We start from the raw sequence: 144,179 nt of genomic DNA on the forward strand, positions 1-144,179 counted from the left end.
GCGGTCTTTCTTTACTGTGACACTTTGCTTTCCACACTTACATCAAATAGCACAAAAAAGCTATGTAGTAGTATCCAGCAGTTAGCTCAGTGTGATGAGAGGCTGTCCTTGGGAGCCACAGGTCCAGGGTTCAAATCCCACATTAGTCATAACTGTGACACTTTGCTTTGCACACTGATTTCCAGAAGGACAACTTTAAAGCAGCCCAGAAATTCACCATGTTTGTGTGCCTCGGTGGCCCAACGGATAAGTCAGATGATATCCGTAGTATACCTAGTAGAAGTGTGCCGGTTCAAACCCGACATGCAGTGTTCAAATCACCAACACCTAGAGTAGGCGTGTCCCAGCGGTCTTTCTTTACTGTGACACTTTGCTTTCCACACTTACATCAAATAGCACAAAAAAGCTATGTAGTAGTATCCAGCAGTTAGCTCAGTGTGATGAGAGGCTGTCCTTGGGAGCCACAGGTCCAGGGTTCAAATCCCACATTAGTCATAACTGTGACACTTTGCTTTGCACACTGATTTCCAGAAGGACAACTTTAAAGCAGCCCAGAAATTCACCATGATTGTGTGCCTCAGTGGCCCAGCGGATAAGTCAAATGATATCCGTAGTATACCTAGTAGAAGTGTGCCGGTTCAAACCCGACATACTCCTAGTAGGCGGTGATGGTTCAAATCACTGACACTTAGAGTAGGAGTGGCCCAGTGGATAAATCAGATGATATCCATAGCCCGCACCTAGTACAAGGTGCGGGGTTCAGGTAGAGTAGGAGTGGCCCAGTGGATAAATCAGATGATATCCATAGCCTGCACCTAGTACAAGGTGTGGGGTTCAGGTAGAGTAGGAGTGGCCCAGTGGATACATCAGATGATATCCATAGCCCGCACCTAGTACAAGGTGCGGGGTTCAGGTAGGAGGAGAGTAGCGTGGGCAGGTAGGAGGAGAGTAGCGTGGGCAGGTAGGAGGAGATTAGTGGGGTCAGGTAGGAGGAGAGTAAGGTGGTCAGGTAGGTGGGAGGTCAGGTAGGAGGAGAGCAGGGTGGTCAGGTAGGAGGAGAGTCGGGTTCAGGTAGGAGGAGAGCAGGGTGGTCAGGCAGGAGGAGAGTAGGAAGGGGAGGAGTCAGGCAGGAGGAGAGCAGGTAGGCGAGGGCCAGGCAGGAGCAGAGTAGGAAGGGGAGGGGGCAGGCAGGGGGAGAGTAGGAAGGGGAGGGGCCAGGCAGGGGGAGAGTAGGGTGGGGCCAGGCAGGAGGAGAGTAGGAAGGGGAGGGGCCTGGCAGGAGGAGAGTAGGAAGGGGAGGGGCCAGGCAGGCGGAGAGTAGGAAGGGGAGGGGCCAGGCAGGAGGAGAGTAGGAAGGGGAGGGGCCAGGCAGGAGGAGAGTAGGAAGGGGAGGGGCCAGGCAGGAGGAGAGTAGGAAGTGGAGGGGCCAGGCAGGAGGAGAGTAGGAAGTGGAGGGGCCAAGTAGGGTGGGGCCTGGCAGGAGGAGAGTAGGAAGGGGAGGGGCCTGGCAGGAGGAGAGTAGGAAGGGGAGGGGCCAGGCAGGAGGAGAGTAGGAAGGGGAGGGGCCAGGCAGGGGGAGAGTAGGAAGGGGAGGGGCCAGGCAGGGGGAGAGTAGGAAGGGGAGGGGCCCCCCGGGGGAGAGTAGGAAGGGGAGGGGCCAGGCAGGGGGAGAGTAGGGAGGGAATGCAGAGAAGGCAGAGGGGGTCTTCCTGATTTTTTTTTATCATTTTCTAAATTAAAAAAAAAAAAAAAAAAAAAATCATAAAAAAAATCAGGAAGACCCCCTCTGCCTTCCCTGCATCCCCTTCCTACTCTGCCCCTGCCTGGCCTGGCCCCTACCCTTCCTACTCTCCCCCTGCCTGGCCCCTCCCCTTCCTACTCTCCCCCTGCCTGGCCCCTCCCCTTCCTACTCTCCCACTGCCTGGCCCCTCCCCTTCCTACTCTCCCACTGCCTGGCCCCTCCCCTTCCTACTCTCCACCTGCCAGGCCCCTCCCCTTCCTACTCTCCTCCTGCCTGGCCCCTCCCCTTCCTCCTCTCCTCCTGCCTGGCCCCTCCCCTTCCTACTCTCCGCCTGCCTGGCACCCTCCCCTTCCTACTCTCCTCCTGCCAGGCCCCTCCCCTTCCTACTCTCCTCCTGCCTGGCCCCACCCTACTCTCCCCCTGCCTGGCCCCTCCCCTTCCTACTCTCCCCCTGCCTGTCCCCTTCCCCTTCCTACTCTGCTCCTGCCTGGCCCTCGCCTACCTGCTCTCCTCCTGCCTGGCTCCTCCTCTTCCTACTCTCCTCCTGCCTGACCACCCTGCTCTCCTCCTACCTGAACCCGACTCTCCTCCTACCTGACCACCCTGCTCTCCTCCTACCTGACCTCCCACCTACCTGACCACCTTACTCTCCTCCTACCTGACCCCACTAATCTCCTCCTACCTGCCCACGCTACTCTCCTCCTACCTGCCCATGCTACTCTCCTCCTACCTGAACCCCGCACCTTGTACTAGGTGCAGGCTATGGATATCATCTGATTTATCCACTGGGCCACTCCTACTCTACCTGAACCCCACACCTTGTACTAGGTGCGGGCTATGGATATCATCTGATTTATCCACTGGGCCACTCCTACTCTACCTGAACCCCGCACCTTGTACTAGGTGCGGGCTATGGATATCATCTGATTTATCCACTGGGCCACTCCTACTCTAAGTGTCAGTGATTTGAACCATCACCGCCTACTAGGAGTATGTCGGGTTTGAACCGGCACACTTCTACTAGGTATACTACGGATATCATTTGACTTATCCGCTGGGCCACTGAGGCACACAATCATGGTGAATTTCTGGGCTGCTTTAAAGTTGTCCTTCTGGAAATCAGTGTGCAAAGCAAAGTGTCACAGTTATGACTAATGTGGGATTTGAACCCTGGACCTGTGGCTCCCAAGGAAAGCCTCTCATCACACTGAGCTAACTGCTGGATACTACTACACAGCTTTTTTGTGCTATTTGATGTAAGTGTGGAAAGCAAAGTGTCACAGTAAAGAAAGACCGCTGGGACACACCTACTCTAGGTGTTGGTGATTTGAACACCGCATGTCAGGTTTGAACCTGCACACTTCTACTAGGTATACTACGGATATCATCTGACTTATCCGTTGGGCCACCGAGGCACACAAACATGGTGAATTTCTGGGCTGCTTTAAAGTTGTCCTTCTGGAAATCAGTGTGCAAAGCAAAGTGTCACAGTTATGACTAATGTGGGATTTGAACACTGGACCTGTGGCTCCCAAGGACAGCCTCTCATCACACTGAGCTAACTGCTGGATACTACTACACAGCTTTTTTGTGCTATTTGATGTAAGTGTGGAAAGCAAAGTGTCACAGTAAAGAAAGACCGCTGGGACACGCCAACTCTAGGTGTTGGTGATTTGAACACTGCATGTCGGGTTTGAACCGGCACACTTCTACTAGGTATACTACAGATATCATCTGACTTATCCGTTGGGCCACCAAGGCACACAAACATGGTGAATTTCTGGGCTGCTTTAAAGTTGTCCTTCTGGAAATCAGTGTGCAAAGCAAAGTGTCACAGTTATGACTAATGTGGGATTTGAACACTGGACCTGTGGCTCCCAAGGACAGCCTCTCATCACACTGAGCTAACTGCTGGATACTACTACACAGCTTTTTTGTGCTATTTGATGTAAGTGTGGAAAGCAAAGTGTCACAGTAAAGAAAGACCGCTGGGACACGCCTACTCTAGGTGTTGGTGATTTGAACACCGCATGTCGTATGTCGGGTTTGAACCGGCACACTTCTACTAGGTATACTACGGATATCATCTGACTTATCCGTTGGGCCACTGAGGCACACAAACATGGTGAATTTCTGGGCTGCTTCAAAGTTGTCCTTCTGGAAATCAGTGTGCAAAGCAAAGTGTCACAGTTATGACTAATGTGGGATTTGAACCCTGGACCTGTGGCTCCAAAGGACAGCCTCTCATCACACTGAGCTAACTGCTGGATACTACTACACAGCTTTTTTGTGCTATTTGATGTAAGTGTGGAAAGCAAAGTGTTTCAGTAAAGAAAGACTGCTGGGACACGCCTACTCTAGGTGTTGGTGATTTGAACACCGCATGTCGGGTTTGAACCGGCACACTTCTACTAGGTATACTACGGATATCATCTGACTTATCCATTGGGCCACTGAGGCACACAAACGTGGTGAATTTCTGGGCTGCTTTAAAGTTGTCCTTCTGGAAATCAGTGTGCAAAGCAAAGTGTCACAGTTATGACTAATGTGGGATTTGAACCCTGGACCTGTGGCTCCCAAGGACAGCCTCTCATCACACTGAGCTAACTGCTGGATACTACTACACAGCTTTTTTGTGCTATTTGATGTAAGTGTGGAAAGCATAGTGCTTTTTTGTTTGTTTGCTTGTAAGTGACAAATCCAGAATGTATTTTTCAATGTATTGTTAGTTCTTAAACAAAAACTCATACAGTTCATCCCACAGTGAGATCAGCTTGAGAGTCATACGGTTGTCTGTACCTCATTTCAACTGCCGAATCACAGGTTTGAACCAGGAACCTTCAGATCTACAGTCTAACGCTCTCCCAACTGAGCTATTACAGCTTGCAAGTAACACATCCAGTATTTATTTTTACATTGACTGTTACTTGTTACTTCTTAAACAAAAAAACTCATAAAGTTTTTCACCCAGTGAGATCAGCCTAAGAGTCGTAGGATTTTCTGTACCTCATTTCAACTGCCGAAAGCCTGGATTGAACCAGGGACCTTTAGATCTTCAGTCTAATGCTCTACCAAATGCGCTAATTTGGCTTGTAAGTGTCACATCCAGAATATATTTTTCAATTGATTGTTAGTTCTTAAACAAATAAACTCATACAGTTTTCCCCCAGTGAGATCAGCCTGGGAGTCATATGGTTTTCTGTACCTCATTTGACCTGCTGAAAACCGGTTCCATTTGTACACTGTCAAAGTAACTAACTTAATACTATCAACATCTATCTATTCTATAGTCCCTCTACAACAGTGGTTCCCAAACCTTTTCTTGTCAAGGACCCCCACATTTACACTTTATTAACCTGTGGAACCGGAACCTGAACCTGAACCTGAACCTGAACCTGAACCTAACCCTAACCCTAACCCTAACCCTAACCCCATAAGAGAAGATTGTTACAGATCTAGCAGTGATCTAGAATGATCAATTATATTAATAAAACGTCAAAAACTGTGAAAATTAAGAAGATTAAGTTGAAGAATCACTATAAATCTAAAACAGGTCAGAGTATTTCATCCAGTTATAAACAAGGAAGTGGTCCGGGTCTGCGACCATTTGATTGGACGAGACAATGTAATGAGCCCTAGGATTGGCTGAAGGCAGACCGATCTGATTGGCCAAGGAATCTGTCAATCAGAATGATTGGCACGTCAAAAACCAGCACCTTCCTACTGAGTGTGTTGGGTTTGAACTAGCACAATTCTACAAGGTACTCTACAGATAACTTGTGACTTATCCTCTGGGTCACTTAGCGGCACACAGTTCAGCTGGAATTTCCAGGCCACTTGATGTCAGTGTGGAAAGGAAAACTTCACAGTAAATAGTTGAGTGTTTGGCTGATATTTTTTAATCCTCCAAATCATGAAGTACAGATGTATGTCTTACAAACCCATGAACTATAGTATGTCTTTTTTTATCCTTCAAAATCATGAAAAACAACATATTATAGTAAGTCTTCCGAAACTATATACAGTTTTTGGTAACTCATTTCAACTGCCGAAACACAGGATTTGAACTAGGGACGTTCAGATCTTCAGTCTAATGCTCTTCCAACTGAGCTATTTCGGCTTGTAAGTGACACATCCAGAATGTATTTTTCAATGCATTGTTAGTTCTTAAACATAAACTCATACAGTTCATCCCGCAGTGAGATCAGCTTGTGTCATACGGTTGTCTGCACCTCATTTCTACTGCCGACTCACCATCTCCCGATCATGTGGCAGCGTTCTAACACACTGAGCGACTGGCTCCAGACAATTCACACTGCTTTTTTGTTTGTTTTCTTCTTCTGAAATTGGTCTTGAAAATAAAGATTTATTTGGGGTTTGAACTCACCATCTCCCAAACATGTGGACAGTGTTCTAACACACTGAGCCACTGGCTCCAGACAATTCACACTGCTTTTTTGTTTGTTTGCTTGTAAGTGACACATCCAGAATGTATTTTTCAATGTATTGTTAGTTCTTAAACAAAAACCCATACAGTTCATCCCACAGTGAGATCAGCTTGAGAGTCATACGGTTGTCTGTACCTCATTTCAACTGCCGAATCACAGGTTTGAACCAGGAACCTTCAGATGTACAGTCTAACGCTCTCCCAACTGAGCTATTACAGCTTGCAAGTAACACATCCAGTATTTATTTTTACATTGACTGTTACTTGTTACTCCTTAAACAAAAAAACTCATAAAGTTTTTCACCCAGTGAGATCAGCCTAAGAGTCGTAGGATTTTCTGTACCTCATTTCAACTGCCGAAAGCCTGGATTGAACCAGGGACCTTTAGATCTTCAGTCTAATGCTCTACCAAATGCGCTAATTTGGCTTGTAAGTGTCACATCCAGAATATATTTTTCAATTGATTGTTAGTTCTTAAACAAATAAACTCATACAGTTTTCCCCCAGTGAGATCAGCCTGGGAGTCATATGGTTTTCTGTACCTCATTTGACCTGCTGAAAACCGGTTCCATTTGTACACTGTCAAAGTAACTAACTTAATACTATCAACATCTATCTATTCTATAGTCCCTCTACAACAGTGGTTCCCAAACCTTTTCTTGTCAAGGACCCCCACATTTACACTTTATTAACCTGTGGAACCGGAACCTGAACTTGAACCTGAACCTAACCCTAACCCTAACCCTAACCCTAACCCCATAAGAGAAGATTGTTACAGATCTAGCAGTGATCTAGAATGATCAATTATATTAATAAAACGTCAAAAACTGTGAAAATGAAGAAAATGAAGTTGAAGAATCACTATAAATCTAAAACAGGTCAGAGTATTTCATCCAGTTATAAACAAGGAAGTGGTCCGGGTCTGCGACCATTTGATTGGACGAGACAATGTAAGGAGCCCTAGGATTGGCTGAAGGCAGACCGATCTGATTGGCCAAGGAATCTGTCAATCAGAATGATTGGCACGTCAAAAACCAGCACGTTCCTACTGAGTGTGTTGGGTTTGAACTAGCACAATTCTACAAGGTACTCTAAAGATAACTTGTGACTTATCCGCTGGGCCACTTAGCGGCACACAGTTCAGCTGGAATTTCCAGGCCACTTGATGTCAGTGTGGAAAGGACAACTTCACAGTAAATAGTTGAGTGTTTGGCTGATATTTTTTAATCCTCCAAATCATGAAGTACACATGTATGTCTTCCAAACCCATGAACTATAGTATGTCTTTTTTTTATCCTTCAAAATCATGAAAAACAACATATTATAGTAAGTCTTCCGAAACTATATACAGTTTTTGGTAACTCATTTCAACTGCCGAAACACAGGATTGAACTAGGGACGTTCAGATCTTCAGTCTAATGCTCTTCCAACTGAGCTATTTCGGCTTGTAAGTGACACATCCAGAATGTATTTTTCAATGCATTGTTAGTTCTTAAACATAAACTCATACAGTTCATCCCGCAGTGAGATCAGCTTGTGTCATACGGTTGTCTGTACCTCATTTCTACTGCCGACTCACCATCTCCCGATCATGTGGCAGCGTTCTAACACACTGAGCGACTGGCTCCAGACAATTCACACTGCTTTTTTGTTTGTTTTCTTCTTCTGAAATTGGTCTTGAAAATAAAGATTTATTTGGGGTTTGAACTCACCATCTCCCAAACATGTGGACAGTGTTCTAACACACTGAGCCACTGGCTCCAGATAATTCACACTGCTTTTTTGTTTGTTTGCTTGTAAGTGACACATCCAGAATGTATTTTTCAATGTATTGTTAGTTCTTAAACAAAAACCCATACAGTTCATCCCACAGTGAGATCAGCTTGAGAGTCATACGGTTGTCTGTACCTCATTTCAACTGCCGAATCACAGGTTTGAACCAGGAACCTTCAGATCTACAGTCTAACGCTCTCCCAACTGAGCTATTACAGCTTGCAAGTAACACATCCAGTATTTATTTTTACATTGACTGTTACTTGTTACTCCTTAAACAAAAAAACTCATAAAGTTTTTCACCCAGTGAGATCAGCCTAAGAGTCGTAGGATTTTCTGTACCTCATTTCAACTGCCGAAAGCCTGGATTGAACCAGGGACCTTTAGATCTTCAGTCTAATGCTCTACCAAATGCGCTAATTTGGCTTGTAAGTGTCACATCCAGAATATATTTTTCAATTGATTGTTAGTTCTTAAACAAATAAACTCATACAGTTTTCCCCCAGTGAGATCAGCCTGGGAGTCATATGGTTTTCTGTACCTCATTTGACCTGCTGAAAACCGGTTCCATTTGTACACTGTCAAAGTAACTAACTTAATACTATCAACATCTATCTATTCTATAGTCCCTCTACAACAGTGGTTCCCAAACCTTTTCTTGTCAAGGACCCCCACATTTACACTTTATTAACCTGTGGAACCGGAACCTGAACCTGAACCTGAACCTGAACCTGAACCCTAACCCTAACCCTAACCCTAACCCTAACCCTAACCCTAACCCTAACCCTAACCCTAACCCTAACCCCATAAGAGAAGATTGTTACAGATCTAGCAGTGATCTAGAATGATCAATTATATTAATAAAACGTCAAAAACTGTGAAAATTAAGAAGATTAAGTTGAAGAATCACTATAAATCTAAAACAGGTCAGAGTATTTCATCCAGTTATAAACAAGGAAGTGGTCCGGGTCTGCGACCATTTGATTGGACGAGACAATGTAATGAGCCCTAGGATTGGCTGAAGGCAGACCGATCTGATTGGCCAAGGAATCTGTCAATCAGAATGATTGGCACGTCAAAAACCAGCACCTTCCTACTGAGTGTGTTGGGTTTGAACTAGCACAATTCTACAAGGTACTCTACAGATAACTTGTGACTTATCCTCTGGGTCACTTAGCGGCACACAGTTCAGCTGGAATTTCCAGGCCACTTGATGTCAGTGTGGAAAGGAAAACTTCACAGTAAATAGTTGAGTGTTTGGCTGATATTTTTTAATCCTCCAAATCATGAAGTACAGATGTATGTCTTACAAACCCATGAACTATAGTATGTCTTTTTTTATCCTTCAAAATCATGAAAAACAACATATTATAGTAAGTCTTCCGAAACTATATACAGTTTTTGGTAACTCATTTCAACTGCCGAAACACAGGATTTGAACTAGGGACGTTCAGATCTTCAGTCTAATGCTCTTCCAACTGAGCTATTTCGGCTTGTAAGTGACACATCCAGAATGTATTTTTCAATGCATTGTTAGTTCTTAAACATAAACTCATACAGTTCATCCCGCAGTGAGATCAGCTTGTGTCATACGGTTGTCTGCACCTCATTTCTACTGCCGACTCACCATCTCCCGATCATGTGGCAGCGTTCTAACACACTGAGCGACTGGCTCCAGACAATTCACACTGCTTTTTTGTTTGTTTTCTTCTTCTGAAATTGGTCTTGAAAATAAAGATTTATTTGGGGTTTGAACTCACCATCTCCCAAACATGTGGACAGTGTTCTAACACACTGAGCCACTGGCTCCAGACAATTCACACTGCTTTTTTGTTTGTTTGCTTGTAAGTGACACATCCAGAATGTATTTTTCAATGTATTGTTAGTTCTTAAACAAAAACCCATACAGTTCATCCCACAGTGAGATCAGCTTGAGAGTCATACGGTTGTCTGTACCTCATTTCAACTGCCGAATCACAGGTTTGAACCAGGAACCTTCAGATCTACAGTCTAACGCTCTCCCAACTGAGCTATTACAGCTTGCAAGTAACACATCCAGTATTTATTTTTACATTGACTGTTACTTGTTACTCCTTAAACAAAAAAACTCATAAAGTTTTTCACCCAGTGAGATCAGCCTAAGAGTCGTAGGATTTTCTGTACCTCATTTCAACTGCCGAAAGCCTGGATTGAACCAGGGACCTTTAGATCTTCAGTCTAATGCTCTACCAAATGCGCTAATTTGGCTTGTAAGTGTCACATCCAGAATATATTTTTCAATTGATTGTTAGTTCTTAAACAAATAAACTCATACAGTTTTCCCCCAGTGAGATCAGCCTGGGAGTCATATGGTTTTCTGTACCTCATTTGACCTGCTGAAAACCGGTTCCATTTGTACACTGTCAAAGTAACTAACTTAATACTATCAACATCTATCTATTCTATAGTCCCTCTACAACAGTGGTTCCCAAACCTTTTCTTGTCAAGGACCCCCACATTTACACTTTATTAACCTGTGGAACCGGAACCTGAACTTGAACCTGAACCTAACCCTAACCCTAACCCTAACCCTAACCCCATAAGAGAAGATTGTTACAGATCTAGCAGTGATCTAGAATGATCAATTATATTAATAAAACGTCAAAAACTGTGAAAATGAAGAAAATGAAGTTGAAGAATCACTATAAATCTAAAACAGGTCAGAGTATTTCATCCAGTTATAAACAAGGAAGTGGTCCGGGTCTGCGACCATTTGATTGGACGAGACAATGTAAGGAGCCCTAGGATTGGCTGAAGGCAGACCGATCTGATTGGCCAAGGAATCTGTCAATCAGAATGATTGGCACGTCAAAAACCAGCACGTTCCTACTGAGTGTGTTGGGTTTGAACTAGCACAATTCTACAAGGTACTCTAAAGATAACTTGTGACTTATCCGCTGGGCCACTTAGCGGCACACAGTTCAGCTGGAATTTCCAGGCCACTTGATGTCAGTGTGGAAAGGACAACTTCACAGTAAATAGTTGAGTGTTTGGCTGATATTTTTTAATCCTCCAAATCATGAAGTACACATGTATGTCTTCCAAACCCATGAACTATAGTATGTATTTTTTTTATCCTTCAAAATCATGAAAAACAACATATTATAGTAAGTCTTCCGAAACTATATACAGTTTTTGGTAACTCATTTCAACTGCCGAAACACAGGATTGAACTAGGGACGTTCAGATCTTCAGTCTAATGCTCTTCCAACTGAGCTATTTCGGCTTGTAAGTGACACATCCAGAATGTATTTTTCAATGCATTGTTAGTTCTTAAACATAAACTCATACAGTTCATCCCGCAGTGAGATCAGCTTGTGTCATACGGTTGTCTGTACCTCATTTCTACTGCCGACTCACCATCTCCCGATCATGTGGCAGCGTTCTAACACACTGAGCGACTGGCTCCAGACAATTCACACTGCTTTTTTGTTTGTTTTCTTCTTCTGAAATTGGTCTTGAAAATAAAGATTTATTTGGGGTTTGAACTCACCATCTCCCAAACATGTGGACAGTGTTCTAACACACTGAGCCACTGGCTCCAGATAATTCACACTGCTTTTTTGTTTGTTTGCTTGTAAGTGACACATCCAGAATGTATTTTTCAATGTATTGTTAGTTCTTAAACAAAAACCCATACAGTTCATCCCACAGTGAGATCAGCTTGAGAGTCATACGGTTGTCTGTACCTCATTTCAACTGCCGAATCACAGGTTTGAACCAGGAACCTTCAGATCTACAGTCTAACGCTCTCCCAACTGAGCTATTACAGCTTGCAAGTAACACATCCAGTATTTATTTTTACATTGACTGTTACTTGTTACTCCTTAAACAAAAAAACTCATAAAGTTTTTCACCCAGTGAGATCAGCCTAAGAGTCGTAGGATTTTCTGTACCTCATTTCAACTGCCGAAAGCCTGGATTGAACCAGGGACCTTTAGATCTTCAGTCTAATGCTCTACCAAATGCGCTAATTTGGCTTGTAAGTGTCACATCCAGAATATATTTTTCAATTGATTGTTAGTTCTTAAACAAATAAACTCATACAGTTTTCCCCCAGTGAGATCAGCCTGGGAGTCATATGGTTTTCTGTACCTCATTTGACCTGCTGAAAACCGGTTCCATTTGTACACTGTCAAAGTAACTAACTTAATACTATCAACATCTATCTATTCTATAGTCCCTCTACAACAGTGGTTCCCAAACCTTTTCTTGTCAAGGACCCCCACATTTACACTTTATTAACCTGTGGAACCTGAACCTGAACCTGAACCTGAACCTAACCCTAACCCTAACCCTAACCCTAACCCCATAAGAGAAGATTGTTACAGATCTAGCAGTGATCTAGAATGATCAATTATATTAATAAAACGTCAAAAACTGTGAAAATGAAGAAAATGAAGTTGAAGAATCACTATAAATCTAAAACAGGTCAGAGTATTTCATCCAGTTATAAACAAGGAAGTGGTCCGGGTCTGCGACCATTTGATTGGACGAGACAATGTAAGGAGCCCTAGGATTGGCTGAAGGCAGACCGATCTGATTGGCCAAGGAATCTGTCAATCAGAATGATTGGCACGTCAAAAACCAGCACGTTCCTACTGAGTGTGTTGGGTTTGAACTAGCACAATTCTACAAGGTACTCTAAAGATAACTTGTGACTTATCCGCTGGGCCACTTAGCGGCACACAGTTCAGCTGGAATTTCCAGGCCACTTGATGTCAGTGTGGAAAGGACAACTTCACAGTAAATAGTTGAGTGTTTGGCTGATATTTTTTAATCCTCCAAATCATGAAGTACACATGTATGTCTTCCAAACCCATGAACTATAGTATGTCTTTTTTTTATCCTTCAAAATCATGAAAAACAACATATTATAGTAAGTCTTCCGAAACTATATACAGTTTTTGGTAACTCATTTCAACTGCCGAAACACAGGATTGAACTAGGGACGTTCAGATCTTCAGTCTAATGCTCTTCCAACTGAGCTATTTCGGCTTGTAAGTGACACATCCAGAATGTATTTTTCAATGCATTGTTAGTTCTTAAACATAAACACATACAGTTCATCCCGCAGTGAGATCAGCTTGAGAGTCATACGGTTGTCTGTACCTCATTTCTACTGCCGACTCACCATCTCCCTATCATTTGACAGCGTTCTAACACACTGAGCCACTGGCTCCAGACAATGCACACTGCTTTTTTGTTTGTTTTCTTCTTCTGAAATTGGTCTTGAAAATAAAGATTTATTTGGGGTTTGAACTCACCATCTCCCAAACATGTGGACAGTGTTCTAACACACTGAGCCACTGGCTCCAGACAATTCACACTGCTTTTTTGTTTGTTTGCTTGTAAGTGACACATCCAGAATGTATTTTTCAATGTATTGTTAGTTCTTAAACAAAAACCCATACAGTTCATTCCACAGTGAGATCAGCTTGAGAGTCATACGGTTGTCTGTACCTCATTTCAACTGCCGAATCACAGGTTTGAACCAGGAACCTTCAGATCTACAGTCTAACGCTCTCCCAACTGAGCTATTACAGCTTGCAAGTAACACATCCAGTATTTATTTTTACATTGACTGTTACTTGTTACTCCTTAAACAAAAAAACTCATAAAGTTTTTCACCCAGTGAGATCAGCCTAAGAGTCGTAGGATTTTCTGTACCTCATTTCAACTGCCGAAAGCCTGGATTGAACCAGGGACCTTTAGATCTTCAGTCTAATGCTCTACCAAATGCGCTAATTTGGCTTGTAAGTGTCACATCCAGAATATATTTTTCAATTGATTGTTAGTTCTTAAACAAATAAACTCATACAGTTTTCCCCCAGTGAGATCAGCCTGGGAGTCATATGGTTTTCTGTACCTCATTTGACCTGCTGAAAACCGGTTCCATTTGTACACTGTCAAAGTAACTAACTTAATACTATCAACATCTATCTATTCTATAGTCCCTCTACAACAGTGGTTCCCAAACCTTTTCTTGTCAAGGACCCCCACATTTACACTTTATTAACCTGTGGAACCTGAACCTGAACCTGAACCTGAACCTGAACCTAACCCTAACCCTAACCCTAACCCTAACCCTAACCCCATAAGAGAAGATTGTTACAGATCTAGCAGTGATCTAGAATGATCAATTATATTAATAAAACGTCAAAAACTGTGAAAATGAAGAAAATGAAGTTGAAGAATCACTATAAATCTAAAACAGGTCAGAGTATTTCATCCAGTTATAAACAAGGAAGTGGTCCGGGTCTGCGACCATTTGATTGGACGAGACAATGTAAGGAGCCCTAGGATTGGCTGAAGGCAGACCGATCTGATTGGCCAAGGAATCTGTCAATCAGAATGATTGGCACGTCAAAAACCAGCACGTTCCTACTGAGTGTGTTGGGTTTGAACTAGCACAATTCTACAAGGTACTCTAAAGATAACTTGTGACTTATCCGCTGGGCCACTTAGCGGCACACAGTTCAGCTGGAATTTCCAGGCCACTTGATGTCAGTGTGGAAAGGACAACTTCACAGTAAATAGTTGAGTGTTTGGCTGATATTTTTTAATCCTCCAAATCATGAAGTACACATGTATGTCTTCCAAACCCATGAACTATAGTATGTCTTTTTTTTATCCTTCAAAATCATGAAAAACAACATATTATAGTAAGTCTTCCGAAACTATATACAGTTTTTGGTAACTCATTTAAACTGCCGAAACACAGGATTGAACTAGGGACGTTCAGATCTTCAGTCTAATGCTCTTCCAACTGAGCTATTTCGGCTTGTAAGTGACACATCCAGAATGTATTTTTCAATGCATTGTTAGTTCTTAAACATAAACACATACAGTTCATCCCGCAGTGAGATCAGCTTGAGAGTCATACGGTTGTCTGTACCTCATTTCTACTGCCGACTCACCATCTCCCTATCATTTGACAGCATTCTAACACACTGAGCCACTGGCTCCAGACAATGCACACTGCTTTTTTGTTTGTTTTCTTCTTCTGAAATTGGTCTTGAAAATAAAGATTTATTTGGGGTTTGAACTCACCATCTCCCAAACATGTGGACAGTGTTCTAACACACTGAGCCACTGGCTCCAGACAATTCACACTGCTTTTTTGTTTGTTTGCTTGTAAGTGACACATCCAGAATGTATTTTTCAATGTATTGTTAGTTCTTAAACAAAAACCCATACAGTTCATTCCACAGTGAGATCAGCTTGAGAGTCATACGGTTGTCTGTACCTCATTTCAACTGCCGAATCACAGGTTTGAACCAGGAACCTTCAGATCTACAGTCTAACGCTCTCCCAACTGAGCTATTACAGCTTGCAAGTAACACATCCAGTATTTATTTTTACATTGACTGTTACTTGTTACTCCTTAAACAAAAAAACTCATAAAGTTTTTCACCCAGTGAGATCAGCCTAAGAGTCGTAGGATTTTCTGTACCTCATTTCAACTGCCGAAAGCCTGGATTGAACCAGGGACCTTTAGATCTTCAGTCTAATGCTCTACCAAATGCGCTAATTTGGCTTGTAAGTGTCACATCCAGAATATATTTTTCAATTGATTGTTAGTTCTTAAACAAATAAACTCATACAGTTTTCCCCCAGTGAGATCAGCCTGGGAGTCATATGGTTTTCTGTACCTCATTTGACCTGCTGAAAACCGGTTCCATTTGTACACTGTCAAAGTAACTAACTTAATACTATCAACATCTATCTATTCTATAGTCCCTCTACAACAGTGGTTCCCAAACCTTTTCTTGTCAAGGACCCCCACATTTACACTTTATTAACCTGTGGAACCTGAACCTGAACCTGAACCTGAACCTGAACCTAACCCTAACCCTAACCCTAACCCTAACCCTAACCCCATAAGAGAAGATTGTTACAGATCTAGCAGTGATCTAGAATGATCAATTATATTAATAAAACGTCAAAAACTGTGAAAATGAAGAAAATGAAGTTGAAGAATCACTATAAATCTAAAACAGGTCAGAGTATTTCATCCAGTTATAAACAAGGAAGTGGTCCGGGTCTGCGACCATTTGATTGGACGAGACAATGTAAGGAGCCCTAGGATTGGCTGAAGGCAGACCGATCTGATTGGCCAAGGAATCTGTCAATCAGAATGATTGGCACGTCAAAAACCAGCACGTTCCTACTGAGTGTGTTGGGTTTGAACTAGCACAATTCTACAAGGTACTCTAAAGATAACTTGTGACTTATCCGCTGGGCCACTTAGCGGCACACAGTTCAGCTGGAATTTCCAGGCCACTTGATGTCAGTGTGGAAAGGACAACTTCACAGTAAATAGTTGAGTGTTTGGCTGATATTTTTTAATCCTCCAAATCATGAAGTACACATGTATGTCTTCCAAACCCATGAACTATAGTATGTCTTTTTTTTATCCTTCAAAATCATGAAAAACAACATATTATAGTAAGTCTTCCGAAACTATATACAGTTTTTGGTAACTCATTTCAACTGCCGAAACACAGGATTGAACTAGGGACGTTCAGATCTTCAGTCTAATGCTCTTCCAACTGAGCTATTTCGGCTTGTAAGTGACACATCCAGAATGTATTTTTCAATGCATTGTTAGTTCTTAAACATAAACACATACAGTTCATCCCGCAGTGAGATCAGCTTGAGAGTCATACGGTTGTCTGTACCTCATTTCTACTGCCGACTCACCATCTCCCTATCATTTGACAGCGTTCTAACACACTGAGCCACTGGCTCCAGACAATGCACACTGCTTTTTTGTTTGTTTTCTTCTTCTGAAATTGGTCTTGAAAATAAAGATTTATTTGGGGTTTGAACTCACCATCTCCCAAACATGTGGACAGTGTTCTAACACACTGAGCCACTGGCTCCAGACAATTCACACTGCTTTTTTGTTTGTTTGCTTGTAAGTGACACATCCAGAATGTATTTTTCAATGTATTGTTAGTTCTTAAACAAAAACCCATACAGTTCATCCCACAGTGAGATAAGCTTGAGAGTCATACGGTTGTCTGTACCTCATTTCAACTGCCGAATCACAGGTTTGAACCAGGAACCTTCAGATCTACAGTCTAACGCTCTCCCAACTGAGCTATTACAGCTTGCAAGTAACACATCCAGTATTTATTTTTACATTGACTGTTACTTGTTACTTCTTAAACAAAAAAACTCAAAGTTTTTCACCCAGTGAGATCAGCCTAAGAGTCGTAGGATTTTCTGTACCTCATTTCAACTGCCGAAAGCCTGGATTGAACCAGGGACCTTTAGATCTTCAGTCTAATGCTCTACCAAATGCGCTAATTTGGCTTGTAAGTGTCACATCCAGAATATATTTTTCAATTGATTGTTAGTTCTTAAACAAATAAACTCATACAGTTTTCCCCCAGTGAGATCAGCCTGGGAGTCATATGGTTTTCTGTACCTCATTTGACCTGCTGAAAACCGGTTCCATTTGTACACTGTCAAAGTAACTAACTTAATACTATCAACATCTATCTATTCTATAGTCCCTCTACAACAGTGGTTCCCAAACCTTTTCTTGTCAAGGACCCCCACATTTACACTTTATTAACCTGTGGAACCTGAACCTGAACCTGAACCTGAACCTGAACCTGAACCTGAACCTGAACCTGAACCTGAACCTGAACCTGAACCTGAACCTGAACCTGAACCTGAACCTGAACCTGAACCTGAACCTGAACCTGAACCTGAACCTGAACCTGAACCTGAACCTGAACCTGAACCCATAAGAGAAGATTGTTACAGATCTAGCAGTGATCTAGAATGATCAATTATATTAATAAAACGTCACAAACTGTGAAAATGAAGAAAATGAAGTTGAAGAATCACTATAAATCTAAAACAGGTCAGAGTATTTCATCCAGTTATAAACAAGGAAGTGGTCCGGGTCTGCGACCATTTGATTGGAGGAGACAATGTAAGGAGCCCTAGGATTGGCTGAAGGCAGACCGATCTGATTGTACACAATCATGAAGTACACATGTATGTCTTCCAAACCCATGAACTATAGTATGTCTTTTTTTATCCTTCAAAATCATGAAAAACAACATATTATAGTAAGTCTTCCAAAACTATATACAGTTTTCTGTAACTCATTTCAACTGCAGAAACCCAGGATTGAACTAGGGACGTTTAGATCTTCAGTCTAATGCTCTTCCAACTGAGCTATTTCAGCAGGCACACAAAGATGGTGAATTTCTGGGCTGCTTTAAAGTTGTCCTTCTGGAAATCAGTGTGCAAAGCAAAGTGTCACAGTTATGACTAATGTGGGATTTGAACCCTGGACCTGTGGCTCCCAAGGACAGCCTCTCATCACACTGAGCTAACTGCTGGATACTACTACACAGCTTTTTTGTGCTATTTGATGTAAGTGTGGAAAGCAAAGTGCTTTTTTGTTTGTTTGCTTGTAAGTGACAAATCCAGAATGTATTTTTCAATGTATTGTTAGTTCTTAAACATAAACTCATACAGTTCATCACACAGTGAGATCAGCTTGAGGGTCATACGGTTGTCTGTACGTCATTTCAACTGCCGAATCTCAGGTTGGAACCAGGAACCTTCAGATCTACAGCCTAACGCTCTCCCAGCTGAGCTATTACAGCTTGAAAGTAACACATCCAGTATTTATTTTTACATTGACTGTTACTTGTTACTTCTTAAACAAAAAAACTCATAAAGTTTTTCACCCAGTGAGATCAGCCTAAGAGTCGTAGGATTTTCTGTACCTCATTTCAACTGCCGAAAGCCTGGATTGAACCAGGGACCTTTAGATCTTCAGTCTAATGCTCTACCAAATGTGCTAATTTGGCTTGTAAGTGTCACATCCAGAATATATTTTTCAATTGATTGTTAGTTCTTAAACAAATAAACTCATACAGTTTTCCCCCAGTGAGATCAGCCTGGGAGTCATATGGTTTTCTGTACCTCATTTGACCTGCTGAAAACCGGTTCCATTTGTACACTGTCAAAGTAACTAACTTAATACTATCAACATCTATCTATTCTATAGTCCCTCTACAACAGTGGTTCCCAAACCTTTTCTTGTCAAGGACCCCCACATTTACACTTTATTAACCTGTGGAACCGGAACCGGAACCTGAACCTGAACCTGAACCTGAACCTGAACCTAACCCTAACCCTAACCCTAACCCTAACCCTAACCCTAACCCTAACCCTAACCCTAACCCTAACCCTAACCCCATAAGAGAAGATTGTTACAGATCTAGCAGTGATCTAGAATGATCAATTATATTAATAAAACGTCAAATACTGTGAAAATGAAGAAAATGAAGTTGAAGAATCACTATAAATCTAAAACAGGTCAGAGTATTTCATCCAGTTATAAACAAGGAAGTGGTCCGGGTCTGCGACCATTTGATTGGAGGAGACAATGTAAGGAGCCCTAGGATTGGCTGAAGGCAGACCGATCTGATTGGCCAAGGAATCTGTCAATCAGAATGATTGGCACGTCAAAAACCAGCACCTTCCTACTGAGTGTGTTGGGTTTGAACTAGCACAATTCTACAAGTTACTCTACAGATAACTTGTGATTTATCCGCTGGGCCACTTAGCGGCACACAGTTCAGCTGGAATTTCCAGGCCACTTGATGTTAGTGTGGAAAGGAAAACTTCACAGTAAATAGTTGAGTGGGGTTTGAACCTTCAATCTCCAGACAATGACGATAGCACCCTAACTCAGTTACCTATTGCTATCTGCAACAACAGTCTTCCTTTGCCTGTGAGTTAGAGTTTGGAGTTGGATTTTGGCTGATATTTTTTGATCCTCCAAATCATGAAGTACACATGTATGTCTTCCAAACCCATGAACTATAGTATGTCTTTTTTTTTATCCTTCAAAATCATGAAAATCAACATATTATAGTAAGTCTTCCAAAACTATATACAGTTTTCTGTAAATCATTTCAACTGCAGAAACCCAGGATTGAACTAGGGATGTTTAGATCTTCAGTCTAATGCTCTTCCAACTGAGCTATTTCGGCTTGTAAGTGACACATCCAGAATGTATTTTTCAATGCATTGTTAGTTCTTAAACATAAACTCATACAGTTCATCCCGCAGTGAGATCAGCTTGAGAGTCATACGGTTGTCTGTACCTCATTTCTACTGCCGACTCACCATCTCCTGATCATGTGGCAGCGTTCTAACACACTGAGCCCTGGCTCCAGACAATTCACACTGCTTTTTTGTTTGTTTTCTTCTTCTGAAATTGGTCTTGAAAATAAAGACTTATTTGGGGTTTATACTCACCATCTCCCAAACATGTGGACAGTGTTCTAACACACTGAGCCACTGGCTCCAGACAATTCACACTGCTTTTTTGTTTGTTTGCTTGTAAGTGACACATCCAGAATGTATTTTTCAATGTATTGTTAGTTCTTAAACAAAAACTCATACAGTTCATCCCGCAGTGAGATCAGCTTGAGAGTCATACGGTTGTCTGTACCTCATTTCTACTGCCGACTCACCATCTCCCGATCATGTGGCAGCGTTCTAACACACTGAGCCACTGGCTCCAGACAATGCACACTGCTTTTTTGTTTGTTTTCTTCTTCTGAAATTGGTCTTGAAAATAAAGATTTATTTGGGGTTTGAACTCACCATCTCCCAAACATGTGGACAGTGTTCTAACACACTGAGCCACTGGCTCCAGACAAATCACACTGCTTTTTTGTTTGTTTGCTTGTAAGTGACACATCCAGAATGTATTTTTCAATGTATTGTTAGTTCTTAAACAAAAACCCATACAGTTCATCCCACAGTGAGATCAGCTTGAGAGTCATACGGTTGTCTGTACCTCATTTCAACTGCCGAATCACAGGTTTGAACCAGGAACCTTCAGATCTACAGTCTAACGCTCTCCCAACTGAGCTATTACAGCTTGCAAGTAACACATCCAGTATTTATTTTTACATTGACTGTTACTTGTTACTTCTTAAACAAAAAAACTCATAAAGTTTTTCACCCAGTGAGATCAGCCTAAGAGTCGTAGGATTTTCTGTACCTCATTTCAACTGCCGAAAGCCTGGATTGAACCAGGGACCTTTAGATCTTCAGTCTAATGCTCTACCAAATGCGCTAATTTGGCTTGTAAGTGTCACATCCAGAATATATTTTTCAATTGATTGTTAGTTCTTAAACAAATAAACTCATGACTCCCAGGCTGATCTCAATGGGGGAAAACTGTATATGGTTTTCTGTACCTCATTTGACCTGCTGAAAACCGGTTCCATTTGTACACTGTCAAAGTAACTAACTTAATACTATCAACATCTATCTATTCTATAGTCCCTTTACAACAGTGGTTCCCAAACCTTTTCTTGTCAAGGACCCCCACATTTACACTTTATTAACCTGTGGAACCTGAACCTGAACCTGAACCTAACCCTAACCCTAACCCTAACCCTAACCCTAACCCTAACCCTAACCCCATAAGAGAAGATTGTTACAGATCTAGCAGTGATCTAGAATGATCAATTATATTAATAAAACGTCAAATACTGTGAAAATGAAGAAAATGAAGTTGAAGAATCACTATAAATCTAAAACAGGTCAGAGTATTTCATCCAGTTATAAACAAGGAAGTGGTCCGGGTCTGCGACCATTTGATTGGAGGAGACAATGTAAGGAGCCCTAGGATTGGCTGAAGGCAGACCGATCTGATTGGCCAAGGAATCTGTCAATCAGAATGATTGGCACGTCAAAAACCAGCACCTTCCTACTGAGTGTGTTGGGTTTGAACTAGCACAATTCTACAAGTTACTCTACAGATAACTTGTGATTTATCCGCTGGGCCACTTAGCGGCACACAGTTCAGCTGGAATTTCCAGGCCACTTGATGTTAGTGCGGAAAGGAAAACTTCACAGTAAATAGTTGAGTGGGGTTTGAACCTTCAATCTCCAGACAATGACGATAGCACTCTAACTCAGTTACCTATTGCTATCTGCAACAACAGTCTTCCTTTGCCTGTGAGTTAGAGTTTGGAGTTGGATTTTGGCTGATATTTTTTGATCCTCCAAATCATGAAGTACACATGTATGTCTTCCAAACCCATGAACTATAGTATGTCTTTTTTTTTATCCTTCAAAATCATGAAAATCAACATATTATAGTAAGTCTTCCAAAACTATATACAGTTTTCTGTAACTCATTTGAACTGCAGAAACCCAGGATTGAACTAGGGATGTTTAGATCTTCAGTCTAATGCTCTTCCAACTGAGCTATTTCAGCTTGTAAGTGACACATCCAGAATGTATTTTTCAATGCATTGTTAGTTCTTAAACATAAACTCATAGTTCATCCCGCAGTGAGATCAGCTTGAGAGTCATACGGTTGTCTGTACCTCATTTCTACTGCCGACTCACCATCTCCTGATCATGTGGCAGCGTTCTAACACACTGAGCCCTGGCTCCAGACAATTCACACTGCTTTTTTGTTTGTTTGCTTGTAAGTGACACATCCAGAATGTATTTTTCAATGTATTGTTAGTTCTTAAACAAAAACTCATACAGTTCATCCCGCAGTGAGATCAGCTTGAGAGTCATACGGTTGTCTGTACCTCATTTCTACTGCCGACTCACCATCTCCCGATCATGTGGCAGCGTTCTAACACACTGAGCCACTGGCTCCAGACAATGCACACTGCTTTTTTGTTTGTTTTCTTCTTCTGAAATTGGTCTTGAAAATAAAGATTTATTTGGGGTTTGAACTCACCATCTCCCAAACATGTGGACAGTGTTCTAACACACTGAGCCACTGGCTCCAGACAATTCACACTGCTTTTTTGTTTGTTTGCTTGTAAGTGAAACATCCAGAATGTATTTTTCAATGTATTGTTAGTTCTTAAACATAAACTCATACAGTTCATCCCACAGTGAGATCAGCTTGAGAGTCATACGGTTGTCTGTACCTCATTTCAACTGCCGAATCACAGGTTTGAACCAGGAACCTTCAGATCTACAGTCTAACGCTCTCCCAACTGAGCTATTACAGCTTGCAAGTAACACATCCAGTATTTATTTTTACATTGACTGTTACTTGTTACTTCTTAAACAAAAAAACTCATAAAGTTTTTCACCCAGTGAGATCAGCCTAAGAGTCGTAGGATTTTCTGTACCTCATTTCAACTGCCGAAAGCCTGGCTTGAACCAGGGACCTTTAGATCTTCAGTCTAATGCTCTACCAACTGCGCTAATTCGGCTTGCAAGTGTCACATCCAGAATATATTTTTCAATTGATTGTTAGTTCTTAAACAAATAAACTCATACAGTTTTCCCCCAGTGAGATCAGCCTGGGAGTCATACGGTTTTCTGTACCTCATTTGACCTGCTGAAAACCGGTTCCATTTGTACACTGTCAAAGTCACTAACTTATCATCTAGTATAGACCCTCTACAACAGTGGTTCCCAAACCTTTTCTTGTCAAGGACCCCCAAATTTATTTATTAGCCCGTGGAACCTAACCCTAACCCTAACCCGGCTATAATCCATGGTCAAAAACGATGAAAAACGAGGATTTGAAAAAAAGACAAAATCACTTCTAGACCATGGGCTATAGTCCATGGTGTCGGAGTGATTTTCGTCCTCAAAAATGATGAAAAACGGCATGCTACAGTTCCCTAACCCTAACCCTTGATCGTAGGAGATAGTAATGTAGGACTCTACAGATCGAGTGCTATCCAGTCATAAAGTTTGAACACTTGAAGAAACTACTACAGAAAACTGGAAACACTGCCAATGTGGCGCACTGCATCCTATCCGTAGGAATGAACAATCGACAGCAGGTGACAACAGAAACAGGACGGAAGACAATGAGGGCGGACACAATTGTGGCCTGTTAATTTGCCCAGCTGGTACCCACTTAAGGCCCAATCAGATCCCAGTTTAAATCCATATAGGCAAACACAGGTGGCACACATGGTTCTGAAATAAAATGGCCCATTTGGTTAGAAACTAGTATAAAAAGGTAGGTGGCTAGCGCACATCCAGTTCCTGTCTGGTGCTGGACTAAGGTAAGTACAGTGAAGAATAAAAAGCAAACACCTTGGAGCAAAACCTGTGTGCGGACTCTCCTCTCTTCACCATTTGGTTAGAAACCCACATAAGCCCATATGGGCTAACACGGGTGGGCCCTTTGTGAATACTGGGTGCACGGCCCACTTGGAACCCAAGCCCATAGCCCATGTCAAAACCCAATTGGGCCCAGGTGGACATCTTAGCTGGGAAGCTGCAGTAATTTGAATTTTTCAAGGCTAGAATAGAAAATAAAAACTCAAAAGCACCAGGAGACATCTGCTGAATGCCCCAAGGTGCCTTGGCTCAATGGTGTGGAGCGCTTGACCCGTTGCCTCTGCTACAGACAGTTGGCAGGTTCAAGTCCCATGTCATCAAGGTTCTGCGAAGGACCATCGGGAGACGGTGCTCTCTCCCCCTGTTTCCTGAAAAGTAACAGTTGGGGATTATGTTTGAAAGAACCCTGTCCACCTAACATTTTACAGATAAGAATTAGGTCAAACGTTTACAAATAAAATAGCAATGCATTTTGGCCCAATGCATTTTGGCCCATCATCTGACAGAATAGTCTGTGTATTTGCATACTGGGCCCCGATTATAATCGTCGACAATGGCAATGTAATTTTTCTTGACTTTTGACAATGACAAAACTACACACTATAGTATATTTGTTTAATAATCGTCGCAAAAACCATGAACTATAGTTCATGATTTTCGCAACGATTTCAAAAACCAATATGAAAAAGATGAAAAAACGACATACTATAGTTCATGGTTTTGGGCCATCATCTGACAGAATAGGTTGTGTATTTGCATACTGGGCCCTGATTGGTGGCCCAAAACTTGGTTGGAATGTCCCTCTTTTATGTCTGGCTTCCAGGCCAGTTGGAAAAGGGCACACTGAGAGGTGGTAAGAGTATGTTAAATTGGACATTTTCATGGTAAAAGGTTAACTGGACAGGGTTCTTTCAGACATAAGCCCCAACCGTTACATCTCAGGAAACAGGGGGAGAGAGCACCATCTCCCGATGGTCCTCCAGCACCTTGATGTCATGACATGGGACTTGAACCTGCCAACTGTCTGTAGCAGAGGAAACGGGTCAAGCACTCCACACCATTGAGCCAAGGCACCTTTGGGCATTCAGCAGATGTCTCCTGGTGCTTTTGAGTTTTTATTTTTTATTCAAGCCTTGAAAAGTTAAAATTACTGCAGCATTGAGCTGTAGGAGGAACAGGACTTGAACATGGAATGTCTGTACTGAAAGCCTGATGATTAGACGACTGCACCATCAGTCAGACACTCTCAAAGTCTCCTGGTAATTTTGAAGTTATCTTTTGTGCGTTAGCCTTCAGTAAAGTTTAAATAACACAGAATCATAATAATCAGATGTTTCTTAGCGCTGTTGAGGTCTTCTTTTGTATGATAGTGTAACAGCCGGGAATCGAACCCTGGTCTCCCACGTGGAAAGCCAACATCTTAACCACTACGACAATTAGAGTTTTGAGGTAGTCAGGCTGAGGCTGTGAGCCACTGCTAGAATAGCAGTAAATGAAGCTCAATAACTAGCATTAAACTTTAGGAAGAGTGGGATTTGAACATGAACTCTCTGTGCTGAATAGCCCCTACTACACCATCACTCAGTAACATCTGCCTCTTTGTACTGTTGAAGCGATCTTTTGTATGTTAGCCTTCAGATAGTAAAGTTGAAAGAATCAAGAGTTGAACATAGACTCACGTTCATCAGAGTGTAACACCCAGGAATCGAACACAGGTCCCCTGCACTGAAGGCCAACATCTTAACCACTAAGCCAAAGCAACTGCCTATGGCTCAGGGGAGATATGAGACTTTTGAGGTTATCAGGCTGAGGCTGTGAGCCTTCAGTTAATACACCTCTAAATGTTCAAATCCATGTTCTCCTATAGCTTAATGCTGGAGTGTTTCAACTTTACTAACTGAGGGCTAACACACACAATTACCAGGAGATGTTCACTGTGTGTCTGATTGATGGTGCAATGGTCTAATGATCAGTCTCTAAGTACGGACATTCCGATGGGTTATAGCCCATCGTTTTTTGAATTTTTGATTATTTCTTTTATCCTTGTTTTTCATCATTTTTGAACATGGGCTATAGCCCATACCGTACGGCATACTATAGCACGCCGTTTTTCATCATTTTTGAGGATTAAAAAAAAAAAAAAAAATTGTTATAGCCCATCGTTTTTTGAATTTTTGAAAAAAGAAATTAACCTCGTTTTTCATCATTTTTGAACATGGGCTATAGCCCATACTGTACGGCATACTATAGCACACCGTTTTTCATCATTTTTGAGGATTAAAAAACAAAACAAAAAACAAAACATGGGTTATAGCCCATTGTTTTTTGAAATTCTGGAAAAGAAATTAACCTCGTTTTTCATCATTTTTGAACATGGGCTTTAGCCCATACCGTAAGGCATACTATAGCACGCCGTTTTTCATCATTTTTGAGGATTTAAAAAATATATATTAATCCTCGTTTTTCATCATTTTTGACCATCTCACTGAGCAATAGCCGGCTATTAGACGTGCGTCTAAAAATAGGATAAAAAACATCTAAAAATAGACGTCTAAGGGGCACGGTGGCACAGTTGGTAGTGCTGTCGCCTCACAGCTAGAAGGTCCTGGGTTTGATTCCCGCTGGGGACACTGTGGGCACTGGCGGCGTGTTCCCTCCTCCTAGGGCCTTTCTGTGTGGAGTTTGCATGTTCTCCCTGTGTCCCCTAGGGTAGATACCCTCACAAAAACATGCAGTAATCCTGGTCTCTAAAACTATCTCCCCCTGGCCAGCCGGGGCGCCTGATGGAGGGGAAAGGAACTGGTCGGAATAACGTGTCCCTTCCACGCGCTACGTCCGGCTGGGGAAATTCCCCTCTGTCAGGTGAAAAGAAGCAGCACCTCATGCATAGAAGGAGGCATGAGGTCAGTCTGCTGCCCCCCCAGGTTGGCAGAGGAAGTGTAGTGCCCACGATTACATTAGATAATTGGCACTGGGTGAAAAGAAATAAAAATAAAAAGGATACAAATTTAAGAAAAATAAAATGGACGTTTTTTATCCCATTTTTAGACGCTCGTCTAATAGCCCATATCGTACGGCATACTGTAGCACGCCGTTTTTCATCATTTTTGAGGATTTGAAAAGAATGGAAAAAAAAACCCGATGGGTTATAGCCCATCGTTTTTTGAATTATTGATTTTTTTTTAAATCCTCGGTTTTCATCATTTTTGACCATGGGCTATAGCCCATACCGTACGGCATACTATAGCACACCGTTTTTCATCATTTTTGAGGATTTGAAAGAAATGAAAAAAAAAAAAAAACATGGGTTATAGCCCATCGTTTTTTTTTGTTTTTTTTTATCTTGTTTATCATTTTTGACTATCCCACTAAACAATAACAATTAGACGTGCGTCTAAAAATGGGATAAAAAACGTCTAAAAAGGAGCTAAGCCGAGGAAGGGGAAATGGCTTCCACCACAGAACACAACGGTTTAGGATGAGGAAATGTGTATTCGTTATACATTACAACCGGGTCGATGACATCCCCGACGCGTTCATTGCGGTCTTATCACTGGAATTATAATGAATAAAAAGGTGTTACAATCACACGAGCTATAGTGATTGCTGGCGAAGACGGCTATGTGCAGATCCCCAACGGAAGACATGTCAGCGGCCACTGTTTTCATGGCGGTCCCTCGATGCACTTATTAGGCTGCGTAGTGCGTTCAATCATTTTCCGAGAACGAGAGAGAGACCGACCCCCGGGGGGGGGGGGTCTGTCTCTCTCTCGTTCTCGGAAAATCCATCCACATCCTCGGGAGAAACCATGTAGAAACAGAGGGGGAATCGAGTGTTACTCTTCTATTCACACACACTAGATCATGGGCGCGTCCATTTTAGATCCCCTGACATATACACGCCCATAGACCGCCGCCTCTTTTCATGAGGGGGGGGCTTTTTTTTCTCTCTCTTTTTTCAGGATCACATACCCGGAACTTTGAAGATGCGATCGGAGATACATTATATGTTGTCCGGGCACATAGAAAGATGAACTAAAGTATTCAATAAAAAAGCTATAAATGCGTATACTGTAGATACGTGATACGCACATGGCGATCGGCTGACAAATGACGTATAGATACTGACCCCGCAAACGATGTGTTAAGGCCCAATCAGATCCCAGTTTCAAACCCATATAGGCAAACACAGGTGGCGCACACATGGTTCTGAAATAAAATGGCCCATTTGGATACCACCTAAGATCCAGTTAGAAACCCACGTAAGCCCATATGGGTTAACACGGGTGGGCCCTTTGTGAAAACTGGGTGCACGGCCCACTTGGAACCCATGTCCATAGCCCATGTCAAAACCCAATTGGGCCCAGATGGACATGTTAGCTGGGTTCAAACTATATCCCGTGAGGCGCGCACGCACACACGCGCACACCTTACCTGGCTCGGCTGTAATATATTACAACAGTGATTATTACTTTATTACTTACTACACAAAGTCAATGGCTTTTGCTTTTCATTTTATTAACAGCACTGACACTGTGCATATTTCCAAAGTGATATCAGCTTTTAAAAACCATCAAAAAAGTTAATGAAACGCAACATGGCAACATATAGAACAGCATCTCCCTCTTCTGGTAGAAAGCTGAACTACAGCCCACTGTGGGCCCAGACGAGTTCTATTAACAGGTAACAGAGCCTGGTAATGCATCGGATTATCTCCGAGGGATGAGGGATCTGGTCTAGGATCAGTTTTATTTTTTCTTTCCTTTCAAACCTGAGGCATGTTCCTCGACCGTCAACCTGCTACTCTCAGAGGTCCCCAATGCCATTGTGACGTCACATGGGCAAGAGAAGAAATGAACACAAGCAATACTGAAACTGTCTCGCATTCAGAGATTCAAGAGGTACACTGACTGAGCAATACCTATATGTATACTCTGTTCAAAAACAAGGCCTTATTGTACACACGCTGAAGAGCTTTGCTAAGAACTCTAAACATATGGCACTGCTCACAGAATTATTCACAAAACGAAACAATAAAACCTTTGGAACAAAAACAAATAAAAGTCTGACAATGTATTGTACAGGAATGCAGAAATGAAATAAAACATAGCTGTTTATTTTTATATCAGTAACTTTATACATTTTTTCTCTTTCCTTTAAAGTGACAGTATCAAAGCACAAATTGGTATATTGTGCAAAAAGAAAAAGATGATAATAATAATGATAATACAAAACAATGACATGAGCATGTCTTCTCAGAACATGGACAAAGACACCGGTACAGTATTCATGATCTGAGGGAGTGCTTAAAAAAAAAAAAGTCCCCATCCATCCAATGTCCATTTGCAAATGAAACCACGCATTCAAACACTCTCACTGCTGTTTTTTTGTTACATTTTTTTAATCAAGGCAACTAGGAAGAAAAATGAAAGTATAGAGCACGTCCTGACAGCATAGAGAGACGACAGCATTGTACACCTATAAACTCCAACAAAGGGCTGATAAGCGGCAGCCGAACCTCTCATTAACATTCTTCACATGCTGGGAGAGGTGAACAATAACGCCCCCTGTGTTCACTCATAGTACCTGAATAATTAATCCTGTTAAAAAAAAGAAAAGAAAAAAAGTGCAAGTTACAACGTGACAAAACGACAAGCTACTTGTGTGTGACTTCAATGTGTGGATTTGTTTTAGCTACAGTGTGTTGCATGAATCAGTGGTTCTCAGACGTTTTTCCTCGTCAACGACCCCCAGATTAATATGCATGCATTATTAGTCCGCAGACCCTCAGTCATCAGACAATATTTTGTGCCAGGGTCAGGGGACCCACATAGGCCTACTGCGTTCGTGTGGTTTAAAAAATATTCACTATTTCCCCCCCTCCCTCCAAAGTGTTTCAAATAGCCACCAGTGGGGTCCTGTGCAGGTCTGAGACCTGATCTAAGGCTGTGTTCAGTTATCTAGCTCACTGGCATGGATGACCGTGCAGATCTGAGACCTGATCTAAGGCTGTGTTCAGTTATCTAGCTCAGTGGTTCTCAAAGTGGGGTCCGGAGACCCCCAGGTGTTCTTGAGGGAATTCAAGGGGTGCCCAGCTAAATGATGGTTAGGAACCAAATGGACCCTTATGGGTCTGTAACTCGGAACCAAATGAACATTGATTTTACAATATACATTGGATACAAATGCCATTAAATGGGGGTCCGTAGCCTAATGCATGTCAAACTTTGGGCCCTTGAAATGAAAATGGTTGAAAATCAGAATCTTTTCAAACGGGGGTCCACGGGCTAATTATTGTCAATTTGGGGGTTATTCACATGAAAAACTTTGAGAACCACTGATCTACAGGTAAGTGAGTCATGGATGCTTAATTGCGACTGTATAGGTCGCATTTATAATTGTAATATTTATGTTGTGCAACGGCGTCGCTTGCCAAAAAGCTCACGAAGCGATCATAAGACGTGGTGTAATTAAGCTTGGGGGATCTGCCGTCCTCGGCAAGCAACACCGCGTTGTGCCTCAAAGTATAAATGAGACTTCAGTGTCCGAGTGAGTGTCCAGACCGGGAGAAAGTTTGGGACTCGCATTTGAAATCCAGGCTTGTGGTTCAAATCTGATTCACAAAAAAAAAAATACAGTTTCCAAGTGTTTATCCCTTATTGTTCAGACATGAAACAAAAAAAAACAAGCTGATTCAAGCTGTCTCTGGACAGGGCTAGCCTTGCATAGCGATACTAATATCACTGCGTGGATATTAGTCTCGTCCCTCTCAGTATTAGCTTAATTTCTTTCTGCAATGTCCCGCCCCATATTAGCATGCTGGGCCCTGGTTGGTTATAGCCTGGTTCCAGGCGAATCCGGTTGGCCGTCACCACTTTGGTCGTGAAGTCCTCCCACAATTGAGAGGAGCCAGAGTGTCTGCCAGGGGGGCAAAATATACATTGCAAAGGCAGATGAAGGCAGGCTATGCAAGGCTAGGACAGGGCAAAAATAAATCAGATTTGAGCTGCCAGTATGAACATAATACCAATGTGAGCACAATGCAATGTGCTAACTATCAGAAGAGGGGTCTAAGTCTTTGATGAGGGTCCTAACTCTAGCAGGGACAGCCAGGGTGAAACTGAGCCACGTCTAGGTACTGCACATATTATTCCTGAGTTACTTATTAATAATGCTTAATTCATAATGCATGGCAAAAAAGCTGCCGCTTACCGAACACAACTCATCCTGGAGCCAACAGCATGGACCATGGATTATCAATTAGGCTTTACAATTGTCCCAAATACTGATAAAGAAATAAAACAAAAAGCAAACTCATGAGCGAATATTAAAATAAAAGTAAAGAAAACACCAGAGTGACCATGCTAGAGTCTCCCTTTCACTGAGTCACATTATACGGATGGATCTTAGGTTAAAAACAAATCGTTTTTGTTAAATATTTAAAGCTCTAGAGTATATATTCTTATAGTAATGTTGCTATAGAGCATGGTTCTTCAACAGGGGGTCCAGGGCCACCAAATCTTTGCAATTAGTTTTTTTTTAACATTAACCACTTTAACCTTACCATACCTATTCTGAGGGAACATTAGCCAAAAAGGTTAAATGTCTGAAATAAACAGAAAACATTGATTTTACATACCACTGATGACAGTGCTGTCAAACAAGTCCATGAAACCATCTATGAGTTTAATCTGCAACACAATTTTATATATAGTGGGGGTCCTGCTTCGTCTTTCTCTCTCAGATAAGGGTTCCTACAGGCTTGACAAACGTTGAATACCTCAGAGTCTGAGTGTATGTTCAGTAACGGGAGTCTCCCTGTCTCTCAAGCACTTTAATAAACAGAAAATACATTTTCACGTGGGTTAACAATTCTCCAGGAGAGGGTATACCCATTTGTCAGCTTCAATTTCATATTGGTCAAGTTCCAATTTTTGTCTGCTTATTTCTTTGTCTCATCCCTTTCTGTATCCTGTGAGAGTTCTCTCTCTCTCCTGTTTGGATAAAAATTATATCCTGACCCGGAAATGCATTTTATGTTTATTAAAGAGCTGAAGAGACAGAGACAGACACCTGTTAACAAACACAAACAGCAATGATTACTATCAGAATATAGAGCTTTTTAACACTCATTCTAACAAACACATACGTATCACGTAATGCACCTTTAAACCACACTTGTGGGTGGGGCTTGTTTCCTATTTCATGCGTTATTCGCTCTTCCAAGAAATGTCATTTTATGAGGGAACATTCACTATGTTGAAACTTTATACTGTATAAAAAAGAAAGGGGTTTTATTTTAAAAGCTGCAGGTTCACGAGCCGCTTGTGTAATTTTCAAGTATGCTACATTACTGACTGAAGGAATACCAGTGATACTGTCACTTTAAAAAAACAACCCAAAAAACAAAACATAGAACAGAAAGACTGTTAAACAAATATTCACAAATGTACATTTAAGGCTTAATTGTTTAGCACTAACAATAGTAGCAGCAGTGAAGCACTTCCGAATGAATTATAATAACAATTATGATCATATTACAATAATATATTATCAAAGTAAATCAATAACAAATATTTGTTTTTAACTTTCCCTCCAGTTGTTTACAGCAGTGGTTCCCAAACCTTTTAGCCCGTGACCCAAAAGAGAGATTAGACGTTTGCCCAGGACCCAAACCAGTGATAGCAGATCTACAAGCTCGCGGCGCGTTGTGAGCTTGTAGATCAGCTATTTTCACTACTTCGTTAACATTTGTTTTCTTTTATTTCTTCCTGAAATTACTGAAACATTTTTGGGGAAAAAATGTAGGAGACAATAAACAAAGGGACCCATAACAATGCGTCTCGTGACCCACAAATGGTTCCTGACCCACTGTTTGGGAACCAGTTGTTTACACAAACAGCTGGCCTGGGCAGGAGAACATAACCCCAAGACACCCAGAACCACTTGCTGCATCAACAGAGGAGCACAGGCCCAGGCCGTAGCGTAACGGTCTGGGCACCGGACTGGTGATCCAGTCGCGGTGTGCCGCGGGTTCGACTCCCGATCCCGACACGGCCTTTACCGCATGTCATCCCCCCATCTCTCTCCCGTTTCCTGTCAGCCTACTATCTGTCCCTTAAAAAATCAATAAAAGGCGTAAGCCGCAAAAAAATATCTTAAAAAAAAAAAAAAGAAAAAAAAAAACAGAGGAGCACAGAATGAGAAACATTTCACCTGACAAAAGGTCATAGTGTAGAGCGCCCCCAACCCGTCCTGTCTGGGTAACTGTCGTACGTACGTCCACTAGTCGCTAAAAAGGTCACATGATTTCACACGCTCCATCGCTACACGCCAGTCCCCCAGGCCACGTGGGCTGAGAGCGAGTCGGAGAGGTTTGGAATCTGTGTGTGTACGACTACACTGTTGACCGCACATTCATGGAGTCTGTGTGTGTGTGTGTACGACTGCACTGTTGACTGCACATTCATGGAGTCTGTGTGTGTACGACTGCACTGTTGACCGCACATTCATGGAGTCTGTGTGTGTGTACGACTGCACTGTTGACCGCACATTCATGTAAGAACGAGAAGAGAAGAGGGGGGGGGGTTAAGGGTTTAAGCCAGATGTGTACGTCGAAGACGCACAACAAGTATAGTCGACCTACAAACTCATAACGTGATGCGGATGCGAGCTTGGAGGTCTGCTATTTTGGGAGCGTGCGACAGAGCATAAGTTTGGCTTTAGATGGAACGCATGCACACGCACACACACACTTACCATACTTATGAATATGCAGTTTTTTGCATTTCTTTGTGATTATACGTAGTTACAAATTGCAGATCTACAAGATGCTGATCTATTTTTCGGTGTGACACACACTGGGGCACAACGAAGTATAAACTGACCATGACTCCAAGGCCAAAAGCTACCCTCTAACCTCATTAATTTGAGGTAGAAGTATAGTAAGCGCTCGCGCACGCACACACACACACACACACACACACACACACACACACGGTTTGTATCTGGAACTGATGTCATGCTAATGTGAAAAAGACAACAAAAATAACAACAGAACTGCATCTATGCTGTCATAAAAAAGGGAAAAAAAGAGAGAAAAAAGTACCAAGGTAATATTTGAAACTCAAGGTGGTCACAGACTGAAAAACATCCACACTTCTGCAAAAAAAAAAAACACGCAATATGACCCTTCTCTTTCTTAAAGGGACCTCAAGGCTGAACTCATTTTCACATACTGTATATGTACGTACACATATATTATACATATTTAATATATATTTGCTCATATATTAAATTTTCATATAGACACAGACCTTTTTTTTTGTCTCGTTTGTTTCATTTCGTTTGTGAGGTGTTGGTTATATATATATACTTTCCCCCGCAAGAGGCTTCTTAACGGTGTAACATCGTCAAATCGTCTTCTAGAGGTTATGTAGAAAACTTCACTGGGGTTAATCCAGTCATCACTGTTCCACAAACACACATACACACACACACACACACACACACACACACACACTCTCACCTGGTCTGACCGAGGTGTACTGTGGGGGAGGGAGGGTGCGAGGGGGGGCGGCTGTAGCACAGTTTAGAGGCCAGACCGTGAAAAGCGCATCATGGAGTGCAGGGACAGAATCGGCCAGCCAGCCAGTTAAGAGATTGAAACCACATGAACGCTAGCGTCCCTATTCTGGGAGTGGACATTGGGCGATAGAAAAGGCGATCTACAAGCTGACAGCGCGTCGCAGCGTGGTTCAATGTAAGAACCACATCACTGCCATACATCCTGTATAGGACTCATACAGGGGAAAAGCCATTCACTTAATACACTTTGTGGAAAAGGCTACATTCAGTTTGCAGCAGTTTGTAGGCTATAGTCAATAATGTGCAATCTTAAAAACAAATAGCGTTGGTGTTGCTTAGAAACCTTGTACTTCATAATTTCAACGCAATGTTTTTTGCTTTTCTTTTTTGCTTCTCTTTTTTTTTTAACCGTAAATCCATATCCAACTTCATCATACAAGAGTGTCGTGCAAAAGTTGTGAAAATAGCCGACAACACATTGCAACGCAACACGTTGTGAGCTTGTAGATCTGCTATATTTGGGGGGCTGGGGGGGCTCGACCGATCCTGGCCAATCTGGGACTAGAGCAGTGGTTCCCCAAACGGTTTTAGCCTGTGATCCAAAAGATAAATGTGACGTCTCCACGGGACTTCGAAACTAGTGAAAATAGCTGACCTACGACGCGATGCTTCGTGCCGCGTTGTGAGCTTGCAGATTGGCAATTTTTTAAATTAAAACATTTGTTTTCTAATTTATGGAATTTATTAGATTTGTCTTTGATTTCTTCATGCCATCACTGGAAAAAAAAAAGAAATTTATTCATGAAAATGTTTGCTTTTTGGGAATGTTTTTTGAAAATGTTTTGAAATAATAATTAAAAACAAAATGTAGCAAAATAAAGAATAAAGGGACCCATACAAATTGCGTCCGCGACCCACAAATGCCCCACTGTCTGGGAACCACTGGACTAGAGCACAAACAACAGACAGAGAGAGAGAGAGAGAGAGAGAGAGAGAGAGAGAGAGAGAGAAAGAGATCCAGAAGAGGAGTGTGTGCTATGTAAGAATGTGGGCTGTGGAGGGAATGGAGACAAACTCGCGCAGGATGTTCTTGGCCATTTCGACATTGTTCTGTGCAATCATCAGGGCTTTCTGGATGTCCTGGTGCGAGTAGCCCTGGCTCACCAGCAGCTCGATCTCGCTGCTGATCTGTGGGTTGGCCCCGCCCCCTACACCTCCCCCTCCCCCCGCCCCGCCGCCGCCGAGGGGTCCGAGCATGGCGGGCGGGACGGGGCTGGGCCGACGCTCCGAGTTGAACCGTCTGGGCAGGGGCTTGGGGGGTCTCTCCGGGGCTTCGCCCGAATCCGAGAACGCTATGGGGGGAGAGAAAGAGGCGAGGAGTTATTTATTTAACACATTTAGGCCTGACGTCGAAATAAAAAAAACGTTCGCTCTGAAAGAATATATATTCAAAGATTTGTGCCGCATTTTTACGATTTTTCAATAGCTAAAGTATAACATAATGCTTAGTTAAAACACCAAAAGGGGTTCCCACCCAAAATGGGTTAATCATCTTTCTGTTTTTCTCAGATAAACGGAAGCATTTAGATCACAAGCACACACGGAACCACACTCCAAGGATGAATACAAATCTTTGGAAACATTTGGAAACATTACTTTTCGCCTACAATAGGGAAGGCAGAAGTTAAGCGGTTACCGCTTAAAACCCGCCGGCCTAAAAAAGTTGACTTTACAAAGAGACCTCAGATCTCCGATCATCTTAATATATTTTTTTACGCTCCAAAAAGCGTTCATATTTTGCGGGAGAGACGGATGAGGAGCAGAAATTAAGCGCCAGCATATCGATCCATTCATCACCACGGAGAGCACCCTGGATTAGGAGATACGAGTCATTCTTTCCGCCGCGCTAACATGGGAGTCAATGACAAGCTAATAGTTGCACTGAGCGTTAGCATACGGCAAGCGAAAAGCGAAATGCCAAAAAAAAAAATAGGAAAAATTCTGAATATTCTTATCTCGCCCCGCGTCGCTGGGACGTCGCTAGGACGTCCTCACACGTCAAAGGTACTAATATTTCGGGATCCTTATAACGTTTCCAGACGTCCTATGTACAGAATCTGTTAAACGTCATTTTATCCCTTTCAATGCATTGACGGTAGGCATGTAACGATACACTCAACTCACGATACGATACGTATCACGATATGAGGTTCACGATATTTTCAACACAATTATTTTCCATACAAATGATTTTAATGATTTATCTCCCCCCCTAAGATCTTTTCACAATTTTTGAGTGGTTCAACCACTCCTACAACCAGCAATGTCCGTGTTCACCTACAGTATGTGTTCACCTATCTATGTATGTATTAATGAGCACGAGTATGACTGACTACCAGTAGGTGCGCTGTTTGCCAGAAACAGAGAGAGAGAGAGAGAGAGAGAGAGATAGTATTAGTGCTGCACTGTTGCCTGCTAATGAGAGAGAGAGAGAGAGAGAGAGAGAGAGAGAGAGAGAGAGAGAGGAGGGGGAGAGAGAGAGGGGAGTTGCACCACTCGGTTCACATGGGTGTGATTTTTATTTAACTACATTGCAAAAGCAGCATTACTTTTTATGTAAAATTACTTAATTTCTGTGCAACAACTGTAAACATGCTTTCATGTTTAAACCTAGCTCGAGTTAAAATTTCTTCTTTTCTTTGATGGCATCTTAGGATAGATGTAGACCTATTTGACAGTGCAGAAAGTCAGAAACATAATTGCCTTCCTTGATGTATTAATGAGCATCAATAACGACCATCACCTGTGTCACAGACACATACTGTACAGCTCCCCCCTGCAGGCCTCTACTACTGAAAGTGGCTGCATGGAGTCTCATTTCTCTCCAAAAGCATGTGAATATGATGGAATATGATTACAGCTCACATTTCATATCACACACTAGCCCCCCTTTTTTAAATCAATATACATTTTTAATAAATCGATACATATCGTCGGGATATAATACCGTTACATGCCTAATAATTGACGGCATTGGAAACGGGTGCATTACTGTACGTCACTAACGGGTGTGTTACTGTGCGTCACTAGACTTACGCGCCACGGCGCCGACGTCCGAGTCCATCGACAGGCGGCTGAAGGCTGCCGTGGTGGAGGAGGAGGAGCATGAGGATGAAGAGGACGAAGAGGAGCAGGAGGTCTGACCCCCCAGGTCAGACAGGGTGCGTCGGCCCGGGGCTAAAGGCTTGGGGACGTCGTAGCTGTTCTCCTCCTCCTCCTCGCCGTCCTCTGCCGTGGTCACGGTGGGACCGTTGGTCAGCCCCAGAGGGAGCGCCAGAGGGGGCAGCTCAGAGTAATCTGAAGGGGACACATGGGAGACACATGGGAGAGTGTGAAAATCTAATTCAGCGCAAAACACAATGACTGGTTGGTCCTCAAAAACTGACTGACTACCATGGACATCCCTGGACATATCAGAGGACGTACCTTGTAGTATGTGGACTTTATTTCCTCATTACAGTTAGATATCCACCTAACAGTTAGAATCCACCTAAATTCAAAGTGTTCATTTTTTCAGAAAATGAAAAATACACATTTTTCAGGAAATGAAGAAAACCTTACATTTTGAAAACAAAGCAATACTGCCTCCTCAAAGTTGGTGTTGTGACTTTATATTGTCAATATTACTTGCATGAGAAGGAGAGAGGTGGTGGAGTTAGCTTCATTAGCAGACAGTTTGAGGGTCCAATGGAGTTAAGAGCTTTTGTCCGAAGCACTCATTTTCATTACAATTTACAATTTAGGCATTTAGCAGACGCTCTTAATCCAGAGCGACTTACATTAAGCAAGAACAAAAAGCATGGGAATACATCACATAACAGCATTTATCATGAAACATGCGTAAGCTAAGAAAGTAACAGTGGAATATCTATATAATGAAACTATACATATAAACTATACATATATACTACTATGCTATACATATGTACTATGGCGTGCTATGACTATATACAATGCAATTATAGTGCCGTCTACATAACATGCTATAAGTCTGTATCAAATGCTATCTAAGTCTACCGAAATGCTATCTAAGGGGGTAGGGTAAGTGCTATGGGCCATGATGGAGTCTGAAAAGGTGGGTTTTCAGACTACGGCGGAAGATTGGGAGTGATGCTGCAGTTCTGACTGCAATGGGAAGTGCATTCCACAGTTTTGGAGCCAGAAGGGAGAAGAGTTTGGGACGTGTGGAGTGTTGTCCCGGCGTTTTTAGTGAGGGTACTTCCAGCTTCCCTGCATTGGCTGATCATTGGTTCAATATTGTGTTCAATAGCACTGATTATGAAAAAAATATATAAAATCAAAGTAAACCTGCCCTATATAGGGCAGTAATCAATCATAGATTGATTGCTCATGGGTACGACATGACGTTGGCCAAACCTGGCAACACGGAGGCGCTGCGTGAAGTAGCTGCCTGTTACAGCAGCTCCAGTGTTTTAGAGTTTTAGCGTTTTAGCATATTTTTACTGTTTTATGTTTGTTTTTAGCTTGATGTTATAGCAGTATAGTTTTTAGCTTGTACCTGTTTGTGGACATAGTGACACACACACTATGACTGTATACTCAAGGCGACAGCTGGTAGCCCTGAGGAAACCGCACATGAACTACAAACGGCAGAAGTTGAACTTACCAGCTGAACTCATGCGACGATTTTGGGGCTGCAGAGCGGGCGTGAGACGGCGAACAAACAGACGAAAGTTTAGACCGTGTCTGCCGTCCATTGTCATGGGGAACGTGAGGTCACTCAAAGCTCCACATAGGATGGATGAGTTGGCGGAGCTGGCGAAGTCACACTGGGAGTATCGGGAGTGTAGCCTGATGATCTTCACAGAGACATGGCTGCATAAGGACGTACCGGACTCCGTGGTGTCAGTCAATGGATTCGTGACTGTTCGATCCGACCGGGACACAAAGTTGTGCCGTAAGAGCGTAGGCGGCGGTCTTGCGGTGATGATCAACAGCAAGTGGTGTAATCCTGGGCACATCACGGTAAATGAGCGTATCTGGCAGCCTGACATTGAACTGATGGTTGTTAGTATGCGTCCTCATTACTTGCCCTGTAAATACTCACACGTCCTCGTGTTTGTTGTTTACATTCCGCCCTCTGCGAACGCGGAAGCAGCGTGTGACGTCATTCACTCTGCGATTGCAAGAGCCCAGACAATACATCCCAGTGCATTCATGGCAGTGTCAGGTGACTTCAACCACGCGTCACTCTCCAGGTCCCTGCCCACCTTCTATCAGTTTGTGAGCTGTACTACGAGGGAGGATAGGACACTGGATCTCCTATATGCAAATGTGAAGGGTGCATACAAATGCACAGCACTGCCCAAGTTGGGTGGATCTGACCACAACCTTGTTCACCTCACATCCCTATACACGCCCATGGTCAAACAACTGCCAGTGACCACTATAACAGTGAGAAAGTGGTCACCTGAGGTAAATGAGGTGCTGAGAGGATGCTACGAGGCCACGGACTGGGGAGTGTTCTATGACTCATGAGGAGGACATTGATGGATTAACAGACTGTATTACGGATTACATTCAATTTTGTGTGGATGATGTCATACCCACCAAAACCGTACGCTGTTTTTCCAACAACAAGCCCTGGGTCACTGGAGACCTAAAGGACCTTCTTAATCTAAAGAAGAGAGCCTTCAAGGCTGGTGACAGGGCGGGACTGAAGCGGGTGCAAGCAGAGCTGAAAAAGAGGATCAGTGAGCCTAAAGACACCTACAGGAGGAAGGTTGAGGATAATCTGGCACGGAATAATGTGAGGGAGGTGTGGAAGGGGCTGAAGATCATGTCTGGTCACAAGCAGTCCACCAGCCGGGCAGTGGAGGGCAACCAGGACAAAGCCAATTAATTCAACCTGTTTTTCAATAGGTTTGATATCAGCGGCTCCCAGGATAACCTTCCCCATGGCCCTCCAGCTCATATCCCAGCACAAGCCACATTGCCTTTTCCCCCCTCCCCCCCTCCTCCACCACCACTGACTGTGACTGCTGACCAGGTAAAGATAGAACTGAAGAGGCTACATCAGGGCAAGTCGGCAGGGCCCGATGGCATCAGTCCAAGGGTGCTGAGGATGTGTGCAGACCAGCTGTCAGCGGTGTTCGAGCACCTTTTCAACCTCTCGTTGAAAAGGAGTGCCGAAAGGAGCGCATCCCAGTACTCTGAACGACTACAGGCCAGTGGTATTGACTTCACACATCATGAAAACCCTGGAGAGACTGGTTCTGCAGCACCTACGGCCGGTGGTGAGTGAGTCCCTGGACCCTCTACACTCTACAGTTCGCCTACCGGGCCAAAGTTGGTGTGGAGGATGCCATCATCTACATGCTGCAGAGGGCCTACGCACATCTGGAGAAAAAGGGGAGCACGGTGAGGATCATGTTCTTTGATTTCTCCAGTGCGTTCAACACCATCCGGCCCCCCCCTGCTTGCTGAGAAGCTTGCCTCTATGCATGTGGACCACAACCTGGTGGATTGGATTACAGACTATCTCACCCTGAGACCACAGTATGTGCGGCTACAAGGCTGCCAGTCAGAGGTGGTGATGGGAAGCACTGGAGTACCCCAGGGAACCGTGCTGTCACCTTTCCTGTTCACAATTTACACCTCCGACTTCAGCTTCAACTCGCCAACATGCCACCTCCAGAAGTTCTCTGATGACTCCTCCATTGTGGGCTGCATCACTGAGGACAATGACGGGGAGTACAGGAGCGTGGTGGAGAACTTCATCGGCTGGGCAGAACAGAACCACCTGCTGCTGAACATCAAGAAAACCAAAGAGCTGGTGTTCGACGCCAGGCGGAGCAAGAGGAGGACCCCAGTACCCATCACCATCCAGGGAGAGGAGGCTGTGGACTCCTACAAGTTTCTGGGTGTCCACCTGAACAAGGACCTGGACTGGAGAGACAACACAGAGGCTGTCTACAAGAAGGGACAGAGCAGACTGTACCTCCTGAGGAGGCTCAAGTCCTTTGGGGTGTGTAGCAGACTACTGGTGATGTTCTACCAGTCTGTTGTGGCCAGCGTGCTCTTCTATGCAGTGGTATGCTGGGGAGGGGCCATCAAGGCCGGTGAGCTCAACAGGCTCAATAAAATTATAAAGAAGGCCAGCTCTGTTGTTGGCCTCCGAATGGAGAGCCTGCAGTCAGTCACGGAGAGGAGGATCGGGGTTAAACTGGACTCCATGCGGGCAAATCCCTCCCACCCCTTAAATGAGGTGCTGCGGGATAGGACGAGCACCTTCAGCCATAGGCTCACACTCCCCCTGATGCGCACGGAACGCTACAGACTCTCTTTCATGCCAACTGCCATCAGACTTTTTAATGCAAAGGCATAAGAACTGCCCCCCCCCCCCCCCCCCACACAATGGCATATGGTCCTTGGTTGTCTGGTCTTGTGTGATATGTCATTTGTGTCTGTTCTGTGTTGCTCTGTCTGTCCAGTAGTTTTTAGCTTTTTAGTTTCTATGCACTTTATGCTGTTGTAACACTTCAATTTCCCCTCAGGGATTAATAAAGTATATCTCATCTCATCTCTAAATAGAGTAAACCTGCCCTATATAGGGCAGTAAATAGAGTAAACCTGCCCTATATAGGGCAGTAAATAGAGTAAACCTGCCCTATATAGGGCAGTAAATACAGTAAACCTGCCCTATATAGGGCAGTAAATAGAGTAAACCTGCCCTATATAGGGCAGTAAATACAGTAAACCTGCCCTATATAGGGCAGTAAATACAGTAAACCTGCCCTATATAGGGCAGTAAATACAGTAAACCTGCCCTATATAGGGCAGTAAATAGAGTAAACCTAGAGTAAACCTGCCCTATATAGGGCAGTAAATACAGTAAACCTGCCCTATATAGGGCAGTAAATACAGTAAACCTGCCCTATATAGGGCAGTAAATACAGTAAACCTGCCCTATATAGGGCAGTAAATACAGTAAACCTGCCCTATATAGGGCAGTAAATACAGTAAACCTGCCCTATATAGGGCAGTAAATACAGTAAACCTGCCCTATATAGGGCAGTAAATACAGTAAACCTGCCCTATATAGGGCAGTAAATACAGTAAAATGCGCCACTGAGATGAAGGTTGAAAAAGAAAGGTATACCTGATTCAGCCTGCTGCTGCACGGAGGCCATGAGGGCCTGAGCCTGGATGTTGTACATGGCTTCATACATCTGAGGTTCATTCTCCAGGTCCAGGTCAGCCAGGTCCATGTCAGCCAGCGAAAAAGGGCTGCCGTTTGCAAGACATGCATTACATTTCATTACATCATAGCGTTATAATGCATGGATTAAATCCACACTGAACGTGGAGCATTGCTAGGTGATGCTAATAGCTGTAGTATACCAGTATATAATATCTCTAGAGCCATCTAGAGAAGACCTGAAAGTTCTATTGCTTGAACCAAAGAAGCTTAAACTGACCTGACTGTCTGATTGACAAAAACAATCCTGGGAACTTGCTTCCATTGTGGTCCTAAGTATGTGTTCAATTAATCAACAGAGGGTATTATTAACACATGAATACATGTCATAAACAAATACAAATAGCAATTTTTACGCAGGACTCGTAGGAGACATTTCAATGGGAATTAATTACTACCCAACTCCACTTAGTAGTAGTTTCCTGATAGATGTTTTTCAGGCCAGAAAGTGCTCCCTGAATTGTTTCTCTTAGCACTTAGACACACAGAGAAACACGCGTCAAATCCACGCAATAAAACAACCTAAAAGAAACTATTTGCCACGTTCAACCAAGGGGCCAGTGAGGCACTCCAACGTTGAAGCGCTGGGCCCTAGTGGTAAGAGGAAGGACTGCAGGCGGACCCGTGGATTCATGACGAGGAAACCACGTGCAGCTGGGCTTTAACATTGAGCGCTCCATATTGGACCACCAAACTTTGGTGCGTTCAACGTGGACCACAGATTGTATGATACCGGCCATCTTGGTGCCATCCCAGATGATACCAAAAGGTACTGGGCAGCTTCTATTGTAGACTACCGGTACTGGTCTCCCCTCGCTGTCCGTTCCGAGGTGTTTTGGAGGGAGAGCGTTTTTGGCTTGGAAATATATTCACCGACTTCCATGATCAACCCAAGTACACACATTGAGGTTACTAGTGCTAACATTCCGTTATGTTTAAAGTTACCTTGAGCCGAGCGGGCAGGGCTGAGCTTGGGCCTGGAGGAGGAGTTGGAGGGGTGTCGGAGGTTGCCTGGGGACCGCCGCCGGGGAGGAGGTCTCTCCTACCGGGCTGGGGGAGGCCGCCATCATGGGGGAGGCCGCCATCATGGCGGGTTGCAGGACGGGACGGGACGAGGGGATCATGTACTCTGACTCCTCGTCGGTCTCGCCGTCCTCCGCCGCCGTCACGGGCCTCAGGCTGGGAGGCGGACTGAGAGCACAGGGAGGGGCCGTGGACCAGTTAACCACTTCAGCCATTAATAAGACCCGAGGGCCTGATTCTACACATGTATTTTAAATACATGTGGTGTTCAATCTTTTCCCCGTCAAGGACCCCAAGAAATTATCTGTAATTGGCAGATCCCCGTCTGAAAATAGTTTGTCCCAGGGAGGGACCTCCCCAGAACAAAATAATAATGTGCACCCTGGCATGTACAGTAGCTTAAAGCACAATGGACCTAAATTAGTACAGTAAATGTACTTGAGAACACCAACATAAAAAATAAATATGTTTTGAGAGGTATGACACTTCAATAAAACAATCACAAATACTGTATATCTCAATGACAACACTGATTATGCTCCTTACATTTTACAATAAAAAACACATTTTTGTCATGTGGAATTTAGATTCTACCCAAATTCCCTGCTAGAAATCCATTCTGTGCTAAAAAAAAAATCCATTCACTTAGCCTGTTAGGGACTTTTGCAATGTCTGGTGGGTGTCAGTGTGTCCTCTCCTCCCAAATTACCATATTGTTCATATATATGTATATAGCATATAGTATTTAAACAACAGAGGAGATGCAGAGCAGTTGGTACAGGAACCGGAGGATGGTACAGTACCGTGAGGCCATGGCGTAGATGGCGTTGGCCGAGGCGGAGGGCTTCACTTTGGGGCAGTCGTAGTCTGGACACGTGGATGCTGCAAAGTTCTGGAATGGAAGCAAAACGGAGATCATTCCCGAGGACAAGACAGGCCATACACTTCATTTTGTGGCATCCGACACAGTTGGTTCTCAACTTGGGCTTCAGGAACCCCCCAGGGGTCTTTGACGAGTTGCAGTCAAAGTCTCTGTAAAAACAAAAAAATCCCGGGGATTTTTTTTTCTTTTTCACATGGGCGTCGGTAGCCTAATCCCTAACCCCTTTTGGTGTTTTAAGAATTATGTTATACTTTAGCTATTGAAAAATAGCAGATCTACAAGCTCATAGCGCGGCACCGAGTGCTTGTAGGTCTGCTATTTTTTAATGTATATTCTTTCAGAGCGAACGTTTTTAACTCAAATCTTTGCTTCTGAGGGGTTCCTGGAATAACATATTTCCAGATGGGGGTCGGTGGCCGATTGCATATAACTTTTGGAGTCCTTGACATGAAATATTGAGCACCACTGATACAGAAACATGAGGTATTTCAGAAAACGTCAGGATTTAGAAGATTCTTTATTTATTTCGACGTCAGGCCAAAATGGGTTCAATTGAAAAGGTTGAGAATCGCCGGTCAAACCCCGAAGGCCCGACACTAAGTGTGTTCCTCTAACCAGCTGGTGGTCCAGGCTGTTGTTCCTCTGCGGGTCCATTCTGGTGTCCAGGGCAGAGGGCAGCGCCAGGGGGAGGGAGTGTCTGTTGGACAGCTCTCGGACGCCACTGCGAACGTCGCCTCCCAGCAGGCCGCCGGACCCCTGCGTGGACGAAGACGACGACGACGAGGAGGGGGCGGTGGTGGAAGAAGAAGTAGAAGATGCGGACGAGGCGGGGGCCTTGGGCACGGGCCTGGAGTTCCATTCGGTGGTGCCGGCGGCGGCGGCCGCCGCCAGGGGCCTGTTGGGGGGCGCCGGGGGCATCTTGTCCCCGCCGGGGGTGCAGGGCAGCGGCCGCCTCTGGAGCCGCCCGTCAGGGCCCGCGGCCGCCACCGCCGCCCCGGCCGAGTGGGGGCGGTCGGGGGGAGGGGGAGGGGGGAGGTCCCTCAGGGCCGGCAGCAGCGGGAGAGGCTTGTCTTTGTGGTGCGACGCCACCTGCAGGCGGCGGGGCGGAACGGCCACATGAGGAGGACGGAGAGAGAGGGAAGGAAGACACAGTATGAGAACTAAACATCATCAGAAGTTACAAAAATAAATAAATAATTTTACAGGAGTACTGCCCGTGGCTTTCTTACCATATCTGACCAAGAGTAAACCAACAGAGGTGGAAAAAAATATCTATTAGGTCTGCGACTTCCCATAAATATTGATTCGTTTTTGAATAATCAAAAGGCACATTGTAATTATTAACCCATTTAGGCCTGACCTCAAATTTAAAAAAAATCAAAAATAGCAGATCTACAAGCTCATGAGCTTGTAGATCTGCTATTTTTCAATAGCTAAATTATAACATAATGTTTAAAATACCAAAAGGGGTTCCCGCCCAAAATGGGTTAATACCGGTACTTTAGATTTATTTTATTTATCAATGAATAGGTTAACCATTATACCATTATATACCTGGTCCCACAGTGTCTTTCAATTCAAACATAGTGAAAATAGATAATCATCAAGGTCACAACATCGATCAGCTATTTTCATTATTTCATGAACAATTCTAAACAGCTTGTAGATCAGAAATGTTCTCTATTTGTGCGTCTTTCTTCTTTTTTTCTGAGCTTAAGGCAGTATTTTAAAGAATCATACTGGTGTTACTACAATCATTTCATTTGTATTGTCAACAGAAACAGACATAAATCTACACCATTTCCCCCCAAATTACTTTATTACATTTTGCCCACTATCTGTTTTATTTCATAAAGTTGGGGGGATCTGTGTGTGTGCGTGTGTGTGTGTGTGTGTGTGTGTGTGTGTGTGTGTGTGTGTGTGTGTGTGTGTGTGTGTGCCCAGATTTCCAAAGATGGACAAGCAATGGCAGAGAAGAAAGGAGCAATCTCTGCTAATGGCTAGAAGTCAGAATCAGTCTGGTGTGAACATGGACGTGCCTTGCCGGTAGGTCTGTTTCTTTGGAAATGCAAAGAAACTAAGAGGTTATTCAGATCCCGCGAGACAGGTTTCCTTACAAACTAATCTCCAAGGAGGTCGACAAGCCTGAATTAGAGCTGCATACAGAAGTGTAAAGAGGCAGCATGTCGGGTCGACGGGCCGCTGATAGTCATTTGAGGACACCTGCCTGTGCTTCAAGGCCCTAGGGGGTCTGCCTGGCCCTTACATTAAATGGATCCTTGTTAAACTGACACCGGAATATTCTCGCCGGGTTTGGAGACAAATGGGCCTGGGCTCCCTCGCCTTCTCTGCTGGCAAAGCTGAGCCGGTACAGCTCTTCAACGACAGAGGGGTTTATCGTGGATCCCGGACGTCCTAGAGAGGCTTTGGATGGGACCCCCGATGACAAGGCCTATGCCGAGCTGCCTAAAGACGTGAAGAAGTCCATCTCTCACCGCTACCGGTGTGTGTGTGTGTGTGTGCCAACATTTCTGTCCAATTAAACAATGACGCACTGATTGGTTCAGTCTCCGTGCTGCATCTCTGCAGACAGGCTCTGAAGCTACAGAAAATGGGGGTTGAACATTCCCCTCATTACGGACATGGTTATATTCACTGGCTGTGTGTTTTTGTTTTTATAACATTCGTCAGCTATGCAGTTTGTGTCTATGGTTTGTATTGTGCTTGGAGTCTGCTGAGAATGGTATGGTCGTTCAACCACTTACGCAAATAGTGAAAATAAACGATATGAGCCGTTACTGCATGAATCCATGGAGCGGTGCCCTGTAGGCCAGGTGTATAGGCAATCAATGCCGAGGTGTGCTCAGCAGGTGCGCTTAATGTGACACCTCCCAGGAGGGCACACCTCCGTGGATTTGCCTTCAGGGAAATCCAGTGTTAATGAGGCAAAACATGCGAGTGGACGGAGGGTCTCACCTTGGTGGTGACCCCTGGACTGGAGGCCCCAGGGGGGTTGGGTGGTCTGTGCTGGAGCAGGTCTAGTCTGGGAGGTACGGGGGGCAGCGTGGACTGGGGGGTCATGGACATGGGTGAGGGGGGCCGCTCCACCTGGAAGTGACAAGTGACAGAACAAGACGGTCCGTTAAGATCGAGCAGAAAACCCCCACAAGGTCTTAAATAGAGGGATCCACTTGGTGCCTGACACTTAGTTATCCATGTTAAAAGGAACACCTATTTTAAAACGTATCTTCATATATGGTCCTCTATAATGCTTATTACATGACGGTGCCCTTTGTGTCTATACGAACTGTCTAGATCGATCGATTTATTTAAACTGCCATCGGCGTTGACGACGCCTAACCCTAACTTTGACTAAATGTTTATGGCATGGCTCCTACTAGCCATCCATAGGGTCTGAGTGTCTGTCTCGCAATCTATGTGCTAATCCCAAACTTTTTTGGCCATGCACCCCGTCAGTGCCCGACCTAGCTGAATTTTTCGGGCCAAACAAAGAATTAGAAAGTAGACAAAAACTGCACTTTTCTTTCTGTCACGACAAGAGTTGGCTTTGTACGAGTCCGACGCTTAAAAGGTCTTTAAATAAATACGTTTTGAAATGTCTATGGGAAAAATGCATTGGGATTAATTTCCTGGGCCTGGCGTCGTCATGAAAGGAGGCAGGACTGCGACGCTCTATATGGGCATAATATGTTAATATATTTAAAACAAAACTATAGCACCACCATTAGCCTTTTCATGTCGCGCACCCCCTAGAAGGCGCTCGCGCAACACAAGGGGTGCACGCACCACAGTTTGGGAACCACTGTGCTAATCAAACAAACCACTGGACCGATCAGTGCCAAATTCCAAATAAGTTTCAAATATTGTGATTTGTGTGTGCGTGCGTGTACATCTTTCCACATTTTGTGAATTCATAACCACCATGCCTCTTTATTCAAGACAGAGTTTGAAGTTTGGTGTCAAACAGTGAAAACAGCTGAAAGACAACCTCTGCATGTGGAATTGTGAGCTTGTCGACCAGCTAATTTCACCGAATGGTATCCCATTATGGGTTCATGTGCTCAAGTGGCATGATTTTATGCAGCAAGTCTGCATTGACCTTCTGAAAATGCAGCAGAGTGTGTGAGTGTGTGCTTGCGCGCGCGCACGGTGGGCATGCACAGTGTGGGACTGCGTGCCTGCCGACCCCCCACAAAGCATCTCACAGTACATCTGCTTCCATTTGACTGCCTCATGCCACTCCTATTTTTAACCAGGCACCTTATGTATATATTTCACACCGTGCTCCTATTGTTATCGGACCCGTTTTTCTGTTTCTCTCTGTTTTTCTGTTTTGTATGCGCGTGATGTGAAAATAACATTGTTGAGGAGTTATCCCCCATGTCACCACGTGGACGCTGTAAAATGTACGGCATTAACGTCACATATAATGTGTTGAGGTCACTGGGCTAAACATGTCAGACCAATGTCTGCTAAATTAAAACCCTGGCGTCTTTTTTTTAATGCTTAAAACACCAAACAGGGTTCCCGTTCAGAATGACAAGCAGCCCATACCTTAGTGCAGGCTAGCTTGCTCATCATGAGGTGAGGGTCTTCCAGTCTGTCGTCGTCGTCGTCGTCGTAACTGGGCGAGGGAGCGCCTTCGGCCCCGAACATGCCCCTGCAGCCGCCGTAGGAGCCCCCGCTGTTGTCCTTGGGGTCGAAGGGGTCCACCACGATGGGCTCCGTGCCCTTGATCTCACAGCGGCAGAACGGGCAGCCCTGACCCTCAGACTCCTGGTGGACAGGTTGAATAGGAGGACACCATCAGCACGTGGGATGTATTGCACACACACACACACACACACACACACACACACACCATTTTGGAAAGAACGTGGGCCCCTTCCCTACTTCCTTCACAGGTGTTACCGATGATACTAACGAAGGCTCTGTTCCATTCTGGTCAAATCATAGAGTATTAAAAGGATAGAGACTGATCCCCCCCACCCCACCCCCCCCCCCCCCGCTATTCATGTCAGTGGAAGTTGCTCAGTGGCGTTTTGAAGCACCAGGAAGGACCGCCTATTTCCGCCTTTTTGGGTGCATTTCCGTTGCAACCGAGCGCTCATGAATCCACGGGTCCGCCTGCAGTCCCTTACTTACTGCAAGGGAACAGTGCTTCAACGTTGGAAAGCCTCACTGGCCCCTTGGGTCAAATAGAGTCGGGGTGCTGCTACCTAGGTGCAACTTCCCATAGACAGACCATTCATCCAAACAGAAAAGTCCTATTTAATTGTATTAGAGATTAGAGAGAGAGAATTCGCTCTCCGTATCTCTCCCTCTCACTCTCTCAAAAGCCATAGTGAGAGAGAGAAAAGTGAAACATGAATGTATATACGCACGCACGCTACTGTACATAAAGTAAAGTTGTACAATTGGATTATTGGTAGCCTATATACTGGCAGATGATAATGGCACAAGGAGGAATTAATAATTATAGGCTATACAAATAGAGTTTGCATGACAGAATTCCGTGGTAGCCTATAGCAAAGCAATTTAACCAGATCAATTCTACCCCAAATCACCGACATGGTCGATTCGCACGGCCGGATTAGTATTACCCCGGGACCCCGGTGTTTGCTGAATTATGGTAGGTAATTTGGCCTGTAATTATTACAGCCCCAATCACCGACGATCACCGTCGATTCGCACAGGATTAAAAACACAAACGTCCTCTGTGATGGTGAGGTCCTGGGGTAATACTAATCCTGTGCGAATAGGGCTTTTTATAACAATAAACTCTGAGACTGTACAAATGGAGCCATAACGGTCCATTTGTACAGTCTCAATTTGGTTGTGCCCGCGCCGACCTCCGCAGGGACCCCCTTATCCGCGGACGCCCACGCAGAATACTGCAGACCCCCGCAGAGGTTGGCGCGGGGGTCAGTGTTGCCAACTGTTGTGACAGAAATAAGCTAACCAACCTCCAAAAAGCCGCCAAGCAACTGTGAGAAAACAAACACACACACACACACACACACACACACACACACACACACACACACACACACACACACACACACACACACACACACACACACACACACACACACACACACACACACACACACACACACACACACACACACACACACACACACACACACACACACAGTACCTGCCAGGCGGTGAGACAGGAAGTACACATGAGATGACCACAGGGCTCTATCTTGACATCCTTGTCGTTCTCAGCACAGATCTTGCACAGCTGGAAGGTGGAGCCCATCTCGCAGTACAGCTCATATTGTTCCTGAAAGGGGACAGACGCACATTGTGAGCTTGTAGATCTGCTATTCTCAAAAGACTGTTATAGATTTGAAAACGGGACATTCTGCATAATGAGTATACATTTGGTCCTTTAAAGTACATTTTGATGCCAATACCTTTGCACTTTTACTCAAATTTTGAATTATGGACTTTTACTTGTAACAGAATATTTCTAAATTACAAAAATCTCCCCCACACTTCCACTACTGATTATATCCAAACAGCCGCTGAGATTTAAAAGAAGAAAAACGATGAAATAAAAGTCACATCCATGGTTCTGTTGAGTCATGTGTTGAGGACGTGGCGCTCTGACCTGTGTGACTTTGATGTGGTCCTGAGGTGAGGGTTCACACAGTCCCGTCAGGTCAGGGTTCTGGGTCCGCCCGTCAGGAAACAGGTAGCTGGACATGGGAGAGAGGGAGAGGGCTAGAATCATCTACATCACTGGTTCCCAAACACTGCTATTGGTATGGGTCCCCTTACCCCTTAGTTTTTGTTTCCTACATTTAGTTTTTAATTAAAGGAGCGTTCAGTGGTTTAGGTGGTTTGTAAGAAACCCTGGTCCGCCTCGGCAACAAGATGTGCACATGTGAAATCACTGAATATACCTTTAATATTATATATTTTTTTAAACGTCATTAATTAAAAACAAAATTCAGTAATTTCGTGAAAGAATCAATAAAGAAAAATCTAAGAAATTCCAAAAATAGAAAACAAATATTGAAGTATTAGTGAAAATAGCCGATGCACAAGCTCACAACACGGCACGAAGGGACGCGTTGGGAGCTTGTAGATCGACTTATTTTCACTAGTCTGGGTCCCGGTCACGTTTCTGATTTCTCTTTTTGGTCATGGGCTAAAAAGGTTTTGGAACCACTGATCTTACATTAACTTCTCCTCAAAATATCCTACTCCATTACGGGACATTGTTACAGCTGTTCCAACGCAAGCTTAACCACATGAACCCCATCGTCTCTGTATTCGTGCGTAACTGTCTGACCAGGACATTCAGCGGAAATATTCGAGCTCACAGAGCAGCTGTGTGGTTATGAAGACTCATGACATGGTAGGAAGTGGAGGAAGTTGCTAGTCCGTGTGTCTGAGGATAGGTTCTTTCTTCTTTGTTTACCTCTGATCCTAGATCATTATTTACCGTATATGCATTACCGTGTTTTCCTTTCTTACTCTAAGTAGCTCTGGAACCCATTCTGACCTGAGATCAGATTCTAAAAAATGTCTTCTACATCCTGACAGTTTTCTGAAAAAGCTATGTTTCTATGTCAGTCGATTTTTCTAAAATAGCAGACCTACAAGCTCGTAGCGCGCCACTCGGTGGCGCGCTATGAGCTTGTAGATCTGCTATTTTTCAATAGCTAAAGCATAACATAATGCTAACACCAAAAGGGGTTCCCGCCCCAAAATGGGTGAAGAGCATCTGCTAAAGGCTTACATTGTAATTGTGTGTATTTTGTTGTAACATTTGTAAATGTGCTCTGGAAAGTAATTGCAGTTTACGGTTATGTTTTCTTGAAAGTGGGGCAGGGCGAATTTAGCAGTTGAAACACTTAATTTCCAAAAATGCACGTAACATTTCTGTTTATGAGCATGCTAAACTATAACGCAATTACCGGCTTTCACAGTATTTTGATTTTACTGTTGCCCTGAGAGGTGATGAGTGGAATCTGTTCAGCAACTTCATTCAGAGAACAGAGTTCTTACATCGCCCGGCATAATGACGCACACATGACATGACTAATTTGCTAAATGGGCTAGACGCTGGTAATTGCAAGTTTATAGATGTTTTGGAGATTGGGGCAATGTGCAATGAAACGTTCACCATCCAAATAGGCTTTTGATTACAGGTTTGGAATTGGACGGGCCGGCCAGAGCTTTCATCGAATCAACGCTGGAATGAGGCCCGACTGGGCTGCATATTACTAACCCAGGAGGGTTTCACAAACGTTTCCATGACAAGGCCCCCAAAAAAGCGACCCCCCCAATTTAAAATGGCAAAACAAAACCGAATGTGAAAATTGCAGAGGAAGGAATAAAGAGGCACACGTCGGAACTCACAATCCTTCCCTGAAGCCGTCGATGAGTGCCTGGAAGAGGGGCTTGTTGTGGGGTATGGTCTGGAGGATGTTGCCGTCCGCCGTCACGTAGCCGATAGCCCACTGACCCAGCCGCGTACAGCTCAGTCGAAAGATGTAACTATAGGATTGAAGGGATGTTTTATTGGTTAACACAATCGGTCCCGCTGATTCCTTCAAAATAGGAGCTCTCTGGGGTGCCGGGGGACAACATGCCCGCTTTTACTCTTTACTTATTCCAACTCTCTCCTTACTGGCCCCTTACATGTGCACTTACAGCCTCCCCAGTTGATCCAAAATGCCGCAGAACACTTGGTCTTCAACCAGCTGAAATGATCACATGTCTCGTCTCCCCCGTTCTGCGCTCCCTCCATGTTGCTGCCCGCACAGAGTATACTGTAACACACTGACGCTGGGCTACAATGCCACCCCAAAAATAGCAGACCTACAAGCTCGTATGAGCTTGTAGATCTGCTATTTTTCAATAGTTAAAACATAGCATGATGCTAACACCAAAAGGGGTTCCCGCCCCAAAATGGGTTAAAAGTCTGATCCAACCCTACAAACCTACAACCCCCCCGTTTTGCCTTTGTCGGTTTAATCGACTGGACTCGGTTGTTTCTTCATTTATATGGGCGGATAAAACGGCTTGCATTTCCAAAAACTCACTTACAAAAGGATGGAAGCGAAGGAGGCGTCGGCCTCCCCATTTTTAAACGTTACTATCGGGATGCAAATGCAAGGGCATAACTGGGTCCTCTGACACATTTTCTCCCGTACCTCCGAATTAGGCACTTTGTGAGTGATCATATCCCAGAATTTACAGTCAAACCCAAGTGGCCACGGGTTCTATGATCTAATTCTCATACATACAAACTTTATAAACATGTAATTTCTAGCTTTGTTGCTGCCTTTGGGGCGTCTGTGGACACTGGTCATCTCAGAGATGCGTGGGCTGAGGAGCTGGGCGTTCCAATCTCAGATGAGTTGTGGGTGGTGGTGGGCCTGTGTAGTATTAAGAGCTGCTCTTATGGATTCTAGATATGGATTGATTCAATTTAAAGTATTGCACAGATTGCATTACTCTAAATCTAAACTTAGTAAAATGTACCCGACAGTCTCCCCTGGTGATAGACATGGCATTGCAGAGTCTGTCACATCATTTCTGGCAGTGTCCACTGTCCAGTAATAACCAATTGCTGGGTAAATATATCGAATGTGTTCTCCAGACAACTGGGAAAGGATATTCAGCCAGTGTTGATGTTTTGCAATATGTTGTTGCTCTGATGAGACAAGGGGCCCTTCCTTCCCACCAGTAACAGATCATTAAGGCAGCTATGGTTGATGCAAAAAAAGGCTCAACGACATGCTCTCCATTGCTAAGCTGGAACAAATCCGTAATGACGGTCAGAATAGTTCAAAAAAATCACACCAGTGTGAACCAAGTGGTGCAACTCCCGTCTATTGGTTCTCTGTATCGTTCCAATTTGTATCGTTCCAATTTCTTCTCTGTATCGTTCCAATTTCTTCTCTGTATCGTTCCAAAGTCTTCTCTGTATCGTTTGCGTCCAGCAGGTGGCAGCCATGTCACATACTTCTCTCGTTCCAATTTCACGCATGCGCACACCACTCATGCTCACACAGGTACACACACACACAGGTACACAGCTACACGGACATTGCAAGCTGGATGTAGAAGTGGTTGCACCACTTAAAAATGTGGATGCCATTCCTGGCAATGCTTGACAATAGTTGAGTACAGTAAATGTTCTGTATATCTGGCTGGTTTAATTTTTATTTAACCTTTATTTAACCAGTAAAATCACATTGAGACCATAGTCTCTTTTACAAGTGCGCACTGGCCAAGAGAAGAGGCAAATACTGTACATGTTACACAGCTCTGCCAGTAACAACAAATACAGGACATGACAAGACAAACATATGACATCAGTAATACCAAAAACCTACTACCAGGGAGGCTCAGAGAAAGTCTAAATAGCTAACCACTAAACAGACTAAAAAAGACTAATAAGAACAATACATCAAGAAAATACTAAGCCAATATAAAACTAAGAACACAGCAATTGCTACTCGTCAAGGCAGGAGCAATGGCTGGAGAGTGTGCCAGAGGCAAACCTCTTAAAAGTCACTAAGGGGATCAAGGAAGCCAATTTGTATCTGGTCTGCCTCAGATTTGGTGTTGGGTACGACATAGCGCATCCAGGCATTTGATCTGAGGTTAAGCGAGTTTTGGACTAGTTCAAATTTAGAACTAATAATGTAACTCATATTTATCGCTACCTTCTGATGGTCATCGATCCCACCCATATGTCCTATTTAGTATTGTTTGTTTTTCTTCATTTTTGTGTGTGCGCTTGTGTCTCTTGTACAGTATGTAGTATTAAGCTTACTTGTCTGTCATTGGATATTGGTTATGTCTTGCATCTGACAAAAAATCTAAATAGTATGTAAACAGTATGTAAAAAAACAAAACATACCTCATCGAATCATTAATTCACTTGAGCCCTATTTTATACTTTGTCGCACAATGGTGTGTGAAAGATAGTGAAAATAGCAGATCTAGATTGTTGTGTTGTTGGGTTTAAAACAGCATTGCTGTTATGCAATGATGCGATGAGATACACTGCATCAACAATCCCAGAGGGGGAAATTGGGGTGTTACAGCAGCATGACACGTTAAGTGCTTAAATTAAAAACAGTGCACTAAAAATAGCCTATACTGGGAGGGATGTGGGCACGGATCACTGTGCTATGTCTTTGACAGTGTTGTAACGTAACTAAGTACATTTTCAGTATTTTCTTTTGTTGTACTTTACCTGAGTGAGTATTTCTGTTTTCCAATACTTTTACTCCACTACATCTCAGAGGCAAACATTGTACTTTTACCCCACTACAATCATTTGAAAACGTTTGATTATTATTACAAGAGATACATTAACCACTTCAGCCCTATAAACATTTCAGCCATTTGATAAATAGCCGCATTGTGAGCGACGCATTGTGAGCTTGAAGATCTGCTATTTTCAAAAGATTTCTATACACTTGAAAACATTTTTTTAACCCAATACGTTGTACTTTTACTCGAGTACATTTTGTATTCCGGACTTGTACTATACTTTTACTTAAGTAAAAGTGAATGGAGTACTTTTCCCACCACCACCACATGGTCTTATGAGAGAGTAGCATTGCGTTCCACATGGCCCGGAGCAGGAGACGAGGTGACATCATCGGCTCTCTGCGGTACAATCAGCCCATTGATGCTCGTTAGGTACCAGCCTCGCCACGCGGCCCCGGGGCCAGGAAGCGTGGCGAGGGCACACACACCAGGGCGAGGACAAAGTACTCAAATGTTTTTACTAAAGTAAAAGTACCACGAGATTACTCGTGAATCTGCTATTTTCAGCATGCGACGCGGCGGACGACGAAGAATATACCAAGTTTCACACGGGAGATGTCTTTTGTCGGCCGAGGCGATCGTGTACGTGGCCTACTAGCCCTGCACTCAGTGCTACTCGACGCAAAATAACAAGCTATTGGATTTGGAAGCTATTATTATGTTACAATTTACAATTTACAATTTAGGCATTTAGCAGACGCTCTTAATCCAGAGCGACTTACATTTAAGCAAGAACAAAGCATGGGAATACATCACATAAAAAGCATTTATCATGAAACATGCGTAAGCTAAGAAAGTAACAGTGGAATATTTATATAGTGAAACTATACATACACTATACATATAAACTATACATCTTTACTACTATGCTATATATGTGTACTATGGCGTGCTATGACTACATACAATACAATTACAGTGCTGTCTACATAACATGCTATAAGTCTGTATCAAATGCTATATAATCCAACAGAGATGCTATCTAAGGGTTTAGGGTAAGTGCTAAGGGCCATGATGGAGTCTGAAAAGGTGGGTTTTCAGGCTGATGAATCAAACAACAAGTTTACTTCAGTGTTTGTTGGTATGTTCTGTGTCGGCCGTCTCCGTGGATTCAGCGCGAGCATCATCATCCAGGTGTAAAATGCGTGCCGAGTGCCAGCTCTTGGCGTCATCGTCGCCCGGCAACGCTTTGCTAATTGATTATTGTCCTTGATCCAGACTATCTTTAGCGACGAGTATACACTATAACTATAGAGTGCTTATTGGCTGATCTGACCACGCGAGGGGAGGGGGGATTTGTAGGGTCCGATATAGATATGCGGTTGCCATACCTTTGGTTTGCGGAGAAGAGGGGAGACGTGTGAGAATTTTGGCTGTACTGTACTGTATGTTACTTTACAGTTTACACCACTGATTACGCTAGGAAGCCGGACCGGTCCGATGCCGGTCCTGATTTACAGTACCGAGAGTCCTGCATGACAGATTACAGGTGTTTTTGACCAATCAGTCAGACCAGTCAGAAAGTGTGAAATATTGAAATCGATTTGGAAAACTGATTTGATTAAAGTTTCTATTTGAGAACATTTGACTTTAAAAACAAAAAGGTAGAAAAGGCCTCCTGTGGAGAGGTGTTGAAAGTTAGCAACACAACATAACTTAACCTACACTAGTGTGAAGAGAAAGTGTGGCTTGTGAGACTAGTATGAGGAAAGACCTCTTTGTGTTCTCAACGTGGGGTCCGGGGACTTCCAGGGGTCCTTGAGGGGGTGCCAGGGGGTCCCTAGCTAAAGGATTGATAGTTAGGAACAAAATGGATCCTATGGTAACTCTAAGGAGTGTAGATTGATGTCCCAGAGATAATAATACAAAAACATCATCAAATGGGGGGGGGGGGGGGGGGGGGGTCCATGGCCTGCCCTATTGCATGTAAAACTGGGGGTCGCTGAAATTAAAAGGTCAAGACAAGAACCTCATTGGTGTTGACAGATGTGTGGAGGCACAGCTACAATGAACTGAAACCATGGAGCAAATGTCACTGAATATCATACTCAAATTGTTTTGACAATAGGCCGGGCTAGCTTACTGTGTACACAATATATCTGTGTGTGTGTGTGTGTGTGTGTGTGTGTGCATTGTCTCACCTGCCAGGCTTGTGGATGAACTTTTGCAGCCTTGCTTTGACCTCATCGTAGGTAAGGAAGGCCATGTACCCAGGATGAGTCACCGCTAAGCTGTTCCAGTTCCGCAGCAGCGAGGACCACGGCTGCGGGGGCGGGCACGCACGCGGGCACGCACGCACACGCACACACACACACACACACACACACACACACACACACAAAGTAAGTCATGGAGTGTTTGTGTGCGAACAGCTCAGTGGACAAAACAAAGACAGCGTCAGCGGGGTAATACAGAAATGTAGTAAATTATGGATGACGTTAAAACAGCTAACTCCCTGGTATTTATCCATTACAGCAAGTTTAACATGCTTCAAAAGGAAGAAGGCACACACTGTACGGTCATGTAATAGTGGAGACATTGTGCATTATTATATTATGTGAAATCGTGTCTCATTCCACAGAATCACAGACATAGTGGCTTTGGATAGCTAAAGAGGCCACAAGCAAATGTCTCAAGTGCTTTGAAATTATATACAATTAGTTAACACGAATACAGCTCAAGTCATTTTGTCCTAGTATGGAGGATAAATAATAGAACAATTTAAAATACTTTGCGTGCGTGCATGCATGTGCGTGCACACGTGTGTGTGTGTGTGTGTGTGTGTGTGTGTGTGTGTGTGCGTGCACATGCATGCGTGCAGAGGAGAGAAACTAACATTCAAAACTCGAGAAACTCCAGGAAATGAGAAAATCAAACGGCACACATGCATTTCTTTCTTTTTTCGGGGCATTTGTTTATTCTTTATTTAACATCAGCATGACTGAAGTAAGGCCACCTACTGTACCACACAAGCTGAATTCAGGTGAGAAAGACCTTTTTTTCCTGTGATGTTATTGGCTACCGTCTAAAGTATTAAGATAGCACAGCGTACAGAGAAAGGAAACCATGGGCGGAGAGAGGAGAGACATGCGAGACAATGCAAGACACGCAGCTTTGAATTGAACACACAATTTCTGCCTTCCTTCCGTAGTGCCATCTTTAATCATGCACCTTATGTCTATTGGACTTGGTATATTTGATTTGACTGTGTCTTCCTGTAATTTGATTTGTCCCGTGTTCCTATTTATTCTCTATCTTCTTCTATCCCAACTCTTCCTGTGACAGAAAATGTTGAGTGCTGTGTTGTGTACAAGCGGCCAGTGAGGTTTGACGCCTCCGCCAGTACCTGGAAGAGTCTGGTGAAGATGTCAAACTCGAACACAGAGATGTAGTCGTTGCAGGTGAGGTCTATGGTGGACTTGAGCGCCATGGCCTCCAGGCCGGAGCTGATGGGGTGGAACTCGTGGAGGGACTGGCGAAACACCTTCCATGGAACTATGGTCCTGTTAACGGACAGAGACAAGCAGCAATGGGAAAACTTTCATTTGACTCTTACACCACGGCAAATGTAAAATGCATGTATGCCATTATGCACTTAGGGATATGGCTTCAAAGTCAATATGATTATTTCCAACGTATGTCTCCATTATGTATTTTTATGACCAGTTAACACATTTTGATGCCTTTGACGGAGTGTTCCATCAATTAGAATCCAACCATTGTCTGCAATCCTCTGTCAATGAATGTACTTAATCGATATGAAACTGTTAGCTGAAAATCTACTTTTAACACCGGCCCGGTTGCAACGCCTTGCATACCCCAGCCCCAGGAAACATGCGCACACGTCCCATAGAGTGAGAGTCCCATTTAATTATGGCACGGTTTTCATGCCCTGGGAATGTAAACAAATCTCCATAGCATCAACGGAACTTCCTTAGGCGGTACTTCCTATACCATTACTTACACTAACACTTCTTGTCCAGCCAAATTCTTGTTCAACCCAAAAATGATCTGTTAATGCTATGTTCTATTCCACCAACTACTGCTGCTGCATGAAGCCCAGTTCAAAGCAAAGATTTGCAGCGAGGCGTCACCGCTTTAAACTTCGTCACATGGTGGTGTCGTGCGCCGAAAATAGCCGATTTACACGCTTACAGTTGCGCTGCGGATGTGAGATATAAGCTATTTTTGGCACACCATCATACATCAGATCATAAGCATTAGAACGGTGTGGAAAAGAAATCACAGCGGTTTTGAATTAGTGTGTCATGTCAACTTAGCAAAGAATTGGCTGTAGTATAATATTAAGTTTGGGAACAAAAGACAAAAAAATGGCTAAACCCATTATACCAGTGTTACAATAAACAAATGATGTGGAACAGGACTCACTTGTCCCCAAAGGCTCTTCTCCAGAATTCAGCTGCGTCTGCTTTGGTAATGCGGAAGTTGTCACCCTGGAACAGACCGTTGGGGAAGATGGCCTTGAGCTCGGCCAGCATGTGACTGAAGATCAGCGACAGCTTGGTCAGGTTCCGTCTACAGAAGGAAGGAAGAGATTTCGGAGATTGTTAAACAAGCTTCCATATTTTGAGTTTGACATTATAGGCAGAAATTGTCAAACGAAAGCTCATGGTAACAGCATAGCTCCCGTGTGGATCTTAGACCTCATGTGGCCCCCCTGTGATGTATGTGATGAATATAAAATAATTAGCGGAGGACACTTCTGTGCCCTACAGCCCGTCGTCTGTGTAAACGTAAAATAACACTTCTGTGGCCTACAGCCTGCACAAGACGTTTGGTGCTGATTGTCGAGCGGTTTGCGAGAATAATAACACGTTGACTGCCAGGTTTTAAAACTAAATGTGATCTTTTTTGTTGCTTCCAGACTCTTACAAATGAAGTCCAGCGCCACCCTTGAGTATTTTAATTCCAACCTAAAAACCTTTCTCTTCTCTATTGCTTTTAGCTCAGTCTGAGGGCAACTGACTCATTGTCTGTTTTGACCACTGAATGCAATTCACTTTAGTGTTTTTTTACCCGTTTTATTGTATGGGGAAACCACTTTTTTTTTTAATGGAAAGCAGCATTTTGGGTCAACTTTTTAGATGTGCTATAAATAAGTGACTTGACTATTTAACTAGCGTATGGGACCTTTCCATACACTCTCAAGAGTTACAGACTTGTAAGGGTCCCTTTGGAACCCTGGTGATCCCTGGATCTGCTGTTGACTAAACAACATATTAAATGCAGGGCCTGTACGCGCTCTTTTCCAATGTTTGCAGGAAAATAAAAAGGCATTTACCAATTCGTTCCATGTGGGACACATCTGTATAGGCTCCACAGGTTCAATCAAGCCTTTTGTAATTGATCGTTATTTATTTTATAATGTTCTGCCATGTTGAATGTTTTTCATCATGTGGTCCACGTCCTTCCGCTTCTCCATTTACTGACGTCATTAAATAATGGCTTAGAAAAAGTGTAATCTAGAAATACTGCATGGCGGATGTGTGCTACCGCCCACCACTGTTTAAATACTGCATGGTGGATGTGTGCTACCGCCCACCACTGTTTAAATACTGCATGGTGGATGTGTGCTACCGCCCACCACTGTTTAAATACTGCATGGTGGATGTGTGCTACCGCCCACCACTGTTTAAATACTGCATGGTGGATGTGTGCTACCGCCCACCACTGTTTAAATACTGCATGGTGGATGTGTGCTACCGCCCACCACTGTTTAAATACTGCATGGTGGATGTGTGCTACCGCCCACCACTGTTTAAATACTGCATGGTGGATGTGTGCTACCGCCCACCACTGTTTAAATACTGCATGGTGGATGTGTGCTACCGCCCACCACTGTTTAAATACTGCATGGTGGATGTGTGCTACCGCCCACCACTGTTTAAATACTGCATGGTGGATGTGTGCTACCGCCCACCACTGTTTAAATACTGCATGGTGGATGTGTGCTACCGCCCACCACTGTTTAAATACTGCATGGTGGATGTGTGCTACCGCCCACCACTGTTTAAATACTGCATGGTGGATGTGTGCTACCGCCCACCACTGTTTAAATACTGCATGGTGGATGTGTGCTACCGCCCACCACTGTTTAAATACTGCATGGTGGATGTGTGCTACCGCCCACCACTGTTTAAATACTGCATGGTGGATGTGTGCTACCGCCCACCACTGTTTAAATACTGCATGGCGGATGTGTGCTACCGCCCACCACTGTTTAAATACTGCATGGTGGATGTGTGCTACCGCCCACCACTGTTTAAATACTGCATGGTGGATGTGTGCTACCGCCCACCACTGTTTAAATACTGCATGGTGGATGTGTGCTACCGCCCACCACTGTTTAAATACTGCATGGTGGATGTGTGCTACCGCTCACCACTGTCGCCGTTTACATCCGTGTCGGTCCAGTCAACTCATATTTGCAGTACATAATTATGTAGTGATTGAGTGAATGTCCAAATTCCTATAGTATAGTGAGTGAATGGCCATACAGTATGTAATGAATAATACTAATACTACCGTAATATCTCCAATTTATATAGCGCTTTTCTGAGTACCCAAAAACACTTTATGGGGGGCATGAGAAACAAGTAAAAACAACTTTATTTGGGGGGAAAAGACTAAGGAATAAAATCAATTATAAAACAGTGGAATGAGTTAGCTGGGGATGGCAATATTGAAGGTGGCTTGAGGGTTTGGAGGGTGGTCTCGAGGGTTTGGAGGGTGGTCTCGAGGGTTTGGAGGGTGGTCTCGAGGGTTTGGAGGGTGGTCTCGAGGGTTTGGAGGGTGGTTTGGAGGATTTGGAGGTTGTTTTGGCTTTGGAGGGTTTGGAGGGTGGGGGCATCTCAGAGTTTTGGGGAGTGCATTCCACATGGTTGGGACAGTGAAAGCTCTGTCGCCACAGGTACGGTATTTAGCCTCATATAAAGTAGTAATAGAATATGTAGTGATTGAATGAAGACTTCAAGGGATTTCACGTTTTTTTGTGAAGTCACAGTGACCTTGATTTTCTTTGACTACAGACTTCTAATCAGTTCATCCTCGAGTCCAAGTGGAATTATTTTTGCTCATGGAATTCCCTCAAGACATTCCTGAGATATCGTCAGTGGTGGAAAAATGCGTCACATCGCGACACATTGTGAGCTTGTAGATCGTCTATTTTCAAATGGCCGAAATGTGTATAGGGGCTGAAGTGGTTAATGTATGTTTTGTCAAACATGTACTTAAGTACAGTAATTAAGTAAATGTACTTAGTTACTTTCCACCACTGGATATCGTGTCCTCAAGGTGGGGACGTCTGGACTGACTTGACAACCCAAAAGTCTGCATGGCGGAGAACATGACAACAGAGGTACATACAAAGGCAGAACTGTGTCTGTGTGTCACGCCACCGACCACCGACCCCGCCCGCCACCAGAGGGCGCAGCTGTATGTCTCTCTCTCTCTCACACGAAAACGTTTAAAAAAAAACTAAGTAATTTATTCCATTTGTTGTTATTGCAATTTACGAGCTGCGTTTGCTTCCCACGTTTGCGCATCTTACTTGTATTTACAAAGCCCTCGGACAGACTTAAGTAGTTTCACTTTCAAAATGGTTCAAAAATGGCTCACAAGGCGCCGTAAGCTTGTAGATCGGCACTGTTGTACAACAAAGTAAGTTTAAATATGGTGATAGAAGGATTCTGCTCGACAACAGCAACGATATTTTGACATTATACTGCTATTTTCGCCTATGTAGGACTGTCTTACAGTACATAGGAGAAGGCAGGGAGCGAGGAGAGGAGAGATTAAGGGCATGTGAGAGAGAGAGAGAGAGGAGCACAGGAATGGTGCTCTCAGCACCAGAGTCCATCTCTCTCCTGCAGAGATGTTAGGCATAGAAAGCCTTGATTTACGACACAGCACAGAGAGGGATTGTGCTCCCACTCCTGTGGAGGGGAGGGAATTAACATGCACGGGAGCAAGCACAAGAGAGAGAGAGAGAGAGAGAGAGAGAGAGAGAGAGAGAGAGAGAGAGAGAGAGAGAGAGAGAGAGAGAGAGAGAGAGAGAGAGAGAGAGCAGTCACTGAGGATGGATACAATAAAAGGATTACTGCACCTTGACAGTGCATGTTGGGTTGATATCTTACATGAAAAAGTGACAGTGAACCAGAGAGAGAGAGAGACACACAGAAAAGCTAAACGGGGTTCTATGTTTCCTTGCTCTCAGCAGTAAGTTGAACCTCAAACAGTGAGCAGTGCTGTAGCTGGCTGCTTAATCTACTGCACTCTGTCCTGCCTGCTGCTTTAATACCATCATCTACCATCTAACCAAAACTGAGCAAGACACTGTGATGTCATGCCTTTGAGGCCAAGGCGGCCATCACCAAAGATACCAGCAAACAAACAAACAATTAAAGCAGAGAGTAACAAAACCTTTCAAGACGCAGTGTCATGATTTGTGTCGTTTTGTTTTTCATTGTCCAAGGAATCAATATACTGAGGATGTCTTCCCCGTGTATACTGTATGTATTTCATTATTGTAAGCTACAAGCTTATCTGTCGAAAATGTGAAAATTCACGTTCAAGTATTTTTCCCTCTGAGACCGTGAGCGCTATAGTTACAAAACTTGGAGGGGATGTTCATAATAATTACTAAAATGAATTAACTCATGATTATATCGGTCGGCCTCATGGTGGCGCTATAATTAGAGAGAGAGAGAGAGAGAGCGAGAGAGAGAGAGAGAATTTGTGAGGGGGGGCTATATTGGTATTGGTAGCCACCCTTATGTTCTTCACATTGCTAAATAGCTGTCATGAACATCTCAAGTTCACCAACATCGAAGGCGAAGGACAGGGAAGGATCAACATATAGATATAGAATGTCAGAACAGGTCAGTTCCATATATGGAGATCTAAGGGTTTGAGGTTTGAGGTCAGATGTAGAGTTGCTGGCCAATATCGATGACATCAGGGATCTCCATATATGGGCATTCCCATATATGGGCTTAATATTGATGACATCAGGGATCTCCATCCCTGATGTCACGTGATGTCACGAGGCATGACCATATATGGAGGCGTGGGGTGACGGACGGATGGACAGACTGACCGATGGGAAATGCACGTTCTCATAGTAAATGCGAGCTGCGGTCGCAATAAGCCATGACTATGACCCACAGGAAATCAATTTCCTAGACATCCTCATGAAAGGAGATGGTTAGGGGTTTGCATCTGATCCTTACAGAAAGAAAACAGACGTGTTACTATTTACATGCAGAGCCCTTTCATCCCACACACTTAAAAGAAAAGTTGGCAAATTGCAAAACAGAAAATGCCGCAAATTCACAAGTGCATAATTATGGAACCTTAGATGGCGAACTGTCAGTTCAATATTAAACTGAGAAACACTACAATCCTATTAAGTAGTAGAGTAGGCTCTCTCTCTCTCTCTCTCTCCACTCCCCCCCCCACCCCCCCCCCCCCCCCAACTGTGTCTGTGTCTCTTCCTTACAGCGTTTAAGGGCTGTACTCGCTAATAGTACAATGCCAGCTCTGTGTGTGTGTGTGTGTGTGTGTGTGTGTGTGTGTGTGTGTGTGTGTGTGTGTGTGTGTGCGTGCACACGCTGGGCAGTGTCCAGTGCTGGAGTGGCCTATCCCCTACAACTGCTACTGCTGTTTCAGCTGCACAGCCAAGGCAGACAGACATGGCTCAGTGGGTCTGCAGCCGTACACACAGAACGATGCTGCTTTCTGTCCCACAGGCAGACAGACATGGCTCAGTGGGTCTGCAGCCGTACACACAGAACGATGCTGCTTTCTGTCCCACAGGCATGGCTCAGTGGGTCTGCAGCCGTACACACAGAACGATGCTGCTTTCTGTCCCACAGACAGACATGGCTCAGTGGGTCTGCAGCCGTACACACAGAACGATGCTGCTTTCTGTCCCACAGGCAGACAGACATGGCTCAGTGGGTCTGCAGCCGTACACACAGAACGATGCTGCTTTCTGTCCCACAGCCGTACACACAGAACGATGCTGCTTTCTGTCCCACAGACATGGCTCAGTGGGTCTGCAGCCGTACACACAGAACGATGCTGCTTTCTGTCCCACAGCCGTACACACAGAACGATGCTGCTTTCTGTCCCACAGCGACTGTAATGACCAGTGGTGGAAAGTAACTGTATAAAGTACTGTACTTAAGTACAATTTTGAGTATTTCCAATATCCAATACTTCCACTCCACTACATCTCAGATCCAAATATTGTACTTTTACTAAATTTATTTGAAAACTTTAGTTACTTTGTTATTATATGTGATGAATATGAGATTCCATAATTCTGCAATATTACATGCTCTTGTGTTCTAGAGTTGTGCCTTGTGTGATTTACATAGGCTACAGACAGTAGACCTATTTTGGGTGATCAGCTGTGGTCACCTACGTGGGTGTCGGCCTTCTCAGGAGGAGAAGGAGCCGAATTCCGGAGGCTATTGGCAGTTTTAAGTAGTACACAGTGACGAATCTGCTGCCGAAACTGCTGGGAATGCATTGGAGTGAATGGAGCAAAGTATAGACAAGCATATAAATAAACACTTTCTGAATGATTGAGACCATTGTAAAATAAACGCTTCTGTAACATAACATCACACATTACTTTCTACTGTCTTGAAGTCACCACCAAGTACCCAGTGGTCTAGGTTTACTGGCGCCCACCTCCCCCTATTTTCACACCGTGTAAAGTACCGTGCCGAATTCAAATAGCCACTACTTTGCATAACAACAGCTTTAACTGTTTATACCTGAGTGGTGACTGTGAGCGCACGTAGCCGGTAAGCATGCCATGCACACTTGACTTACAGGAGTGTGGACTGCTATGGCTCCAGTAGGCTACTGCTGCTGTGTGGTGTTCTCCTCCATCAAAGAACAGTTACAGATATATTCGTCCAAAGCAAACCTTTTAGTTTCGCTAGTGTCTAGTAAGGATGTTTGTCTGACCATTTTAAGTCTACTTTTGTGTTTTAGGCTTAGGCTATACAGCTGTTCTGTGTGCATGCCGCGATGCGTGCATGCGTGCGTGCGCGTCACGTTCCGTGGTACCAGTAGGCCTACAATTTAATTTAGCCAGTCATTCATTCATATTTAACTTGAAACTGAATAAGGCAATGTCTGGAGTTGATAGAGCAAGCATTAACTTCTTTAAGGTATGCCTATGCCTACTATATTTTGAGGGACACATGACACTTAAATCGTTTAATATTACCTCTACATTTCACATGCAAATATTATACTTTCACTACAATTATTAGTTATTACTAGACTACTATTACGTTGTACTACTTAAAACTACTGTTGTATTATACTAGGCACGTTGGTCGTAAAGCTACTGTTAATTTGCGTATTTATTCTGAAACTTAACCACTTGTAGAGCATATTACATTGTGATACTGCTAGGCAACTTTTACTGACTTTACTCAACACCTGACCTGTAATATTGCAAAATCCTTTATTCTCAAAATTTTTAAAGCGTTATTTAGTTTGTAATGTTGATGAATTAAAAACAATATAGGCCTATGGGCTTTTGAAGGCAGGATTGTGAACTCAATACTGCCACCAGCTGGCGGAGTCAGGTTAAACCCATTCAGCCCAGAGCCGTACTCTGTGCTCTTTAAATTCCTGAATAAAATTAAACAGTTAGCAAGTCGAAAAACACCCAGTCGGAAAACAATCTGTGATATGTCTTCTATTATATTCCTGGTTCATAAATAATGTTTGTTTACAAGATGTCCAGCGGTCTCCCATCCACTGCAATGTATTCATCGAACTTCCAGTGTGAGTTTTGGCACATGGGGGCGTGGTCGTCCTGTCACGTGACACCATGACGTTGGCGTCTTTTCCTTCTCTAAGCTTTCTTGGACTACATGTTGTCTCATTAAGACAGCCCTCCCTTATCCACAAGGAGGAGCAGTGCAACAAAGCATTATGGGAATTGTAGTCCAGTAAGGAAATGAGCCCACTGTCGATGACATCAGAGACACTGGGCTCACTGCTAAAATCTAAAATATCTAAAACCACATATTACACACATAAAGACCTTCAGGAAACAGTTCTAAATCTTCTAAATGGCATTAACATAATTAATATATACTTTTGCAAAAAGGGTGAAGTGTCCCTTTAAGTTTATGTACATGTACAGGGATGTACACCTCTCCATAACATCTGGTGTGCATAAAAAGACACGCTTTCTAGATTCATCAAAAACAATCAATATATTCGATAAGAAAATAAAAATCACACCCGTGTGAAGTGAGGGGCGCTCTTATCATCATACATCACATACATCATCTCATTCAGGCCAATCAGAATTTGCGTCCTCACCTCCTCAATGGCATTTCAAACACATTTTGGGCGGTAACCCCTTTTGGTGTTAGCATTACGTTATGCTTTAGCTATTGAAAAATAGCAGATCTACAAGCTCATAGCGCGCCACCGCTTGTACTGTAGGTCTGCTATTTCTGAAAAATCGAAGAACCACCAACATAGAAACATAGCTTTTTTCAGAAAACTGTCAGGATGTAGAAGACATTTTTAGAATCTGATCTCAGGTCAGAATGGGTTAATGTTTGTGTTGGGACAAAATGTGGGTTACAAAGCCCCCCCTAGCCCTACTATGTTCTCCATCTCTCACTAGCCACTCGTAGCCATCAGCATCGTCGTCGTCAGAGACTGACCAAAGCATTCTGGACATCGAGTTCTCCCCCCCCCCCCCCCCCCTTGTAACATAGTTTGACCTTTGACCCTGCAGCTGGCTGCTCCCTTCCCATTTCCTGCCGGCTGCAATAAAGTTCTGCTCTGTGCTATAACGCACCGCGGTACCATAGTTAACTGCAGTATAGCCTCTACTTGAGTAAATGTACTTTACTCTACTAACCACAGCACGTCCGTCCAGGCAGCCGGGGTCAGCAGTTATTGGAGAGCAAGAGACTGTCTGTCTGTCTGTCTGTCTGTCTGTCTGTCTGTCTGTCTGTCTGTCTGTATGTCTGTCTTGGCTGAGTTGACCATTAGAAGCCATGTCATCATTGCCTGTGGTGTCACGTTATACTGTGCCGTTTGTGCTTATGCTGCCGATTGTCACCGACATGTTGGGACACTCAAGATGATGAAAGGCCATTAACTACATGAAGCCTATTCTGGGGCCAAAAAAATGCAGATCTTGCAACTATTCCGACTGAACCTAACCCATTTTGACCCGAGATCAGATTCTAAAAATGTCTTCTACATCTTGACAGTTTTCTGAGAAAGCTATGTTTCTATGTCAGACTTGTTAGTCGTTCTTCGATTTGTCAAAAATAGCTTGTTTGAGCAACTGCTGTAGAGACAGCCATAATATTTTAAAGTGCTGCCTCTAGTGATGTCATTACATTACTGGGCCTTACCAAAGCCTCCAGTAATCAGTGGTGGAAAAAGGACTCGCATGTTTTACTTAAAGGCGAATTCCGCCCCAAGCCGTTTTCTGACCATAATACGATGATGATAATCCAATGATCACTGGAAAATTAGCTAAAAATAACTAAAATAACTAAAAGGTTTTACCCACATGGCGGGTCAAACGCTAGATCTCTTCTTAAAAGTAAAAATATCAATACTGCAATGTAGAACTACTCTTTTACGAGTAAAAGTCTGGAAAGTCTGTGGTAATTGGAAATACTCAAGTAAATAATAACCTGCAGAGAGACAAAATATTATAAACATTAACAGAGCACTGTGTCTGTTCAAAATGCAGCATTCCACACACACACACACACACACACACACACACACACACACACACACACACACACACACACACACACACACACACACACACACACACACACACACACACACACACACAACGGTGCAACATGGGAATTCTTATGTTCCTCTTTCATCGCAGTAGTCGTCACTTTAGAAATTAACCCTCCGGAAGGGAGCTGGCTCTCAGTCCGCCCGGATCTCCCCGTCAGGAAACAGCCGTGACAGCACACAAATTACATTACATATCATTACAAAGCAATCATTCTCAACCACATTTCTTATTCACACGTGGACAGTGTGCGCACGCACGCACGCACGCACGCACGCACGCACACCTATTCATTTCAGGCCTCCAATGTGGCGTGTGCATCATTTTCGGAGGGTATTCTGCACACGCGGCATGAATGAGTGAAAACACTTTTGCCGCATACGCTCACTAGACTAGTAATATGTGAGCTTAGCCCTCCCGTTGTGAGAAAACGGCATGTGCCTGCGGCGCCCCAAAGAACAGCAGATATATAAGTTCACAACGTATTGCAGTGAGACTAGGTTGTGGGCTTGCAGATCGGCTATAATTCCCGGCGCACAGCACCAGCTAAGTATAAGTCACCGCCCTTAATTGCTGAAGCCTGCGGGCACGGAGGAGGCTGTGGATTGTGTCACGATAATAACCATAATCTATGAGGGCTTCATGAGTTGTCTGATACTGCAGGGACATAAATTACCATAATGCTCTCTGTGTGTGTGGGTGTGTGTGTGTGTGTGTGTGTGTGTGTGTGTGTGTGTGTGTAGTCCTGGGGGGGTTGCGGAAGTGCACACACAGTAGAGCAATCCAAGCTGAAGCCTCTGAAGTGAGGTTTTCTATTACCAAAGTTAAGCCCACAATGCTGATAGCTGCAATGCAACGCTAACACTAAACCATTCCAATTCAAGGACCCCCAGTTTTATATGAATTTATTATTTCCTTTCCTCCCCAGTTCTCACACATATGTCTGTGCGTTGTCACTGCTGTCGTTTCCTACCAACTCATCTGCCAGTGAGGAGCCCCCATGGGAAGGATGTAGAGCCTCCATTCATTCTACTCCTCCCGCCCAACAGTCCCTGGTGCCGCAGGAGTGCACGTAGTGAGAAATATCACCCTTCGCACCCGGCTCACCTCCCACCGAAACATGAGCCAATTGTGTCCGTGTAGGTCGCTCGACGCTGCCGGATGCACCGCGGTGCATTCAAACCTCCCCAGACTACATGGTGGTGGGGGAGGAGCAATATACACACCACTGCTCCACCCCCAGACTCCATGGTGGTGGGGGAGGAGCTATATACACCACTGCTCCACCCGAGGGCCAGAAATAGCATGTTTGTCCACAGCAGGGATTTGCAACACAACCAGTAGCGACAGAATTTCCAAACTGCGACCGACCTGCAACGGGTCAATTCTGATTCGCTGGTCAAAAATATATCTGAAAGCTAGACATGAATGGTGATGTAGAATAGATCAGCATTCCCCCATTCAGTCTACTACACCTTGGCCCATAGTAAAAGTAATATAGCCTTAATTCACTTTAGGTCTATCAGTGTATTATGAGGCCAGAGTAAATAAAATGCTAAATCGTGCAATTAATTGTATACAGCGAAGGTGCTTTAGTTTAATTACTTGTGCATTACATTCACCCATTCACACACCGATGGTGGAGGAAACCAACCTGCACATCAGGAGCAAAAGGGGTTCTGCTCAAGGCCTTTGACACCAACTCGGCGGAGCCCAGGATCGAACTGGTTCCCATCCGGCTGCTCTTCCAGCCAATCTACCCCTTGAGCCACTGCCGCCCCTAAATCTAATTGAAAGCAATTATGAATTGACCAGGATTCATTCTACAGCAGGGTGTGTGTGTGTGTGTGTGTGTGTGTGTGTGTGTGTGTGTGTGTGTGTGTGTGTGTGTGTGTGTATGATAAAGTTTGAGAGCAACGTGTTTACGGTTTAATATTCACATACTACTGTGCATGAATGCTAGTCTTGTCACAGTGAATACGAGTAGGTCTCGGAGGATTTCACTATTTAATTTTTTCTCCAAACTAGGTACAGCACTGAGCTGCAGTTTAATATGATTGGTGAAATATTGTCAACGCACGACAAGCCACCCGCCCCCTCTCATAATGTCACGGGGAATAATCATAGCAGTACTTCACTTCACTTATCACAACAATCATAAAAAGGTGAGTGGGAGTAGCAGAGAGCTAAACATAGCTCAGCGGTAACCGATAAAGCTGGCCATGACGAGCCTTATGCAAACTGTCCCTACTATACCGTTTAAGCGTGACACTGTCACACGCCGACAATAGCCGATCTACAAGCTCTCTACGTGTCACTATGAGACACGTTGTGAGTAGATTGTCTAACTGCTAGACAATCTACAATCACCAGCATACGTCATACTGTACAGTATATAAAACATTTTAACTCTCTCCTTACAGGCCTACCGGCATGCACACTCTCCAAATGATCCAGAATGCCGTAGCTCGCTTGGTCTTCAACCAGACAAAATGTCTCCCACCCTTCTCCGCTCCCTCCATTGGCTCCCGGTCGCTGCCCCGCACAGAGTACAAAACTCTGATGCTGGCCTTCAAAGCAACCAAAGGTATGGCACCCCCACATCTTCAAATTCTGATCATGGCAAAAATTAGTATTTTGGTCAAAATGGTCCATTTCTCCTTTTTCATTTAGTTTGTTACCTTGTAGGTGGTTGTACTGTTAAGTAACTTCAAAAATAACCATAAAAACCACGTGGAAACAGTGTATTGTGATAATGCTTGAAAAAATATTGTGATGTGATTTTCCATATCGCCCACGCCTACTATAGGATGCCAGGTCTACATAGGACCTGGCATGTGTCTACATAACATGCCATCTAAATTACATTTTAGCCTTTGCATAACCCTGCAATGTCGTCAAGGCTTGGGAAGTGCTACGGGCTAAAGTATATATGCCTTGGTATATCCTTATGCTCCAGTAATGTGCAGGAATATAACTGCATATATCTCATGCTGTGTTATATACAATAGCACCATTGATAAGATGCAGCAGTCCAGATAGTCAAAGCAGGGGTTTGAGTCTCTCAGAAGGCCAACCTTTGTTTCACACGGATGTCGTGTTACGTTTATAGAAAATAGGAAGTCATCACGCTTTAGGACAACCGACACACAAGGCTCTCTCAGCGAACCAAAATAGCAAGCGGGCCTCGAGTGACATTTGCAAATAGGTTGAGGGTTGCTTGTCCCGTACAATGACACATTGTGATGTGGATAGAACATGGTATAGCCCTGTGTGACCAGTTGTAAAATAGCTTTGGACAGATGTCACGCCGTGATCGCTGATGTCTATCAACGGACTGTGTTGACTTAACAGGACGAACAAATAAAACAATGGTCGCAGATGCCATATGCGCTGCCGTGCTCTATTGTCCATGCAATGATGAATGCTTTCTGCACGGTATAGCATAGTACACACCTTTCATTACAGTATGTTCACACGAGATGGTACCTACAGTACAGGTGAACGACAGAGATTCGTACCCTTGGCCAGGAGCTTAGAGTTACAGTAAGTCCACGGAGTTAAAAAGAAAAGCACTTGTCTTGAACACTATAATACCAGGGGGCTTTCAACTGATTGTGAACCAGGGACCACCACCCCGACTAAAGAATCAACCTGGGGACCACAGTTGTGTTGGGATGGGATATGGGCTAAGATTAGTGCTTTTACGTAACACCTGCTATGCAATGCATCCCAGGTCTAAACATACGCCTGTCGCCTGCCACTGTTTCTCAACCGATGGACACTGACTGCTAGTGGTCCATGCCATGGCATAATATGCCTGCAAATCTCACAATACTGTAAATGCACCATGTCTCTGTACACAGTGTACAGTATATATACTGTACAGAGTACAGTACTGTACGTACTGTACGTCTGTAATCCACGTAACTCGAGAACCGTTTACCCCACCGACTTCAAATTTGCTACACGCATTCCACAAGTGCAGTGCTCAGTGTCGAGTCCATCAGATAGCCGGTTGTCCGGGACCAGCACAAAAGGCCCTGTCCAGGCTCTGGACAGGGCCCAAATTAGCCACATTTTTAATCATTCTGTTGAGATGGTCGAGTCATCATTATGATGACAGAACTCCATTGTGATGTCAGAACAGGCCAGCTCCATATATGGAGATCTAGGGGTTAGATGAGGTCAGATCACGAGCGTGTCACAAGGCGTCACAAGACTGACTGACGGGAGATGCAGGTTTGCACAGTAAACTGCAACCTACGGTCGCTATTTTATCAGTCCACTTCTCACAGGCAGTCTGCAGTCTTCACCCATTCCCCACACATTTACACAGGGCCAACTGATTGCCATGGCAACCCCATAACCTTGATTTGGCTAAATCCCCACCCATGTAGAATTGCCCACACCTGCCAGTTGATAACTGATATTTAAGGTGCATTCAGTCAATGCAAAGACGAGAAGTTGCGTGAGCGCCCGCACGGACGCGGAACGACGAGGCGCAGCACAAACGGGACGAAGCGAGGCGAATATTTAAATTCAAGTCTGAACGCACCTTAACACACTCCACCTTTCACGGTCAGTTTGTACTCTGCGTCTGTCAGATACACGGTTGTCCAGAACCACCACAAAAGGCTCTGGTCAGGCTCTGCCACCTAATGAGTCTAAGTCCCCTCACCTGCGGATTCCATGACATCACACTGAGAGATTAGGCAACACACTTCAGATTTGGGCATGCCTGACACAGAGCTCCATATATACGAATAAAGGGACACAGAGATACACATCTCCATATGGGCATAAAAGGGACACAGACAGATGGGTGGAACCGAGTGGGGCATGGATCTCCAACTTCCATCCGTTACCAACTCGGTAGTCTACAGCCGGGCATCGGTCTAGTATAAATACAATTCCATTGTTAAATGTATTAAGATATGTTTAAATACAGTATTTCAACAAACGTAAGAAAATATGTAAATGAATTGCTAATAAAAATATATTTGAATAGAATAGAATATATTGAGATTGAATACAGTACTCCATAGAGCAGACACATGATGCCATGATTATATGGTCACATTTCCTAATAATTATGACTCAATCAGGCAAGCTGGCACGCTTACGCTTCTTGAGATTCTAAGGCGCTTTTCTGTGGAGTTTCTTAACCTCTAGCCTCGGAAACCCAGACGTTTTTATTTCCAGGGAGAAAAAAAAAAAGTCTGGATCTGAGCCCACTTCAATTCGGCACACTGTCGCTCTAATATAAGTAATTAGTCTCATGTCGCGCAGCTGCGCATAGTTTCTCCCGGTGGATCCTGCCGGAGCTGCCTATGCCATAAAAAGCATAGGTGAGTTCCAGGCTACTTAACCTCAGACTTCCCAGTACCTGATAACATTGGCGGGAAGGGGACATCGACGATACAAAATCTGAACTTTGCTACATTACTAAATGCATGGTCAGGGGCCACGTGCAATACATTCGCAGGCCACCAGTGGTCCATGGACCACCTGTTGAAAACCCATTCCAACACTGCAGGCTTTCCTGTACTTTCCTGCATTTCTTTTCTGGAAATACTCGTTTTCCAAACAAGGCCAAGGTTTTAAGCCTAACATGAAGTGTATGAATGAATGGTGTTCTACAAAATAAACACGTCAAAAAAACAAATTTGCATTCCACCTCCAGCCTTCATTAGGTTCACTCACCTATGAGCTCTTATGTATTGATTATTAAGTGAATGAATTAACAAAATTCTACCACAGATGGAAAACATGCACATTTTACAACCACTGCATGCTTTAAATGGGGACATTTCTCAACTAAAAACAAACCTAATATAAAAGACGCCGTCTAACGACTCACTGGAAATGGCAGACACAATTTTATGATTTGGTGCACTAAGCTCCCGATACCTTCACAAACATACTTATCCGACGTTAACTATATAGAACATGCTTACCGGTATCTAATCTCACAATCTGACAATACAGCAGCTATAGAAGAGCTATAGCCTGGGGGATGTGATGCAAGTCAGATGAATGAGACAAGAGCACTCTTGTGGAGTATAAGCAGCTCTCTTTACGACAGCGGCTGCAGGCAGGACAGGAGACACAGAGAGGAAGCCCAGGCCATTGGTCAAGCTCGCAGAGGAACAGAGACGCTGAGTCATCTGGCTTGCAGATCAATGTCTACTCTACACTCAGCTTGCAGATCAGCGTCTACACTAGGGCATTAAGCAACTAGTTTACTAGTCGACTAGTAAATCCACTAGTCGTCCTTGCTGGTACTAGTTGACTAGTTGATAAGAAGATTTTCCCCCCCGATTTTGTAGGCCTCAAAATCAGGTAGATTATAGTTATAGTCACCAATGTACACAGTTTTTAAATGTACAAATATTTATTTCCAAAGAATAAAAATAAATAAAAATGTGTGTGTGTGTTTCTACCTGTTGGTCTTTCTCAGCATTTTCTACAATCTACCACTAGAGGCCGACCCATGCTAGAGTAGATGTCCGGGTCTGATGCCGATCGCGATTTTGGAGAGGCCTAGCCTCTCATTGATTAATACCAATGTTTGTAACCTATATCTTTTGTCACAAGGTGCAGTTTCTATTTTCGAATCAATTTGGAAAACGTAGTCAAGTACTGTAATGGCCAGACTGATATCAGTCGAGCTCTTATGTCTACACTTCATCTGCAGCTGTAGAGAGCAGACAATGCATGAAGGCTGAAAATCATAGACTATAATAATAATAATAATAAGTTGAATTTATATAGTGCCTTACTGCCTTTCAAAAAACCCAAGGGCGCTTAACAAATACAGGAAAAAATAAACAGACAAAGTAATTGCCAAAGGCCTGAGTAAACAAATGTCTCTTCAAGGCAGACAAAAGTCCAATATTGTTGTCTGGCGAATCTCCGTGGGGAGAGAGTTACAAAGAGCAGGGGCTGCCACATAGAAGGCTCTATCACCGAAGGTCCGTTTTTCACCGTGACGGATGGTGAGGTACCCCATGTCTGAACTGAAGACCTCGGGTCTAATATGACTGAAGCATGGTTGGAATGCCTTTTTGTATTGTATAACTATAAAAGGATGACAGGCTCCCTACAGGGAGCGAGGTCTGCAGAGAACTGCAATTGCATGGACTATCAAATAGAGCTAGTAGTGACAATACCCTCCAATTGCCAACAAAGTATATATTGAAAGCTAAGATTCAAGCCAATTGGGTCTACTGGAGTGAGAATGTACACACCTCTATTACAAACGCAACACTCATCTTGACATTTTACTCTTCTCCCAGTGAAGTGAGAAAGAAGGAAACCAGGTGGTCGCACAAATAGCCTCCCATCCACGTCCATGTTAAAGAAATGTGTAGAATGTCTTCCTGTATCATTTCACTGTAGCACTCATTTCACTGTAGCGCCGACCGCCATTGCATTTTCAATGGGCTCTAAAACTATGGATTTTTTTTAGAGTTGTCCCGATACCATTTTTTTGAGACAGAGTAAGAGTACAATTACTTAATTTTTTGTACTCGCCGATACCGAGTACCGATACGAGTACTCTATTTTTGTTGCGTAACGACTTATTTTACCCCCTTTTTCTCATAGATGAAGATGGATCTGAGATCTACACAGTTGTCATTTATGCTTGTAGATCGGCTGTTTTTGGTGATTTGCTGCCGTGTTGGGTCAGACTTTTCTCGTTGCATTCGTTCAGCCTAGTGTCAATCGGATGTTTTGGTACTCGGGTATCGGGGCCGGGGTTCCGAGTACAGAGTACTAGAGGGTGATATCGGCCCGAGGGTGGTATCGGTCCGGTATCGGATACCGATACCAGTATCGAAACAACTCTATTTTTATTTTTTACTACTATCAAAGTAAATATGATAAAAGCCTGGCAGTGAGGGTTATTCTGGTTAATGAACTTAATTCAAAGGCACCGCTCGCTTCACACTGGGTGTGATGATGTCAATAGTATCATTAAAATCTTAGCGTTTTGCTAAATGTTTGCAGGGTCACTTGTGGTTGGGAATTGCTGACTTACAGGCCAGCGTATTTCCTTTTTGAACTGGGCTTTGACTGAACAGAGTCCCATGCGGTTCAGATGGATCACCCTTCAGCCCAGAAGCGCAGCTCTTCCTGTGAGCAGCAGGATATATCGACAGCTTATCCCAGGAACAAAGGATCAAACGGACCCTCGCAGCCAAAGGTCAAAGCAATATCCGGACAGATAGAGGGAGGGGCTTGTAGGCCCCTATAAGTGAATACTGAAAACACTGATGGACCCTACAGTGGAGAGCGGTTATGTCCGATTAAACTTGAGTTGCCATTGCATGGCACACGTGTCGCCCACTGAAAATAGCAGATCTACAAACTCGAGATCTGGAATTTGAGTTTGTAGATTTTGTAGATCATTTCGGTGGGCGACACTGGCGCACAACTCAAGTTTAAATCCGGCTTTGGTCTGCATTTCCTATCTACCTTGATAACTAAAATGTATTCCTAAAAATGTGATTATGGATTACTTACTTATGGATTAATTACTTACAGATTGTATGCCCAATGGGGTGCACAGAAAACACAGCTAACACTGCTAACCACAGGCCACAGTCAGTGTACCGTACTTTGTCGAATATATAATATAACAGCGTGGCCATCTCAGACCAACAGAGTTGTTCAAAAGCAGGCCAATAGTCAGGGGATATTAATACAATCTGAGAATACATTTTTTACCAAGAATGTCATATGCCCATGTGTGGTCCAGCCCTGGAATGTATGGAATACATACTGCATCAGTGTTGTTTATCACTTCCTTGTTTACGGGCCAACAAAACTTGCCATTATCTCTGAATCTACGGCGCTGTCCATGGTTTTGATTTAGAACGGCAATATTCTGTCCTAATTTCTGACTTGAATATTAACGCCTCAAAAGAGACATCAGACGAGGTAGTAATGGAACATTATACCTCCCGGTTTTGGGGGGAAATTCTGAAAAATTCCTCCTCTGGCTCAACAATGGCTCTACCCAGGAGCCATTGTTGTGGGTGGCCAAATTTAAATTCACAAATGTACCCAAACTTTACAGCTGCAATAGTTAATACTGTAGCTGGGAATTGACACACCGTTTCTCACACAGTCTCTCTCTCTCATGCTCAAAGGGAAGTAGTAAATGTCTCCGTTGTACACAATGTGAAACAAGAAGAGGAAGTAAGTGGCACTGGCAGGCAGGAAGTCGCTCGGTTTGCTGTGTTCTGTTCATTGTGATGGATTGTTAATCATAAGGCCTCTTTGCGTCTCGTCTGTGTAAGCCTCACTCCTTCATCCCCTTTCATCCCCATTCTCCCTCACTCTTCAATCCCCGCTCTACTCTCCCATACTCTTCCATCCCCACTTTATCACTCCTCTATCCCCACTCTCTCTCTCACCCTTTCATTATCTCTCTCATCTACAGTAAAATACCATCACTTGTGCCTGTGCTCCAAATCAGCGCATAAAACCACTGTTACCTCATCATAGCGTACCACCCTATTCTGGCGGCGGGTGGGTGTTAACATTCGGCAAAAAAAGCCAATGTACGAGCTGACAGCTGCAGTGAGCTCGTATAGATTTGGTCAGGTGTAAAGCAGAGAAAAAGGAGTGGACCAAAATAGAACACTGAAGGAAGCCGGTCATAACGCATATTGGGTTTTGAATCGGTTAAAGATAGGATAGGGTTTAACCACAATCAAGAGACATGTCATTCAGGGCACTGAACTAACTACCGAAAACAAGCCTGTATACACAGTACTGCCGCATGAAACTTGGCTTTCATTTGATCTCGTCAGAAGCAAATGTATCACAGTGTTACCGTCAAGAGGAATGTGTGCAGCTCTACAGTGAGGGGGTGATGTTTATCCCTCCAACAACGTCTGTCTTTAGGAATTATGTCATAATGCAGCCAAGTCTATGGACATTTCTTTGTTTAGAGCACTACACATGACGTCATGCGGAAGCCATGTCTATGGACTTTTAGTGTTTGTTTTAAAGCACTTTAAACAAACATTACCAGGCGCCCTTCACTTCATATGCAGTGTGACTTTTTAATTTTAGATAAATGGAGGCTGTGGATCTCTGGGGACTCCATTGTGGGAGAAATGTGGAGGGCACCAGGACATAGCATATCCGCCCACACCGACACACTGGGAGCCTTCAGCGTGGCCCGAGAGCAGCAGCTATGCATACAGCAGCCGTTGTGGAGTCCCATTCATCAGCATTCAGCACTTTGTCAATACCTATCAAATATCACTGAATTTACTGCACTAATGCTCGCTGCATAAAACTACTTCTCTAAAAAGGACATGTACAGGCTGGGTCCAAATGGTCTTGTCTGCCTGCCGGGCACTATGCTTTTATGTTATTTAACTTTTATGCAATTATTTTTCGCATTTTATAATGGATGGGTCAGTGCAAAAAAAAATTGTCCTAGACCTCAGAGCAAAGTCATCTTAAGGAAATGAACGGTGGTCTGAATCTGAAATCTTGCCCAAATATGGAGTCAAACATTATAGATAATAATAATGAGCGTATAGATTCTTCGCTATTTTTAATTGGATAATTTTCGCCTGTAATGGCATGACCCAAAATAGGGACGCCACATGGAAAGCGAGTCAAGGAAGGAGTGACCTATAAATGGACAGACTTCACAGAAGAGTGAACTTCACTTGTTGAGCCAGCGTGATGTAGAGCCACTGTCATCATGTACAGTACTATATACGGTAGACCAGTGCCATGACATGTGCAATTGTGCATCTTTATAGATAGTCAAACAGTCTCTGTAGTTTCACTGCGACCACTCTGCCAGTGGCTCTACTACTGTTCAACGGTGGGCTGATACTCGTTGGTTATATTAGTGCCACAGCCTTCTCCAGAGACACACAATAGTCGTCTTTGTGTGCGATGCTTGGCCACTGTGTGCGTGCGTGTGTGCTTCCTCTACTACAATAACCAGGAATGTCTTCCGCCACAGTCCGCATGGTTGTAATGAAGTGATGGCAGAAATTAATTTCACAGAGAGCGGGTTGAGACCCCCCCCCCCCCCCCCATGATAATTAAACTAGGAGGAAGGACAGCGATGCTGGCTTCCTCTTGGCTCGCATTATTGCCACAGCAGATGACAGAGAACAGCAGCCTCTCTGAGGAACTGAGCTATAGCATGAGGATGCATTTAAAAGAAAATATCACACCCGTGTGAAGTGAGGGGCGCTAATATATTAAAGTCTAACTCATGTTGATTAGGTGATGTAATGGTGATGTAAAACAAACGGTGCAAACACAAACATTAAAGGCCATTAACAATAAAGAGACGATTTGCTCGTCTACATATGACATACATTTTCCCTTCTTTTTCAATGGCATTCAATGTTTGTACTGCCACAAATATATGTCATATTTGAGGCACATATGACCTAATTTCTCCTTTCATTGTCAATGGCAAATATGAGTGGGTGAGTATATATATATGAGTATATATATGTGGGGACAAAAGCTGTATAGGAGGGGCTAGCTGTAAAAACAAAACAAAAAACAAAACACCTTCCAGTACTCAGTACTCAGTCAGTTGGGGAAATGAGATTAATCCACTGACCATACTAAGATTTTTAAAAAAGATAAAAAGAAAGTCATTTTTGAGGGTTACAAATTCTGACAAATATGGTTGGTTAACTTGGTTCAGCAATTATCAAGAATAGTAAGGTACAAGCTTTGTCCAGAATGGATCCATTCATGTCCAGGTCCAAAAAGGTTGCACATGAAGCCTCTTTAGTTGAACAGGGTCTGCCAGTGCTCTATTACTCCATCATCTTTCTTCCCTCTACACCAAATCTATTCACTGACAATAGCCGATCTACAAGCTCAAAAGACACGTCACACTCGCAAAGCTTGTATGGGAAATAGGCTTTTGTCCGCAGAATGTTCACCTCAGAATAGTGGCGCTAGGGTGCATGTGGTTAACCCATTCTGAACGGGAACCCATTTTGGTGTTAGCATTACGTTATGCTTTAGCTATTGAAAAATAGCGCTAATATATTAAAGTCTAACTCATGTTGATTAGGTGGTGTAATGGTGATGTAAAACAAACGGTGCCAACACAAACATTAAATGCCATTAACAATAAAGAGACAATATGACGTAATGAGGGACAATATAACGTACATTTTCCCTTCATTGTCAGGCGTTTTTAAAACAAACATTGTACTAAAAACAAACATTAAACCTGTATATAGCGCCCCTCAAAAACACAAATAAAAAGTATGTCATGACATCACAGGTCCTCTCAAATTTTGGGTGACTGGCTCCCTGGATTAGACAGGGAGTAGACAGACGTGACAACCTGGCATGGAAACAGAGGCTGCATTGACCCTATCTATGACTGAGTGAGTTTCTTTCCTTCTCATGGCTGGAGAAAGGTTTTACTAAAACAGCATAGCAAGTTAACAACAGAATAGGCTAGCCAATCGATTCAAGAGCAAACAACTCTTCGTCATTCTTACTTTGCTGGCACGTTAGCAAACAAGTTCTTATATGTTGGAGTAGAATATGAGGAGCCTGCGATAAACACAACACAAGATATATACTGTAGCCAGATGGCTATGAACGCAATTCCCGTCAGTGGACTTCAAAATAAGTATATAAATAATATTCTCTGGTGTTAGATAATATCGTTATCGGTATCGGCTAACACAGAAATTGAGGTATCGGGATCGGATTGAAAACAAAAAAAAACACACCTGTGTGAACTGAGTGTTGCAACTCCCCTCTCCCCCTGCACCTCTCTCTCTCTCTCTCATTAGCAGGCAACAGTGCAGCACTATCTCTCTCTCTGTGTTTCTGGCACAACAGCACCACTTTTGCCCCTACTGGTACTCTAAACATTGTAACATAGTAACATAGTCACGGACATTGCTGTTCCTTGGAGCGGTTGCATCGGGACATCCCTAGTTGTCAGTGATGTACTGTACATTCATGTTCCAAGTCTCCTCTTCATTCAGTCAGTAGTTCTCTACCTTCTGTACATTCATGTTCCAAGTCTCCTCTTCATTCAGTCAGTAGTTCTCTACCTTCTGTACATTCATGTTCCAAGTCTCCTCTTCATTCAGTCAGTAGTTCTCTACCTTCTGTACATTCATGTTCCAAGTCTCCTCTTCATTCAGTCAGTAGTTCTCTACCTTCATCTATCCGAGCATGCTCTCTTGCAGTGCTGCGCTCCATCATGTTGATAGTCCAACACCTGGGAGCTAGCTGTCAAGTTCCACTATAGCGTTCTACTAGAGGGCCAATGAGAGCAACCCCACTGGGAGGATTTGTCCTTGATCAAGGTCACCTCCCCGGTAGTTAACCCATTCTGACATGAGATCAGATTCATACGAGGTTTCCACTGGACACACACTGGTCTGATTAACGCATTCTGACCTGAAATCAGATTCTAAAAATGTCAGTCGTTCTTCGATTTTTCAAAAATAGCAGACCTACAAGCTCGTAGCGCGCCACTCTGTGGCGCGCTATGAGCTTGTAGATCTGCTATGTTTCAATAGCTAAAGCATAACATGATGCTAACACCTAAATGGGTTCCCGTTCAGAATGGGTTAACCACTTTTAACCTGCGGGGAGTCTCTTTGGGCATGTCATTATAGGCAAAAGTATTCACAGATTGTCCAGAAACAGTTCAAGGAAAGCCAAAAATAGCACACAACACGCAGGCCACACCAATGCAACTAGTCGCGATGCAACTAGTCGCAACTCCTTGCTGCATGGCTCATCATTGGTGTGGTTTAAGGGGCATGAAACCCTAGGCGTCGCTCGGTCATGTACCCTGCCGACTTTTTCTCAGATGATCAAGAATTAAAAGCTGATCTGACATTGCGGCCGTTCTCATTCTCAAGGCTGCTTCTCAAACACCTGAACGACCCTGCAGCAACTTTTCACAGAGCAGAAGACTTAAGTGTTTCTAATAGCTTTGTCTAGTGGGTGTAATTGGCGATGATATTTCACTCCCATCTGTCCTCATTCAAGTTAAAGAAAAATCCCCCCCACCTCAACTGAATTGGCGTGAAAGTATATTTTTCTTGACTTCCTGCTATTTACCCCCCAACCCCTGACACCTGATCAGCATGACAACAACAATTTCTACCCATCTCTCCTAAACCACACTCGCCTCCCACGGTTATCTGGTGGTGAGTCACACGAACACAACATGACTAACAGCACTGGGTGAGGATACACTTCATCTAGCAGTGATGTTCAACTAGCGGCCCCCGGTCAAAAATCCATACAATCCGTACAATAACAGGGAATTTTGTTAATTTTTCTTGTCAAAGTCTTGAGCTGCTATAAGTGCCTCACATTTAACACATTTTTGTCAAATAAAGAACATGAACCTTTTCCTGAACTACCAAAAAAAATAAGCATTCCCTCTGACCAATTTAAGGAGGGGGACATGGTGGCACAGTCGGTAGTGCTGTTGCCTCACAGCTAGAAGGTCCTGGGTTCGATTCCCGCTGGGGATCGCTGTGGATGCGTTCTCTCCTCTGCGTCATCAGCGCTCATACCCGGCCTAGGTGGGGTTGGCGAAAGGGCCTTTCTGTGTGGAGTTTGCATATTATTCTCCCCATGTTCCCTAGGGTAGGTAGGTACCCTCACAAAAAACATGCAGTACTAGTCCTGGTCTCTAAACAACAACAAACAAACAACAACAATAAAAATATTAAGAAAAGAAAAGGAGGTGGGGGTTCCATGCCACAATCTCCAATCCGTGTGGCGATTGCTAGTAAACATTGAATTGTTTCTTTCCTCCCCCTCTTTGAGTAACCTTATATTGTAACATCTGTCCCTGTTACTATGGGAGCAAGCACGCAGCTTATTCTTAGGGTTCGTAGTCATACAGGTTTCTATGGATGCCAAGCAGAAACACATAGGCCATGAGTTTAATAGGTCTACTCTACTGTATAATATATGAATTGTAATTACCGGTACTTCCACTGTGACTGATCAACGTGATTTTCCCTTTAAATGTTTCATGACTTTAATTTTCATTTATTTTTCTTTTTTCTTTTAGGTTTTATGACCTCAATTACACCCAAACAACTTTGAACATTCAGTGGATTTTCTGTGGTTTTCTCTGTGTGTTCTGAACCTTTTTGAGCTGCAATGAAAACTGGCAAACAGGCCTCGATAGTGACTTGCCGATCTAAGGGTTTGAGGTCAGATGTAGAGTTGCTGGCCAATATTGATGACATCAGGGATCACCATATATAGGCTTAATATTGATGACGTCAGGGATCTCCATCCCTGATGATATCACGTGCTCAATCCCTGATGATGTCACGTGATGTCATGTTCTCTCTCACCCCGACCAACCAACCAACACACACACACTGACGGGAAATGCACGATTCCATAGTTAACTTGATCTTTGCTAAATAATAAACAAATTAATAAAAATCAAAATAAATTATATATATACACAGTATATATATATATATATATATATATATATATATATATATAATGATAAAGAAGTTAAGAACATGAGTGAGTGGCATCAGGAATTCAAGGGCAAAACTTCTTCATTCCTCAAGTTCCCTCTGAGAGTTTCTGACAGTGGCACATCAAGACCAAAAAAAAACTGATGCACGTTTATTTACGGCTGTCGTCTAGACATGCACCTCCGTCTAGAGAACCATATAGACAAGGAGGTAGAGGAAAAACGAGAAGAGGGACAACGCGGCAGGGGGTCGTAAGAGAGACAAAAAGGAGAGAGGAGATCTACGTCAAGGCGTTACAGAGAGGCTGGCGAGACAAAGCCAGAGACGTCGCACAGAGAGGGTAGATGACGGGTAGACATGCAGAAAGGAGGTGACAGACGGGCAGGCAGTAGTCAGTATGAAACGCCATACAGACCACAGACGCTCTCTCACATGTTCCAAACCACAACACACAACACCTCGCTGCTGCTCAGCCCGATATGTCTGAACCTGTGTGTAACGTGACACACTCATTTAAACGAGAATGTCACATCACACGTTGCTCGCACCCTTTAAAAAAGCAGGGAGGGTTGACACACACCGACTTCTGATCAAGAGATGGAAAGCAGTAGATGATACATTTGCCGTAACTACAGAAGAAACGTTGTCATCTTTAAATCTCTAGAGAAACTACTAAAAAGCAATGTTTCTATATTGTATCATCCCCATTCACAGTCCCGTCAACCTTTACGGTCGAAACGGATTGGTTATAGAACCACTGATCTCAGATCTACTATAATCCTCCGATTCTGAAAACAATTTAAATGAAATAAACGGCTGTTGGCTTTGCAACCCAACCAGTACCGTTTAGCTACAGACAATTTCATTATGGAAATACATGCCGTTATTCACTTTCCTAAATGATACCATATATACGCTCGCGCTCGCGCACACGCACACACACACACACACCCCCGGCTACGCACCTGGGCTGCGAGTTCTCCTCGTACATGCGCTCCTTGCCCTCCTTGAAGAGGCTGATGGTCTGCTTGGTCTTCTTGGTCAGGTTCTCCATGAAGACGCGGAAGTACTCGTTGTCCCCCAGCGTCTCCATCTTGCCCTCGTAGCGGGACAGGATGGTGCGGAGGTGCTGGTAGGTGTCCGGCAGCAGGTCCAGGATGTACGGCGGGCTGTTCTTCAGCGCCAGCTTGGGGTTCTGGCACAGACGCACCACCTGGCGGGTAGAGCAAGAACATTAGGACTAGATGGTGGAGAGAGGTGGAAGTGGGAGGAAATCAAAAATGTTTCCTGACCTGAGATCAGATTCTAAAAATGTCTGTTTGAAAATGACAGTTTTCTGAAAAAGCTATGTTTCTATGTCAGTCGTTCTTCGATTTTTCAAAAATAGCAGACCTTCAAGCTCGTAGCGCGCCACTCGGTGGCGCGATGAGCTTGTAGATTTTTCAATAGCTAAAGCATAACATAATGCTAACACCAAAAGGGGTTCCCGACCCCAAAATGGGTTAAAGGGATGCCCTCTCTACCCGCTCCGCTACGACGTACACACCTCTAACAAGTGGCACTTCTTCCTCAGCCTAGTGGGAATGTGCGTGCACTCACTGTTTCACCGCAATATGATGCTGTGTCCATGATTTGCGGCATTTTGTACAAAACAGGCCACTCCTGCAAACTATAGATGTCAATGTTAGGCACCAATCAGGATGGAATATGAGAAATCAAACGGACCCGTCTTGATCACATTTGCGTGAAATTTAGATAAAATCTGAAGGAGTAATATCCAAAAATGTGTTTAAAATAAAATCAGCGTTCTGGTGGCGCTATGAAGTGTAGCTGTGAAAAATGCAGGGCAAAGATTTTTCCTCTAGGGAGTGTGAATACAACGTTTTACACAGATCGGTGCCATTATAGGTAAAAACATTTATAGAGCCACCATGAGGCTGATTTGAACATTTTCAAATGACATTTCTTCCTCTGCCTAGTGAGACTGTGCATGCAACATTTCATGGAAAGCGGTGTGTCTGGTGAAACACAGCTCTTTTCTATACCAGATAATACCACTTATCTTTAGTGCACAACGTTGTCAATAGAGCTATAGAGAGAGGACCTGCGTGAAGGAAAGACTCTTAAAAACCACATTAAACCTAGAGCCCCTATTCTGGGGACACATTCATTGAAAATTCTGCTAAGAGATTTGGTGTAGAGGGAAAAAAACATGCGGCCTAGCATTAGACCCTTGGAGGAGTCAGGACGTGAGTCAATTGACATTATAACCGAGAAAGCATCTGCGTCATTTTATATGTTAGCGTTGGCAATAGGCAAAATATCAGATCCCTAATCTCACGAATACTTTTTTGAAAATCTTGAAAGTGTGAGTAGTACATATTTAGAATTTGTTGTAGAATCATCCTCAGGTCTTAATAAAACATGCACGTAACCCTTAACATGATGCAACCACAGCCCACCAGCTCTTAGTTTCCAAAATTGTGGACAAAGAAAATGCAATTATGCTGGCCTTATCTTATATACCGGTATCCTTTAAAAGCCAATTTTAAGACGGTGGCTTGTGGCTTTCTGCTTCTGGACAGAACACTTAACAGTGACTAAATACATGGGTTTTTTTGTTCAAAAGATCTAGCGATGGTTTTCTTATGGACTGCCTCACCGCCCCCACACACACACACACACACACACACACACAGCAGCAATTATCTGACAAACACAAACCGAAACCGCATCCGCTCTAATATTCATTGTATTCTATTCATTTCCAGGCTGTCAGTCCTCAGTCTTTCTGTCTTGAGTCACTTATTGTATTTGTATTAAACTGTACTATTCTGTAATATGTACTTTCTTTTTGCAAACTGGTAATAAATTATTCAATCAATCAATCTATCATAGCTGCACAAAAGAATGGTGACAGCGGGAATCGTTTCCTTATTTTATTAGGTGACATTTTGTTTTGTGGAGCGTGCTTAGAGGATGCTTCAACTTCCTTATTTTTTACTGAAGGATGTACATCCAATCTGACTACTAAAGTACTGACTGTGAAACTGTCTGTAGGCACCTTTAAAAACCCATTTTGGGCATCATGTCATAAGTGAAAATATCCAAAATAGCCTATATATCTTAAGCTCACAATGTGTCGCAAAGTGACGCTTTGTGACCTTGCATTATGATGTAGATCGGCATTCTTTTACACACATTTTCTAGGCAAAAACTCCTTATGTCTCCCAGATTGTCGTTGTTATGCCAATTAATTCCTCCCACTGCTCCCTATTGCTCACCTGCCAGTGGGGACTGAGGAGCCCCACCGGGAGGACTGAGGAGCCCCACCGGGAGGACTGAGGAGCCCCACCGGGAGGACTGAGGAGCCCCACCGGGAGGACGTAAAGCCTTTGCCTCACCCCTCCCACTCATCATCGCCCAACGACATGGCCCCAGCTGGCGCCAATTTACAAATATCACCCTCCCCGTCCGGCTTCCCTCCCTCCAACACAGACCAATTAACAAATGTGTCAGCCTTCTGATTGGTCCCTGACTGACTAACCAGCAGGTTCTTTCTGCCTTGTTCCGCCCTGGTGCCACCATGGATTTGCTAAAACATCATTCTTGGAAAAAACTAAAAACTAAAAATGATATGCCCATTCACGATGCTGCACCTGTGATGTTCCTTTTTACTGACACCAAGTTTAAAATAAGAATTGAGTGCACAGAATATCAATACGAAGCAACTGAAAAACACGTTATTTTATTATTTTCTAGTGGATGGAGATTAGAAAGGATTTTTGTCCAACCACGAAACGGCAACCAATGGGTGCGAAGAGAGGCACAACCACGGGCAGGACTTGACAAAGGGTGAATTGTGTTGGCACAGCCATTCGGCCAAGCTAGATGCACCACGGTGGACTCAAACACCTAGTGGGCAGGTACTTAGTGTAGTGTACTTAGTGTACTGAACAGAAATTCAGTAAAGCAGCCAGAAAAAAAATTGTCCGTAGCTATACAAAACAGACAACAGACTACATGACCTCTTAAACTCACAGAGCATAAAACTAGCTTGGCGTGTGTCAATGATCAACACCACTGAAATGACTGAACATACTGACATTTCATCAGATTAGCCCCATAACACATGCAAAGTCAGAGCAGCCAATACCAATACTGCTGGGTCAGGGAACGCGTGTGTGTGTGTGTGTGTGTGTGTGTGTGTGTGTGTGTGTGTGTGTTTAATGAGCAACGTGTTCGAGTTAAAGCCAACAGGGATCTACTGTACTTTGTGTAATTGTTCAGATGGTGTCTGTGTGTGTGAGACGTGTGTGTGTGTGTGTGTGTGTGTGTGTGTGTGTGTGTGTGTGTGTGGGGCAGCGTGTACGACATGTGTAATATTTCTGTCCCATCTTCAGTATTAATGATCAACCACTACTACTCCTCCTCTTGATCCATCTGGCCTTAACTGACACGTCTTTGCCTGAGCTGACTGGTTGACCATTAAAAATGATACCAGAACACAGCCCAGAACACACATGATGCTCAAAGACAAATCGGGAGGAAGTAATGGGAGTAATGCAGTGACACCAACAGTGACAAACCTCAAAATCTAATTCGATTCAGCTCGCAACCTAATCTGACTCTCATGTCCTCTCTTGAATAAGTGTTTCTCGAAAACTCCCACTTGGAAAGTCTTTCAAGCGAACACACATGTCACATTTTTCGGCCAATTTTTGTGCCAGAGTTTAATATAACAGGATGGACCTTAGGAGAATGCAGAACAGGACATAACCACTTAAGCCCATTTATACTTTTGTTTTTAACCCATTCCGACGTGAGATCAGATTCTGAAAAAGTCTTCCACATCCTGACAGTTTTCTGAAAAAGCTATGTTTCTATGTCAGTCGTTCTTCGATTTTTCAAAAATAGCAGACCTAGATCTGCTATTTTTCAATAGCTAAAGCCTAAGTTGCCTAACATAATGCTAACACCAAAAGGGGTTCCCGCCTAGAATGGGTTAAAGTAGTTTTTTTTTTTTAATAATGCAGATTTACAAAAACACAAATTACACATGGCATTGCTTATAGAAAAACATTTAGCTATTCGCTGTACTTTGAAGTATCTACAGTATGTGGTGCTTACTGCTTGAGTGGACATTTTGCACTGTAGAAAGTTTCTTTGGCTGCACTCCACCTTTGAATGCCATGTTATTATGCTACAGTATAATGTTATTAACTTAACTGCGCAGAATATGCAAACATTTAGTTTAGGTTTGTGTTGTGTCCTCATTTCACCGCAGCATTGTGTCATCTTATTTGCAAATTTTTACATTATTTTCTGTCTATAATGACCAAAACAGGGATGCCAGGTTAAAAGGTGTTTAAAGGTGTGCCTCTGCTTTTTGGAAAACATTGATTTGCTTAGTGAAGGCAGCATTATCTGATGTGAAATGCCACCAAACCTTTTGTCATATCCTAGTAAATACTGGTTGATGGTTAGACCTCTTTGTCATTCCACCGTATCATCACAACACCACCATGAAGTGTGTCCCTGGCTGGCTGGCTGGGTCCGTCCGTCCGAGCACGAAAATAACGTTTGGTTGGTTTTCACCAGCAAGTATCACTGTACACATTCATGATGATTTTGGGGTGTGACAGTACAGTACAGTACAGTGACCCCCTGGGGACCCCCACACGGTAACTGTCATTTCTCAACCGTTTCGGACGCGGGACGGCGCGCGGGAACCGGCCCGGCCCCCTGGACGCCTTCCTGTGGGTCTGGAAGTTCCGGGGACCCCCCCACCACGGAATTGCACCACTCAGGTCACACAGGTGTGATTTTTGATATGATACTGTTTAGACTGATGATACTTTCTTGTCTTACCTCTGATACTAGATTACTATTTCTATAATCCCAATACATTGCAGACTATAACACAATGGGCACTCTACAAATTAATCAGGGAACATGTCCCTTCCATGAAATAGAAGAGAGATGGTGAATGCAGCTCAACACTGATGCTAGGACCCTTAAACTGGGCTACACACTGCAGGATAATCGGAGAGATTTGGGCTTGGAATTGAAACGCCTCTCACGACAATCATGGGGCATTCGGGTTCCAGGCTGGTGGGAACCCATTATCCTATGGTTTGATTGGGATGGACAGATCCAGGCAGGTAAACAGATTATTTTAAATGCTGGACATTAAAATAATGACATAATGCAGTACTTATGTTATAATTTCGTGTTATAAATATATCCGTTTTTTTTTTTAATGAAATGCAAATTCAATTCCATTTCACTGACCTGTACAGTCAACTTTTACAGTCATTTTCATAGAATTTACATGAAAACCTAAACTGATACTGTTGATTCGATATGGACAAGTATGTAAATATCTGAAATTGTCCCTCATTTGTTGCCCAACCTTTAAAGCTCCGGATACATCCTGACAGTTTTCTGAAAAAGCTATGTTTCTATGTCAGTCATTCTTCGATTTTTCAAAAATAGCAGACCCGAGTGGCGTGCTATGAACTTGTAGATCTGCTATTTTTCAATAGCTAAAGCATAACATAATGCTAACACCAAAAGGGGTTCCCGCCCAAAATGGGTTAAGGATGCATAAATGCATATACTGTAGTATATTGTTTTTTTCAGGATTCAAATTCGAAAACAGCAAAAGTAGCAGATCGAGAAGCTTGAGCTTGCAGATCTGCTATACTTTTGTACTTTTCGTGTTGGGCGTAAATGTATGAATAAAACTTGTGCCCGACAGCAACGTTATGAAATGTGTTTGGTGGATCACATGCATTGTCTCAGTCAGGTGGTGGCTATAAGCTGCGGTATCATGGCTGGAACGCAGTGTTACTGCACCCACTACCCAGTGGAATCCATGGGACTGACTTCTGACAACGGCGGGACATGGTTGGACTGCTGAGATGGAGGAAATGCGTGTTTCATTTTTCTGCCGGGCAAGAAAAATCATAATAATGTCCTATAGTGGGACGCATGATCATTTTAAAAGGTCTCTCACCGTATCCTTACACCTACTGTAAGTATTTGACCTTCCTCTTTCTCCATCATCACCCCTCCGCTCCGCACATGTCCAAACCAACTCAAACTCGCCTCTCTTATGGAATATTTTAATCAAGATTATGAATTGTTGATATTGAATGTTTTGTTAAAAGTGTCAAATGTAATATAATGACCTCTATGCTATCATTGTGTCCGAGTCTGACGGATGATGTGAGGAGTGGAAGGCAAGGTGCAACAGAATGACCAAACACGTAAGTTGCAAGTTTCATTATGTACTATGTAGCCTTACATACCGGTCTATATAATGTTTTTATGTACATCTTACTAACAATGCGTACGTGTTGACTGTTACTGTGGTGCCTTTTTCAAAAATCTAAAAGCGTACCACATCAAAGAGGTACCCGACCCACCCTTCCATACTCCATGCGGTGGGCGCTGATGACGCGGAGGAGAGAACACGTCCCCAGTGCCCGCCTGCCCGGTGGGAATCAAGTATCAAACCCAGCCAGGAGGACCTTCTAGCTGTGAGACGACAGCGCTACCAACTGCACCACCGTGTCCTATGACAAAAGGTTGTTTCAAAGCAGATTATTTACTAAGGACATCTGTGGAAACTCTGGACTACATCTTTTAAACTAAATTCTGAAATACAACCAGACATATTAGAAATTCCAAAATTAGACAGTTTAGCTCGACCCCCACAATGCTGGATGACAAAGCTATGTGAGCGAGTCCCGAAGCTAAAGTGAAGGGCGAGGTCACAGATAGCTAGGACTACACTTCAACCTACCTACAATACAGCAACCCTACAGTATCACATGACTCCATCATCACCCCCCACTCCTTTCCCAGACCTCCAGAACCCAGAAGATCTACTAGCTTTGTCAGAAACTAGATAACACAGTTGCCAAGGGCTATACCACTAGAAGCTTTGTACATCACATCATTTGCAACAACTGCTCTCTCAAACATTATACACCTTCCTCTAACCGTCTTTCACACACGTGTGAGAGAGATGGCCAAACTGATCGGCCATTATTTCACTCGTTTGATGGCTTCTGTATCTGTAATTATGTTGATATCTCTAACAAACATGTACCACAGGTCAATCTCAGGTGAAAATGACAATGGCCTCCAAGCAAAGCTACATTCCATTGCTTTTCTCTCCTCAACCTTCTCTTCATCTAACCTAAGGGCTTAACAGAAACATACTGAGTCACAACCAACCCATTCCATTGATGCTGAAATAAAAAAAAACAACATACTGCATAGGCTCACAATAAACGTTGCTGTCGGAAGCAATAATCTACGGAGCCGAGCAACCCAAGAAAACTCAGCCAGTGAAATGCTGACAGATAGTTTCTTGTTGCAAAACATGTTAACCACAGGCTCATTGGTTCCAAACGGCCAATTAGAGTGTTGTGCTTCCTCGTTTCAGACTTCAGTTTTAATCAGCTTTCTGCACAATCAAAATGTGGAAAATGGAGGACACAAACCTAGATAAATGTTTGTATACCATATGTTAATATAATTATTGCATAGCAGGTGGATTGCAGCCAAACATACAACTTTTGACAGTGAAAATGTGTCCATAAGCCATAGATACCAATATAATAGAAATAATAGCCAATGTAGATTTTTGTATGTAGATCATTTTTGCATTATGCTACTAAAGTACTGGGTTCTGGATAATTTTTCTGATTGACGGATTAATCAGTGAAGGGAAAACCAGAAACCAACTTGCTAATGATTTCCGTTTGATCACTATTCAATACAAATACGGTATAAAGATATTACTGTGTGAGATCACTGTGGGATTCTGGGAACAGGGCTTTGATTGCTGCCTCATACAATAACACTTTTAAACTAATGTTTAAACCAGGGGTAGGCAACCTTTGGCACCGGTGCCAACATTGACACATAGGAGGGTGATCACTGGCACAGTGGCATACTGTAGGTGTTTCTTTTTTATTTTATTTTTTTCAAATAAGTGAAGACCCCCACATTTGTATGTAAATGACATGCTGCACATAATTCTACATTCATTAAAACACACATAACTTTCACTGGGGAGGGAGTCTGGAACATATTGTGGGTCATTGCTCAGTCGAATGATTATAACAATGTGAAAGAAAGTATTTAAAAAGAAAGGAAAAGGTTATATTCGTGGACAATCAAAATATGTTGAAATTTGTAATGTGGTATCATTGAAATGAATGTTGACATGGCACACTGACTATTTAGAAATTTAATTTAATTTAATTTAATTTAAAAAAAAGAAAGGTTGCAGACCCCAGGTTTAAACTTCAAGCAGAGGCAGTGGAATTGTTAAACCAAATTGAGTAAGAGCATCACGTATGTGGTTGTAACTAACTCAACACCACCAGTTTTATGTTAACGAACACAGATGTAGTTGAATCAAAATACTGCAAAACTAGGGGCAGCAGGTTTCTTTTGAGAGGCAAATTAGTTCTGTAATCTACCGAGACTGGACGTTTAACTTGCGTGGGAGGTGTTTAGATCCATTACTATAGTGACCTATGCAGCGCTGTGGTTTGCTTTCAACTCTGGGCGTAAATTTTTCACTTCTATTTTCAAAATGTCTGAGAAACTATAGTCTTTGAATCAAGGAGGGTTTATTTGTCTCCTACAGATACAAGCAGCAAAATGTTGGTGAAATATGGTCTGCAAGACTGTGCAACAGCAGCAATCCAAAATGCACAAACGAAAAAAGAAAAATAATAGAAGGTGAATTAAATATAAGGTTAAAAAGTTTAGGAATGCGTTACGACTTACGATGCACACTAACCCTTTTAGTAGCAATAGGAAATGTGGGAACTTTGTCTGTGAGCATGTCTTTAACAACATAAGTACTTCATTGTACGACATATAGCAAAAATATCAGTCAAAAGTCCATTGTAGATGTAAGATGTTTGCTATATTTGGTTTTCAGGTACCAGACTGAAAACACACACACACACACACACAGTTCTCTTTTTGACCCCATGTCAAAAAGAGAACTGATCACGCAGTGTCACTTCCCTTTTCTTGCATTTACTTTGCATGACCTGTCATATTGCAGATGTGAAGAAAGCCCTGACCAACCTACCGCATATGCTAATGGTGCAAAAAATACTCATGGAATGTGGATTCTAACAAATGATAGCTTTACAAAGAAGAGAGAGACGTGGTCTCTTAAGCTCAGCGGTGCCTCAATGAGGAACAGAAGACACACACACACACACACACACACACACACACACACACAATAGAATGTGTTGTCCTCGCAAGTCACTTCGATAACACTGTGTGAATCTCACAGGAAGCTGGAGGTCAAGCAGCCACCACGTTTTTTTTTTCTTTTCTTTTTTTTTCCGAGAAGTGAGGCAGTGTAATGAGCCTCCTGTGTCGACGAGGCCCAAATAGACCTCGTTAAATGATCACATTTCCGCCTTCTTTTCGACAATGCTCTAGTGTAGTTTCCAACAACGGAAGTCTAATTTCTGATGGTGATGGTGATTTCAATAATGCAGTACTTCAGAGAATACCTCTGCTGCTGGTGCAAAGTGCAGTTGTTAAACCACATTCAACCTGGCCTCCCTATTGGGCATAATTATAGGGGGAAAATGTAAAAAGTTTAAAACAAATTGTGATGCGCTGTGAACAGTACTTACAGGTCAACTATTTAAGCTGTTTGTTGTACAACAAAGTATATGACTTTTAAGCCCACTGTCATCAAGTTACCTCCTGACTTCATGTTCAACCTTAAATATTATAAATATTTCCTCCCCACACACATTTGTGTGTCGTCACGTCACGGCTGTTGTATCCCACTGACTCACCTGCCCGTGAGGAGCCCCCTCCGGGAGGATGTAGAGCCTTCATCCTACTTTCGCCCAACACTCGCTGCTGACATGTGCCGACCCAGCCCGTAGGAATACGTGGAGTGGCGAATATCACCCTTCCTGCCCGGATTCCCTCCCCGAACACAGGCCAATTGTGTTCGTATAGGCTCGGCAAAACCAGATTCAAACCCACAACCTCCACGGTGGTGGGCAGGCACTTAATACCACTGTGCCACCCGAGCGCTACATTGACAGTATGTAGATGACCAACATGGTCACACCCCACCCACTCCACTTAAACTCAACATTCTTTGTTAAAGAATGGAAATAATCTGGGATTGTTTTGATTTAACATGTAAAGTAGGTTTATAGTCACATACTGTACATTCATAAATACTTTGATTTGTAGATGGAAATAATATATTTGGACTATTATGAATCAAACTATAGGTCTGTTTTACTCCATGTTTACAAATATTTTAGTACAGCTCAAATATCTTTTGTCCGTCAATAGAGGCTATATGCGCATGCATGAAGTGAATGGCAAATCGAGTGGCAGTAAAAGTGAGTTTAACATTGTTTAATGTCGTTTAATGCAATTAGACATGACTTTTCTGTTTGGAGGTATGGGCTGTCAGAAAGTAGTTTTTAGCCACTCAGTAGGCGTTCCTGCATAACTGCCTGGTTTGATGATGATGTCCTCTGTAGCTGATAGGTCTCCTTATCAAGAGCTTTGTCATTCATCATCTCCAAGAGCAGTGGTCAAAGACCCTTAAATTGGTACTGCATTAAGCCGCAGACCCCCATTAGAAAGGCCCCCCATAACAGAAGATTTCTGTTGTTAAGAAGATTAGATTTTGTACAGAATTCTACCACTGTCCAGTCTAAACTGTAGCCAGGGAGAAGACAGTTTAGAGAGTGATGTCACTATAGTCCTCACACACTTCTAATATCTGATAGAAATAATAGTGAAATTAAACTGTTCTTGATTTTGGCTGGGAATCCCATGGACCCTATAGTACCCCGATAATCACGCTACACCTGGATACCACTTTGTAAACCTGTGATATATAGTGGAATTAAACATGTCTCCACTGCTATTCTTTATTTCTCGTTTGTTTACATTATTTTGCATCACTGATTGGGCCTTTAAATGGAAAAGTGACATTAGCTTTTGGACAAAACATAATGACAACAATGACATGAAGCATAATTATGAGCCAGTAAAGCTTATTATACCCCATCGTGCAATAGCGACGCTAGCCGAAAAGGACAGATTCACAGGCTGACAACGCGTCGCTAACGTTGTCAGCGTGTAGATCTGTCCTTTTCGGCAAGCGACACCAGACAGCCAGATTGCAGCTTTGTATGCTAACGACGAGCTAACTAGCTTAACAGCTAGTTTTACAGCTAGTTAGCTTTGCCGTTAGCATAGCGCCCACTGCCTAGCATACGAGCTGCTTGGTATCACGTTAGCACATCCATACAGCCATCCATCATTCCCAAACCAACCTTGTCCATCAGCTTCCAACATTTCTCCACCGTCTTCTTGTCCACGGCCCCGGGCTGGTGGTGAGCGTGGAGGTGGTGGTGATGAGGCTGGAACGCGTCCTTCATCATCCCGATGAGACCCCCACCTTTCTTCAGGTTCCCTGCCATGTCTGGGGCCACCGGGACAGGGCCCGACTGGGGCAGGGGTGCTGCTGCTAGGGGCCACAAGGAGGGACCCTCACCCCCACGATCCGGGCCAAGCCCCCCGGCGAGGACAGCTAGACGGCGCCCTTTCCGGGTGTCGGATGATGATCCGTGGAGTGAATACACCCTCCTCTCCTCTCCTCCTGAGGGGGTAAGGACCGGGGGTTCTACCGGAGCGCTGATCCCATCAGCAGTGAGGCTGTCACACGGTTTGAATGGACGGATGTCCGCCTCCCCTGCTGCCCTGGTCTGGTCTCACTCCCTGCACCCTCCTCCCCCGGAGAGGAGTCACTGTGGTGCCTCTGCCACTCTCTCTCTCTCTCTCTCTCTCTCTCTATCGCGCGCGCGCGCGCGGTCTGTCTCTGCCTTCAGTGCACAGGGACCAAGGCTGTCAGTCTCTAGTTTGTCCTCTTCAGTTAGAGGACAATGACACCATGTCTCTGCTTGCAGAGACCTCCTGCAGTGTCCTCTTCCTCCGTTGACCGATAAGCACCCTGGCCGGCCAACCCAAGTAAGTCACCCCCAATGCCGTTCCCCTTTCTTGTCTTGCTGATGAGATCAGATGCTGGCTGTACTGTTCTAGCCTGGGTTCACAATGTTGTTGGAGACGGAGTACGGTTCTGTTGCGGTTCTGTCACGCAACGCTCAGTCACACATGCAGCCGAACCGAGCCTCTGTGCTGTGGCCGCTGTCTGTGCGAAGACGATCGGCGTCTTGACTTGCATGCAGAGGACGGAGGATCACACGCAGCGGATCCAACGTGACATCAGGGGACGCCTGCTGCTGTCGCGGCCCGCGGGGACGAATAAATTATAAATACCGGTAATAAGAAATTGAGCATTCGCGTGCTTGCTGTTCCCCTTCTGCCGTGACGTGTACGCGCGGCGGCCCCTGCATTCTTTTGCTTTTCCTGTGTACATACAAGTGACGTCCCCTTCAGTTAGCCTCGCCCATCGCAGGCAGCGGTCTGGTCTGCCCTCCACCTCGGTGCGCGCCCGTCTGCTCATGAACGCGCACGCCTTTCTTTTTTCTTTGCAGCAGCATTCATAAAACTTACAGGCAGTGTTGGGCAAGTTACTTTGAAAGCGTAGCTTGTAAAGCTACAAGTAGCTCACCATGGCAGTAGCTTGATCAAGCTACATAGCTACCACCGGAGAGATGTAGCTTGTAAAGCTACAGCTACATGGAAAAAGTAGCTCAAAGTAGCTCAGCTACTTTTTATTTTTCAGCGTTAAATTGAGAATGTACATGCGGGAGACCCCTCCTCCCCTCTGGGAGACCCCTCCCCTCTGGGAGACCCCTCCTCCCCTCTGGGAGACCCCTCCCACCCTGCTCCCCTCGGGGAGACCCCTCCTCCCCCTGCTCCCCTCTGGGAGACCCCTCCTCCCCCTGCTCCCCTCTGGGAGACCCCTCCTCACCCTGCTCCCCTCTGGGAGACCCCTCCTCCCACCCTGCTCCCCTCTGGGAGACCCCTCCTCCCCCTGCTCCCCTCTGGGAGACCCCTCCTCACCCTGCTCCCCTCTGGGAGACCCCTCCTCACCCTGCTCCCCTCTGGGAGACCCCTTCTCACCCTGCTCCCCTCTGGGAGACCCCTCCTCCCACCCTGCTCCCCTCTGGGAGACCCCTCCTCACCCTGCTCCCCTCTGGGAGACCCCCCCACCCTGCTCCCCTCTGGGAGACCCCTCCTCACCCTGCTCCCCTCTGGGAGACCCCCCCACCCTGCTCCCCTCTGGGAGACCCCCCCACCCTGCTCCCCTCTGGGAGACCCCCCCACCCTGCTCCCCTCTGGGAGACCCCTCCTCCCCCTGCTCCCCTCTGGGAGACCCCTCCCACCCTGCTCCCCTCGGGGAGACCCCTCCTCCCCCTGCTCCCCTCTGGGAGACCCCTCCTCACCCTGCTCCCCTCTGGGAGACCCCTCCTCACCCTGCTCCCCTCTGGGAGACCCCTCCCACCCTGCTCCCCTCTGGGAGACCCCTCCTCCCACCATGCTCCCCTCTGGGAGACCCCTCCCACCCTGCTCCCCTCTGGGAGACCCCCCCCACCCTGCTCCCCTCTGGGAGACCCCTCCTCCCCCTGCTCCCCTCTGGGAGACCCCCCCCACCCTGCTCCCCTCTGGGAGACCCCCCCACCCTGCTCCCCTCTGGGAGACCCCCCCACCCTGCTCCCCTCTGGGAGACCCCCCCACCCTGCTCCCCTCTGGGAGACCCCTCCTCACCCTGCTCCCCTCTGGGAGACCCCCCCACCCTGCTCCCCTCTGGGAGACCCCTCCTCCCACCATGCTCCCCTCTGGGAGACCCCTCCTCACCCTGCTCCCCTCTGGGAGACCCCCCCCACCCTGCTCCCCTCTGGGAGACCCCCCCACCTCCTCCCCCTGCTCCCCTCTGGGAGACCCCCCCCACCCTGCTCCCCTCTGGGAGACCCCCCCACCCTGCTCCCCTCTGGGAGACCCCCCCACCCTGCTCCCCTCTGGGAGACCCCTCCTCCCCCTGCTCCCCTCTGGGAGACCCCTCCTCCCCTCTAGGAGACCCCTGCTCCCCCCTGGGAGACCCCTCCCACCCTGTGATACCAGGGCCAATCAGAGGCCAATTAGAGGCAGCTGATATGCCCTCAAAGCAATCAGAAAAAGGAACAGTCCTTGATTTTTCAAAGGGGGTTCTAGTACAAGAATTAACACAGCAACCAATGGTCAAAATTTATATATTTCTTTCATGTTATTGCCCAAAAATGTAGCTTGTAACTTCAGTAGCTAAGCTACAAAAAATGACCCAAAAGGTAGCTGAGCTACTTGACGAGGTACACAAATATGAATGTAGCTAAAATACCACAAGCTACAGCAAAATGTAGCTCAGCTACGTAGCTCAGCTACATGTAGCTTAATACTCCCCAACACTGCTTACAGGGATATATTAATGAATCATGAATGAAAGCAGATCATACACCGAGAACAGTCGCATTAAAGCCAATTGCCAATATGGAATGGAATGGAATGTGGAATGGATGGATGGATGGATGGATGCTGGTGGTGTGGTGGACCGTGGGAGGTGGGCTCGTATCTTTTGGTCACCACGACAACAAAGGACCGTTTTTTTGTCCAGTGGTAAAAAAAAAAACGTGCGCCAGTAAAGTTGTGATTGGTTGTAAAAGGTGTCAGTCAAGTCAAGTATCGATCAGCGTGGGATAGTCAACCCTTAGCAACCAAATAACAACACACCGCCTCCTGTAGGCCGATGTGTGTGTAGTGTACTTTGACTGTACTGAGCTCGTTTTCGTGACCGAAAAAAAAAGAATAAAAGGAAGTACCGAAGTAGTGTGTAACTTAACTGACCTCCAAAAAACATGCCTCCAAAGAAAAAGGGGAAGAATTTAAAGAAGACCATTATAAAGAAAGACTCAGAAAAGAGTAATTACAGTGAATACGAGTGAATATTGTGTGCATTTCACCAGTGAATATTGTGTGTGGATTTAAATAGATTCATAATTTTTTGTAATTGTACAGCAGGTGAAAGTGAACTGGAAACAAAGTATCAGCGCAGTGTTCTGGATGTGGCCATTCTGAAGGATCATCTGGGTGAGTGTTTATAAAAATCACACCTGTGTGAAGTGAGGGGCGCTAATATTATAACTCATGTTGATTAGGACGGTGATGTATTGGTGATGTAAAACAAACGGTGTCAAAACAAACTTTAACACTATCTACCCTAGCGCAGTATTTGTTTGGTTTTATTGTATTCTATGCTAGTGTTATGATTAGGGCCGGGACTAATTGCGATTAATTTAGATTAATTAACTACAGAAAAATTAATCGCGATTAACTACAGATAAATTAATCGCACCTTTTCTTTCACCGCGGAACGTTTCTCACTGGGCGCTTTTCTATAGTACTGAAAACTGGAAATAATAAAAAGTCACCCCATTTTGTGTTGCCTAGAACTGGAGGTCTGACAAAAAACAGTAACACTATGAAGTAAGTACAGCTTTGTGATGTCACTGAGATGTACTTGTTACTGTTACTAATTCTTTTTCAGACCTCCAGTTCTAGGCAACACAGAATGGGGTGACTTTTATTATTATTTCCACAACAGGTATATTAATGACAGTAAAATGTTGAAAATGAGTGGTATCCTGTAGTCACTATTCATTGATTCACTGGGATACCAAAAAACATTAAAAAAAAAGGTTTCTCGCTGTTCTCGGGTTGAATATTGATATGCGATTAAAATGCGATTAATCTAGATTAATTAGTCGCAAAGCCTCTGATTAATTAGATAATTTTTTTTAATCGAGTCCCAGCTCTAGTTATGATCAAAGCATGTGATAATTACTAAGGGGGACTGTGTGTGTGTGTGTGTGTGTGTGTGTGTGCGTGTGCGTGTGCGTGTGCGTGTGCGTGTGCGTGTGTGTGTGCGTGTACGTTAGCCATACATTGCGGTGATGCAGGGAAAGCTCAAGCAGCCAGCGCTGGCCTGAGGAGTCACATGAGAGACCTGGAGCAGAAACTTCAACATGAAAGACAACAACACAGGGATGTTAGCTCAGGTATAATACGATAAGATAAGATAAACCTTATTATCTATCTGTTCATACCTTCTATAGAGTATTGTACCGACGCAGGGTCTACTCCCTTGAAGTAGCCATAATTATGACAATGGCTTTCATGAACTAGAAAAGCAGCAAAATGTTATTTTTTGTGTGAACTACTCCTTAAGCAGTCCTCTAATTATGATGACGCTAGTGTACATCGCAGTAGTACATGAGCAAAAGTGCCAAAATTAACAGTAGTCTTTAATCATTAATTCAAGGACTAAAATGAGCACTGTAGTTTGGTACCTAATATAAACAAGTCCCTGTATGTCACTGTACAGATCTGGGCCGCCAGTCTAAGACCATGCAGACAGAGCTGACCATCAAGGTCAACAGACTGGACCAGGAGGTCAATCAGCTTCAACAGCAGCTAGGTATGAAATCCTACACTGTACAACAATCCCGCCGCTCGTGAAGTCTCTATTGTTATAGAATGTATAGTTTCAGTTTAGTCTTTGCCTATCCCATCCAATGTCTGGCTTTTTAAATGAGTCCATTAAAAGTCCATAAGTCTATGGACTTTTAATGTTTGTTTAGAGCACTTTATTACCAGATGCCCCTCACTTCAAACGAGTAGTAGGACTCAGAGAAGTGTGCTGGTGCCGACTTTTAAGATCAAGGGTGACGTGCAGAGTTGTGGCAAGCAACTACATATGAACAGGGGGTTGGGCACCTGCCTCAAAGTCCCTTTGTCTGCCAAACATCTGTGGCCCTTTTCATTTTCACATGGTAATGAGAACATAATTTGCTGGCTATATAGTGGAAGTTGGACTAAGAGTAGAAGTGAGCATTTCCGAGCAGCAGTATGGTTTCATGCCAAGGAAGAGCACTAGAGGTGGAATAGAGAAGGTCAGAGAAGGTCAGAGAGAGCTGCATTGTGCCGGTAGATCTGGAAAAAGCACATGATAGGTTGCCGAAAGTGGAACTTTGGAATGTATGAGAAAGTCTGGAGTGACGGAGAAGTATGTTAGAGTGGTGCAGGACATGTATGGAAGTTGTAAGACAGTGGTGAGGTGTGATTATGGGTTCAAAGTGGAAGTGGGTCTGCATCAAGGATCAGCACTGGGCTCCATCCTGTTCGCTGTGGTGATGGACAGGCTGATGGATGAGGTTAAACAGGAATCTCCATGGACCATGATGTTTGTAGAGTACATTGTGATCTGTAGCGAGAGCAGTGAGCAGGTATAGGAAAGGCTAGAGAGGTGAAAATATGCCCTGGAAAGGAGAGGAATGAAGGTTAGCCGCAGCGAGACAGAATACATGTGTGTGAATCAGAGGAACCCGAGTGGAACAGTGAGGTTACAGAGAGTAGAGTTCATTCCAGAGCAATGGAGAGTGTGGAGAAGAGCTGAAGAAAGCAAGCAGGTTGGAATGGGTGGAGAAAAATGTCAGGTGTGATATTGTGTGATAGGAAAGTATGAGCAATAACCTTTGTGTGTGCAATGCATGTAATGTATGCAAATGTGCTCAGCCCTGTGTCAGGAAGAACTGAAGAAAGAGAAAGCAGAACGTGAGCAGTTGGACCAGGAGAAAGATGACATAATCAGTGGCCTCAAACACAAACTTGAACACATGGAGACGGACTATGAGAAAATTCTACATGTAAGTAACAATACACACAGTCAAAAAGTGTTCAAGTCCCTCTACTGTATAGGCTATTGTACATTGAATGGGTTCAAACTTCTATTATGGTAGAAAAAATGAGAAAAAGGATCACATATTTTTGGCAAAGAGTGAAAAACAAACAAGGTGTTCTTTGGTACAATTGGGTGACAATGGGTAGGCAAATTCTAGTTGTGATTCTTCTATTCCTATACATTTCTAGATTATGTTTATATACGATACACCTTGCTGACTGGCAGCTTATTTGTGTCTTCACCTCTTAAAGTAATTGATTGTCATTAAAAAACAGGAAAGCGCCTCCCCTGAAAATAATCTTTATTTCATTAGTAGTATGATAAGGTGGGGGTTCAGCACCTTTTTTTGACCACTAGTGGCGCTAGTGAGTAATTAATACATAAATTATGAAAATTAGTAATTAAATTATTTAAATTCCATAATCATAAAATCATATTGTATATCTCATAAATATTATAATTATAATTAGCATAATCATAACATTCCATACATTCCTTAAATTCCATACATACATGATATTGTGTTGGTGACCGTCTCTGTGACGTCAGTGTTCGTATTTGTATGATTATATTGGTTTGGACTGATGGGGCATAGCTTGTTTTGTTTTTTGACATTTGTTATCCAATCTGATCACAGCAGTTAGGCCTATGTAGACATTACTTAAAATAAAAAGTAGTAGTTTAATTAAGTTTTTAAAGTTTATAAATTTATATTCACAGACTGCCGTAGCTAAGTGTGAAGACTCACAGCTTCCCCTATAATAATAGCTCTGAGTTTGATGGGGGAAGCAGACAAGGAATCAGATTACAGTACTGAGGGGAGGATTGGTGGTTGATACTATGACGCGGTGTTTGGACTAACGGTTGTGAATAGTTATGTAAATGGTGGCACGCCGCTGTGACAGTCACGAATCCCTGATGCATCCTGGGTAATGCTAGATGTTTGCTACACCGTGGATCCAGCGTCAACCCTGTCACTCACGGTTGTACCATGTGAACAAAATATGTGAATATACTGTATTCTGTAAATGAAATGTTTGTAAATTAGGTGTATGAAAGTAACTATTGCATGCTGGGTAAAGTTTGTTAGCCAAGCTGATCACAGCAGTTCAGCTGATGCAAACACAACTCGATTAGGTGTGTGTGTTTGCACTCACGGTTGTGAATGAGTTTAAAGCAACCCCCTATGGCCTTCTGGGTAATGCTAGATGCAACGTCAACCCTAACATTCATGGTTTAAGATTATTATACATTATAGTGTGACAAAACATGATGATAGGTGTAATATGATGACAGTTATAATTAGTTATATACTTTTTACCATGTGAACAAATATGTGAATTAATCTTTCCCCTATCTTACCATACTGTAAATTAAATGTATGTAAATGAGGTGCATGGAAGTAACCATTGCATGCTGGGTCAAATTTGTTAGCCAATCTGTGCCATGTCAGTCTTCCAACCACAATAGGATGGTGTTTTAAGTGTTTTTAGTTAACCATCTCAGTATTTTAGGAAGTTTCACTGTTAACATGGATTAGTTTCGGTAATGTAGGTGTGGGTATCCTTTTTTCTGGGGTTATTTTGTTAATCATTGTTTTTTTTTGTTTTTTTTTAAGTTGTTGTTAGGTAAGAGATCTGTGTTTTGTTTTGTGTCTGGAAAAGGTAAGCGTAGGTTTTTTGGTAGATGTTCATCATTGTGTTTTCCAAATAGGATACCTTTTCACAAAGGTAATACATGCATTTATAATGCATTATTATTGGCTTACAACACAGTATAATTATATATTTATACAAACAAACAAACAAAATTACCTACAATTTAGGCATTAATCCAGAGCGATTTACAGTAAGCAAGAACAAAAAACATGGTAATGCTCAAATACATAAAAATAGTTATCATGAATCTTATGTAAGCTTAAGAACAGAACAGTGGAATCTAATGAAACTATAAGTGTATACACTATTTAGAGTGTTATGTCTACATAAAGTGCTATTTAAGACTTAAGTTATACATAAGTTGAGCCTATGCATACGCCTGTAGGAGGTCGAGGCTAGGGCAAGTACTATGGGCTAAGATGGAGTCTGAAGAGGTGGGTTTTCAGACTGCGGCAGAAGATTGGGAGTGAGTCTACAGTTCTGATTGCAATGGGAAGTGCATTCCATAGTTTTGGAGCCAGAAGGGAGAAGAGTTTGAGACGTGTGAAGCATTGCAGCGTCGGCCAGAAAGCCGGAAACGCTTTTCCCCCGCTGCAAGTTGCAGCGTGGGTGGAGCTTAATTTCCATCCACCAGCTGTCTAAAAACCAAGGACTGTCTAAAGAGGACGAGGCGCGAAGACCATACGGGCGACGCCATGTTGCTCCATGGTGCTCCATGGAAGGAAAGAAACATGCACAATGGGCTATATGCAGCCAACACTTCCGCGTTCAGCTTCCTTGGTCTCAACTGCGCATGTATCTTTCGTTCCATGGAGCAGGGTTGCCATGTCTGCTTAGTTCCCGCGACTTTTGGCTTCCTTTTTTCCAGAGATACTTTTCTTTTCTTTATAGGCTAATTATTAGTATAATAAGTTACTAAAACATTAATTATCAATTATCATAGACATACATAGTCTTTATAATGCTAAATGCATCAAATATTTTGTATTAAGATTATATGGTCATATTATTGGGTTTGTTTTGGCTTGTTTTTGGAGGTGGGTTGGCTTATTTCTGTCACGAGTTGGCAACACTGCCATGGAGCAACATGGCGTCGCCCGTACGGTCTTCGCGTCTCGTCCTCTTTAGACAGTCCTTGCTAAAAACCAGGAAGAGACTCCTGCCGCTCGCGGCAACTGGCATCTTCGCGACTCTTCTGTCTGGATGCAGTATCAATCTCACAGACACGTCTGCATTCAATCATTCACTTATCACTGCCAGCCATCAGTACCACCCTTACTTTCCAACATACTCCATTCACCTCAATCCTTACATGAAACACAAAAATAAACAACTTATAATAATACATTCCAACAACACAATGCCAATATTCCCATACTGTTACAATTATTATTCCCAGCTTAACCAATACTACCATAATAATTAACCATAGCAATATTAATAATAATAATACATACTCAGAAGGACCGTGGTCTGTAACAGCTATATATGAATTTAATTGTATTGACCCTATAATCAATATACAGTAGCTAAGGCTTTGCCCACTCAAATGGTGCAGATATCTGGAGTATACTGGCTCAGCTGCCAGTGAGAAGCCCCCATCGGGAGGATGTAGCACCTGCGTCCTACTCCTCCTGTTCAACACCCCCCACTGACAGGTACTGCCACAAACTTAACTTAAAAAAAAACTTAAAAAGAAAAAACTTTACAAAAAACTTGCAAAAAAAGAAAAGAAAAATAACTTTAAAAACACACATACGCACGCACACACTAAAAAAGAACTTTAAAAAGTATGTAATTTATTCTAATTGTTGTTATTGCAATTTACGAGCTGCGTTCGCTTCCCGCATCCATGCGTCTTACTTGTCTTTTAGCATTCTTTTGTATAGATCTGTGCCACCGTGCCTTAGTTCTTTCTTCTTTTTTGCAAACTGTTAATAATGTAGCCTATTCAATCAATCAAACCAGAAACCATAATAGCCGAGAGAGGAGGTGTGATATTATAATGAGGACGTCAGGAGTGGCAGAGGAAAGGTATAAAGGAGTGTGTCAGAGTGGTGCAGGATATGTATGAGGGAGTGTGACGGGGTTGAGGTGTCCGGTAGGAGTGATGGATGGGTGGAGGTGGTCTTACATCGAGGATCAGCCCTGAGCCCTTTCTTGCTCACATTGGTAATGGACAGACAGGTTGACAGATGAGATCAGGCAGCGTGGACTATGATGTTCACAGGTGACACAATGCAATATGAGAGGAGGGAATAGGTCCTCACTCAGTCTGGACAGGTGGAAGTATGCACAGGAAAGAAGATGAATGAAAGTCCAAGCAGATAGAATCGGTACCATCCCTCCAAGAGTGAGCATCAGTGAGGACTAGGCATGTAACGGTATGATATTTGACAGTACTAGTGCCCGGCTGTATAGAACACAGAGTCGGTAATGATGGAAGTTGGAGATCCATGCCCCACCTGGCTATGCAATACCAGTTGTACCCACCCACGTCAGAGTACCCGTTCCATTTTGTCTGTGTCCCTTTTATGCCCATATATGGATATTTCTGTATCTGTCTCTCTGTGTCCCTTTATTCCTGGAGTTCTGTGTCAGGCATGCCCAAATAAGAGGTGATGTGATGTCAAAACAGGCCAGCTCCATATATGGAGATATTAGGTCCAGTGATTAGGTCCAGACCTGGGTACATTTGTGATGTCAGAACAGGCCAAGCTCCATGATGCCTGGGCAGGGGCCCTGTCCAGAGCTCAGCACACAGCTGATTTTAGATGTTCATAAACGACAGCTTGCTGCACCTGGCAGTTATGACCGAATCATTCTTGTTTTGGTACTATGGCCCATAAAATAAACTATATATCTATTATAAATAGATTGTAGAGACCTGTGAAGATCTAAAGTTACGTATAGTTTTTACTGCCTCTACCATTTAAATATTCTACAATATGAATATAATAGTCTTCACTTCACTGCCTGCATGCACCATGCAAAAAAATATCTACAAATGAGCAAAACATTGTGATGCGACGGACTTGCGCAGCATATACATATTATGCGCATATTAAGATAAGTAATTAGATACTGTGAGCTCGGAAATCTCACTGTGTAAACTGTAAATACTGTGGCTGTTTATGCCACAGTAATACGGTATACCATTACATGCCTAGTGAGGACACATGGATATGTGGAGTGGTTGACAAAAGTCTTACTGCGCTTAAACCACATGAACCTTTAAATCGTCTTTATTCTGGGGGCAAACATTCAGTGAAAATTGCAGATCTACAAGCTCAGGCGTTGAGCTCGTAAATCTGCTGTCCGGCAAAGAGATTTGGTGTAGAGAGCCCTGCAATACTCCGGTCTAAGTAAAGAGATTAACTTTGTCCATTTTTGTGGATGTGCATCATGGTCAGTGTAGTGTAGAAGCATTGAAGCAATAACACTATACTGAGCAACTGAGGTGAATCAGAGATACCAACAATGCATTTGCCCAGGTCCTCATCAGTTCTCATGCAATAACCTTGAATCAGATTCCGATTTATTATTGGGCTTTTATGTCTTTATTTATAGGACAGTAGACTGTAGACTGACAGGAAACGGGAAGAGAGACGACCAGGAGCTTATTTACTTATGCCTATCGCTCCTTTTCATGCATAGGCCGTTGACTACAGTCAACATTTTTTTTAAATGTGCACCTAAAATGTCATGTCAGGTTGAAAGTGGTTGAGATTGTATGTGACTTCTTTTAATACATATTTAACCAATGAAAGATAATGGCTGGGTTTCCCAAACAACACTTCTTGTGTTGTTTGGGAAACCCAGCCAATGTCAAGACTAATCAACGACATTCACAGTCAATGTGAATGGAAAATGAAATAATCTAAATTGTTCTACAGCCAGATACTGTAGTTGAAACTCTGCCTGTAGTTCTCCTAGCACCCACTGGGTGGCAATAGTGCACTATTCTGCTACAGAGAACATTGGTGATAAATGGTGTGGTGTGGACTGTGGACATGCTATGACTAATACATGGAAATAATGGTTAACTTTGTCAAAGTATTCAGAGGTCTCGTCTCTATTTTCTTCAGGACACCCTGGACAGTCTGACGTCTCAGCTGTCTGTTGTTGGTCAGGGATGGGAGGACCAGAGCACATCCATCCATCAACAATACAAGGACCTGCTTTCCCAATTCACCCTCAACACGCTGGACATCTAATCCAGTGTTTCGCAAACAGTGGGTTTTTTATGTTTCCTACCAAAAATTAGGATTAAAAAAAAACAACACAAAAAAAGACTTATCTCAAAAGAGTTTCTGGGGGTGTATGCCATAAAAAAGAAGACAGGGGGGGGAAAGAAAATTGTGAAAATAGCAGATCTACAAGCTCACAACTCGTCACATGTTGCCAATTGTGCGAAATGGGGCTTAATAAGTTAAGTTAAGTTAATTCATAATGCATTTTTGTAAATTTGGGTCATCTCTCTTTTGGGCCTTGAGCAGAACCACTGACCTAAACGATAGCAGTCCCTATACCTTAGGAACACACTAAGACATCTGTAAAATGGTAAATGGTACATTTATATAGCGCCTTTATCCAAGGCGCTTTACATAGATTGTGCATTACATTCACCCATTCACACACACATTCATACACCGATTGCGGGCGGAAGCCATGCAAGGTACCAACCAGCACATCGGGAGCAATTTGGGGTTCAGTGTCTTGCCGAAGGACACTTCGACATGTAGACAGGAGGAGCCGGGATTCGAACCGCCGACCCATGGATCATTGGACGACCTGCTCTACCTCTTGAGCCACAGTCGCCATCTGTGTATTATACAGCTCTTATGACTGTGACAATATGCCACAGTGTTTCATTTGAAATAGTGTCTTCTGCTAACTGCGTCAATATGCAACACAAAATACCTTATAGCCAACAGAGAAATTAGCATCTGTCCATCCAAATGCACAAGGAATTCAGTCATCTACACTACAGTATATGCAATGCATGTTGTGTATTGTCCAGATGTATTAAATGAGTAATCCTGGTGATGTGAAAGCCTGGTTATTTAAGTGGTTTTACAAGTTACAACATACAGACAATTCCTCAATTTCAGATATCAGTATATGAAATACATGTTAATATTGCAGTTATGGGACATACATCAATGTTTAGGCCATTGAGCAATGACTATAAGACTGTCAACCACAGTAAAAGCAGTATACAAAATGCCTGGCAGCCTATATCCACGTCTCCTGAACTGCATATACAATATATTATATTATACTGCACATGCTGAGTAGACTGAAATCAAATATGACAAGGTGGGAAGAGGTGAAAATAGCTCCATCATCATTCCATAGTTATAATGAAACATTGTTGGCCTGAAGCAGTATTCACCACCACTACTGTGATGAATGAATAATTTAACAAGATATGGAAGGAATGAAAACTGTCCTAAAAAACAAATACCTGTACCAAATGTCTCTTGTTAATGAGGTGCAGTCTCACCAACAGTCCAAGAAAGATGACCACAGCATACATTAAACCTAATGTCTCCCATTGGAGGACAGATAAAAAGGTTGAGCTTCCAAGCCTCTCGTCTGTGGGTCTTTTTTATGGACTTTAGTGATGTATCTTTTTATAGCCTCTCATCTCTGAAGTAATGAGTCGTTTACTTGAGAATTATTAAAGCACAAGGCTGTGCTTTAATTACCTGCAACTAACAGCAACACAGAATCGGTTGAGCAGGTTTGAGACATTTCTGTTGATTTATAATGTATTAATGGTGATCAGGGTGGTTCAGTTGAACACTTATAATGAAGCAATTTGAAATACAATTAAAACCTATGGGTTCTGTTCAACTTTCGTCTTGAACAAAGTGTCACACTACTCAAGTACATTTTGAATTCTGGACAGTATTTCTATAGTGCAGTATTGCTACTTTTACTTAAGTAAAACATTTTAGTACTTTTTTCCACGACTGGTGTGATCTCATCTCTCTCATGAACACTGGGTCCTGAAATCCAACTGACCTGAGGTGTATGTGGCGTGTGTGTGTGTGTGTGTGTGTGTGTGTGTGTGTGTGTGTGTGTGTGTGTTTGTGCGTGCGCGTGAGTGATGTGCGCGCATGCGCACATGTGTGTGATGTGCGTGTCACTGTGACACATAACATGCCCTCAGTGTCACTCTTTCTCTGTATTTTTCTCTGTCACTCACACACAAGGACACATACACTCGCACACATGCATGCACGCATACACACACACACAAAGGCAGACAAGGCAATCTAAAGGCCTTCGATCAAGGTAAGAATGAATGAATCGCATGGGACTGAAACAGAGTAGCCTAAATGAAGCTCCACTTTATTTCTCTGAAAGACAAACAATGTCAAGATGTTTTGGTCATTATGGTCAACTGTCTGGGAACAAAAAGTCACAGACAGGCCTTGACAGCGTCTCACCTTGCTGACAATTTATAGCACTTTCAATACCTTCTCTTTAAGCACACAACAATAGGACATTTGCATGAATTCACCAGGAAATCAATAGAAAATCTCAGTCTTTAGAATTTAGAATGAGTTAATTATTGGATGCTATGTCCCATGAATGTAATTCCTTATTCATGGCTGCACTGAAGTTGAATTATTCATGCAAACGGATGACTGTCCAATACTACACAAAGACAGGCAACCGTGGAAAACTTTGTGGAATGAATTGGTTGGATAATCACCATAATAAAACCATTGTGGCTCAAAAGAAATATATGCACATAGGCATACCAGGTGTTATTTTAGTCAAAACCCTGTTCTGTATTTAAAACTCTGACTGGCCAATATATACTTATGCATTGCTTTGGGGATTTGGGGCATCAACATGTGCAAGGGATCAGTTTTCTCTGCTTTCTTGTTATTTCTATAGGGTAGTATCTACAAGCTCAAAACACGTTGAGCTGTTTGACAGTATATTCTAACAGTGTGGACACTTTTTGGATTTGACTGCAATACACCTCTGAACGAAACCATAGTTGATCATGACTGCATGTGAGCCTGGTTGCACATACGTCATACGACATGCACACATGGACCCAGCACACATTCTCATACCGTTGCAGGCAGCAGAACCTCCATAACTATTGGGGCAAATTGCTCGCGCTGTATAGGCTACAATTGGCTGCACTTGAGTAAGGAAATAGATTTTCACGCAGCTCTGCAGACACTCAGCACTCATCATGGGTTCCATAAATCCAACAGCTGCTGGGCTGCGGCAGATAGTGAGTTTTATTTATGGACTAGGACCAGAGAGGCATAATGATGAAATGAACTGGACATATGGTAACACTGACATAGTGATGAATGTGTGTGTGTGTGTGTGTGTGTGTGTGTGTGTGTGTGTGTATGTGTGTGTGTGTGTGTGTGTGTGTGTGTGTGCGTGAGTGTGCATGTGTGTGTGTGTGTGTGTGTGTGTGTGTGTGTGTGTGTGTGTGTGTGTGTGCGTGCGTGCGTGCGTGCAGTGTTACATAATTGGACAGGTGGGTGGTTACATACAGTGACATACAAGCAGTGCGGTGCTGTAAAACCTGTCAACTCTAATGCTGCAGTGGATGTAGAGTGCAAAGACAGCCACTGGCAGAACCATAAAGCAGACACTGCAATGAGGTGTTAGATAGGTGTTCAATCAACAAGCCCCATATAGGAGGCACAAAGGAGCGCTCACTGAGAACCAGCCTGATCAATGCATTCCCACACCCAGGTCGTATACCACGCACTCATCATGGGTATTTGCTGAGCAAGCGCCTTGCTCAGGCATGCCTCACCGTAGCCTTAGATCATGAGTCATGACCCTTGTTTGTAGATGTATTTTATCAATGTTGACATTTACGAGCGTCGCAGCGACCACCCCGCCTAATTTGCGCTGGAATCTCAGCAGTAAACCCTGCAGTTCTCCAAACATGTACAGATGCTAAATATAAGGTGCTTACCTGTTTGCCCCAAATGTTAACTATAGCGCCACAGTGTATTATGTATTAGTCCATATTTGTGAGTGGTGCAACCACTCCAAGGAACAGCAATGTCCGTGTTCACCTGTTCACCTATGTGTTGGTTAATAAGCACCAGTTTATGACTATATGAGTACCAGTAGGGGCGCTGTTGTGCCAGAAACAGAGAGAGGGATAGTGCTGCACTGTTGCCTGCTAATGAGAGAGAGAGAGGTGTGGGGGGGGGGGGGGGGGGGGAGTTGCACCACTCAGTTCACACGGGTGTGATTTTCAATAATGAAGCGTTTTTATCCCGCCTGTGGCCGATTCTGTCTAAAGTCTAAAGTTCCTGATGGGCGGCGGTAGTGAGGGGGGGGGGGGGGGGGCATCCAGTGAAAGCCTCAATGTAAACAGGAAGTAAATGAGAGGGGAAAGTGGCGCTTGGCAGGATAACTCTGAGTTAAATGTTGTCTGGAAACCATGACTAATCCAATAGTCTCTTTATATAATTTAAGTGGGTGCAGATTCTTGAAAATAAAGAGCAATGAAAGGAATATCTGCACTCTCTTCAATATTCAGAATATTCTTCTCTCGTTTGATATCATTGAAGATGCACTAGGATGTGTACACACACGTCCTTTGAATCCGGCGGTTGGATTGCTTATGACGTGTGGGCACGTCGGATGGACGGAACCTAGGTAAGCACATGCAGCAGGCTGAGTACACAATACATATCAAGTACACTGTATCTCAAGTTCAAGTACACAGACTTAGATGTACATGGACAACTCATAACATAACACTCACTGACACCAGATTAATAGTTTAACTGGTGCTTCTCAACTGTGCCGTATTGAGGAGATATATGGAGGTCAGATCTCTACATCTGACTTCACTGACACCAGATTAGTAGTTGAACTCCTGCTTCTCAACTGTACCGTATTAAGAAGCTGTGTTGTTTCAATGCCCTTTAGGGTGATGCCGCTTCTCGCCCTCAGGGCGTCTTACTGGTAATATGTGATGTCCTGCAAGTACTGCTTAATATTTTAGGCCTATATGAGCAGTGTCATGAAGCATCAGGGCATTATTTCACGCACTGCGATGTGTGAGCTTGGAGATCCATTGTTAGCTGTTCTTACCAATGACTGAAAATTAGGGAGAAAACCTCCTACAGTATCTCCACTTGAGCTGGATTCGGGTGGTGGTGATAATATAGATATATATATAATATAATAATATATAATAAGGACACATGCAAGATATGTAGTAGACTAAAACTAGACTAACACATTTCAGATGACTAAAATATGACTAAAACTAAATGGAATTTTATTCAAAAGGCAATGACTAAAATTAAATAAAAATTTGCTGTCAAAATCGGCACTGCTATAGAGGTACTACAGACACTCAAATACTGCACAGTATTACACATATTGTGCTACACAGGAACACAGACTGTAGCCAGACACAAAACAGTAAACAAAGCAGTTTGTCACCTCGAGCGACTTCTATTCCAATATTCAGGAGATTGGATTTCATTTTGTTTTTCTCTGTCATCTTCTTGACTGATGGATTTATTCAAATGTCAGTCTAGTGTAATGACCTGGCACTGGAGTTAAATGCAAATCTTTTCATCACACTTTGTTTGTGTGTGACTCCAGAATAACATCTTCGCCCAACTCTTTGCATCCATCAATGTAGATCAGCTATTTACCACATCACCCAGGGTCTGTTTCTTCTTTCCTGTAAATCGTCTTTTCTCATGGCTTTGTCTCTCTCTGAAATACAAAGGTCAACTCTAAGGGGCACTAGTGAGCAAGTTAATCTGAGTTGGGGCAGGTTCATCTGAGTTGGGGCAGGTTCATCTGAGTTGGGGCAGGTTCATCTGAGTTGGGGCAGGTTCATCTGAGTTGGGGCAGGTTCATCTGAGTTGGGGCAGGTTCATCTGAGTTGTCATCCTAAAGGGGAAGGATATTGAGCAGTTCCTGCTGAGGAACAGACAGGAAACCCATAAAACCTGTGACTGCTGGAGGACAGCAGGCATGCATAACGGGAAGGTGACAAGGACGATAACATCACTGACAGACATCGATTGAGGATACTTCTGAGGTCAACCTGTGAGTCTCGTCACGTGTGTGTTGAAAGTTAATTGGCTGTTCAGTTTCAGCTGGATGTGACATTGACAGTGGTGTGCTACGTGAGGCAATTATGTCATTTCACCAGAATTAGTGTAATTAGTAATTAGAAGGTGAGAGGGATCCTTGATATGACATTACAGGCCGTTTCGAGGACGCAATGTGATTGGTTGAAACAGAATTCAAGACGTGCTTAAATGGCAGTATAGGAACACCTAATCAAATCAAAGAAATCAGCTGCTCTGTTCTCCCAGAGCGCAGCATACTGGGTTGCTAGGCTAGCGAGTTCTTTGGGACATTTGTGGTCGTAGTGGCTACATCTGTCATTATCTTATCTTATTATCTTAGTTTCAAGGTTTACTGTTGTATAATTTCACTCGCAATATGCACTTCTGCACTGCTTTGCGGAACTCGCAGCAATTTGTAGGCATTTATGACATTAAAGAATACCCTCTTGTGTAATATTGCTTAAACAAGTGTGGTGGGGGTCATTAACATGTGATTGTGAATGAATGTGGGTTTTAAATGCTTTCTGAACATGAGTTAGGGTGTTCACTGTATATTCTTGCTACTTTGGTGCATTTTGCTATCACTGTTAAGATGAACCTCTTTGGTGTGTGCATGCATCAACAATACAAATACAATTGAAATGTGACACCTCTGGGATTTTACATTGCCGTAAAAAGGCATAAACAAACCCACAGACAGACCACTCCTCCTGGCCACAAATGTGACACATATTATACGACTCACTGACTCAGAGAGCATCTTATTAGTGCCAGATCCACAACTTTGCCCACAGTTTAATGTCAGCAGGTGTTTCATGAGACTTCAATTCATTGTGAGTGACAACCAGATCATTCTATCTTGTTCTGGTATGCACCAGTACACCTTTTGTATGATCCTGTTTTAGCGTGCATCTTCTGTATCATCTTACAGTTACAATGCTTGAATTTACCCCCAGGGTCCAATAAAGTGTAATAGTCATCAATCACTAATGTATAATACCACAGAATCCAATGTACCCCTGCATTTCTATTGTACTCTTGTTTTACAGTCTGTGCACTCTATGAATAGTTGTAGCCTCATTGGCGTTCTATCGTTGTCTTGCTGCAATTGAGTTCCCTGCAGACTGTCCTCTCCAGCAGGTGTCACTCATTATGGTGCTAGAGAGCCCACTGTTGGGAGGAGAACATCTTCAGATATGTATTCCAAGCATCCGTCTCCCCAACACTCTCTTATGTTTGCTTGATCGCTTCCCCAGACTCTCCCCTTCCATGTATTCTTTGTGGCCACTACATGCTGATGGTGATAACCTTTACCTGGCCACAAGAAAGAGAAGCCATGCAGCAGTAGGCAAGCAGCAGTGGTGGAAAAAGTACTCAAATGTTTTACTTAAGTAAAAGTATCAACACTGCAGTATAGCTGTACAAAAGTATTGGCATGAAAATATACTTAATGTACCAAAAGTAAAATGTACTCACTATACATAGGGGATCATGTTTTGATTGCAGCTGCATGCCTTGTGCAAAGCAGAACATTCATTAGATGTCATTATTATGAATGCTTGATTCTGATTGGTCAATCGCATTCAGTGGTGTAATTATTTCTTGATAGACTCACGCATGGCTCAATAACAGACTGTCTAATCAAAGGCTGTCTAATCAAAGGCTCAGAGCAACTGCTCATATCAATTTGTGCTGCTTGATTTTGTGCCATATCCATTATCCCACATAACAGCGATGTAAGACACCATGTCATTTACAACTAAACATTGTCTCAGGAATGTTAATGGAAACATTTGAAGCCAGGCATACACAACGCAGTAACTGGAAATTGTACACACTTTTTTTTCTGAAGCGACCGTGTCCATCCTGCACAACACTTAACTGTCATTACCGTAAGCAAGGAAATAATTTGTTTTGGTTAAATGTATACATTTTTGTATTAAGTCGACGTGTAATAAGCAAGGTAATTTACGCCACACCGGCAGTTGTCTCACGCTGTCTATAACAGTGCATTCACACAGCATTCAACACATTTAGCGCCATTGCCGTAGGTCTACGACAATTAATAAATATTATAGGACACACACAATTGGCCTGATTTATAAAGCTTATATTTCTACATATAAGTAAAGACCAACATCATTGTATAAAAAAAGAACAGATCTCCACTTGCGGCTTGAATGGCCCTCCTAAAGGCCTCATGTGGGTTTTTTGGGTAGAATTGTCCTGTGTGTGGAACTGGTAAAGCGCTTAAATCACAACATTCTGAATATTTTTGTACTGTAACGTACATAGGCCTATACTGTATCAATGCTCAGCACAAGGTTGTTCCACCGCGCCTCAAGCCTGTTGTAGGCTGGTCCGGTGCATCTCAGCAGCAGGACAGGTATACCAGGAGGAAGGAAACCACTGGAGCAAACTCGGACAGTTAAAACGTTGTCGTTTTTACCTTCACCCTGTTCATTAAAGGCTTTAACTGTCAGAGTTCGCTCCAGTGCCTTCCTTCCTCCTGTATCAATGCTCTGATCTGATCGTATTTATAATCAGCCCTGTTTAACTGTTTCGCTGCTATCTATGCGTATGTTCGTAGACAACTGTATACTCCATAATAAAGCAGCAACTGTTTTCAGCTATGGGATTTTTAAATCCAGCTCCATTGAGCCTCCTGCAGGATTTTCAAAGCTCTGCATCTCAAAAGGTTTGAGCGCTGTCCATGGTGAGCCGGCGCACACGACGATCGTAAATCATCTGTGAGTTTGTATCGCATCGCATCGCATGCATGTAACTGGTGGTAATGATCGCTAAGGGGTCTGAGCTAACGCGAGTGAACACTGCAGCTGGAACTGGAACAATAATGTAATGGTCACTCAGGGAAAGTAATTCAATAAGCCTTGTATTGTGTGTGTGTGTGTGTGTGTGGGCGGGGCAGGAGAGAATGTCCTGTTCCCGTGGTGTAAAGAAGCTCTCTCCCTGGACAAGACCTTCAGCCATCGCAGGGGCTTACACACCATCCATCTCTTTAATTAAGTATTACATCCTCCTACGCTGTTCAGCATAATAATCATCATATTACAAACGGGGAAAAACCAAGCAGTTGGCAATTACATTATTAAGAGAGAGATTGAATGACGTGATTATAGTTTAGTTTGGAGAGAGACATTCTGAAATAGCAGTAAAGCAGCATTCATTCATAAGAATTCATCCCTACAGAGTTATAGTATATCTGACTGGACAAAGAAACTGCAGCAGCCACCAGCACACATTAATGGGCGTGTAAGTACCCGGTCTTATTACTTAACTTAAGACCTGGAGGCGTGGTCAATGCTCTTTGGCAACTCAGAATAGCCAAATGGCATTGACCTCCAGGTCTTAAGTTAAGTAATAAGACCTGGACACGCAAAATAATGACATAATGGAGGCCTCCTCCTCCGTATAATGTTGATCCTTTATTAGGATACTGAAGCAATATTATTTATTAGGGGTGAAGCAAATTTATCAGCAATATGATTTTGCAGGAATAAATAGCAATGTTCCGATAGGGGAAGCCATCGTTGATTGAATAAACTGAGAGTAGCCTACAGGGATAATCGTTTGATTAACTCTTGTTTTCAGAAGTAGGCCTACGCTACTGTATGAGTTAGCTGCATAGTGTGTGTGTGTGTGTGTGTGTGTGTGTGTGTGTGTGTGTGTGTGTGTGTGTGTGTGTGTGTGTGTGTGTGTGTGTGTGTGTGTGTGTGTGTGTGTGTGTGCATGTGTGTGTGCGTGCGTGCGTGCGGGAGGGAGTCTGGTGACTGTCAGCCGTGGCCTGTGTACATCTCTGAGCCCTGTGTGCTGCCATTCATGTACAGCAGGGAGACACGCCTGAGGAGAAACAGGTCTGAGGACTTGGAAGAAGAAGCCAGGCAGCACTAAGTAGACAACCTCTGACAGGAGGATGAAGCAGAATCTATACTTTGATGAACAACCACATGACGGTTCACTGGTCCAGGTTGCCCCCACCGCCGTGGAGACTGGGGTTAAAGAGACTTTTGAGTCTGACTTTGCCGCGTGGGGCCGTGGGCGCGATGCGGGCAGGGAGGGCGATCACTGTCGCTGCAATAATCGCGTGGCCAGACTGTTGCCTCTCGCAATTTTCAAATGCTTCATGTCATGCAGTTTGGAGCAACGGAAGCTCTATCATAAGCGATAAAGCGGCCTCCTCCCCACTTCCATTTCGTCTTTACAGTCGCGCAAATTTATCCTAATATAAATCGAAATCGTCTAAGGCTAAGCTGTATAGCTTGCTGCTTAGCAGAAACTTATATATTTTCGTGAAGGGAAATGGCAGCTTCCTTACTCGGATTTCAGGAGGTGTAGTTCCAGACTCTATAGCCTATACAGCATTCAGAGATTGTGGAATAGTTGTCTAGCTACGCGAGACTATACTGCAATAGTAACTCCTGCAGGTTGTTCAGCAAGGAGCGGAACTGTCTTCCTCAACATGCAGATGACTCACTGTCAGTTGAAAAGTAGTAGCTGGTGGCTGCAAGTTTATCCTAGGAGACATGATGGTTGTCTGCAGTGCACCATCCACAGAGCCACACATTTTGATTTAGTTTTAGTCAAATTGTCTTTTGAGTAAAATTTAATTTAGTTTTAGTCACATTTGAAGTTTAAATGAAGTATTGAATAGAATATGATGATCGATCACGGGATCTATTGAATGTGTGAAGTGGGAGGTGACAAACTGACATATTGAGCTGACACATTATGGCATCCCTTAGTATCCCCCTTCACATTCAAAAGATCCTGTGATCTTTTGTGGCATTTTTGACAACCCATATGATCCATATCACTGTTGTGTCTTTAGGGGATTGAGCTGATGGAAACGCTTGCCACACTGTTTGCAATAGAAAGGTATTTCTCCAGTGTGGATATGCTGGTGTGCCTTCAGATGACACAACGTGATGAATCTCATGTCACACTGTATACAGCAGAACGTTTCTTTCTCCAGTGTGGACACGCAGTATGCTTAACCGACCGAAACTCGATCCTGTCAAATTGTTTACAGCGGAACGGCTTTTCTCCTGTGAATGCGCTGGTGTGCCTTCAGACTATACGTAACTTACTAAAGCCCTTGTCACAATGTGTGCAGCGGAAGGGTTTTTCTCACGTGTGAATGCGCTCGTGTCTCCTCAGGTCACGAGACACAAGCCCTTGTCACAATGTGTGCAGCGGAAAGGAATTTCTCCACTGTGAATGCTCTCAATGCGCTGCTGTTCCTTCAGATTACCTAACTCACTGAAGCCCTTGTCAATGTGTGCAGCGGAAGGGTTTTTCCTCCTGTGCAGGGGCGCTGGAAGGTATTTATACCAGGGGGAGCTGAAGGGTGGGAGGGATATCGCGGCCGAGTGCAGCAAGGCCGCGCGAACATTTTCTGGTCTTATTCGGGTATAATTGGCCTAATAATGACTTATTTAGGACCTAGTTAATCATAATAACAGTATGTGACTCTTATTGTGTTGTTTGGGTTAGATTTCTTTAAACCTGGTGCAGGTGAAAGTAAAACTACAATAGGTTTTTGCTGTCTCGTCATGTTGTGTCTATCTGTCAACTCACTCGCTGTGCATTCTGAATTCAGCACGCTCTGATAGACATGTCAAAAAATTCTCCTCTCCACCAGCAGGGGGTGCTGGTGCACCCTCCGCACCCCCCTTCCAGCGCTGATGCTCCTGTGTGAATGCGTTGGTGTGTCTTTCGGTCACCAGACACACTGAAGCCTTGTCACAATGTGTGCAGCGGAGGGGCTTTTCTCCAGTGTGGACACGCTGGTGTGTCTTTAGAGCACACAACTGAAAGGCTAGCTTGTCACACTGGTTACAGTGAAAAGGGGTTTCTCCAGTGTGAACACTTTGGTCTGTTTTCAGTTTACGTAAGACTCGCTGGCTGACTGACTGACTGACTGGCTGACTGACTGACTGAGAGAGAGGACGTGCTGTGCGTCTTTCTGGGCCAGTAGACTGCAGTGAATAAGTAATCTTGTGTCTAGCCCTCAGGACAGTTCTTCAATCTGAGATGTTCTCTATTCACCCATAATTAACTACTCTTTCTAATTAGACACTAATTATACTGGGAACACACACACACACACACACACACACACACACACACACACACACACACACACACACACACACACACACACACACACACACACACACACACACACACACACACACACACACACACACACACACACACACACACACACACACACACACACGTGTATGTTGTGTACTTTATCCCCTTGTGGAAATGTGTCCTCTCTGTGTTAGACCTTCACAAAGATGACCTGTGATTAAATCCAGCTTTCTCTGTCTCTCTCTCTCTCTCTCTCACTGTCACCATCAGTCAGAAATCATTATGTTGGAGACATGGCAAAACATCTTATTAGGCGTTCCTTCAAATCCTTGAGCCAGAACAACCAGCCAACATCACAACAACTTACAATATCCTGGACATCGACATCAATCCCCCTGACTCTGCTGAGATTAAAACCGCCATACAGTCCCTGAAGAGTGGCAAAGCATGTGGCATTGATACCATCCATGCCGAGATGCTGAAGGCCGACATTGTTACAGCAACACGAGTGCTGACAGACCTCTTCCAAAACATTTGGAATAGTGACACCATCCCTGAAGACTGGTCCAAAGGTCTTATTGTCAAAATCCCAAAGAAAGGCAACCTCAAGAACTGTGACAACTGGCGTGGAATCACACTTCTATCCATTCCAAGCAAAGTATTCTGCAGAGTCCTGCTCAACAGGATGGAGACAGCCATTGACACCAGGCTTAGACAGGAGCAAGCGGGCTTCAGAAAGGGAAGAGGATGTACAGACCAGATCTTTGCACTGCGAAACATAATAGAGCAGTGCCTAGAATGGAACACACCCCTCTATATAAATTTCGTGGACTTCAGGAAGGCTTTCGATAGTGTCCACCGAAACACCCTCTGGAAGATACTGCACTCCTATGGGATACCACCAAAGATTATATCCATCATCAAAACATTCTATGAACATTTTGAGTGTAGTATCATCATGGGAAATAACCTCTCTGAGACGTTTCCCGTGCAGTCCGGAGTGAGACAGGGGTGCATCATCTCTCCCATCCTCTTCCTTGTTGCTATTGACTGGATCACCACCAACACCACAGCTGACAGACCGAGAGGCCTCCAGTGGACCCTATTCTCCCAGTTGGAAGACCTTGACTTCGCTGACGATCTTGCTCTCCTATCCACAAACCACAACAACATGCAGACTAAAACTGACAGGCTTAACACCTTCGCCAGACAGGTCGGACTCGGTATTAACACCTCAAAAACACAAGTGCTGTGTGTGAACTCCACCCCCACACAACCCATCCTTGTCGATGAAAAACCACTCGAGTTTGTGGACGATTTCACTTATCTGGGCAGCCTTATCAGTAAGGACAGTGGGGCATCAAAAGACATCAAAGCAAGGCTGGGAAAGGCCCAGGGTGCCTTCTCCCAACTCCGATCCATCTGGAGATCAAAGCAATACAGCCTTAAAACAAAGATGCTCCTATACAACAGCAATGTCAAGTCTGTCCTGCTGTATGGATCTGAGAGCTGGAGAGTGGTCAAGACAGACACAAGGAAAATAGAAGTATTCCATAACAGATGCCTCAGACGTATATGTCAGATCTTTTGGCCGAACAAAATATCAAACAATGAACTGTACAAACAAACAGGGAGCCGGAGCATTACCAAGGACATTACACACAGACGCCTGAGATGGCTAGGACATGTACTGAGGATGGAGCAGGACTGCATCACTGTTCAGATTTATAGTTTGCTCCGATTTCTTTGTTAGTTTTAACATTAACCGGGCTGTCTAGTCCCTCTGAAAGGGATGCAGCTTTACACAGGGTCTAATGTCTCTACTCAAATCTCAGGCCATTCGCAACCTAAATAATAACTCATTTGTATTTTATATATATTTATTATGATTTCATAAGCATACATTTGACACAACGAGTTTAGCTCTTTAGATCGGGATATTGATTATAGCCCTTGTTCAGGCCTTTGATTAGTAGTTAGTAACCATTTGTAGATTAGTAACCAGATTAGGTAAAAAACCTATAAAAGACAAGAATACACATACAATACATTTTGTCAATACAGGTTCACATCACAACACATAGATCATTATTCATTAATTATTGCATGAATTCATATTTACCATTGGTCTATGTGAGTCTGCTTAGCTGTGCAGTGTAATACACAGGTTTTGTTCTTCGTGCCGGTACACGAGGCATGTGGATTCTCTTGGCTGTTTAATTTGAATCTGACCCAAGGGGACACAGGCTAGTTGATTCAACCCTCAGTTCTGCCTGGAACATCATCAGCCTTTCCTGTGATTGGCTGTTTGTGCCAGGCCCTCAGCCATTGGTTAGCTTAAAGCTTTCCCCATGTGCTGGTTGTTTGTCACCTCCAGGAAATGGAACCAGGAAGTGAGTTGAGCACACATGTGGTCACCGTGTGCTCAAAGATGCCCTTATCAGACCCCCTCCTGCTGTGACAGTTAGCCTGTGAGAGAGCTGGTATTTATGGCCGGTATCCTTATCAGATTCCCTCCTGCGAGGGTTGGGACAGGACATACTCCTCTAGTCTTTGTATGACTATACTTCACTATTATAAGCAGTTCAACACATGACATTACTGCTTTACAATAATTACATTATGGATTATTACAACTTGTTAGTCGGTTTAGTAACAGTTGATGTACTGACTTCCCTTTGAGAGAGAGAAGTGTCTCACTTCACACCTCTATGTTAACCCAGCAGTCAGCTCTGGCCACAGATCACAATGTTTGTATCGGCACATTTTGCAGTGCACATCTTAATCCAACGCTGACCATAATCAGCGCCACACCTCCCACCAAAACCTATTCATAAACTTATGGAGTGGTTTTCTCTCATAACGTCATAAAGGGTTTGGATTACTTCAATACACGATTATCTGTGCAAAGGTTGGTTATGCAGAAAGGGTTCAGTTTCCATCAATACATGATCTGTGCAAAGTGAGGTTTCAGATAAACACAACACTACAATTATTCACCACCCAATTGGCTTGAAATGACTATTAAGTGGAATTGTAACATTGTTCTTTGTCAATCTTTGTTTGGTGAAACCTTATTTTAACCTTTTAAGTTTATTTAACATCCCATACTGTTAAATAAAGTTAATTTGTTTAAGGTTTTATTTAGAGAAGAGAAGCACTTACAACTCAGTGTTCTAAACAGTGATAAGAGGTTGGTTAAGCTCTTTCCTGTCTGCTGATTGTAGATAAGATAATCACAAGGGGTTTTTGGTTAACTTTTACTGTTGGTGTTAGCAAATACCTGTTTTGATGTAAAAGGCCCCTGGATTTTTTACTTCTCTGTTTTAGCAAGCTCTCCACTTGACTACTCAAACTGGCATGCAAATTTATGGGTTTTAAAAGCGTTCCCTCGTTCTCCTCCCACCATGCTGTTCCGGGAGGAAGAGGTTTTGACACATCAATTGAACAATTTTAAATGTTTACACAACTTACACAATTACACCATACAACTGTTTTAAAACACTACACAAATCAATCGCACTGTCTCTCACTGTTCTATGACAGCTGCACTGCGACGTATCTGCTGAGTCCTAACAATTTTAAATGTTTACACAACTTACACAAAACACTACACAAATCAATCGCACTGTCTCTCACTGTTCTATGACAGCTGCACTGCGACACCTCCGCTGAGTTCTTCTGCCAGCTCGGTGCCCGCCCCCTGTTCCAGGGGAGGGCGTGTGTGTGTGTGTGTGTGTGTGTGTGTGTGTGTGTGTGTGTGTGTGTGTGTGTGTGTGCGCGCGTGTGCGCGACTTCAGCAGCCATCTTTTGGCTCCGTTGGATCAATGCAGGGGGGGGGGGGTCATGTGTGTGTGTGCGCGTCATGTAGTTTTACTTATTCATGACGGATTCCGCAGTCACTGCATGGCTTCATTTTGACCTTTCCTTTTCTGCTCTGAACGTCCGTCCCCGGTGTGATGTTTTCACCGGCAGGGCTGATCGATAGAGCTCTGCAGATCTTCTGCCAACTCCCGCTCGGTTTGAGCTGTTGAGGAGTGGGTAGACCTAGCAATCCCAACATGACGATCTCCGCCCCGGTGTACTTTGAGGGCTTCCTCGACGGGGTGAAGGTTGGGCTAATGTCTGTTAAAACCCCCAGTTCGCCACTTTGGGTAGTGGTGGTTACTGGGGGACATCGCAGGGCCGGCATCACAGATTCCGCCCCGGTGAAATTCAGAGCGGGGTGATGCCTTCTACTGATGTCTGGTTGACCCTTGACACTTCTGCCCAGTTCTGTTTGACTGACAGGAGCGTCAGGATTCCGTTGTGGGTTTTGCCACTGCTCCGTGGCGGTTGACGTCCTGTGGTACCCCACGTCGGACGTAGGTTCCGCTGGGCTCTGTGGCGCCGTGATCAGCCGCTTCCTGGCGACTGTTTCCTGTACGGCTGTTGAGGGCGCTGATTCTTCTGCGTGGTCCGCGCAGGATTGGTGCTCCTCTGGGTTTAGCACTGCTGTCCTGGCGTCCTCTGGGCTTCCTAGCTCCGTGTTGGGACTCTGCTGGGCTCTGTGGCAGGCTTCGTTGATGTCCTCCGTGCTAGCCACACGTAGAGATTCATCTTGTGTGAGAAGGTGGTGGAACTGCCTGGCACCGATGGCGCTCTCATCAGCAGTTTCCGGTCCCTCCTCTTTGACCCCCACCCCAGCTGACGGTCCCCCGTCCTCCACTGGCTGGTGGTGTTTGACTCCCGCTGACTCAGCTGTCGGTGTTGGTGGACCCCCGCTCTCCACTGGTCCCATCAGGTGGTCTTTCGCCCCTGCTGGGTTAGCTGTCGGTTGTCCGCTGCCGATCTCCACATTGGTCAGTCGGTGGTCTTTCGTTAGTAATTTGAATTTGTTTAATTCTTTTACGAACATTTTGTAGTCGGCAAGCATTTTTATAGCTTTTTCCGGACTTATGAGAGTTTTATTTTCTTCCATTAATAAATGTAAGACTTTAAGAGTTTTCTCTAGCTCTTTTATCGCCATCGACCCTGTACAAATTAAGTTGTGTAATTTGTCAGATAGCTCAGTCCACTTTGGCTCTAATTTTATCCAAAACGCAGCCTTTACGAACTGTCTCATATTTTGGTATTTGTTAGTGTAGATTTTAATTTGATCTTCCACTTCTCCAGCGATTTGTGTCAATTTAGCTTCGATTAATCCTTCCGAATAATCAGTGGTGCTATCTACCACATTTTCGTATGCTATTTTGAGGTTCACAAATGCGGACGCCTTTTTGGCGTTTGTATCCAACACTAGACACTTAGACGCTAACTCATCGAATATTGATTGGTCTAATTCGCTTTTAACTTTCAACTCGTCGATTAATAAATCAGCCATTTTACTTCACCTATCAGGCTTTGACCCCCACCCCAGCTGACGGTCCCCCGTTCTCCACTGGCTGGTGGTGTTTGATTGGCCTGAATCGTTGGGATTTTAGTATTTTAATGGATTTATCACCACGGTTTTATAGTTTATTAGCTCTGACAAAGAGTTTAACCCGGATGGCGTTTGTTTAACGGTCCCAGATTGAGATAGCTTTAAGTATTTTATAGTTTCCTAACTATTTTAATACCCGCTCCCTTTGACAAGGTTTAACCCGGATGGCGTTTGTTTAACGGTCCCAGATTTAGATAGCTTTAAGTATTTATAGTTTCCTAACTATTAAATACCCGCTCCCTTATTTGTTACAATCAATTCGTGTTTAGCATTTAATCTAGTCCTGTGTGCTGGACCCCCTGTGGTTTACATGCATGTTCCTGCTTAGGCCTGCAATTAACATATTTGGGGACTTTTATTGCCTACCCCTCCCTCTGCTGTGTTCAGCTTGAGAGAGTGCCTGTTGGAGGCTTTGAGGACAATTTACCTACCCCTCCCCCTGCTTTCTGCCTGACAGAATAAGTCAGGAGTGCCTGTTGCCACACTGCCCGTCCCCCGCTCTTAGCTAGCTAGGGGTGGTGTTCCAGTATGGAGGCTTTTGAGGACTAGGCTACTGCTAGTTTTAGCAGTTAGCTTTGGCGGCCATCTTTATCCTTGTTGAAAGCAAGGATTAACATGGGCCTAATGCTTCTTTGCTCCTAGCTACAGCAATCCACCCCGGATCAATGACCGTTAGCTTGCTTCGAACCAGAGGCTAATAGTCTTTGATTTTGGAGTAGTTACCGAAACCCAGAGCACAGAATCATTAGTCCGCCTGTTTGTTAGTTATAATGACTTTCAGCTCAGTTCTTTAACGCCCTTTTATCTAAGTTTGCTGGCTCTCTGTCCGGAGCTCTGTGCGAAACATTGGATTTCTAGCTGTACTGTTTTTGCTGTTTAGTCCTATTTGTAGATTTAGCTCAAGGCCAATTTACCAACTATGCTTTGAGACTTTGCGTCTAGCTGTGATATTTCTACATTATAACTTTTTGTTTGTTTACAGTCAACCGTAATTATGATAATAATTACTATCTATGGTTTTCTACTGTTATGGAGTTTTACAATGAACCGTAGTTATGATAATAACCACACTCCATGGTTTTTTACTCCTATGGAGTTTTGTTACAGTCGACCGTAATTATGATAATAATTACGCCGATGGTTTTTTACTGTTCAGATTTATAGTTTGCTCCGATTTCTTTGTTAGTTTTAACATTAACCGGGCTGTCTAGTCCCTCTGAAAGGGATGCAGCTTTACACAGGGTCTAATGTCTCTACTCAAATCTCAGGCCATTCGCAACCTAAATAATAACTCATTTGTATTTTATATATATTTATTATGATTTCATAAGCATACATTTGACACAACGAGTTTAGCTCTTTAGATCGGGATATTGATTATAGCCCTTGTTCAGGCCTTTGATTAGTAGTTAGTAACCATTTGTAGATTAGTAACCAGATTAGGTAAAAAACCTATAAAAGACAAGAATACACATACAATACATTTTGTCAATACAGGTTCACATCACAACACATAGATCATTATTCATTAATTATTGCATGAATTCATATTTACCATTGGTCTATGTGAGTCTGCTTAGCTGTGCAGTGTAATACACAGGTTTTGTTCTTCGTGCCGGTACACGAGGCATGTGGATTCTCTTGGCTGTTTAATTTGAATCTGACCCAAGGGGACACAGGCTAGTTGATTCAACCCTCAGTTCTGCCTGGAACATCATCAGCCTTTCCTGTGATTGGCTGTTTGTGCCAGGCCCTCAGCCATTGGTTAGCTTAAAGCTTTCCCCATGTGCTGGTTGTTTGTCACCTCCAGGAAATGGAACCAGGAAGTGAGTTGAGCACACATGTGGTCACCGTGTGCTCAAAGATGCCCTTATCAGACCCCCTCCTGCTGTGACAGTTAGCCTGTGAGAGAGCTGGTATTTATGGCCGGTATCCTTATCAGATTCCCTCCTGCGAGGGTTGGGACAGGACATACTCCTCTAGTCTTTGTATGACTATACTTCACTATTATAAGCAGTTCAACACATGACATTACTGCTTTACAATAATTACATTATGGATTATTACAACTTGTTAGTCGGTTTAGTAACAGTTGATGTACTGACTTCCCTTTGAGAGAGAGAAGTGTCTCACTTCACACCTCTATGTTAACCCAGCAGTCAGCTCTGGCCACAGATCACAATGTTTGTATCGGCACATTTTGCAGTGCACATCTTAATCCAACGCTGACCATAATCAGCGCCACAATCACAAAGGTGGCTTTAAGATGGACACCACCAGGAAAAAGAAAACCTGGGAGGCCCAAGACCACCTGGCGCAGAACTGTGACGCAGGAGCTGGAACAGATGAACCTGTCCTGGGGAGAGGCGCAACATGCTGCCAGGGATCGAATGAAATGGAGAGTGCTCATTGAAGCCTTATGTCCCATTGGGGACGAAGAGGAGTAAGTAAGTAAGTCAAATCCTTTTGACAGTTTCTCTAAGCACACAAACAGACAAATGCTTAAAACATGCAGACTACTTGGAAATGCACAAACCTCTTTCTCGGGCAGCAATGGCTCATTGCTTCACTTCAATTCATTGTTGCCTGAGGAAGAGTTTTGAGGCTCGAAATATGTTGCAAAGTATAGTCTGCATGTTTAAATGTGTTTGTGTGCCTATGGGGTAAATACTGCAAGGAATGTGTATTTGAAGGTATTAAATGCAGAAAAATTTATTGAACTTGAGGGGATCACCAGGAAAATTTGACCATGGGTATGGGGCCCTATATGATTAAACAAATAACTGAATTAACCCATTTAGACCTCACGTCAAAATAAAAAAAAAGTCTTCTAAATCGTGACAGTTTTTTGAAAAAACTCATGTTTCTTTATCAGTGGTTCTCAATATTTCATGTCAAGGACGCCCACAATTATATGTATTTGGCCGCCGACCCCCATGTGAAAATATGTTGTTCCAGGGACCCCCCAGACGCACAGAGTTTGAAACGTTCGCTCTGAATGTAGCTGAGGAATAAGATACATGGGGAAAAGGAAAACCACACAACGTTGGATCGAGCTGTAATCTTTTGTTATTATAAAACCACACAACCTTGGATCGAGCTGTATTCTTTGGTTATTATATAGTTTCCACCACCACCATGTTATGGTTTGGAGTGAATCTCTGAGGCTCATTAATATGCTGATTGCCTTGATTTAAGGGCAGAGGTTCAGTTCAGAACATAATTATTTGAGCACAACTCAAAGATTCATCTCATTGGCTCCAGCCGCTCCACTGTGACTGTAATAATCTTCATGCTCACGAACAACCATCTGGGCAATTTAAACAAAGCAATGAGCCAGTAATCCTTTGAAAAGAAATGTCATAAATACTGCTGGGATATTTATGCACCTGTTGCATATTCACATTGATTACTGGATTCCTCCTGCTGTTATAGCAGCTTCTACAACTCAAACAGCACAGAGTGGAAAGTCAGTTATTTCATTAATGCATTATTCTCTATGCCCCCCCTTTCGTACAGTGTTGGTTTCCATTTTCTCTAAATCGCACTCTGCCAACACTAATACAATATATAAAGGATGGAAAAGTAGAATAAAAAGGACTATATTGGGAGAGGTGATTTTTCTTCTTTTTTTCCCCCCATCCTCTACTTTGTGTGACATTTAAATGAATGTAAAGTTTGTCTGCTGCCCTCCATGTCTGTAATGACCGCTGTGTTAATAATCATATTTGAACTGGGGAGGGGGGACCCCCCCACCCTGAAAAGCACATGTAATCCTAGGAGTTGATGAATTACATTTAGTTTGACTCGGTTCCACAGATAAATATTGTGAAAATATAGCTGATCTACAATGCCGCATTGGGAGCTTGTAGAACAGCTATTTTCACGATTTTATTTCTTATATCATTTGACAATTTGGCCAATGTTTGACCAGTTTTTATAGTAATTTGTTTATTACTTTTGATGCAGTAATGGTCTTTTTATTTCGTTAGGTCTAGGAATAGGTCTTGAATTGATTGCACCAAGTCTGTGTCAATGGCTGCGGTTACATGAGGGCTTTTTCATTCAGAATGAAAACTTCAGAATGAATTAATTCAGAAGTAATGTTTTTTGCTGTGTGTTTACATGGGGAAGGTCATTCCGAATGAGTGTTTACATGGACAATACTTTTAAATCCCATTATTTCATTCCACATCAGGTTTGGGGCTGGGAAGGCTTCTGATTGGATAGGGGGCGGGCGGATATGTTTACGTCCAGTGGTGGAAAGTACATTTACTTTAGTACTAATGTACAATTTTGAGGTATTTCTACTTTACTTTCCAATTGTTTTACTTTTACTACACTACATTTCAATAAAACAAAATAATAATAATAATAATAGAAAAACACTTTTATGCCGTATTACTTTATATTTGATGTATCCTGTAGCCTATGAGAGGTTTCTAATATAATTTCTTAATATAATTAATCGCAAAACAAGAGCATAATATAGCCATACCAATTACATGGAAACAAGCATGGACAGAAAGACCAGAATGAACTTCAATCCGAATGAGTGTTTACATGAGTCCACAATTGTTTCAATAGGATTTTAAAATGGAATAAACCGGTCAGTTACATCAGATCTAAGTTTAAATCAGATTGGCCATTTTCATTCCGATTTAAGTTTTTGTAGGTGTTTACATGACAACTTTTAATAGGATTTAACTTTTATTCTTAATGAAAAGGGGATTTAACTGTCCATGTAAACGTAGCCATAGTTGGGTAAAGTTGTCTGTCACTAATCAGCCTCACATGGAAGCAATGTCTCCACTTTAGTGTTCCCTGTGATGCTATATACTCAGTTTCCGTTTCACCCAGCTGATGGCTGCTCAGATGGACACGATGAGCACTTATCTCTCCTTTTCCCTGACCCCTCAACCAAACATTTCTCTCACTTGACGCCAGCTGTGCAGAAACTGCATAATTATATTCCCAGGATAGGCAACAAGAAATGACACAAGGAAATAAGGAGTGCTAGATGGTGAGGTAGAGTCTGAGTACGTTTTCAGTCTGGCGGAGAAATGGGGACTGAAGGCCAATACATGCTCCTTCCGATTCGATTCGGACAGTTTGGACGTCGGAAGGAGCTTGTGCTGGGCTTTAGTCTACAATCCTGATCGGGAGTTCAGGGGCCATTCCACAGCTTGGGAGGCAAGAGGGAGAAGAGTTTTAGTCGAGGGGCCACATGCCCAAAAGCTCAAGGAATAGAGTTTAACCTGTGATGTCATGCCATACTTTTTATTTGTGTTTTTTCTATTAATTTGGTCATTAAGGTCCACAGAATGAGAGGCCTGCTCTGCCGGAAACATCGCGAAAAAAAGTTATGGCCATTTCTGTATACCACACCAGAGACAACCTAGGCAACATTTTCCTAATTTCATGTGACATGTCAAACTAGGGGGTTTCATGATTCTGAATCCATTCCAAGCATTAGTTTGCACGAAAAACATGCTACGTAAAGCATAATGACATTTGGAAAATGTTGCCATATATACTGTATGTTGTCTATGGTGTGGTATACAAAAATGGCCATATTCTGTAGACCTTAATGACCAAATTAATAGAAAAAAACACAAATAAAAAGTACGGCATGACATCACAGGTCCTCTCAAATTGTGGGCTCCCCGGCTATTTAGGACACCTGGAGAGATGGCCCGAGTATCAAAGGGAAGAAAGGGACAAGATGTCCCGAGTTAGCTGAGATAACTTATGGAGACAAGACAAGTTGTGGCATTAATAAGAACAGGCACTTCTTGCTTCATGTTTGCGCTCCATTAGCCCATGGAATTAAGACAGATGACTTCTTAAGATCCATTACACCTCTCTCTCTCTCTCTCTCTCTCTCTGTAATTAAACATCAAGTATAGGTTCAGAAATCGAATCAAAAAGTCAGTTCAGCTGGATTTAGGAAAGGAGCCGACAAGAAACAAGCCACCAACAGACTTTCAAAAGGGCAACTGCTCTGTGAAAAGAGTATAAGACATTGCGGAAAATAGGCGCGCGTGTGTGTGTGTGTGTGTGTGTGTGTGTGTGTGTGTGTGTGTGTGTGCGTGTGTGTGCGTGCGTGCACGTGCGTATGCCTGCATGGAGGCTGTATAGCCTCCAGGTTGCATGTGACAGACCTGGTTTCATAGCAACAATGTGGGTCCACCTGGCTGGAGGGGGCTGGAGGGTTCTAGACATTGCAACCTATAACGCAGCATTCTGTTTATATATACTGGGAACCACTGCTGTAGGCTATGTGTTTACGACAATTACAGTAGGTGCAATATGTTACTAGAATGAAATAAAATACATGGAAATAGAAGACGCTGAAGACTAATGTTACGTACGTTTTCTTACACAATAACCACACTCGCAAAACCTGTGTTTTTTGTTTATGAGATAAGATCCTGGTAGTTTTGCATGTCATGTTCTATTTCAGAACAAGCTGTAATCTTCGGTGTGATTTTGCGCCCTCTAGTGGACACTGGTTAACTTTGGGTTTCCATGCATTTAGCTTCATTCACAAGCAAGACATCAGAGCAGTGTCACACAGTGCAACTGCTCAAACAGTATTCCTTATACACTTTTTGTACATGCCTTGGAAAGTATCGTCTGTGAGTACTGTGATTGCAATAATTTCTGATGTGTATTGTACATTTTGTAGCCACGTGCTTTAAGGGCCTTGCAAATAGCTTGTAGAGATCTCACAACTCTAGCTGGGATGAAGCCAGAGTTGCAATAGTATTGCAACTCTAGCTTCATCGCGAAAGCAAATTGGATGAGTCAATGGAGGGTATTGCAGCAATACCCTCCATTGACTCATCCAATTTGCTTTCGCGATCTGCTTGTATTAAACAACGTTAAACTCACCAACATTGCAGCTCTAGGCCAAGCTTGAATTATCCTCTTTCAATCTGCGGTGGTCATGCCGACACTATACCGTTAAGTAAGGAGCTTTGCCGTCAACGAGTAAGTAAAATGGCTGTTTTTATTGTGGTGCGTGCGTGTGGTGTGTATTCTCTGTGGACTACCCGAACTCTGGAGTATAAAATGCATGAATAATTCAACAGATTTGGAATACCAAATGAGGGCAAAGATAAAGCAAAGTAAAGGGTACTGTATAAAGCTCGGATACAAATATTGGATGTACATTTATTGAACACGGATGGTATTTCGGAGGATTTAAACCATGGGACATGTGGACAGGAACTTTAAGTAATTTCCCCACATTTGTGCAGAGAGTTCAGAGAGACACTCTATGAAGGGCAGACAGAGGAGAAACTTATGACGAAGTCGGATTCTAACTCACAAGGAGCACATGGTCTGTGCACTAACTGGCTGAGCCATCGCCATCGCCATCGGGGCACCCCAACTACACACAGTATAAACAATGTCTGTAATTGAATGTGTCGAACAAACAGAAAGGTAGGAGCGCACACCAGTAGTGGGAAGGTGCTGATCGCAGGAGATAAAACTATGACTGAGAAAGGAGAGAGGCCGCACAGCTCGTAGTCACGATGCCATAAACTTTCTTATTTTTCCAACGTTTCAGGGAATGACATACAAGGAGTTACACCAGATATTTATAAAGATTGGGACAAGGGATCAGGGAGTGTCCTCAATCAGGCCAACACCCAAAGTGGGTGATTGGTTGCTGGCACAATAACTTTATTTATTGTGTGAAATGTAGCCATGTTTCCATGTGATCTCCATCTTACCCTCGCCATGAGCTCTCCAACCACGCCGGTCCAGGCAAAAATAAAGTAAATAAAATAAAAGGAGAGATCAAGTCGTTTAGTAGTTTTATTCAATAAAAGCATTACATAAAATGTTGCAGATTAGATTCCAATTGCATTTAATGCATAACATAAGCTTTAATGTTATGCATTAAAGCTTAACATTGTTTACAACATGGTTTTACATTCACCATCGCTATTATTTGTAGGATGAGCAGGGCGAGGGAGCGCTTGCTCATTCTAGGAACTTAAAATATCGCCTATACGGCTCTGCATGCATCAATGTAATAAACATATGCCTTGTGGTCCCACGTGAGCCATGATGTCACAAGTTTTGCAGATTCACCGTTTTGCCCGGAGACGGGAGGAACAACATGTCACGTAAAAGCAGTGGAGATTTGCTGTCTGACTGGCTGCTATTGAGAAAGTCACCCATTCATTGTATTCAGTTTGTACTAAACAACAACATTGTACCGAATGCCGTTTGATATTTGAGCCGACATTTAGGAAGTATTCTATTCGTCTTTGGGGGCATCGTGGGTCATAAACAGGTGCATACAATGAAAGTGACGTTGGTTTTGTAAATCAGGCGCAGAGTCTGCAGACATTACTTATGTTATGTCCGGAAAAACCTGGCCGTAAAAAATGCACTTTGTCTCTTTCACAGTTTCATGCACAGCAACCTGCACCCCCACCACCTTATTTACTGCCTCTGTCTCTGAGCGAACCGACTCGCTGTTCAACTGTCTCCTAGTCCTATTAGATGGTTTGTGTTGTCATGTTGATCTAGTAGGGTGATTTAAGGAACCACAGGGTGAACATTTTCCCCTTCATGCTATTTTTCAAATATTGCAACTGTCAAGTGAGTGTTCACTGGCTGCGTTATATCATAAACGGGAACACTTTGCTATTACATTCTGGTGACATCAGTAACCAATGATTGACAAGATTAAAGCTGATTAATCATCTGCTATCCTCTAGTCTATAGTACACTGTTGATGCGAACAGGCAGACCTGCCAACCTGCACGCATTTTGCGTAGAAACCACGCAATTCTAGGCCTCAGTACGCACGTAAGACATTCACAATGATAACTACGCAATTTTGGGTTAATGTTGAAAAAACAGCCCCCAACTATTTCTGACAGAAATTGGTTGGGGCTGATTTGCTGGGCAGAATGGTGAAATCAGCCCTCAAAGGCTTCTGAAGTGACATTGACTCCACGCACCACGTCCTGACAGCCAATCAGCGTTGATGTTGTCCAGAAATGTTTTGGCCATCCTCCCCTGCAACCACATGCGACTTCCACCCAAAACAACCCCAGAACTAAAAACACAGCATAACGTGTGTAAAGAGAAGTGGTGTTTGGAAAAAAAAAAATCCAAAAAGAATGATAATCAGGTCACGTAACGTTACTTGTAATTTGTGCACCTCGATCCGCGATGTCTCGGGCTCGGGTAGCAGAGTAGCGTACAATAAACTTTGCCTGCCTGTCATGACATCGGGAAGATGGTGTGATGCATGGAGGACAGAGGAGATAACCCAGAAAACATGGTCGAAAAAGATAATATGCTGCCCATCAGCGTGGTCAATGGCGAGGGACTGTCACAGACTGCCCATTTGACTAGTGGAGTTACGCATGTGGCTCACAACACTCTTTTTCACGGTTTTGTGAAAGCATTGTGAAAGCAGACAAAGCAGTTGTCTGCTTTCACAAAGTTGATCCAACAACACTTTGCACAACAACACTTTGCACAACAACATGCATGCCAGGATGGGATTCCAAGATGGCCACCCTACCCTCCTGAGCCATTGCGGTTGCATGTGACAGACCTGGTTTCATAGCAACAATGTGGGTCCACCTGGCTGGAGGGGGCTGGAGGGTTCTAGACATTGCAACCTATAACGCAGCATTCTGTTTAATTCTTTCTTTTAAATTTTTATCCCACGATTTTTGTAACCCATTTTTTTCACCCAGTGTCAATTTAGTATCCCTCTGCCAATTCATACCAGATTCAATACCAGAATCAATCTATTCTATGCTGAAGCATTAATCAGTTCTGTGTGAGATTTACCCCCCAACCTCACTTATCAAGCAGGAGTATAATAATAATCTAGACCCCTAGGTGCACCAAAGGTCAAACCCAAATCTCAAGGCACAAAAATTGCTCATACTGGTAAGTGTCATCATAAATCACAAAGAATTCATCGTATCATTGTAATGTATTCAGAGGTATATCTCAATCTAATCCACGTATGCATCACCTCTGATCTAGACTATGAGAGTTCTCCATCTGACTGTAAAGACGATACAAAAAGAGCATGTTACCGCCAGCCACTAGCTGGCCGGCCAACCATTCATCCAAACAACCAACGGGCCAATCATTGGCATGCGTACCATTCTATAAATGTAAATCTGTCTGTCTGGTTTTTAACTCATTAAAGCAGCCATGCATGTCGTACTTGCTGGCCTATTAATTGTGAAACCTCTGCAGTGCTTAGGCTCCAGAGTCATCAAAGGTACAATATAAATGCTAATTTCATAGCTCACTGACAGTCATAACTCCTCAAACGTCCCAGCCTGGACGCTTCCCTTCCTTCTGTTCAAAATGGCAAAACAGACTTATTAAAGAGGTGACGTTTCATTGGCCAGTTTGCACATTATCTCCACCACAGCTGGAGAGAGGCAATTACAAACAAACTGCTTTCAATTAATGGGTCTTATCACATCCACTGAGCAAAGGTCAGGAACATGCATGTGCATGTCCGTCTACCACACTTATCTAAAGGACGACCAATTCTCTTTCTAGCTTCACTTGATGATTGATGTAAAAAGCATTCTATATTTATATCAAAGTGGCTGTGCCATCAGGAGTCTAAACCTCTCAGAGTGCACTAAGAAATAGAGCCTGCATCATTGTCGTCCTTCTCCATGTTAAGTACAAACTAATAAAATTACACCTGGCACCAACCTATCAATCACATCCATAAAAACCCATTGGCGATCAATAACACAGGGACTCACTGACTGCTATCCACACAACAGTGAACCGGTTTGTCCCAATGTCTGTTATTATATTATTATTATTATATGTTCTTTTACTGTCTGTCTGTCTGTCTGTCGGTCTGCCTGCCTGCCTGCAAAACTTCTACTAAAGTACAAAACTGCTTCTTCTGCACAACACAGAGAAAATCGAGCAGTTTGAAGATGTAAATACATGCAATTCTAAAAATAGAACTCTTATTCCCAGCCTCCCAACGCATGCACGCAGGCAGGCGCACACACACACACACACACACACACACACACACACACACACACACACACACACACACACACACACACACACACACACACACACACACACACACACACACACACACACACACACACACACACACACACACACACACACACACACACACACACACACACACACACACACACACACACAGATGTATGAGTCTCTCACAGAGCTCTGCAGTCCTGCCGGGCCATTTCAGATAAGAAGAGAGGGATTCTTTTCCATTCTCAACTTCTTTGAACATTTTTAATCTTGAACTAATGAACAGGCCCAGTGGCCAATTCACACCGTGAACAGCACTGATGGTGAGGCTAAACAACATATGGCTGTGACCACCTGCGTATTGTGGCTGGGGCTGAGTGGCAGGGTGGAGCGCACGCTGGCTGATTACTGTTTTAGAAATTCCTAACAGTTCTGAACTGGGTACGACGGCTTTTCGTTACTATGCCCCATCCATCCATCCTTCCATTTTCAACCGTTTATCCGTAGTCGGGTCGCGAGGGCAACATCTCCACCAGACTTCCCTCTCCGGAGCAACATTAGTGACTTCCTCCTGGGGGATCCCGAGACGTTCCAAGGCCAGTGAGTCAATGTGTTTCCTCCAACTGCGCCTTGGTCTGCCCCGGGGTCTCCTTCTAGTGGGACGTGCCTCAAGGACCTCCCTAGGGAGACGCCCGAGAGGCATCCTAACCAGATGCCCGAACCACCTGGTGGTCCGGGCGGTCCGAGTCTCTCTCACCCTATCTCTAAGGGAGGTGCCAGCCACCCGTCGAAGAAAACTCATTTTGGCCAATTGTAGGAACGAAGATTGCTCGGTAGACAGAGAGCTTTGCCTTCTTCAACTTCAAAACTCGGCGGCTGGACTACTAACAAAGGCTAGGAGACATGACCACATTACATCAATCCTGGCTGCTCTCCACTGGCTGCCAGTGACTTTTAGAGTTGATTTTAAGATTTTATTGATTGCTTTTAAAGCCCTGCGAGGCCTGGCTCCCAGCTATATCTCGGATATGCTGGAACCATACAGGCTAGTATGCACCCTTAGATCCTTAGGTTTGGCCCTCTTGGAAGTCCCCTCAACTCGCCTCAGTCGCCTGGTTACCATGGGCTTTTGTTACACGTTACACGTTTATTATGTCCGTCTACTGTATACTACAGTATATGCTTTAGTTTTAATAGTTGTCTTATTGTTTGTTTTTTGCATTTTAATTGATTGTTGTTGGTTGTCCCTATGGATGTGTGACTATTGCATTGAGTTGAGTGACATGACAAGACCAGCATTTAAATTGCAACGTTATTAATTAATCCATTCCTTCAGTCAGCTTCCAGCATTTAGTGGTGACCTTAAAGGACCACTTCACCACTTTTCAACCTATCTTCATATAATAGGTCCTCACTAATAATCATGATAAAATGGCACGGTTCTTTTCTACTCAGTCTGTGTCTCATAGGAAAGCTGTGGGCAGTTTAGAAACCGTCTTCCAGTGACATCATCATTAGGCAGATTATTTTTTAAACAAGATTTTTTTTTACAAAAATGTTTAGATTTTCATTATCGTGAGAACGATGGCTTCCATTTTCGCATTGCAACTTTTCAGGACTAGAAAGCCTGTGTGTGTGTGTGTATGTGCGTGTGTTACTATGCACTATGTGGACAGTGGATAAGGAATATACACTTCAAGACTTCCCCTCAGGGCTTTTTAAATCAAAAGGATTTAGTGGCAAATGAAATGAATGGATGAACACATTGAATTATACAAGTCAAAACTCCAGCTCATACAACAGGATTCCCGGAAGACTCATAGTTCACACTATTGATCCATACATAAGCTCTGCCAATCATGTTGGGATCAGCAGAAGCTGTAAAGCTTTGATAACACGTCTCCTTCAAATGGAAGGTCATGAATGACAGGAAACAGTGGTGGTAGAGGACAGTGGTGGTGGTAAAAGTACTCACATCTTTTACTTAAAGGGATCGTGACTTTTTTTTGTTTTGTTTTCTGAGCTCAATTGAACCTAAAAAACCTGAACTTTTAACAATCAGTATAGATTTTCTGTAGTTTTCTGCCTCAAACAAGTGCTCTGATTTTCGTGCACACACACACACACACACACACACACACACACACACACACACACACACACACACACACACACACACACACACACACACACACACACACACACACACACACACACACACACACACACACACACACACACACACACACACACACACACACACACTCTGGAATCCGTTACGTTGTTGGGGATTTTGCAAAGCAGCTCATCCATGCTTTTGAATTGATCTATTCTCAATCTCCAGCCGGCAAAGAGCAAAGACAGAAAAACAAAAGAGGGCTGCTGTCTCCCAGTGACTAAACCAGAGAGCTACGGTGATGACTCACATGAGATGACAATGCTTGTGTGTGTTAAGGATGCAAACAATTGATATAGCGGTACTGTCAATACATTGCTTATATAAGAATGTTAGAAGAGTTGATGCATACAAACATTGAAAAGTCTTTGTTTACTTGGCAAACCGTATGCATATAGTACCTTTCTCCCAAATGCCATACAGAAGTTTATTAAGGAAAATAAATGTGTTGAATTTGTTACGGCTCACTCCTCCTCACCTTCACATGCAAGCACTGCTTAGCCACTCCCCCCTCACTGACTACTCCATGGCTCTACTCAGCACACCTGCTCTCCTGCACCAATCCTCTGCACCTGTCTTCCATCCTGCAATCAAGCACTGCCTCTACAAGAACCCAGTCTGCCCTTCATTCCACGCCAGAGCTTCTCGTGTCAACACTCAACACGTATGGTAAAGTACAGCTCCAGCATTAGTATTGTTGAACTAAGTTATAGAGCTAGTCACAGTTTAGCCTTACGTAGCTTTTCCCAGCTGTTCAACTTTGCAGCTCCAGCCTTTGTTGTTTTTTGCCGTGTTATTGTTTCTCTGAAGACTGACGCCTCCTCTCCTTCTCCTCCTCAGTGTTTGAATTCCATGCTGAGTTTGGCCAACCTGGAGAGCCACCAACATTCTACCACTCCACTCCTTTCCCTATTACCTTTGTGAATAAACCTGAACAACTTCTGAACAACGCCTCCTCTCTTGCTGTGCACTTGGGTCACACTTACTAAATATAACAGAATTTTCAGACATGGTCCTCTAATTTATTTTAGAAGGTGGACCTGAGGATGGCCACTTGTTGGTCAATATGTAACGTTTGCACATGTTTTAACAACAGCTGCCTGTGCAGACTACTTATTACAATAGACACTCTCACTCTGAATGGGTATTGCAACTAAGAGGTGCATGTATTTCCAACTTGTATCGTTCCATCCAGAATATCTTCTTCACACTTGACCTCCACAGCTCATGGAATGGACAACCTCCATGCAGTGCATGAGAGATTTAGCCATTAGAGAGTTACAAAATAACACAATTTATTTCTGATTCAAGATCTCCTTATACTGAATTACATTTAGGACATATTTACAATTACAATGAAGAATACATGTGATATATATTAAAATTGTCTTAACTAACAAAATAAAACTAATAATGAATCAATGGTGTTAAAGCGCCATAAAATACGCACGCACACACACTAGTTTGTTCCGGCAACATTTCAGAACCAGGGACAGCGACTGTAGCGACAGGTGAGATTGCTGAGAGGAGATTTCAGCACGAGGGACAGCAGCTTGGCATAGTGGTAAGGGGTGAGGTATTTCATATGAATTATCACGTGGGAATAGCTCACAAGCTCTGTTGGCCACGCAGGCACGCACGCCAGAGAATAGGGTATCAGAAGTGTCACCTTGGTGGTATTAGCTCAAGCTTCAGTCCTTATAGACTATTAGCTCTGCTCTACAAGTACTCATCTCTGCTGGAGCCTGAAGGCAAAGAGAAAGATCCAAGCCAAGCCATGCTGAGCCAAGCTACACTGGAGACCTGTGGTGATATTAAATGCTCCTCAACGAGGGAAAACTAACGGCCAGAATACAGCTTTATTTGTTTACAAGAAATTCATGTTTGTGCATTGTTCAAAATAAAAATAAAGATATTTGTATTCTTTAGTATGTACCTCACACATGTAGTGTGGCACTTAATACACACGCACGCACGCACGCACACACACACACACACACACACACACACACACACACACACTCTCATTAGAAAAACTCATTAGAGTTTTGATTGGAGAAAACGTTCTTGAGTTATCATCAAATCACATCAGAGCATTAAGAGCCACTTCATTAACAGTTTTAATGCCGCACTGTTAGACAATTTGCTGTGAAGTCACAGTAAATTACTGGCTAATAATTGTTTCACAGTAATTATCTCACAGTAAATTACTGTAATTTCACAGCTGTGAAATTACTGTAATTTACTGTGATTTAACAGTATGTAGTACAGTTATTTACTGTGAAAGTAATTTAATTTACTGTGATTTACCAGTATGTAGTACAGTTATTTACTGTGAAAGTAATTTAATTTACTGTGATTTACCAGTATGTAGTACAGTTTTTTTACTGTATATATTATTACGATTACTGTGAAAGTAATGTCATTTACTGTAAATTTACATTTTACCATACATACACAAACATGCTTTGCGGATCTGCTAAAAGAAAAACAAAACTTTATTAATTTAAACTTTTTATTAACAATTCAAGTGCAACGTGCAACATTTCAAATGGACAAAGAACAACCACATCAGTCTCACATAAAGCCCTGCTATACTCAGTGGAGATTTTTGAGTGGTGCAACCACTTACCCTTACCGAGCTATGTGTGTGGGTGGGTGGCTGGCTGGCTGGGTGGGTGTCTGGGTATAGTACAGTACAGTAGAGGGTACAGTAAAGGGACCGCCACACGGTAACTCTGGCATTTCTCGGGGCGGCACGCCCGGAACCAGCCCGGCACCCAGGGCGCGAACTGACCACCTGACCTTGAATCAGCAATTCAGCATGATGTTAAGTAGATACTACATTTTCAGTTTTGGCTGAACTGTTTCTTTAAATGGAGTAAAAGAACCTAACAAAAACACTTTACCACCATTAGTAATAGTGAAACACACGCACGCACATGTACACACAAATCATAGGCAATTTTACATCTCCAGATAAGAATAATGGCTGGTGGAGTTAGACAAACAAGAGTAGGGCATCAACATCCATTCAAAGTCCACAGGTTTTCTCAAAATGGTATGAGTGTGTCTCATATTGTGGTCCTGAATACATAATTATCGACCATTCAAAGTCCACAAGTTTTCACGTGCTCACGTATGGGTTGATAGTTGATACTCCACGCTTCTTCGATTTGGAGCCTCTCTCAGGGTTAATGCCCAAGAA

The 144,179-nt window shown here is 43.5% G+C and overlaps 2 protein-coding genes across 2 annotated transcripts; one reads left to right on the forward strand and one right to left on the reverse strand.

Annotated features, from left to right (window-relative positions):
• Positions 1 to 33,323: 33,323 nt before the first annotated feature.
• cbl (Cbl proto-oncogene, E3 ubiquitin protein ligase) lies at positions 33,324 to 98,149 on the reverse strand. Its single transcript, XM_083773169.1, has 16 exons — positions 97,989 to 98,149; positions 86,574 to 86,821; positions 60,625 to 60,771; positions 59,582 to 59,738; positions 58,377 to 58,498; positions 53,302 to 53,439; positions 51,542 to 51,629; positions 51,080 to 51,211; positions 49,474 to 49,695; positions 47,875 to 48,006; positions 45,514 to 45,987; positions 44,819 to 44,907; positions 43,938 to 44,183; positions 42,894 to 43,021; positions 37,808 to 38,068; positions 33,324 to 36,063 (listed from the first exon to the last, which is right to left on the reverse strand). The coding sequence occupies exons 1-16, from the start codon at positions 98,133 to 98,135 to the stop codon at positions 35,747 to 35,749; spliced, it is 3,048 nt and encodes a 1,015-aa protein (XP_083629295.1). The 5' UTR covers positions 98,136 to 98,149; the 3' UTR covers positions 33,324 to 35,746.
• Positions 98,150 to 98,548: 399 nt separating this feature from the next.
• On the forward strand, positions 98,549 to 110,318 carry drc12 (dynein regulatory complex subunit 12 homolog). Its single transcript, XM_083773645.1, has 6 exons — positions 98,549 to 98,682; positions 101,668 to 101,739; positions 102,588 to 102,707; positions 103,034 to 103,126; positions 104,224 to 104,354; positions 110,136 to 110,318. The coding sequence occupies exons 3-6, from the start codon at positions 102,647 to 102,649 to the stop codon at positions 110,262 to 110,264; spliced, it is 414 nt and encodes a 137-aa protein (XP_083629771.1). The 5' UTR covers positions 98,549 to 98,682; positions 101,668 to 101,739; positions 102,588 to 102,646; the 3' UTR covers positions 110,265 to 110,318.
• Positions 110,319 to 144,179: the final 33,861 nt, after the last annotated feature.

This window comes from Protomyctophum parallelum (assembly GCF_964188405.1).
Source record: "Protomyctophum parallelum genome assembly, chromosome: 9".
NCBI lineage: Eukaryota > Metazoa > Chordata > Actinopteri > Myctophiformes > Myctophidae > Protomyctophum > Protomyctophum parallelum.

Excerpts from the sequence above, each read along its gene's own strand:
- cbl (XM_083773169.1), bottom strand. The coding sequence starts at position 98,135 with ATGGCAGGGAACCTGAAGAAAGGTGGGGGTCTCATCGGGATGATGAAG. Across the intron at positions 45,988-47,874 it reads GTCCAGGGGTCACCACCAAG|GTGGCGTCGCACCACAAAGA; the intron begins GTGAGACCCTCC and ends CGCCGCCTGCAG. Across the intron at positions 44,908-45,513 it reads ACAGCCTGGACCACCAGCTG|AACTTTGCAGCATCCACGTG; the intron begins GTTAGAGGAACA and ends CTTCCATTCCAG.
- drc12 (XM_083773645.1), top strand. The coding sequence starts at position 102,647 with ATGAGAGACCTGGAGCAGAAACTTCAACATGAAAGACAACAACACAGG. Across the intron at positions 102,708-103,033 it reads ACACAGGGATGTTAGCTCAG|ATCTGGGCCGCCAGTCTAAG; the intron begins GTATAATACGAT and ends GTCACTGTACAG. Across the intron at positions 103,127-104,223 it reads TCAGCTTCAACAGCAGCTAG|CCCTGTGTCAGGAAGAACTG; the intron begins GTATGAAATCCT and ends AAATGTGCTCAG.